The sequence below is a fragment of the Ascidiella aspersa genome, chromosome 2 (genome assembly GCF_963924565.1).
Source record: "Ascidiella aspersa chromosome 2, kaAscAspe10.2, whole genome shotgun sequence".
In the NCBI taxonomy this organism is placed as follows: domain Eukaryota; kingdom Metazoa; phylum Chordata; class Ascidiacea; order Phlebobranchia; family Ascidiidae; genus Ascidiella; species Ascidiella aspersa.
The window spans coordinates 11603107-11711046 of record NC_139448.1 but is presented as its reverse complement, the minus strand read 5'-3'; the positions used below and the strand labels follow the sequence as shown (position 1 = coordinate 11711046).

Genomic DNA, 107940 nt, shown 5'->3' with positions numbered 1-107940 from the left:
TTTAACTGAGAGACTCAAAATGTCGTTGGACAGAGTAGCGTTTTGGAAAAAATCCGAATTAGATTAGAACTAGAATTAGAGCACACAGGCAATTCATAAATTAGATTAGAATTAGAATTAGCTGCATTTTGCTCTAATTTAATGAATTAGAATATTAGAATTATCTAGTTGTCCAAGTCTGCTACCTACTATATTGTTTTGACTAAACATAGATCAGTCAAAAAAGTAGCAATTATAGTCCAAAAACCGAGAAACTTTTAAAAATGAGTAGCGAAGTTCGCAAATTGCAATACCATGAGCTATTTCTTCAGTTACGCTACTTAACTACATATAGGCCTAGGTTATTTTATTGTAAAGCTTAAGATAAAATAAAAAAACAAAAGAACACCAAACAAAACCACTGAAATCACTACAAATAAGTTAAATATTGAAGTAGAGCTGGCGGCCCACTAAGATAAGCTACGATTTCGCTGGAGAACAATCTTCGTTTTTAAATTGTTTTGTTTATGTAGGGAGTCGAACCGTTTGACTTTCCGGTTCAGGTTCGGTTAGGAGGAACTTAAAAGTTCCGGTTCAGCTCCGGTTCGACCATCACTATTTCAAAACAGGTTCATAAAGTTCCGGTTAGGATACAATATAATTTGCGTTAAATCTCAAAATTTGTGTCGATAAATGTAGAGAATAATGTTTGAATTGTAAGTCATTTAATCTAAGTTACGTGACTTTTTTTTACGTGACAACAGCAACTCATTATTCAAATATCTAAAAAATAAAACCAATCAACGATTTTTTCATTCAATATTCACATTTTTTTTAATTTCGAACATGGCGTAACTTGACTCTGTAAAATAGAAGTTGTGACGTCATGCAGGAGCGAACCGCTTTTATTTACAGGTTCGGGTTCGGTTAAGGTTCAGGTACTTTCAAATTATTCGGTTCGGTTCCGGTTCGGCTCCTTAAAATCTTATAAAAAACGGTTCAGGTTCGGACTAAATTGAACCAAAACCGGTTCATAAAGTTCCGGCCACAAACTGTATTTTTTGCCTATTTTAACTAAGCAAATTCAAAAATGGTTTCGGCTCCGCGCGATTCTACTTCTGTCTCTTATGTCGTAAAATTTCTTAGCCTCGTGACTATAGGGCTCCGAAAACAATGTATTTTGGGCCTGCCTTTAAAAGTAAATGCAAGAATTTTGGCGCAAATATAATTTATTTTGTTGCTAGAATGTCTCAGCCTATTTGTATAAAAAATTCAGCTTAAAGACATCATATCGAAACTAAAAGTTCGGGTACCTTAAACGAATACGAAGGCGTTTTGCGCGAATCGGTTATCGTTTACAGCTTTTGTATTAAAAGTAACACCTGTCCAATCTAAAATTTAAACCTAATAAACGAACTGTGTTGTGTTTATAAGGTTATACGTTTTATAATACGATGACGCGTTTAGATGTTACTTTGTGCCATAACATAAAAAACAAAGTCTTGCCCGCTGGAAAGCTAGGCCAACCTGCAGGTGCGGACTGCGGATTTTAGTTTGGGGAGGGCCATGAATTTTTTTCAGATATGACGTCACAGAAGTATCTCATTGCGTCATAATTCAATTAAAAAATAACATTATCCTGGTTGTTAAACAAATCATTCCGCGTAGGGTGAAAAACAGACCTTTTGAAAGCACGAAAATGCTATAAGGTTAGCCTCTTCAGTTGGCCGGTTTCCTAGTGTGACCCGGTATGAAGAATATTGCTGAAAGACGCTACCATGTCTATAGTCCACTCCTGCACCACATCAAGACTTTTTCATATTTCGATTTAACTTAAATCACGAGAATATTTTCATTGTATTTCTTTTATTCATAGTATCCCCAACTTTTCTGCTTTGACACCATTTTAGAAAACCAACTTCTATGTGAACCATTATTGGGTGCAGCCTATTATTCACAGATTATTTTTTTTTAAATATTAAAAATAAACATTGCAAACAATTGGCACTGTGGTTTACAGCGAATTTATTGAGTGAAGCAAATAACCACTTACAAAAAACAGTATATAAAAGTCATCCAATCGTGGTCTTGACACTACAATGCAGGATTAAGGTGTTTTCAGTGTTAGAAATGCTTTTTAACTTAATAATGCTACTACATGTTGTGCAAAATGGCAAAGTTTATCAGCAGCTAGTTTAAAATGTCATGGTTTTTATCCAAAAATCACATAAATACCGTCAGGAACATTCCAGATGTAAGCTTCTGTCATTTTTATTAAATTCTTCCTGGGCTTGTATTGGCATGTGTTTTATATTTGAGATTGAGAGCGTAAAGTCATATGGTTCTAATTTTCTTTTTCCATAATAAAGTCAAGGGAACAGTATTTTTTTCCAATACTTTCAGGTGTGAAGACAATTCAAATAAAATTATTTATTTACAACTTTTACAATCAGTTGTTCAGATATCATGTCATAAGGAAAAAAATCATCTGTTGCAGTCAGCAAATCCAAATAACTACTTTCTGTTATTTTTCTTTATGTAAGCTTTTAATTAAAGGCTTTCAATTTTATCTTTAAAAACGGAAATATGTAACAAAGGCTGCATTTCATTCTCTGTAGAGACAACATTTCATTCAATATCCCAATAATGTCACACAAGGAGCTCAACTTAAAAACCTAAACATCTTTGATAAAAAAAGCTGAAAGTGCAGATTTTACCCAGAAACAAGACTAGTAATTGTTTAAATACAATAGCCTTGGAATACTTTAGCCTCTTGGTATCCACCATATTTCTCCAAGCATTAGTAAGTTAGTATAATCAAAATCAAGTCCATCACAAAGAATTGAAAACAAAAGGGTGGTGAGTATGTGTGCTTTTAATGCTTCCATACGAGTCTAAACCCTGCTAGTGATCCATGATGAAATTAACACTTGTTGTTCTAAACTTTAGTAGCTATGCTGAAATCAAAAAATAAAAAATAAATACAAAAAGGTTATTACCAGGCAGTTTGTCACAACATAGCGCGTCAACACTCAACAGGTCTTATCAACAGTTGCCAGTTTACTTCGTACTTGATCTTTAAAGGGTACTATAGCAGCACTTCAACAATGCACCAGGAATATAATTTACATACACGCTGAACTGAAATACAATACTTATAGACGCAGGTGAACCGTTCAGAAAGCTACCCTCTGTAACCATATAAACAGCTCAAGAACATCTGACAGGCAAATACAAAAACCTCCAGGAACGTAAAAAGGTAATTCAAACATTTCTTTGTCATGTCAGGACTGCTTTTGCAATATTAATATCAGGGTCGAATTGCATTGCAGCGACCTCCCGCCAACGATCTTTGGTGTGCAGGGCTTAGCCAAAACCACGCCAGTGACGTCATTTGGCGTGAACTATCACAGGCAAAGTCGGGTAACAGAATAATAGCAAAGGTATACAGGGTAAAGTTGTCCGCAACTTTACGATGGCTATAAACCACTCTAAAACGCTTTACTACCTACGGCCGCACGTATACCTATTCTTGAGATAATGACGTAAGAAGGAATATTATTTCACGACCTCAAAACAAGTTTGATCCACAGTAGGTCTTTTAGATCTAAATATATTTAAAGCATTTTACGGTTCGTCTAAATCCCACACTAAAGTAAAAAATAACTTTTAGCTACAAAACACCCCTGCGCAAAGATCCTAATTTGGGCGCAATATTACCATTAATAGGCTTAAAAACATGGCTGTTAGTTTTTTTACAAAAATGTGTTTATATTGAGGGTTCGAGGTCTCTTCAATCTTAATGTTTAAAGAGCTCAAGACATCGTTTAAAAAGTGGAAACAAGTTTCTAAAATATGTTTATTACGAATATCTTTAAAACACACAAGGGGCAAAATCAACAGATATCCGTAAAATAATCTTGGTTATTCAAGAAAAATTGAGGGCATTATGCAATATTTTTGAAATGATTTAAATAAAAACACAAAATAACGCAACGCAAAATTAAAACAGAGCGTTGCTCACATTTCACACAATGGCGAAAGAACGAAGACACGCCCTTACTTAATGGCGTTAAAACAAGATTACTTGGGATTTAAAATGGTGCCATTTTGCAAACAAACATTCTCAAAAATTGCTAAGATTTTTTAGGCTTGAGCGTAATTTGAAGAATAGTAATATAGAATCTAATGCAAAACGATCCTTACAAACCCTTGCGCCAAGCTGTTCTAGTAGACAAAGCAATAAGAAAAAACAGTCACCAAGCAGCTTTGTAAAGAAACGATTGAACGCGTTTTACAAAGAAGTCTCGGCGCAGCCGTTTTGCCCCTGATGTCAGCTTAGGAGACCATTGTTTAAACTTTTATGACGTAATTTTACGCCTTTTCCCAGCGAAGTTGGCTGCCATCTTTGAATAACTGAGAAGGAAATGAAGCGATGTGTTTCACCGTTTGTTTATGCTCTTTTGCAATGTTTATATATTGAAAACAGTGGTAATAAAAAGTAGAATGCCTGCTCAACAGAACAGACTTAGGTTTGTACCGTATAAATGCGGTGTCTGAGATATTTTTCAATCATTTGCAACGTTGTTTTTTAAAAATTCCATAAACAGCTTAATGGATTTACCATCTTTTTTGACAGTTAGAATTTTTGTTTATTTCTGTGAATTCATATAGTTTTGCTAGTGTTGTCAATTTTGCTCTTATGTTGTTTTTGCTGTATTAATTTTTTAATTTTGTAGAGATATATCACTGTAATTCAAAAGTGTGCTGCTTTTTTATTAACAAATACAATTATTACTAATAGATTTGATCATGTGTTTTAGTATAACTTTATGTAGAGCCATCACTTAACAGTAAATAAAATTGGAATGATAGTGTTATATGTTAGCAAAATGTTGTTTTTAACTGTTGTATCAATGTTTTACCATAATTGTTCTGAAAACTATTTATATATTTTAATGTAAAGTGACTTACAATGAATTTGGAAATTAATTGATTTTGTTCTCTCAACTGCATTTTGCATTGGTGTTTCCAGGCATCCATTTCAAGAATAAAAAGCTTAAAGAACTTTTTCTATTGCAAATCATAATATTTCAAATAAGAAGAAGTTAATTGTTTTATCTGACAAATGGCCGATGTTATAACGATTGCATAACTGATTTGTTCACCTGATTTAAATTATGCATTGGGGTCTTTATTGGAATTTGGAATGAGACAGTGCAGCAGTCTCTTGTAATGGAGTTCAGATGGATAACTATTGGACATGTGGATTTATTAAACTTGTGCTGTGTGCATTATGAGCTTGGCACTAGCAATGTCTGCCAACTTAAATCGAGACTTGTGCGCTAATATGGCTGTTAGTTCCAAGTGCGTATATACTGCTGTTTTTATTATTTGATAGTTATAAATAAGTTGTTCTGGCATGTGCAGTTGTAATAGCCTTAAGGCATGTTTGTTACTCGTTTCATTTACTCTTTACAATTTTGTTATAATCTTCGAAAAAATATTAGCTGTGAAATAATGGCATTGCTTTTTGTTTCAGCATTCAAGCTGTGGCAAGTACACCATCTGTGCACCATCAAAAGCCAATTCATGTCCATGAAGGTGAACACTGCTGTGGTCTTCCTTATCAGGTTTGACATTTTTATACAACAAACTATTATGCTTTTTAGAGCAGTTTTAAATTTTGTTTGCAACATATTTCGAATAGTTTATAAGGTCTTCTTCTAAATTTAACAACATAAAGATCTATTGCTATAAAACTAAAGTTATTTACTGAAAATGCTGAAACCACTTTTCACATAGCCAGATCATCGTGAGGCTAAATAAAATCAAGCGTAAAACAGTTCTAAAAATGACAATGCATTTTTTGAATTTTTGAAAGCGTTATAAAGTTATTTATTCAGTTTTGGCTGGTAAACGGAGCTTTGTTTATAAATTCAACTTCTTTATTTCTTTCTTAGGACCACAATTATGGTGCACCTCCGCCGCCACCCACACCCCCACTGTCCCCAAGTGAACCATGTTTTAAGCCAATGATACCCCAGCACAATGAAATGTGCATAAATTCTTGTCCACCAACGGTTTCACCTCCACCTTCTGTCCCTACTCATTTGCCCTATCAAAATGGTAAGCATCCAGTATATGGATAACTATATTAATTGTTGAATTTATAGGTTCAGTTTAGTTCATAAAAGTAAATGATTTAAATAAATTAATGGAAAGTTTAAATTGATATATATGTAGTAATTGTAGTAATCTTGAAACATTTTTTAATGTTGTATTGCACACCAATTTTGTGACTTATCCTAAAACCAGCTTTTGCTAGCCACGTTATTCATTAACGTTGTCATAGTGTGACCTTAGCATGCTCAACAGGTCGCCAAAAATACATAGCCTCTGGCAGTGTTGAAGATTGCCTGATATCGGTTGTTCAAATCCCCAGTCGTTTTAAATTTGCGCTCCAATGCAGATTGTATGAATTTAACGTTCTGATGTTTGTTATATGAGAAGTGGCACTTTAAGCTAGGGTAATTAAATTCCTGGTTATTTGTTTTTTCGTAATATTTGTATTGTGTTAACAGGCTTGGTAAATACACATACAAATCGGAATGGTGGATTGTTGTTTCCTAACAACTTCAATGAAACAGCATTGGACATAACAAGATGTATTTGTGGGTAAGATAATAATTTAAATAGTAACATAAAAGCTTATCACTACAAGTTTGTCACTTCATTTAACAATATTATGTCTTTATACCAGTCTATTTACGTTGCCAAGCAATTTAACCATTAAAAACAAATTAGGTCCTGTGGACAGTCTGTTATCAAACTTATCATTTAAGCTTTTGCTGTACATAACTGTTCTATTAAACTTTTTATTTAATGTCTAGCTATAATGGGCACCTGATAGTTGCACAATATTTTATTTTAAATAGAAGTACATGTTTCCCTGCATTGTTGTTCTTATGTAATGTGCAGGTTTACACATGATGATGGTTATATGATTTGCTGTGACAACTGCAGTGTTTGGCAGCATATTGATTGTATGCGAATTGACAGAAACAACATCCCTGATACTTACCTTTGTGATCGGTGTAATCCAAGGTAAGCTTCAGATAAAAACAGTTGACAATTTTTATAGTTAACCCACTAGCTTAGGTATAGGTAATTGAAGTAAACTAAAGTATAAACAGTTATGTCAAAACAAACTGAGATATGTAGAACTAAATTCTGTTATTGCAGACAAGTTAATCAAGAAGAGGCCATTGCACTTCAATCTAAGAAACGAGAAGACCTATCAAGTATGTGTACAAACTGTACATTTTTGTCATTAAATAGCTTTTCATTAAATTTCATCATTGTTCCTCATATAACAGTGACCTCGGACTTGGACAGTAGTGGAGTTGACAGTTGTGACGAAAGAAGCAACTTACAGGCTGGGAGAGTGCAATATACCTCAGTTCAGTCTACACCCACCAGTCTGACTATTACCTCCAACCGCATGTTAAAAAGATACCTTTCAAATCTTGGCTCAAACAGGAAACGAAAGCGAAGCAGAGATGATGCACGGAAAACTGGAAATAAAAGGGTAAGGAATATTTGAAATTTATTTCTATATTTCAACATTATAGCAACACTACACTGGAAGTGAAGCAAATAATAATTATTTTTTAGCTTTACACTCAATTATTTTTAATTTTTTTGAGACCTATTTTTTATATGAAGTTTGCCTAGTTATATGTGAAGAACTGTTAATGCAAAAATGTGATATTTTATGCTTGTGTTTAGTTACAAATTGGTGACAAGAAACCTAGATCAAGACCACGATCTAAAGTAAGCATTATTGCATTGTGGGGCTCCTAAATTTGTGATTAGAGCATCACTAAATATTTGGATGATTTTGTTGTTTACTTAACTTTTGTTATTGTTTTTAGTCAACCCATGAAGCTGGCACCGATATTGATATTCTCCCTTATGGTTTTTCTTGGGAAAAGAAACTAAGGTAGGTAGGAAATTGCATTTTAGCCACGTAGGCTGATAAACAGAGATAAAAGGCTAAAAACAAAGCTGTTTACTAACAAAATGAAGCTTTCCCAATACATGTTACCAGCATATGTAATGTAAACTCTCCAATATGTGGAGTGTTTTTTTGTTTTTATTGCACTATTATGAGTTATGACTACACAACCTAAATTTGGAAAGATGTTAAAACAATGCAGTACCTTCACACAGCATATGGTGTTTGGTTTTATATTATGTGGCCAAGTTGTGTGTAACCATTGCTAATCTGCTATGCGGCTGTACAGGGAATGGAGTGAGTCCTATCATGAGTTGGAAGCCAACCAATACACACCAGAAATGTTGCAGGCTGTTTTATCTGCTTCCAACAAACTTAATGGACAGACGCAGGAAAATGGCATTCTTAACAAACTTCAAACACAGCTCAATAAGGTTTGTCAGTGTAACTCTTGGGGTAAAAAAAAAACAATGTCACCTAAAGTATATATGATTTTTTTTAATTTCTTTTTCAGGTAAAAAATACATTCTTGGCCTAACCAATAAGCCCTCAACCATTTTAATTTTTTTTTCTCGGAGTAAAGTTATGCTGGTTTAAACAACAGTTGTTAAATTCGTATCTTAAGAAGGTTTGTAAAACCATTAGAAACGTTTGTGTAATTCCTATACAACCAAGTTTGATGGTAACAGGGTAAAAAAACAGTGTTTTTTACCCCGATCGATGGTAACAGGGTAAAAAAACAGTGTTTTTTATTACCCCAATGTAATTTTTTTTACCCCATAATTTTATTTTGTAATTTTTAGGTTTAAAAAGTAAACTAAATATGCCTAGCCAATATGTACCAATACCAAAGCTACATAATGAGACTTATTTGTAGACCATAAGCTAAAAACACTAAGGTAGACAACTAACAGGCATTTACTTTGGGTAAAATAACCAAACTTTTTAGTTTTATTCAGAAAATTTAAAGCTATACACCAAAATGAATGAATACCAGGTAACAATAGTGCCAAAAGAAAGTGAAACATTTGAAGAAATTAATCAGTCATGAATAGGGACTTGAAATTTTATTCTGATACCGATACCCGATATTTTCAATAAAGTGTATCGCGATCCAAATCAATACCACATGAAGGTAATATTATGCTCAAACAGGCAAAGTAGATTAAATAGAAACTTCTAGGGTTATTCTCTTCATGTTAATTGATCAAAATTTGCCTTAACAGTAGGAAAGTAATTAGCTTGGGATGTTAAACTTCTATAAATTTACCTTAGTAGAAAAAGTAGAGAATTTATTTTTAGTAAACATAACAAGTGGCCCAAAACCTAAACAAGTGCAGATCACAGAGGTAGTCTTGAGCTATTATTTTAGACTTGTCCCATAACATAGGGGAAAGATATGAATGTTTTTTGTAATGATTAGGATGAAATAAAGGCAACTTAGCAATTTTCTTCATAAAAAATAAGAAAAAGCTATTAATTCCAGGTTGTCCTCGGACTGGCAAAAAATCTAAAAACTTGTGTTGTTGAGGTAATTTACTTCTTCTGGGGCCTAGAAATACCACTGATGATCAGTGCTAACTGTTGTAAGGCACAGTTTTAATTTACCAGGGAGAAATTAGTTGCTAAAAATATTTTAAACAGGTTCAAATTCGGGGTACCATAATGTAATCATAAAAAATGTTTTTGTTTTACTCAAATTCTCTTTCCATTAAAGGTATTCATGAAATTTGTGTGTTGTTGTGGCTTTGAAATAGCATTTTTAGTTTATTTACTTCAAATGAAGTCAAACCTGCTTCTATAAATTATTATAAATGGTCCTAATGTACACTTGTTTGTTTTTGGCCTTTTATAAGGGTAAAAAAACAACAGATTTTGTAAAATATTTATTTTATTTTGTAATAAAATTAAAAATCCTTTATGTGGTTGGAAAGGTAGACTCATAAGCTCAATAAGAATGAAAATTACACTTCTGTTTCGAAAAACAAAAGTTAAGCAGACAAGTTAGCTAAAATTGTTTTTTTTTACCCGCTTGACTATAATGTAGAAAATAAAAATAATTTTGTAAATTTGCCATACCAAAGTGTTCTGTCTCATGTGATAAAGTTTTGTTTTTTGGTTTTGATCAATTGTTTTTACTTTGGTATGACAGCTGCCACACAGTACCTATTTCATAATTCCTGTTCTCATTCGAAAACTTTTACAAAAATCTGAACCCCATAAGGATTTGTTTTGAAACAGCCTTTAGACTGTGTTTGTATGTGTTTGTCAGGTTCAACAACTTAAACATCGAGTTATGGCAATGGAGGACATTTGTGTTTCAATGCCCATTGTTGAACTGCGTGGGAGGTACATGCTTTCCAACCAGTTTGAGGGACATAATACAACCTTTTATAAGCGGCCCTATCCATACATGTTCTTTTACACTGGTTTTGATGGCCTTCAGATATGTGTAGATGCAAGGGAATCTGGCAATGTTGCAAGGTTTATGAGAAGATCTTGTCAGCCTAACAGTGAGGTAAAATTTTTGTGCTTCTCAGTTACTGTTTTATAGTTCTAGAATTGTTATAACCGATATGGTAATATTTTGAAAATAACATAAATGCTCTTATTGTATTAGTAGCTAGCATAATATCTTTCCAAAAACCTTGTTGCCTTAACCAAAGTGCAAACATTGTATAGCAAAATAAAAACAACACAATTTTTTTTTTAGCTAAAGCACATTATGGAAAATAACAAGCTTCACTTGTATGTGTTCTCAAAACAGAATATATCCTGTGGTTCAGAAATCACAATACCATTTGATTTCAACTATCAAAACTGGTAGGGTAAATTTGTTGTCTCAAACTTTTTTATGTACAGTATGATTTTTAATTTGTTTTGGTTTTGTGTGCAGCTTCTACAATGTTGAGTGTGGATGTTCTTGCTCTAATCTTTGTCCAGTTTATAAGTTTACCAGCTTAAGAAGAGAATTGTAAGTCAACAATTTTTCTAAAAGTAAACTAATTAGAACCTGTACCATTCTTATTTGGGTTTATGTTTTATGGCAAACTGACTACCATGATAACCATTGGTTATTATCTCTATATTGGTCCATTCCAATTTCTTTGATTTGTGAGTGACCCTCTAATGATTTATTGCACATTAGTTGCAAGCAATTGTTGGGGTCTAAAAAAGATAGAATCTTGAAAAATCAAAAATATTGTTTGGCAGCCTTGATCATTAGAAACTGCATCCCGGTTGAATCCAATGCTTTATATACACCATATTATAATCCTAACATTATAATTGCAATAAATACCTAGATAACTTAGCAAAGCTAAGTTATTTTTTTAACCAGAGGGATTTTAAAAAATTACACTTTAAGTTTTAGTAGGTTTTTCTGATCATTATTTAGCACATATTTTTTTGCATACAGGGACAACAGAAATGGCTTAAATAATGAAGATCGGAAAATTTCTCCATTAGTTTTGTCCTTGTCAAGAGTCAGTCAAAATGTAGGTTTATTTTCTTGGTGTATTAAGTTGTAATTTGTATGTTAATTATGAAACAAACTTCACTTCAAAGGGAATAGTTCGAACAAAATATGTGATGTTAACTTTACAGTTAAATGGTTACACAAGTTCTGAACATGAGCACACAGAAACCGAAGATGGAAAATCTGAAAATCTCCGTAAAAAGTCTAGAGAGGAGCGTAAAATGGAAGCCTACATCCGTGCATTTGAAAAAATGGAGAAACAAGAAAAGAAAAAAGAACTTCACCATCACCAACATAGCCCTCTGATTAAAGTAGATGTAACGCCAACTTTTAAAGATCCAATTCAGGTTTAACTTAATTTTCTATAATTTGAGGAAATATTTTTTGAGCGTTATGTTGTGATATGAACATATATTGATTTGCTTGTTGTATTTTAATTTTCTATTTCTCCTCATAAAGTTAGAAGTTTGTGCTTTAATGACAAGTCAGTCCCACTATTCACATGTTTAATCTGTTTGGATAAAGTGAAGCAAAGGCAAAGCATAACTGCCTTCTAAAAAATATTCATTTATATTTCAGAGTCCTACCTATGATGAATCTACTTCCACACAAACTACAACTCCTTTCCGAAGAATTAATAGGTAAACCGCGCTTACTAGATTTGGTGACATGTCTATTTTTTTTTTTTTTTTTTTTTGTTGGGCACAAGTTGAGTATTTAAATTTTAAACCAGAACCCAAACAAGTAAAAAACGTTAAGCACATGTCAATATAAATTTTTAGGCGGAGGTCAAATAGGGGAGGCAGAAGGAACAGCAGAAGAGGAAGAGGTCCATCATTTGAGGGAGTCATGTCGCCTGGTGTTTCTATGGAGACAGATTCAAATCATTCCTTTGATGGATCCATATCTGGAACCATTGCCCCTGAACGATTTGCTTCGATTGACAGCGAGCAGTCAGGGGCATCGTCGGGCCAGCTTGGCAGTAGTGATATTATTGATGAATCAACCCAATATTCACTCCTTGGCAACGAGGTGGCTTCTATTTTGGATAATGTGTCAACTGACAGTCACGGAGATAACCATGAAAAGCACAAAGCCAATGTGCCGACAGGCGAATGGCGGACCACTTCACAGAGCAACTCTGTACATCAGGAAGACAGTGAAAGTACAGTAACAGCAAATGTGAAAAAAGACGGTGCTGCTGCACCAGTCTCCAGTGAAAACCTGCAAAAGGAAACTGTAACTGCAACAATAAACAGTGTCAGTAGCAGTAGCTGTAGTGTTGTCACAAAAAGCAGCAAACCTAAGAAAAATGGTTCAACAGATGGAACGTTGGCTATACCATGTGAGTCTTAAGCAATAAATATTTAATGGGGCTGACGTCATGTTTAGTTTGCAGCCCGGGCAAATGATTTACCAATATAAGCGTTCCATAAATCATTAAACCTAATAGCATTTGGGTAGGTCAAACATATATATTTACTTTTACCTCACCCTATTGTTAATGTGTTGTAAAGCAGATTCATAACCACTATACAAGATTTTATATTAACTAGAATTTCAAGTGTTTTTAGTGGCAGGCATGCACAGTAGTAAGTCGCATAGGAATAATTATACACCCCGGGTATGTTTTAAAACAGACCCGAGCAAACTATTGCATGTGGGCCAGGTCCAGGCTGCCAAACAATTTAATCCAGTCAGTAGCTGAGTTTCCATATTTTTTTTGTTCACATAAAGCCTACATTTTTTCTTGCTTTGTTTAATAATTTATTGAATAAACTTGTTAAGGTTCTCGTTTTTTCTTATGCACTTTGCAAAACAATGATGTGTATAGATTTTTTTTGAGACAGCAATAGTTTATATATATTGTGTGTATTTTATATCCCTTTTTTGACCTGGCCTTTTAAGACATCTCTGTTTCTCATGCGACTCCTTGTTAAAAGTGATTGCTCACCCTGCTTTAAGTGTAGTAAATCAGCGATCTACTGAAACCTGCTAAAAATTGTTTTCAAAATCCTTATGCTAATATTGTTGTTCAACAGCAACCAGCAGCAGCAGGGTTAGCACCCCTACTGCCCCTTGCATTCATGTGAGGCCAGTTTGTTCATTCATACCTTGGGAATATAGGCCTGGCATACCTTCGGGACATGTTCATATTGGTGTTGGTGCTACTTATCACCCAAACAACCGACCTGAAAAGGCAGAGAAATTCCTCAAGAAGGTATTTATTGATTGGTTTATTGCCAGACATGAAATGTCTTCGTTTGTTAGGTTAAAACATTTTTTAAACCAAAAAGCGTTTTACTGTATGCCAGGGTTCATCAATGTTATGTACCTAAGGATACACCTGTAGACTTCTCAATGTTTTGTGGCAACAATTAATTTGGTATATAGACTGGTATTTCTATTGAATTGCTTGCAAGTTTATATTACAAAAGCTATAGTAATTGCATTAACAAGTACAAACTTAAAGGGGATAAATTGAAAGAGAAGAAAACATTTCTAAAAATTCAGACCTTTAATATTGTGACATTATTCACTTATGAAAACACACAGCATAACCTGAGTTGACTTTTGTTGGGAAACACAGACGTAAAAGTTATTGTAGGCTGTTCCATACTTTTAGTTTAATGCATTACTTCTAAATAAAATACTGATATAGAAATGAAAGAACATACAGAACCTCACTTACCAACCTTTTATGGCGCAATGGTTAACAGTGGTATACAACAGTATAGCAATTTTGAATTTTTATTGAAAGAAGAACTGCAAACATTTAAAATTTACATAGTTGCAATTGCAAGAATAGTTGACTGTTGATTGCTAGATTGGCCACTACTGCATATTTTTAATGTAACCTTAGTTTTAAAACTTCCCCTCAGTATGTAATATTTTCTCATTATTAGCATTGGCTGGAGAAGGCTGTGAAGGAAAACCTTGTACCAGACGGGGACCCTGTCCAATATCATGCTGCAGCAAAACCCAACTCTGTTGCTGCGCACAAGTTTTTTAAGAAGCGAATTCTCAAAGCATACTCCACAGAAGATGCTGAAGCAACAAACACTTCACAAATGGGAGAGCAGTCAAAACCAGAAATATGTGCAAACGACACAGAGAAGCCAGATGATGAAACCCCAGAGACTGTTGTTCATAGCAAGGAGTTACCACCTGAAAGCTGTCAAGAGTCTACAGTGGAACAGGCATTGGTGGAACCCATCCTACCTGTTACACCCAGCATGTTGTTGTGTCCCAAAGACAACCCCCTTCCTGTTCTGGAGTATGAGGTGAGATAATGTAAACTGATATGTGCATGGTGAAAACTGTATTGCTGCTTGCATGCCTTGGCCAAAATCATGTCATGCTAAGGCTTAACTAAATGAATAAAACTTTCACCAGAGCTGTATTGTTTGACAGGTACATTGCAAAATGTACAAAGAATGTTTCGTTTGAAACTTTCCTTTTAGATTGCAGTAAAAACTGTGTTGGATTTTGTTACACAGCATTTAACCTAAACAGCGCTCTCTTCATAATATTATGTTTGGCCTGAATCATTAAAACTAAAAAGCATGTCAACTGTGGACTGCCAAATGAATGTCTGCTCTGCATTTTTTCGTTTGCATTTTGCATCACTGTAACTGTTATAGAATCTTTCTGATGATGAGGACACCAGTGATATCTCACAGCCTGCTGATGCATGCATAATGGATAATGCAGCCACTTGCATAGAATCTAAGGTACACTGTAGCCATCCTAACGTGCTTTATTTTAAAGTTCATGTAAAGTTTTTGTATATATCTCTAATATTTCAGCAAAATTAAAGTATTTTTTGTATTTAAACTAAGGAAATTATAAACATGTATATTTAGGGGGGGGGGGCAATAGCATGCATACCTTGTTACAACTTTATTGTGCTTGTAATCATACAAGTGACTCTTAAATTTGTTGTTGTATATATAATATATAAATTACAACCCACCCCCTGGCCAGTTAAATTAGATCATAATTAAATAGACATAAAAGCTGAACAACCCAAAATTTCTAAATTTATGTCCACACAAGTAGTTTGGTTTTGCTAACTGCAATCGCTCTTTGTTATGTTAATATTAATCATTACATGTCCAACAGGGCAACCTATGCACCACCTAGCAAACACCTATTTAAAAATGATCCCAAATTAAAAGTTAACGCGTTTTAATTCAATTGCTGAGAATATGCATTGAACTATATTGCATTGTAGACTTATTTGGCATGTCCCCTATATACACCGATTACATGTGTTCTTCTTATGTTTGTTGTTACAGTGAACTTATGTAGTAGCTTTGTATACATCACTCTTCAATATTTCTAGTAATTGTTGTTTTGTGCTAACAGCATGACTAAACTAAATGTGTTGTGCTGATGCTTTCGCATTTGATTTCTAACTTATTTTCTTGATCTGCTTTATACCGTGACTTAAACCTGACTTGATTTCTTTGTAGAACTTTTCTAGCATGACTCCAATTCATTCTTGGCTATCAAGCGACCCTTCAAGTGATCCAGCCAATAGAATCTACAGCAAGGAGCAGTTATTATTGCAACCCATGTTTGTTCAACAACAGGCCGAGGAAGCACAAATAGCACCGACCAAAAAGAAGGTTAATATTCATATTATTTGTTTGTTTTAAAAAGTTATTGATCACCAAAGGTATAATTTTGTTGATGATAGATTCACTTTCAACTGACAAAAAAATGTGAGATACCAATAGAACGGTTTTAACTAATATGAGTAGTAGAGTACATAGCCATTAATAAATATAAGATAATGTTTTTTAATCATATTTTTTTTAATTTATAATTCCAAGATTATATTTTTTTAACTTGTTTATCTACGTTTCACTTTTGTAGGTGTCACTACAGGAATATTTAAAACGAAGCAAAGATGTGCGAAAACACTCAACTGAGACTGTTTCTATAAAGACCTCTACCTCAATATCTGAAAATGAAACGTCTAAAACAGTTGTTGCTGCCAAAACCACAACACCAACCATTAAGCCAATTCCTTCTTTGGCAAAAAAACAAGAATCTCCAAAGGCTGTCATTTCTCCAAAACAAATACGCACCAAAACAGGGTTAGTTTGGTATAAAAAATTAATTAGATGTCTATATATAAGAGTCCTATAATATATATATATATATATATTGGTGTGCTGGTTTTAACATTTTTATTGTGAAATGTACAATAATGGTTAATCTGGTTTTCCACTGATACCAGCTACCCAATATGTAGATGTTACCCACGATTCTTCTTGTTTGGATTTAAATAAGTAAAAACAATAAATAAATTCAAGGCCAATAAAAAAATAAAATGTATTGTTTTTAGGGAAAGGCATCAGAAACACAGCAACATTAACAACAGGGATGTTGAGCACATTTCCAAGTGCATAAAAGAAGCAGCAAAGACCCTTACACCCCAAAACAACAATGACATTGACAGCAAGTTGAACGACCTGTCCAGTGTGTTGTCTACAGAAACAATCAAAACCTTACCCCCAGAAGTTATGGAAATAATTACAAAAACTGTAAAGCAGTTTCATCCCACACCAGAAGGTTATTTTTTTTAAACTGGTTTCAAAGTGTAACAGCATATGACCTTTAAATAAGGAGCCTTTAATTAATGTTGTTATTTACATCACTGTTTTCATTTTTCAAGTACAACTGATATAAATTCTCTAGATTTTTATTGCTGTTTATATTATTTCCATTTCACAACACACTTCTAATTGCTAAATGCTTTACAGAAGAAGCTGAACCACCACCTACCAATAAAGTTTCATCTTTACCTGGTGTGGAAACAAATGGTAATTTTACTATTGATTGTTAATTTAAATGTATTTTTATCAAAAATAATTCAAAGTCTTGTCAAATTCCCGTTTTCGCTGCATTTGCTAGAACTCGGGGCCAATGCTTTGATACAGCACAGGCCATATGCATCTTATTGATTTCTTGGCTCCTGTTGGTGTCAATCATTTCCTGTGTGGCTACACTATTGCTCGACCCCCTTGCACATCACATCGGTGCTATGCAGTATGCAAGCGCTATGTTGCCATATGCGCCAAACACACATACACACAGTGTTGATAACATATGTTGTACATTTTTATGATAGGCCAGTAGAATATATTTTGTTTAATAAGTATTTAAAGACATTTATTTTGAACTAAGGTTCTGGGTGAAAACATATTTGTCCTCTGTTTCCTACTCTTGTATACTATATTGGGTGGTTTGCCTTTACTTCTCATGGCGGATTTAGTATTTATCCCTTAACACTCAGTTTTGTTGCAGGTTTGGCCCAGAAGTTTACACACAGGCATTCCCCGGCTTCAGTGGCTTCTCGCTCACCCCAGGAAGCCAAAGTGAAAAGCCCCTCGACGCCTGTCAAACTCAATCCTCAAAAGGCACCATTGTATCATCGTCCGCGTTCTGGTAGTGGGACAGCTGACCCACAACGAAAGCACCACTTGCACCTAACCCACGGAAAGCCTTCTTCGACACAAGCGAGCCCTGTAATGGCCCCACGGTCTCCAAGGGTGATTTCGTCTTTACGCTCACCATCCACCCCAACAATCTACGATCACAGACGTGAACATGGGGCGCTGAAAAAAGGTATGATATTTGCACAAACTATATTTCAAGTCACACTCAACTATTCTTCACCGAAAGATTGCATAAATTCATGCAGGATTAAAGTATTAAAGCAAACATCAACCTGCTTCTATTTAGTGTAGCACAACGTTATCTAACTAGTTTCTCTGTTGTGATCTAGCGTAAACTCAAAACGTCCGGTGCTTAGTCAGTTGCTGCATGTCCTGTGCGTCAGATAAAAGTGTACGCACTACGGTAACGCGACTAAGTTTCTGCTTAACGTAAACAAGTTTCAAAGTCAGTCAAATTCCCGTCTTCACCGTCATTTGATTTCGGGGCCAATGCTTTGATATATTGAACGCCCTTCGGACTCTGGTTGTGTCATTTGCTTTAAATTGCTGGACATCATAATTTGGAGAGGCGACATCGCAAATATTTCAAGATTGTGTTGCGTGTTTTGTAAACAAACGTTATTGGTTGAATGTGAGTAGTTACATCGGCCTTTAGTATAAGTATAGCAAGCAGGTCTTAGATTTACAAGAAGATGTTTTCTAATTTAGGTTTCCAAATTTTCTGTATGTTTACTAGAAAAGGGTTAAACCGCAAACCTTTTTTAGTTTATAACAAATCTGTCACTTTACGTTTGGCAATAAAAATATTATAATCGAAGCACTCCTATTTATCTGCTTCTGTGCTCGTTCAAATAATGTGTAACTCAGTTGGGATTGTGTTTTGCATAAGTTTTGACATATGTTGCGGATATTTTGTTTGCAAAAAGTCACTTTATACAACACTGGTGATTCATGACCCCTAAAACTGTTATGTAACAGGAAAGCTTAAAGGAAATATTAAATCGAGTAAATGTATATGTAACAGTTTTTGTAGCTTCTGGGCTGAATAGATTTCCTTGAATCGGGCATACCAGTACCATATTAAAAACGAAAAGAATTTAATAAAAATTGAGTTTACACAGTAAAAGTTAGCAGAATGTGGTTTAAAAAATAGTAACCTACTGGATCCGCCCTGTTTTGACTTATTTATTCAATCAAATTCTGTTTTTGTCCCCACAATCGGCCATAGCCTCGTACTTTGGCGTGGCAAACATTCTCCGCACGTTAATCCACTCTATATCCCACTTTTATTAAATTACTGAATTTAAATCGCGACTCGCGGGCTCTGAAAAGTTTTCTTACCCCTGAATTGGCCTATCACTAAATTCACGCTTACAGTCACTTCAACTATTATGGGCATGACTAAACTATGCGTTTTGTTGTTTCCTCCAACAACTTCATTACAGCGATTATGATCGTTTAAAACAAGTCCGTACCTATTCAAACATAATTCGTAACGGATAAATGTCATTACATCTCTTGGGTAAAAAAACGTTGCGCGAAACGGGTTACATCACAGAAACAATTCTCATTCCTCGGATCTCCTTAAACATTCAGCCCACCTTTTAATGTGGCCCATGTTATAATAACATTTTTGTTTGTATGTTTAAGTGCGGACTTGCATGTATATTACATAACTTCAAAAATACGACATTTGCAGAAAGTATATTAAAAGGTGATCTAAGATAGAGTTAGTTTTATTTTTTCACAACGAGTGGTATTTCTTTTCGCATAATATACACAATGCAATTATTACATCAACAATAGTTCGTGCCCGTGAAAGCTCGTGAATAAGAATATCTTGTTGCAGCCCTTGTTCCACCACAAACAGATCACCCAACAATGTCGCCTGAGGCCTTCCTAACCCACAATATGTTTCTTTGCAGCGGACTCGAACCACGGTGGTGTTCGGTCGCGGCACAACAGCGGGACATCGAGTGGTAGCGGGAGCACTTTGTCCACGCGGTCGCCTCATAGTGTAAGTACTAAGTACCACTTCGGGCATTGTCCTGCCAGGTTGTTAAATGCCTGCGGAGTCCAGCTTACTTGTCTACTTGAGAACTTCTCTCTCAAAATTATGCGTTCAATTTACGTCACTCTTCGATAATACATTGTTTTTATTTCAAGTGGAAAACACAGTTGAAAAGGAATCAAACTAATTTCTAACAGCTAATCGAAAGCAAGTTTTTGGTGAATAAATCTTTGTCACGTAAAGTCAAGTTGCCTAGAGTTGGTCGAATCTTTTCCCGAATAGTTTTAAATTCAGTTTTATGTTGTTCAAAATTGTTGTAACCCACTTACCTCAGTACGAACGTTGTCTAGGCAGTTCCAGTCGATTTATAGGTTCTACAGATCGGTAAACAATGTATTTACATTTTACACGCCCGAAAATAGAAAAAAAAAATGGTTAATGAACCTAAACATAATCAAATTGTTCCCGTTATTCGGGTGTACTGGGAACGTTCGGTTTACTAAATTGGTTAAACGAAAGTTTCCAACGGTGGCTTTTGCTGAATTTGTTTGCAATGTATTTTACGTTTTTTTGTAGGACCATCACGTTGTGATTAAACAGCACTCTGGCGGGCAATCGACCTTGGGCAACCACAAACAAGACCCACACCGACGGGGATCGATCTCCGAACCCCAAAAGGTCCCCTCGCTGGCCCCAGCTGTACCCGGACAGCCAATCCCTTCCCTGGCACGGGGCCCAGGTGGTCCGGGATCTCTAACCACCTACAACAGCCGGTTACCCAGTACCTCTTCGCGGCCCCTAAGCAGCCCACCACCGTGGGATGATTACGCTCCCCCAAGTAGGAGTCGTAAAGACCCCCCGTACAGTCGGACTTACTATCAACCGGGCCCCTTACCGGAGCACGTTAGCAGTGGATACAGAAGAAGCAGCTACGACAAGCCGCAGCATTACGACAGATATCTCTCCTACCCACCAAGAAGAGAGGAGACTAGGGACGACTACCCGGCCACACTATCTAAACACAGTCCCCCAAGCTCCTACTACCACCACAACAGTAGCTCCTATTACCCAGGCCACTCCGAAGGCAAAACTTCGTACTTCCCCCCTCGGGACCCTCCCCCGCGCCCAGTGAGCCCGGGACCACCCCCGCGTCATGGGCCAACCGACTATTACCCGAAGCGAAAGGGTGAGCCCTTTTACCGCCCCAGCTACTACACCCCTGACCTACATCGGCGATAGCGCTCCCTAATGTTGTAGGTCAGGTTATTTACCGTCTCAGGGAGTTGTCGATGTATCTTCTGCAAGGCAACTGCAAATAATCGCCCATCGCGAAAATTATCATAATTGTAATGGTTTCCGTAGAAGAAAAAATCGGATTTTTCCGTAATTCTCATAATGAAATGATAAGTCCAAAGAACAGTTTACATTAGCATCTAGCGTTGTTGGCTACTTTTTAAGTGCTGGTATATTTCTGGCGAGAATTTCGGCAAAACGATTGTTGATGATCGAACTGTCGCTGTTGTATATAAAAACTCGCGTGTAAATACCAGCAGAATTGTGTCTGGATACTAATGACCGCTCTCCTTTTATTATTTCCACTGACGCGCGTCGCTATTCCTTCTAACCCTATTATTTTCTTATTGCCCACAAACAATACATTTTTCCCAAACCATCGGTTGCCACCAAACAATGCGGATTTCGCTTTTTATAAAAGTCGAAACTTTGTGAATGTTGACAACAAACAGCGCTGGTTTCAATTGCCTAATATACATTTATCTACAACATAAAATAACGAAATACGGACGGTATGTTTTTCACTTATAAATCAAGAAAAATCGATCTGCGGTGGCCGCCCCTACCTACATGTGACTGATCCATCCAGCGGCAAATTGGATTAGTTGCCAATGCGTATCCAACTGTTTATAAATTTGCTGACATTTACGGAACCCAGACAAATTTTTCTTACAACAACAACAGCAACGTTTTGCCGGCATGATGATCAGTTACACGCAGTTCGATTAAAATCAATTTGTTAACTTCAGGCATGCAGACAGACATCAAACTAATATTGACAGTGAAGGCCTCTACCCCATTTCAACCTCAAGGCCCTGTCCTTACACGTAATTTGCCAAATTATTGCGTTAGTCTTACTGTTATTATTATTTCTTTTTTGATAACTCTCTTGGCGCAAGAAATGACGACGTACGTGTGTGCAGTCGCTATTTTCGCGCGCGCGTTTGAATTTTCTGTTCACACCCACCCGGGCGCAATTGTCTAAAATCTTTATTTTTATAATTCCCCACGCGCGCGCGCCACCTTGTTCTATTTCTTGCTGCTCGGCTGGTCGACGAAAGTCTCGCAGCATTTTTTACATCGAAGCCCGCCGATACACACTGGCGGGGTAAAATTACGTCTGAAGGCAAGCTGCCCGTTGGGCATTATTTATTGTTTCGATCGAAACGTAAGTCTTTATAAGAAGCCAGCTGTGTAAGTGTAATCAATCAAGGTCAATTATCGAAATTGCACGCGGCAACCGTCGTCGCCCATTTTAACGGTCGCACAAAATCAGTCGTCGCGCTGCTGTCCCCCTTCCTGTAGATGTTGCGGCCGCGCGAGGAAACGCGTTTTTTTACGCGACAACCAATCACCACTGCCTTTGTATTTCGTTCTCGTTTGTGACTCCATAGTAACTAACGCTCGACCCCTCATCCCTGTTCTTTATCGGTTTCGTTCTATTTTGATTTTTACTTTCTTCGATAACACGTGTAGATTTGCGTAGATTTCCAGTCGCTCGAGAAAAGGGGCGTGGTATTGTCACCGGTAGCCGAACTGACCCCACCCACCTTGCTGTCATTTGTTCGTGTAACCCCCCAAGGCACGCCACCCCCTTTTCACTTCGGCAGATTAAATAAATGATTTCTTGTTGTTCTTGCGATTCTTTGCTGGCGATTAAAATGTTGAACTTCTGGTTTGCTTGTTGTTCGGGTTTGGATTTTCGATCACCAATAAAAGTTCAACTTGCTTGATCTCTTTTACCCAAAGCAAGCGTTTTTACTGACAATGTAATTTGTAGCTTTGTTGAAATTATTAGCAACGTATCTTTGTGCTGCTTTCTTACGCATTGTTGACGTAAGATGGTGTAACACATTCCCTGCTGTACTGTATAGAATTAGCGCTCCATTAGCTTTGTTAATATGGCTGGTCGTCAATCCTTTAGAACTAAATTTAATAGTCTAGTTAGTTTAGGTAAGGTAGTTCTGTATAGTTTACGATTACCTGACCTAGTGGTTCTCAAACTGAGTCAGTTGTAAGGGTTCAACATCGTTGAAATAAATTTACTGATTACTTACAGGGCGTTTTTTTTCACGAAATTTTCAAGAACTGCGTTAGGATCTTTGCCTTGCGAGTCATTTGTTTTTGATATTATACTGACGTTCGACCGAACACAAATCATTTACTTTTAAAAAAAGTTTACGCAAAACATAAAAAAATTGTTGATATTTTTTCAATATCAAAAAGATAAAACTACCCTAAGAATGCCAAATGAAAACAAGAAGTTGATTATTTTAGAGAATTGTTGAGAAAACAATTTAATTGAAATACGAGGTAGAAAGTATTGCAAAAAATTAACTAAGATTGAACATGTCAGCAAACTAGCAAATGGCATAATTAAAAAATTACCACCTAAAAAGACAGCCTAACGCAGTAAACCAGGGACCCTGTTTGGTTAACTCTGCCAGCTCGCTTAAACAGGATATTGCTCTAATGAATATACTAATCCAGTTAAAGTGTTGTTGGATGTAATTCTAAGCTAAATTTAATAAAATATTGAACTGAAAGAAAATTTCACAAAGCTCACTACAGATTTTGTTAATTTTGTATACCATTTTGTACATTTTGATGATTTTGTAAACGATTTAAAAATAATTTGACCTACCGTGTAAATGTAAAAAAAAATGAACTTATTTTGCCAAGTCAAAAAGTAATCGCCTTACTGATATGTGATAACTGGTATTAGCTGGGACAGATCCTTCTCATTGATATGTACCTATTGTTGCTTAATTTTTTTCAATATTTTCCAGTTAGCAAAGGGCGTTCGGCGAGGTTAAAAAGTTTGAGAATCGCTGTTCTAACCGATAAAACGACTTCATTTTTGTAAGCTAAACGTCAAAACAGGTAGAATAGATTACTGACTCGCTTATGCAAATTTCGAATGTTGTTTTGTTCGATTTTTTGATTTGCAATATGGCATTTTTCAGTTCACCTTCAGCGCATTACATTTTACTCACTGTCGACATCAAGCGACATGAATTTTAGTATTATTCAAACCCAGTGCTGTGAGTACAATTACTTTCACACAATGTAACTTTTATTTATGTCACACAACAATCATTATTTATTTGTCAAATTAACACCGTAAAAGATTAAAAAACGAAAAACTGAATTATAGAAAACGTGCAAAATGTTTTCAGAATAATGGAACCAAACAAGTTGAAAAAAAGGTTCTCTTCTAATTATTCGTCGGGATACCTTTAGAAGCAGACACGTAATATGGCCCTCGTTTGACCCAATCAAACGCATGTCAACATTTTCACCAAGTAGGGATTTAAGAAGCATTTTCTATTGCGTTTCGTTTAACCAGAAATACACGTGTTGACAAACGCGAATTTACGGCAAACAACAATACTACACACGTATCACATATGTACCACGCCAGGTTACGTATGCTTGACTAACGCACTGCTGTTAGCGGGGAAAAGGTCAAAACGGTTACGCTACTCTCTAACAAGGAATCGCTTTTGAAGCAAAGAAAATTGTAACGTTCAGCTTTTATCCGATGTATTAGGTTCAGTACACTAGAACTACTTTAGTGTGCGTTGAAACTTTTAATATTCCCTTATCTACAGAATCCATCCACCATATTTCTTCGTCATTTGTTTTTTTGGCACGTATACTCTCAAACGGGTACGTGCCTAAAACACGTATTTTCACACGGAATAGTCGCCAAGTGGCAAACTGTTAAAATCGTGACTTGGTTTATGACGATGACGTTAGGAATACAAAACGTGCTTCTTAGCGCAAACAAGTTAAAACGGGCGTGTGTTCGAAGCTTGTTCATTGTATTCTAAATCCGTTGCTATTGTATTTCAAAGCGGTAGGGAGGTCGAATCGATAGCCATTGTACTTCAGCTCAACGCTGTTTGTTGACATGAAAAAGTTAACAGAGAACGCCAAGAGAAACCTTGTTAAATTGCGGTTTACCGTGGTCTTTCTAGTTGTAATCGATCGTTATTACACGACATGCATGTTAATTCCCACCAGTTTCTAATTATAATTATGTTTGTTTTCCCATTGTAGAGCCATGTTACACAGCTTGAAATTGGCCAGTGGAAAATTAGGAGGTTGGGCAGCAAATTCATAATAAATTCTACAAAACGGCAGACTGGACTTTGATCGACAGCTGTTCTCGTCACCGCAATTATTACTTATATAAACGTTTTGCGCAGATGCAACAATTAAAAAACATTCTTATAAATGCAAACATTTGCATACAAAAACTTTCACATTCCATCAGCAAATACCTACGGTCGGAATCACACATATAACAGAATTATGATTATTCTTTGGGCCAATAATCCAGTAGATATTTAACATAGCCAACAACGCGATGCGAAATTTTTATCATTGAAGATAAAAAATAACTGCTAAGTGCATGAAGAGACAAGAAAAAAGTGGACTCCTCCGATGGTGTGAGTTATAAATTATTCCTATGCCACTTATAAATGTTATTTATTCATTTAGTAGACACTGTAAAAGACGAAACTATAAGGTTTGTTAGAGGCGTGAATGACTGCACGTGTCAAAAAGTGTTAAAATGATTTGTTTTGTCGCCACTTGTGGTCGTGTCTTTTTCGCAAGTGTCCTATCTACTGCACGAGGAGAGAGCGCGGTCGTCAGCCCGACTTGACAAACACGGCGCCCTTGGCGTCACTTCCCGGCGCCTCGTTCTTGGCCAGCATACACACAAACTCCTCGTAGTCGATCTGCCCGTCGCCGTTCTTGTCCGCTTCGTTAATCATCTCGTTGATGTCGTCATCGGTCAGATTTTCGCCGATGTTTCGCATCACGTGACTGAGCTCGGCGCGGCTGATGAAGCCGTTGCCGTCGCGATCAAAAACCTGTTCAAAATGGCAAGGTTTGATCATCGTCGCAATTGCATCAAGTTTTAAACTATTTGTGGTTATCGCATATTTATATATCGCTCAACTGTTTGAAGCCTTCAGCACAAAATTAGTAAACTTTTTGCATTCCAAGATGGCTGTGGCAAACTAATAATAAAATAAGCTTTAGTGTGTTCAAAGTTTTTGTCAACATTATATGTAGCCTACAAACTTTTGATGAAAATTGAACTTATTTCGTTATTTGCGTGGTTCGTGTCCTTTCATAGTCTAATAAATTTTTTTAAATTTAGAAAATTCATTACCTTTTTTTACCAAGCTGCACGGTGCTTATGCAAAGCGACACTACATACAATAAAATAATTTTAAATGCGAAATCCGCCTAATTGCCTGGGTTTTGTGATTTTTACGCGATATTGCGCCTTTGTTTTATGTGTTTTGTAGCCTACATTATAAAAACAAATTATGAGAAGCCGAGTTCGATTACCTGCTTTCGGCACAAGTGATAAAATTCCTATAGGTTGCAAGTTAAATATTGCTTCAGTGTGTTTAGAGTTAAACACCATGGCGAATTCGTAATTGGCTAAGGCGCCTTAATGAATGTGTCAGAAAATAAATTAGGCAACCTAATTAAACTATCCTAGTTACGTTGCCGCTAACGATAAATCGATTAGCTTTCCCATGGTGACTGACACATACAACGAAAACAACTGTGTCCAAATATATATTCAGCGCGATTTTCCGCCAACGGACGTCGATGGTTGGCTGTGCAGCACAAATTCGATTGGGTAGAATTGACTTTTTAAACGGCGTGAGGCCGTGAGTGCTACATCGCAACTCTACATTTTGTAAACCGTCCCCCGTTTCAAATCTAAATTGCCAAAAACATCGCCCCTTGTGGTCACGCAGTTTTAATTGAAACTGTACAGTAGTCGGTTTATGGAAATACAAATGCTTTATTAAAATGACTTATACAGAAGGAACTGAAATCATAGATTAATTGAAAACTAATCTGCGTTAAGTGTTCACAATTGCCGTGGAATTACAAGTGTAAATTGTACCCTAGTTAATATTTTGTGAGTGCTGTGTGAATTTATGCAAATTAGAAACATATTTTAGTGTACTATAATTGTAAGGATCGTAATTGCATCAATATAGCAACTCGTTTATTTTAGAAGACTGCACACATTCTCGAACGTGTTAATTGAAGGACAAAAAGCGCATTAAAAATCAAACTTGAAACTTTTATCTAGATATCCTTAGTGAAGTTTGGTGTGAGAGACGCGTTTAAATTTGTCAAACATGAAGTACCCGACTGGGCGTCTGCGCAGATCTATCGTGGAAGTATACGTTACAGTGGGTGAACGCCAATGTGCCGTTGAATACCGACTTTTAGACATAAACAAAAAAAACAAGCTTTAAACAAGTTAATCTCTTTTTAATTAGTGTGGGAGTAATGTTTTGTGAGTGAGATTACTTTTTAAAGTTAGCAGTGTTAAAGTCACTGTTTTAAAATTACTTCACTTGATTTAAGTCTTTTAGACAAATGACTTGACTTGACTCAAGTCTTTTGAACAAATGGACCGGGTGGAAAAAAATGTCTTCATTAAGCATTTTTTATCAGATTGGGTTATTTATCTTAATTTTGGCACAACTTATAATTAGCTTGCTATATATTGCGTGTTTGTTGTAATTTAGTTGGGTTATTTCTCATAACCGAACGAGTTTACCAATTTTAAAAGTTTAACATTTAATGTTTGTGACAAGAACTTGACAAATGCCTTGGTCTAATAATGACTTGACTGAGTAATGATTTGTTATTTATCCAAAAAATTCTTGACTTGGTCTTAAGTTATTTTACAAATGACTTGTTTACAACACTGGAAATTACCAAACCTATGTCTACAAAAAAATTGGTATTAAAAATAAACAAGCTAACTAACAAAACCTTTATTATTTTAAACCCTTAATTGGCATAAAGATAAATATTCTCGTGTTTTCTCGAGTGTGAACTTTCATAAAGGAGAACGGTGGATAACGATTTCATTGTCTCAGGTGTTTAAATTAACCTGGCCGCGCGTGAAATACACTCCGATTACAAGTCAGGCACGAACAGTTATTGATATTCGAACCGTAGCTTGGCATTAAATATTGATTTAACAAACAATGTGGATGTGGACAATATAATCGAAACGGAACGGTTTGTGTCGCGGTTAAAAGTTATATTGGGACAAGAGACTTCGCAACGAAGCCTTTTTAAAATGAGAGCCGACAGACCTATTTCCAAGCCAACAATTATTCTGTATGTTGTTAGACCAATAGTAACACAGTGCGGGGTTGTAAAAAGGACCGTGTGTTATCACAGTTAATAGACGCCATATTCTGAGTGGGAAGAATTGACCGATGTATACTTTTTTATAAGTCAACTACGTTTTTATCATAATATACAAAATTACATCTTAAAAAGACGTACATTTAGTTTCTCAATATAAGCCCTTACTACGAATATTTTTTTATTCTAAATTCACCAGTATAAATTCCAGCAAAATGCTGAAGCACCATGTTTAGGTTCTAAAACTATAATTTCTAGAAAGAATTAGTTTAAATATTGTTGATCAGCAATGCCACGGGTGTCCAACGATTTAAACTAATCTACTTCAGTTTTGTAAAACAATATACCACGGGTGTCCAACGATTTAAACTAATCTACTTCAGTTTTGTAAAACAATATACGGAAGCTGAAAACCCCCAAAAATGCAAGGCGTTAAATTTTGTTAAAGCGCAATTGACGAAAAATGTCAGATTTGGTGCATCAGACACAATGTTACAGTTTGGGAGGGGCACGCCGCCCTTGGGATCTTGCCCGTTAGGCATGACAGTCAGTCCCACAATAATTAGATTACCACGCCTCGTATGCCTGCATTTGAGTTAATAAGATAATGTCAAAAATCAATAAAAACCATAGAGCGCCTTTAAATTTCAGTTGTCATAACATGAACATAAAATCGATCCGAAAGAAATTACAAGAATGTCCCCCTCCACATCTCAACCTAAGTAGGCACCACGTTTAAGATCTGAGCACAACGGTAAATCGGAAATGCCAATACAATTGACTATTCACACGCATTTTTAGTAGAGAAATATAAATCTGCCCAAAAAAAAACATTATAATTTAATAGTAAAATTAAACTAGAAAAAAGGTTCGTTTGTCAAAAGAAATTACGAGCTGCATTTCGCCAGCATAGTTTATTCCACAAGTTATTGTTGTCAAAAACAAAACTATGCCATTTCGAAATAAAAGTTGTACGCTAGTTTTTACGATTTTATGCTTCACATACCTTTGTATACATTAAAATTAAAAAAACTTTAAAACTGTTGGAATCGAAGCTCCTCAGAGGACCAAAATATGGTGCCGGTACTTTCACACATTACCTTAATACTTGTGACACTTTTTACCTCTGTTATGTGATCGTCAATTACTTACATTCTTTACTAAATGGTAATATCATTAACCTTTTGTCGTTTATATTTTCACACGAACAAACGACAAACTGTGTCAGTACCAAAAAGACAGCAAGACCTTCAATGTGTGCGTTTTTGCCTTTGTCGTTGGCTTACCATACACTAGGTATATAATGTGCCGAACAATGCCCTACACGCCATAACACGTCATAAAACGATGAAGAGAGCTCTTGGCCTATTGTCAATCTCCCTTGATAGATTGTCAGGCGTCAAATCCCAGGTTTGCACAGGTCATGATGATACATTATAGCATGAATGTCACAACAAGCATTTGGGGTCGTATCGTGTTGTACCAGTCCCCCAAAACGCACATGATGCCAAATGTGACTGCACAGCAAATAAACATATAGGCGTGCGAAAATCATAATTTGCATTCTTGTTTCTTTTATTTAACAAACATTTTATGTGAGCCGGTTACAACGAGAGAATTATAGGCAGCGTTTGAATACAAGATATTTTTTCCATTTGTTGGAGGCTTAGCTTATATGTTGAATAGCGCAAGGGGCGCAAAAGGTCTATTGTAGTTGTGTTGCTTAATAGGGCGTTCAAAAACTCAGAAACAATTAAGATGTGTTTTTGCCATTGAATTCCTAGGAAGGCCAAAGAAACTCGTATTATTGCAACCAGATTTGATTTTCTTCGTGACGTCTTGGACCACAGTGGTACAAGTTTTCGTGGAAATGCTGACGTGCAATTTAGCAGAGCGTGGCACTGCGTCACAAAGACAAATCCGTGCAGTTGTAAACCACCGCGTAACAAAATCCTGCAGCTTGCAAACGACGCGAAACCACCCAGAGTTGGAATTTGCCCGTTTTGGGTTGCACCCGATCGGTTGAAACCGAATTTAGGCGTGATAAATGGTCGACACCAAACAACACGGCGCGCTAAATATGATATTTCGCCGTCTGACCATTACGTGTTTTATCGTGTTTATCAATAAATGATGAGTCAGTGCCTAAAAAACCGACAAAAATTGATTTTTTAAATGCAACTAGGCTCAAAGTATACCAAAACAAAAAGGAAAACTTACCAGTTTATCGAACTAATACAAGAAAATTTGTTTATTGTGCGAGTTCGAACAAGCATTGATTAAACATATATTTTGCTGTGTAACCTGTGTGCAATGTTTTTCTTTGTTTCAAAAAGCCTTTTAGTCGTTCTCGACTCCTTTGCTAGGGTTATGAGGGCACTAAAAAGTTGTTTTACACAAGTCATTAAAATAAGCGGCCAGCATCCCGTTATCTATACTTACAAGAATAAAACAGCCGACAAGGTTACAATACATACAGTCTTCGTAAATGGCCGTATTTGTTTAATTAAAAATAGAGGAATCAGATGGCACTATGTAAAGTGTGTTGAAATTCTCGACAAGCTTTTGCACAACTGTGCTTTATCATACCTGCTTTTTAATTGTTTTCATTTATACTTTGACCAGATGAAGCACGTTTGTGCAAAAGCTTGTCGAGAATTAAATGAAATTTGTCTTAACGTAGTGCAACCTGATTCCTTTAATAACAAAGTGTGCATCAACACAAAACTTCTCACCTTAAACGCTTCTCTCAGCTCCTCGTCTTCCGCCTGATCCTGTCTGCTTTTCGTCTCCATCATCCTCACAAACTCTTCGAAGTCGATCTTGTCGTTGCCGTCCACGTCCGCCTCGTGGATCATGTCCCTGAGCTCGGAATCGGTCGCGTGGTAACCGAGGCTACGCATCACCGCTCCCAGCTCCTCAGCCTCAATGCTCCCGTTGCCGTTTTGATCAAAGAAGGCGAAGGCCTCCCGTAGTTCGTCCATTTTCGACTCGCCTTGACTCGTGCCGTTGCTATCGGCGACTGAGTTTGTTACCGCCGGCTTGCTCTGCTTGTTCTGATTCTGCTGGTGACTGTGGCTCTTGTTTTGCGCGAACATATCTGCTTTCAGTTGCGTAGAGTTGTCTTTGGTTGGCCAGCAGCGCTGTCGACCTTCCCAAACTAATCACCCGCTAATCTAGCAGCCAAGTCGTAAATTACATAATGCACAAGGTCTCTGTTTATTGTAGCCTACAATAAGCTCCTGTGCGCATACGTGAGACGATTAGAGCGAAGTTTTGTACCACTGCTATTGCGTCAGTGAGCACAAGCTTATAGCGCTGGCGGTGCGACAAGCAATTAGCGTGCGTTACAAGAGACTAATGCGAGAAAAGCGTCAACAACACAAGGTCTTCCCAGCAATGTCGTTTAAGATTAATGTGCTCTATCGGTGCTTCGCGAACTTCCTTTTGCCCTTACCGCAATTGCTGCCACATCCTATAATCTCAACCACTCAGCAAATCGCACTACATTTTCCGCTGCAACTGACACGCAGAAAAATGAATACAAATCTGTCATTTCCTGCGCGATTATCTGGTGTTAATGTTGGCGCGTCTTGCTGCGTGCGTCGTAAGTCTCAGGCGCACGCCCAGGCTAATGAACAGCATTATTTAGCAGCCGCGGAGGCAACAGTCCTAATCCACCGCGAGCGCAAACACTCGTGAACCGGCTTGACCTCCCGCGCATCATGAAAGCATAAAATTAAATGCCATTACCGCCGTGTTGCAAGCCACAAAGGAGGATTCCCTTGTTAGCAGGCCTGGCGCCGTGCGCCTAACTACAATGCGTCCCGCGAGAGTAGCCTCGGCGAATTATGTTTCGCGTGTTGGAACTCGGGCGTTATGGGCCCGCGCGCGTCACAGCTAGTCGCTCTTTTTTCCCACGAGATTTTAAGGTTCTCTTTGAGCGGCGCGCGATCTGGCAGCCGGCAGCAGTGACACATTCGTTTCGATAATTCGACCAGCAAAATTCGTGCGTGTTTCTGTGGACGTTTTGGATTTTTGTGCTGTCCTAACAAATCATTGCTCTAATATCGTCATAAACAGGATAATTTTGATAACAGTGGAAATATAGTCTTGAATGTTTCCCTTTTTCTAGCCTTCGATTAAATATTATATCAACTGTGTAAAATGAAAGTCATACGCTCACCAAAAGGTTTTTTTTTGACGATTACTAACCCCAAAGATTCTAGCTTAATTAGGGTGTAATACATGCAAAAACTCTTTTCAAAATATTGCTTAGACTTTTTGGATGTCACCTATTTATATTTAACAACATTATTTATTGTTGCATGTTCTACCTATTTATGCCGCTATTGTAGTGAACCGATACCCAAGGCTCTATAAAAGTTTCCATATCATCCTGCAACTAATATTCCGTCAAGCCGAAACAAATATTCGGTTAACACAGTAGTTCTAAACCTTTCGTGGGTTACCGCACCATGACTCTCGTTAATTTGTAACGGCTTTTTTTGTAAAATGATGTTTTCATTAAAATTTTTGGTCAAATGAAAGTATTTTTCCCCAACTGCTTTTAAAACAGTTTTCTCTTTATATGCTACGTTTTTGTTGCTTGATATCCAAATATCGCCAAAGAATTTACGAATTTCAATAACATAAGGTTTTATTTTGATGCAGTTAACATTCTTTGCTATAAAAATGATTTGGAGAGGCAATTGACTTCGATTTTGCTCGTTGTTTACTTGCGAGTAAGGAACTGTGTATTTAGTTACCGACAACTCAGTAAATTGCAATTTTAGAGTTTTACCCTAAACTTATATTAACTTATTTTGATGACAAATACGTTTAATTTTACATATTTTATGCTTTGAAAAGTCTTTGCTACTATCCTATATGTTGAAAAACAAGTTATTGTTTGTATTTAACTGCATTCTTAATTACATGAGCAATAACACAGTGCTCCGCAACCGGTGTGCCGCGGCACACCATGCTAGGTGTGCCGCGACGTTCCCGGAGGCTTTACTTCTGTTTTTAAGGGTACTTTTTTTCAGTAGTCTTTGTATATGGCCGTATTTGTCCTAATTTTTTTCAGTAGAGTTACCACAAAAATGGTACACCAGGGCAGGCATTTAAACCCGAACTTCAAAACATTTTTTTAACTAACACAACTATCAAGAGTATTAATATACAGCAAGAGTATAAATATATTTTTTTCGAACTCTACACAAAGTGGAAAAGGTGGACTACAAAGTGGAAAGGGAGACTATCAACGCGCGAAACCATAATGAACTATCAGTGTAAATGTATTACTTGCATTTTGTGATTGTTAAATTAACCTTGCCCTAAATGTTTTCTGACTCGCAATGGGGGTGCAATTTACAGGACTTCGGACAGGACCATACAACAAGGCTTACAAAGTAACAGTAACTAACGCAAGATAATTTACCATATAGTATTCAGGCCAACGTCATAATAATGCCAAAATCGCAGCAATATCCACGACAGATTAAAATCTAAAATCTTCTAAAAAATACCTAACATGTCGGAAAAAAGTCCTATATTCATGGGAATAAGGCCTAAGAGGGTCTGGAACGTTTGAGGAGCAATCGGTCTGGCTTCGGATGGTTTGGCATTAAGTTATTTGCTCCTGTTCGGTGTTATTGGTGGGTAATAGGTGGGGTAAGAAATTAAGTTAGGATTGAAATTATTAGAGAAGTTAGTTATGAATTTAGGGGTTGGGTTTGGGGTTAGGTAAAGAAAAGCATTGGCATTATTCTAACCGTTTAGGCATTTTTCCGACGGGTTTATGGCTTATTCCGATTTAGACGTTATTACGGTTACAGGTATTAGTTCTATATTGATCTTATTCCGAAATTTGTTTTATCCGACGTTGGTGTTGTTCAAATTTCAGTTCTATGGCTGGTGACCATTTGGCCGTATTGGATATTTTAGAAAGAGCGTAAAAAAACACAAAACTTGCAAATAATAGAACGTAAAAGGTCAAATTGTCGGCGCCCTCGGCGCGTTTAATCATAAATCGCTTCTTTTTTCTGGGTAGCCCAGGATATTTGGTTTTGTTGTCTATTGTCGATCGTCATATATTCGTAAGTGTGCCGCCGAATATTTTTAGCTCTGTTGGTGTGCCGCAAATAAAAAAAGGTTGCGGAGCACTACATAACATACTGTACTAAGCCTTCACGCTGTGACCTAATTCGTAGCTATAGCCTTCGTTTGTTTTGATATTTCGCAATGGCAGCTTACTTTTCTGGCTTGCTGTTGTAGCATTTTAGAAGCCTTTGTAGATAAACCTCCCATATCTATACAAATCATGCACAGCTGTGCAACAAACACGCCTAATGGCCTATACGCTTACACTTGTATAATAATAATCAAGTATTAGTGTTTCCTTATGTGTGCAAGTTACGCTTCGATTGACCTAAATGGAGACTGGCAACCATTTCAATAGACAGATTAAGTTTGTTTTTAATTAGGCCCTGAAGAGGTTGACTAAGTACATCACGCCTAATTCTATTATATTAAATGAGTAACTGTTTAACGTTATGCCTACCAACCTTAAATTAGGCTTTTTGAGAATATGAATCGAAAAGCTTTCTTTGTTTAATCGGCTGGTTAGTTTACGTCAAAAGTTGTTTAACTTTTAGAAGATGATTAAACGCTACCAAAATTTCGTGGACGACGAGACACATGTACACTTTCCCGCCCTTAAAGTTTAAAATACATGGGATTTTGGATTATTTACAAACACAAAACTACTTAGCTTTGTGCGCGATCCGATTTCGGTAATAACCCGGTAACCAGGAATTGAAGGGTTTGACAAGTCTTAAAAAGCATGTATTTTTGATGTTTTACCTCACAGTACATTCTGGCTCTGTTGTGTTTTATCGCATCACACCTTGGTCTACATAACACTCTTGGGTATATTATTGGTATAATTATTACGTAAAACAATAGAAAAGGGTTAGTTATAGTAAAAAGTAAATAAGGTAATGTTTTGCGCACATAAACTTAAAATAATTTTCAACAAGACTAACAAACGAATTTTTTTTTATATTTTTATTTTTATTTTAAAAGTTTTTTCAAACATCTTTAAAACCTTGCGCAAAGGTAAGTGGACTATATCACAAATTATAATATCCCCCACTTTGTAAGACCAAATCCTGACATTTTGCGATAAGCTACAAATATGGCTATGCATTAAATTCCTGCAACCAAGGTCAGTGCTTCTTAAACTTTTTTAGTTTTGTTCACCCCTAGCATCTATCTCCAGATTTCATTCACCCTTATAACATGATATGATAAAACATCTCGTCTATTTATATATAACAGCACAAAACGACTTAGGGTGTTTTTGTTTGTTTTCATTGCAAATCTACAATTACTCAAGTCCATAGATATAAAGTTACGTAAGCACAAAACGCAGGCACAAAGTTTAGAAAAACAATCGACTATCATGCATTTCTGACGGTTCACCCTTAATCACCCCTTTTGGTTGGTTAACCCCTGCAAAAATTTTAATCACCCTGGGGTGAACCATTCATCTGATTAAGAAACACTGGTCTAGAATACCTCATTGCTGTTTTGCATCAACTCGTTTCTACATTATACAAACGTACAGAACATCAAACACGATCTAAAATTTAGCTTCCAGATATTTTCCCCAAAAAACACCGCAAATAATATAGCCTACTGCTTGTAAGGTTGACGTATACGCAATACACATTTCAAAAAAGCCGTCGGCCTTTCATTCAACTATATTTTGTTCCCCGGTGTCGAGTTGTGACGTAATCACGAGCCCGTTTGTTCGAAACCGGCTCGTCTTTGTTTAAGTAGCACGTGGGTGTTCGTCGTCGTATCTCATTTCATCTCCCGGTGTCGAAATTGTATCGTTGGGTTCAATCGGCAGTCGGCACGCGTGACCCTGGTCAACGCTGAGACTGTGTCTTTATATGCAACTGATATATTTGTGACGCGAAGCGTTGTCGGGCCCCAAACACAGGCGATTCGAATGTAGCCTACTTGTAAGCTTGTAAGGGGTTCACAGTTCTGAGCATTTTACCTGCTAATAAATTACAAACCCCACACACCATGCTGTTCTTAGAGATGTGATTGTTTTACAACGTAACTTATTAACTTGTTTTAATCGTATAAGCATGTTACTTGTAGAGAGAAGCTTTTTAAGGTGTATATATGTATTAAAATAATGATTACCAAACCTTAATCTCTGTATGAGACAAGCTTTTTTTGCCTTTTGATGGACTATGCGAAACTCCAAATTTCTTCACATGTCAGGCAAACACATATCAGGCGAATCTTTAAAATCTTGCAAGCAGTCCTCTATCCAATTTTATTTCGAAAATCTTGAAAACCAATATTTAGGGGCGGCATTTAAACCAAATGGTTAAAAATCACCGATCTAATACATAATATTTAAAACTAAGCAACGGTTCGGTTTTCCCAATCCCTTCAAAAGCGTGACCCGTGTTGTAATGACTTAAGTCAATGACTTGAATGCACTTAAGTCACTGTTTTCAAATGACTTGACTTGATTTAAGTCTTTCCGACTAATGACTCAACTTGACTTAAGTCTTTTGGACAATTGACTTGGGTAAAATGAAGTGTTTTCCTTGAGCGTTTTTATTTTAAACTTGAGCTATTTATCCTAATTTTTGCACATAAAATAATTTACATGTTGCGTTTTCTTGTTGTTTTTTTTTTCTTTTTTATTACAAGGACATGACCTGAAATTGACTTGCTCTTTTAGGACTTGACTGGGACTTGACTTTTTATTTATTCAAAAATACTTGACTTCAACTTAAGTTAATTTACAAATAACTTAACTGGCACTTAAGTCGTTTTGCAATGACTTGTTTACAATACTGCGTGGCCGACTGAACATCATCGATACCGAAACAAATTTGTAAATCCCAGCAGTTATACTGATTTGTTTTGGTTGCGTTCCTCGTTGTTTATATTTTTTAGAAAACAAAGTTACCCGCTACCCAGCTATGATACTCGAGTAAAAAAAATGTACGGAAAAATAAATTGACAAGGGTTTTTATAATGTTGCGTATTGCTGACGGCCATGTAGTTTTTTTGTCTACATAGTTTCACCCGAAATTTAGACTCCGCACACTTTAAATAAACAACTGTCACCTTCAATATAGCCAAGTCTCCCGAATAAGCAAAATACCGTTATAGTGTTCAGGCGGACTCGGATTTGGCTCAACCGCTGCTCTCTGCACTCACCGTAAAAGGTAAGTTTTTGACTATATTTATTAAGACAGTGAACAACAGAAAATATAATGTAAATAAATTAAAAAAGAAAAGGAAACAGATACAATGTTCACTAAGCAGATTATTAGTTATTCCTATTAGTGTCAAAAGAAATTAAAAATAAAATACATTTCTTAACCTATAAAGCTATAACAAAACGAGGTCGCTATACGAGACCATCTAAGGTTTGCAGCGAAGCTGGATATATTTTTATATGTGTGTTTGCCAAAGCTATATATTTATATATTAAATTGAGCAGACGAAAGGAAAAATAGTCGAAATTTGGGTGTCCTTATGTCATTCTAACATGCAACGTTTCTTTGATTTTGACTGCTATGGATGTCCACATACCCCTGTTTTTGTAAATGTGCCATAAAAATATTTAAACTTTAAGATTGCGAAGCACTGCTAAATTATTAACTTATCTTCAAATATAAGTTTATGTAGCACTGGGAGCTAAATTACATTTTATAAATATTGCCAAGTGAACTGGCCGAAAAGCCCTCTTTTAAAAGTTATGATCTTCCTCTGCACTTAGCAACAAGTCAGTTCTTGGATGTATTTCGACACCTTTTGTCAATTGGTAGCCATTCTTATAGGCGTCGCGCCGACCACAATATTTAAGAAACCTATAAACAAAAAAACATTGTATTTTACTAACGCTTCAGTATAGGGACCCTGTTATTTTTATAAGCACCCTGGCCAGTGTAACTAAAAATCAGCAGCCTTGGCTAAAAGGTATAGCTTCTACCTATATTTTGTGCAGATATTGGTGAGATCAACTTTTCTGATATTGTCCGGATAACTAAAAATTGGAGTTCGCGGGTCGGATAGTCTCTATAACTTTGGATTTACTTTATTTGAATTGATTATTATAAAACACAGGTAAACCGATATTACGTCCATCATGGCGAAAGTCATGTATCAACTACCAGGCGATAAGCACGTCTAAAACTACATGTAAAACACAATGGTTTCAGATTTTTATACTCAGGCAGAAAGTAAAACTAACCTAACGCCTCGAAACCCATGAAATACCATTAAATTATTGTCATTTTTGTCCTTATTATTAGCGTTTCTTCTCGCATTGTTTAAATTCATCTTTGGTGCTGTTCCGAGGGCAAAACCTTAAAAAATATAACTGTCAGGTTTAATTTGTTCAAAACTATTTCAAAGTGCCCAATGCTTTATCGAAAGTAGGTAAAATTATGACTTTGAGCGATATTAGGTATTCGGGGAACCGCAAAATGAGAAAGAAGGGAATCTAATATGCAAAATATTTTCATTAAAAATATAACATTCCTTAGAATTCGGCAGCTGGGCTATTTTCATGTACGGTATGTATTGTCATTTTACAGATATATGGTAGGTAGCTGTAGAGTGTATTGTCCCAGTCAAACTGCTTGCACAGTTCCCTGCTACGTCGTATTTTTTCTCAATTGGGTTGTAATGCACTGTTTCCATCGCCCTTGTTTCTCATTTTTACACCTTTTGTTTGGGCTTTTTAAATTGTCAGGCTTGGACCTCGATTCGGTTCCTTTGGGACTCACAAGAGTTTATTACGGGGATCACAAGAGTTTCTTTACGGGGATGAGCCCACAAAGAACCTTCTGTATTATCAACTCGACTAGTGCTAAACTGCGCTGAGATAACGAAGACGACATAGCAAGCAAGTGTGAAAGCACAGTGCCGCCGGTGAGTGTGCAAGTGCAACAAATGACAAAAGGTTGCGAAGCACTGGGCTAAAGGTGTTTTTCCCAGTATTTATTGTAACAGCGACCCCTTCGGACCAACAGATTTTTATCTAGTCCCCCAATTGTTACATCAAACCTATAGGGCGAAGAAGGGATATTTATTTAGGGAGTGGCATAAAAAAAACTTTTAGACGGACGTTGAAAAACACTAGTTTTGTAATGACTTAAGTCAATGAATCCACTGAAGGACACTTAAGTCTGTTAAGGAACTTAACTTGACTTAAGTCGTTTATGCAAAATTACTTGATTTGACTTAAGTCTTTCGGTAAATTGACTTGACTTGACTTAAATCTTTTGGATAAAATGCTTGGATTTAAATAAAGTGTTGTCAAAGGGAACTTTTTATAAAATTGCGCTATTTATCTTAATTTGTGCACGTCAAAATATTAGCTTACTATCTCGCGTTTTTGTTATGTTTTAGTGGACTTATTGTTCATATTAATTGGTCCAATATACCAATTGTAATACTTTAACGTTTAACTTTTATGACAAGGACAAGTTTGACTTGGAACTGACCTGCTCTAGTTATGACTTGGCTGGGACTTAACTTGGTGTTCATTCAAAAAACTTGACTTAGACTTAAGTTATTTCACTAATAAATTCACTTTGACTTGAGTTGTTTAATAAATACCTTGATTGTAGCAGGTCTTGGTAAAATGACTGCTTTACAACATTGCAAAACACCAGTCCTTATACTTAAAAAAACTCATTTGGAGTATTGCGAGTCAGCTGACGGAGAGACGCCATTAGTTGTTTGTATGGCGGACTTAGCCATAAGTAGGGCACCAAAGGCACCCTTTAGTCAAAGCAATCAAAAGCGTTCTTTACGTTTTGCCGTTTTGCAACTTACTTGTATATAAAGAAATAAAGAAGTCCGACGAATACGAAATTGGCTACAATATGCCAAGACCAGATCATTGTAAGCAACATCATGTATGAATGTCCTTCTTTATTGCAAGCTAAAATCGTAAATAATTCTTAGCCAGTAGTATTTCATCTTACTTAAAAGTTGAAATATATTTTTTAGAAAAAGCGTTTAAGGTCAATTGTTAAGGATTGTTAAATTAACCAGGATTAAACAACTTTTGGCGCGCAGCTTTAGGCATGTTTTTCAGAGGGTTATAAAACGAACAAACTGTCGCTTATTTCCAAGATAGAGAGAGTCAACATTTGTCCTTACAAAAACAATCTTTTTTTCAGAAACTACATACCATCAAGCACATTTACATTCACATTCGTGGCATATACCGACTTGCAGGGATCCCATGAATATCCTGGAGGCGATTGGATAGATACCGCCAACTACAAATTCAATTATAGGTGTTAAAAGCGATTGAAATGTATTACTTGTTACTGCGCGCGTAGAATTGAAGTATAAACGTTTCTTAGACTTCTTCAAATTAACTTGATAAATTATTAACATTAACTAACTTTTAAAATGTGTCGGCGCACATAACAAGTGCGGATACCGCACCATAACATCTATGACGTATATAAGTAATCGACAAATGTTGTTCATTCGCTTTCATGGGTGACCTATTTTTTGCTTCAAAGGCCGTATGATGTTTTTTTAGTTTGAGTAGTCGAGTAGAAACACACCTGCATAAACCAGGTGCCTTGTGTAATTATAAGTGTTGAGCTTAGCATCTCAAGGAAATGTAGTCTTCTGGGATTGTTCATTGCATTGCACTCCATAAATATGACAAAAGCAGTTAACCACTCCAGCCAAACCTTGACACAAATTAATAAATTTTTGTTCCTAAAGTCAGCTGCCTTCATTTTTCTAGAAACCAATATTTCTTATTTTTCAACAATTATTCTATTAAATAGATATAATGTAGGCTTAGTATGTAATACTGAATCTGTGTTATATGCATCTTATTGTTTAATACAACTAAAAAAACACAAAAAAATAAAACAGAGTGTGTTATTATGAAAGATAAAAACGGTCAAGATAACACATTTTAAAGATGCAAAAGGCAAGAAAGCTTTATACTTTTGTAGACATAGTCATGTGCCTGAGTTACAAATATTTCACCATGCCAAAAAAAGTAAAACTTTATTTAAATCAAAAAAAATGTGAGATGGCTTACCGAAAAGTTAACAGGAAAATATATATCAACGACCTAGTATTTTCACTCACCAATAACCCGTGTCCTCTTGCACCTATGGCACTTCGACCAGATAGATGAAAATAAAACGACTGTCCTTGAACAAAAAAGGCAAATGCCGTGCCTAATCGTTGAAAACCTGAATAAGTCGAAGACGTTAAAGTCCTAAAATCCTCCGAGATTTGTTTTGTTTGGATAGCATCTTACACTTTTTCCCATGTCATAAGGTGTGACTTCATAGTAAAGTAATCGTTAAGAAGCGTGATGTGCGATTATACACACTCTCGATAACCTTTAAGAAAACATGAGGCATTATGCACATAAAACAATTAAATCTACTAACTCGTCAGTGAACGGCTGCACCACAATCAATTAAAGAAAAAATATATAAAAATTTGGGAAAGGGATTAGCTACGGGACGGGAGTGCATGCCAACGCCCCTAGATCTGCGCTGATAGCAAATCGTGTGTTGGCAGCTTATAGATATAGCTTAACATTACATTAAAATACATCTTTACCGATACAAAAGTGCAGAAGCTGAATTAATTTTTGACACAACAAACATTACCGTCGTACGAGATCAACCTGAACTAACCACGATGGTTGGTCTAGCAGCTTTAAAAGATTTGCCACAATAAAAAAATCCAAATACATTTTAATAAATGCATGTTTTTTGCGCTTTCTATACCTACGAAATCATTTTCAATGTCTTTAACGGCAATGTAGTGTGGTAATGATCTTCCATCTCAAGAGCTACGTTCCTATCAAGGTTAAATCAACTGATAAACTTGATTTATTGAAAATATTTTGCTTTCTGCAAATATTATGTTTTCTGTGTAGAAGCACTCCACTAGTTTCTCTCGTAGTGAGAAGGCTACAAATAATGTTATTGTAGTTTGACCAAAAATGCCGTTGAAGTATTTCGTTCAGTGATTAGTTCAGTAAATAAAGTAGTTATTTCATGACGTCACATTGTGATATGTCTAATAAATAGCCACAACTATAGGGATGTCGGATAATATCGATACCTGATACGTGTACCGATCTGATACCAACTTTATGTTGGAATTTCAGCCGTTATTCACAGTCAAAGGCAACAATTTTTTTCTTTAAATGTTATCTGAACAGATCGCGACACTTTTTGTCAAAAATATCGGGTATCGTTATCGGAATAATATGTCAGGTATTGAACATATTATTTACATGTTATTCACAGCCACTGTTTCATTCGCCTTTGCTAACAAGGTTTTGATCTCTTTCGAAAAGCAAACATCTTCCAGTTATTATTCTATGTTAGACCTAAAATAAAATATTCAAATAATAAATTTAATAAAATAGCTTCAATACTATAGCTTTTACCTCGGGGTATGATGTGTCTTGCTTTGTGGAAAATTATGTTAAACACTCCCGACAAACCAAAGCAAAAGTATACCGTACAGTGCAGCCAAAGTTTGGGAAGGTAAAATTCCCCATCGGGTGTGAAGAGCTGAAACTTTATGTAGTATTGTTGTGTAGCAATACCTGTATATAGAGTTACACAAAATACAATTAGCGTGGTTTACATTATATTTTTAAAGAATTAATGACAACTATATAGTGCAGTTGGTTGCCCGATATTTTTTCTTGCGGTATTTTTTACATGAATGCAAGAAAATGGTATCATCATTTTTTTTAAACTGCATAAATTTCTCATTCAAAATAACTTATTTTTATTATGTGCAACATGGCCGTCACAGTAAAGGGTGCAGTATATAGAACGCATATACGACTATAGTCTAATCCAGTAGTTCTTATCCTTTTTTATATTGTTACCCCCAAGAAGAACATGATGGATTTCAATTGCCCCCTTTTCAAAAAAATAACAAAATGCACTTTGTAAAACCACACACAAAACTGAATAGACTAGGCAAGTACTCCGCAACCTTTTGTAACTTGCGACACTTCAACAGGGTTTAAAAAAGCGGCATAGCAACAAAAGTATTTTTAAAACGACGATAAAATGAGGGGCGTAAATAATGTGCATGGTATAATTATAATTTTGACGTAGTATATTCCCTTTTCTATTTTATGTCCTTTTTTAAAGTGCAACAAAAGCTAACATTTAAAAAAATACAGTTCGAACCGAGGCGGACAATATATTAGAACAAAAATGTCTTAATGTCCAATATTTTTACTCGGAAGTTGCGTCGGTTTTGAGCGGACAATCATCCGAGGTTTCTCTTTCTGGGTAACTATTGTTGTATTGTTTAGACGCGCAAAATGCCTGCTGGTAGTTGAGTTTATGTCAAAGTTATTTTAAAATTACAACTTTTTACGATTAAAAAATAACATACAGATTTTAAAAAGGTTTTAAATATAAAGAAAGTACCCGGATGGTGGTAAACAATAAAAAGCCCGCCTAAACTGTAAAATTTTGGTATTGTCAGAACAGAGTTTTAGACAGTGCCTTTGGAAAAAAAACAAGTAGAAAAGGTTTTTTACACCGCGGCACACTTTGTTATCACCACAGTTTGCCAACCACTGATGTATAAGATACCAGGATACCATGATGAGGACATGGTCTTAAGTCAGTGGTCGGCAAACTTTTTTGTCGCGGCCCAAAGTACTCTTTTCAGAGCTATTGGAGGCCCACTATGTAAAACTACTACGAAAACGATGGTGGTTCCAGAATATATGATTTTAAGGTTAAATATTACATTGCGCCTTGATGGCTAAAACACTGCATGCCCTAATATAATATCTATTAAACGAAAAATATACGCGCGAAGTGCGAAACAATTTTCGTTTACATATAGTTAAAGTTGGCAAAAATACAGTTCGACAGGCTCTCACAGGACCATATTTAGCACTTGTCCAAGCATAGCCAATTTAAAAATTCTATGCCACACCAACGTTTAAATCAAAGTGCAATGAACGTACGGCTATTACGCGACCAATAACTATATGATAAAACTGAGCTATTTAAAAGTAACTCGCGAAAAACGAAAACTAAACGAAAACGAAAACTTATCTGGTCTACGTTTCATTTAATCTAAAAAAGGATTGAAAATACTGAATTATATTGGAATAAAAAACGATATCTAAATTACCACTTTGGGTGCTTCTACTCACTGGTTAAGAACCATTGTCTTAATCAAAGGCAGCATGTACATTAAGGCAGTGGTCGGCAACCGCCGGTCCGCGGACCGGTGCCGGTCCGCGAGGAGTTCGTTACCGGTCCGTAGCAGGGTTGCCAGATTATTTTGATTTTAACCCAAACTGTACGGAGAGAAGAAGTACAAAAACAATTAAATGTATTTTTATATTCAAAACACATTAACTATCGTTTAGATACTCCATGCTCTTGTAATGTTCAAACAACGTGCTGTGCTTTGGCCATATTTTTTTCGTTACGGTACATATATAAACAACGTCCCATAATGAAATGATTTCTTTTTTTGATATTTAAGCAGGATAGGTTTAAAAAAAACGTAGGCTATGGCCATAAATTTTAATTAGTTTTAGCAAGCCTCTATAAAAATGACATATAAAAAAGCCAAAAGGCTAAATCTTTTTTCTGACATTAACCACGTTGAAAAAAAAAACAATTTTGGAAATTTGGTGTCAAAAAATCTGGCAAGCCTTGTACGTATGTCTATTCTATGCTTTTCAGTTGTACTTTTCCAAATTGCCATTATTTTATTTTTTAAAGTTTTTGTAACGCAACTATAGAAAGTGTCGTGAAGGGCCGGTGGTCATAAAAGGTATCTAAAAATACATTAATATATAATAAAAAGTGCGGCTTCTGACAAAATAAGGGCCTAAAAAAGGCGGCTTGAAATAAGCCGCGGACTGCATCGGTTTAATTGCTTGGCGGGCCGGATGCCGCCCGCGGGTTTCATTAAGTTCAATAATTTCTAGAGGGAGCATCCTCGTTGCGGCAAAACAAGCTTAAAGATCGCATTGCAAAAGTCGTAATAAATTTCATTTATGAACATTTGTTTATATTTAAGGCCGGTCCGCGACAAAATTTTAGCTTTAAACCGGTCCACAGTGCAAACCAGCTGGTTTTAAACCGGTCCGCAGTGCAAACCAGCCCGCAGTGCAAACCAGCTGGACCAGCTGGTTGCCGACCCCTGCTTTAAAGATATTCAAAGGTTACTGTATTCAGTAAATTAACATAAGTGTTACCTATTATTGCGATGCCCACCAGAATGAGGCCCTGCACGACAACAACTGAACAAGCGGGCACTTGCTTGCCGAAGCACAACCTCGACCGCTTTCGCTTGCTACTTGCTTCCTGATGAAACCTAAACATACATTTGCGGTGGTTGTTCACAAACATTTGCCGTCACTTGCATCTAACGTGGGTAAACTTAAGCGACGTTATAAAGTTTTTGTATGTTTTTTTAGCTTGTACTGTACTCACCTTTTGATATAATTTACCGAATGTTTAATTACTTCAAAAAGGCCCATCAATATAAGAAATATTCCGGCAAGTGAGTGTCCCTCTTCAAAATACATTGCGGCAGATGATATAACAATTATATGAGCGTTTCTATTTTTCCTCTGTGCGAAACACAAAGTATAGGTGACAAATTTGGTAGAAGTGTGAAAAGCTTTTTTTTAGTATACCCCCCCCCCCAACTAAATATTAAAATCTTTACTATACGTCCAGAAAGTTTGTTTAAAACTACAAAGCAGGGGTGAAGGTAGAATGATTTTTTTACCGAAACGTATTGGAATTTTTAGCGATTGCGTCAAAAAGTTACAGACAGGATCTCCAAAAAGGAGCCTTAGATAAATATTCCAAGGCTATGGTTTAAAGTATAGTGCTCAAATGTGCATGTGATTCTTAGTTTATATAAATTCCAGAAGATAGCAGGATGACCTGGTGAAAACGGGGTAGACCTAAAAAAACTTTTTTTAGCGCTACGGCGTACCTAAAAAAATCACAAATTATTACGATTTGTGCATTGACCATTCTAGCATAGTATTAAAGTTTTTTTCGTGGTGGCAGACTTGAACAACTAGATTTATTTTGGCATTTGATAATTAGATTAGAATTAAAATTAGACCGTTTTGAGTTTTCTCAAATTAGATTAGAATTAGAATTACCAAGTTCCTAAAAAATCAAATTTCAACTAGAATCACATTTAATTATTTACAATCAATTTGATTTAATCGTAATTTATTCTTATAAGAACGCGAATGGTAAAAATGTGTGTGCTAATTTTTATGCTTTTTAGACAGTAAAAATTACATACAAGTCGTTCAAACCAAAGAATCTAAATTGAAATTCTGTGTTTTAACTGAGAGACTAAAAATGCCGTTGGACAAAGTGGCATTTTCGGTAAAAATCCGAATTAGATTAGAACTAGAATTAGAGCAAACAAGCAATTCACAAATTAGATTAGAAGTAGAATTAGCCGCATTTTGCTCTAATTCAAAGAATTAGAAAACTAGAATTCTCTAGTTGTCCAAGTCTGTGTTGTGGTTCATGTAGCAAACCTGGTTGGTTTTCAATGCAATGGGCGTTACATTTTTAACAAAACAGAAAACTTAAGAAAAGCCGCCTATGTTGAGTGCAAAACATACTTGAACCATCTCCAGTTAGTTAGTTGTTCTAACTGATTATTATGATACAATTATACGTTAGTACAGGGGTGTCCAACAAGCGGCACGCATGCCAAATGTGGCACGCGACCTAATAAAAAAATGGCACGCAAGCCCCCCTAAATTACTTATTTTGCTATTCAGCCAATATTCAAAAAAATACTTAATTTTTTTAAGCGGTAAATTGCCATTGTTTATTCACAATATAAAATAATCGCTGCAATTACGACAACTAACAATTACTTTTAATACTATAACATTATATTGTAGTGGAGGCTAGCATTCACAAAATTATAAAGTTTGGTGTGAAGAAACAAGAAGCAAAAGTCAGCTCACCGACGGACATTTAGATGCAGTAATGCGCACTGCTGCTACACGTTTTCATTATTAGAAGGGAAAAAAAACGCTTTTATTATTAGAAAGAATTAATTACTAAACTTTGGCACGGTAAGAGGTTATAGGATAAAAATTGGCACGCCGGCATGTTTGAGTTGGACACCTCTGCATTAGTACTTATCGAAACGTCTACTTTAGAAGGCTTAGAAGCCTTAGATAACGTCGGTTTATTCGGTATATTTGGCTTTCTGGTTCATATTCGAGCTGCATTACAGATCTGTGTATAAAATGTATATACTCCAGAAAAGCCGTCTCTTTTTAATTTGAAAACTAAACGCTGTACGCACGACTCCAAGCTGCTATATTTAATTGATTATTATCTCACACAAAACGTTTCTCTTATAGTAGGCATCCATTCAACTAGTGCTGGTTTAACATGTTTGCAAAACAATCGAACAGCAAACCGCTTTTTCCTGTGCTAAATGAACGATTTCCGCAACAGCCGTATTCATTCTAAAAAATGTCTTCGTTGCTGGTTGTTTTGAGTATCATTTCCGAGTAAAAGCATTACTCGAATGGTATGCGCCCAGTATTGCAAGGCACACCAGAAGCAAAAAATATTTTTTTTTTTTTCGGCATCTTGTCATAAAATCGTAGTATTGGGAAATTAATCGTAGTAAAAGTAGTAGAATTTATAAATTATCGATATAAAACGTAGTATTGGGCGCGGGTTATCAAATATTGAATTCAAACATCTTACCGACAATTGTGACGTCAAAGGTTACGCACAATAAGGTTTTCCTGCAACGTGACGCCTAGTGTCGATGTATTTATTGATAGTAATTTTTGAAAAGCCAAATAAGTGACGATTTTAGTGTCGATCACAGTATTAGTCAAAAAACGTATCTACCTCAGTGTATGACATGGACATATATTTGTTTGGTAACAAACTTTTGATTAAAGGAAGATTTATTGTTTAAAACAATTAAGTGATCTATTTTGTTGTGTTAACCCAGGGGTCCGCAAATACTTTTTGGCGCGACCCAAAATTGCTAGTACCGAGGTTTCGCGACCCAAATACTTCGAATTTTTTTAATAAAATAGCTTTGCTAAAAAACTGTAATTTATTGTGTTTCTAATCATTAAGACAGATCTATATGTTATGTATTTTTAAAAAGAAATATTTCTGTAACACAAATGAAAAGAAGCCTTGAGTTTTACTATACTTTTAATATCTCATTCGGATGACAAATATGATTTAGCAATATGGGTTGCAGGCATGCAGCCCCACCAATTCCCGGCCATAACCCTTTCAACCCGCGTCCGCTATTGCGCTTTCTTAGTGCAATAATTACCGGCAAGGTGTGTAATGATTTTTTGGGCGAATCAATAAAAATGCCCGACGTCTCATAGCAATCGTTTTAGGAAACTCAACATTATAAGGCTCACATCTAAGGATTTTTCAGAGGGAAATATAATTTTTAAGACAGAGGTCGACACCTTTACCAAGTCGCGGACCAGGCCAAACTCAACTTTTTTTCGGCGGGCCGTATTAAATTTCCGCTAACAATTTTTTATAAAAACGTGTGGCCTTTAAACACTTTAATATAATAACTCTTAATCAGGGACAAACCCAAATGTTTGATGCAGTGAAAATGAGCCTAGTTACACTACAACAAGGAAGCAACGGGCGTAGCGCGAAAACAAATGTTTAAATTGGCAATTGTGCAATTTTGTATAGTTAAAACAGTTAAAAATATTAAGCATGCTGGCCTTGTGTACAGTTTGTGAAAGAGTTTGCGGGCAGGATGATTTTCACTGGAGGGCCGGACCCGGCCTGTGTTTATACACGATGTAACAAAGCGAACAACGTGTTACGACGCTTTGGTTACAGAAACGGGATAAAATAATGAAAGAGAGTTTTTTTAAAAACGTATACCAAGATTGCGGTAAGCAGATCAGTTTGGTGTGGTAATGTCCAAAATGGTGTTGGATTGCAAGCGCTCTTTGCCATCACCTGGATCGAACGAACACTCACGACTTTTTACGGGGCTCCAGTGTATATATTTCGCGTAACAATTTTAGTCGCGCTCAAAGTAAGACGGCTCTCTTGTATACAATTCAGTGTACTAATGGAAACAATTAGAAAACTTAAAATATAGGCCTCTAATAACAAGCACAAAATACAGGCCTCTATTAATAAGGCTTTTGCGGACCCCTGTGTTAACCCACTTTGTATTCGCTAAAACTAGGTGAAATAGCTAATATTAAAAAAAATAAAACTTTTAAAGTATACGGTCCTTGTGGAAGCTGAAAACATGACTTGCGAGATATACAATTAAAAAATCATTTTGTTCATACGGAAAAAAATTCGAAAAAAAAAATTACGGACACCGTTTTTTCAAGGACAAACTATTTTTCTGATTGAACTCAAATCAGGCAACATTACTCTCCGATTTAAATACTTTCCGATTTAACCTATATCGGAACGAAATATATTACAGTACCATTTTTTACGACATCTTTTTAAATATTCAGATAAGTTCGCTCAACTGTCAACTGTGCTTCATCAGGTCAATTTTTAAAAAACTATAATTTGACCTGATGTACGGTAGTTCGAAACGTTGTCAATAATTAAAAAACAATTTTGTCGTCAAACAGTGCCACCTGATTTCCAAGATACATATTACCCCTTTTGGTTTTATAATTTTTCCGTGGCTTGACAACAGCCTGACGAACCGCGACTAGCTTCGCGTTAAATCATTCATGCGTAACGCGATAAATACCAAAGGTTTAAATTAGGATTTCGATCTAAGAAAACAGCTCCTTTAAACACGACGTATGTTAATTAAGTTATATACGTTGGTTTAATATCAAAATTGGCATAAATAAAATAAAATCATCGAAATAAAATAAAACTTTGCATGGCCTCCAATAGGGATGAAAGTACAATTCCAAAGTAATCTAGATCTATAGAATCTACAGGATTTAACGAATCCAAAAATTTAAAAAAATCGGCGCCGGTCTGGAATCCTACCACAATGCGCAATATTTCGGTTAGGGTTAGCGTTTGGGTTAAGGTGGACCAAGCATTATTATTAGCAATGAACACAACTTACTACCAAATAATAAAAACCATGGCTAATCAGCCTGACCCTTAAATAGGCCTAATGCTGACCTTGACCAACTTTCACGACTACAGACTTTTGTCACAGCAACACTCTTATCCAAACTTTCCACTTTGGAATGTACAATTTAACGCAACCTCCCGTGGTATAACTAAGAATTTAGTGGTTCCAATTGCCTGATATAAACACTAAAATTAGATTTAAATACCTTAAAATTGGGGTTCTATGGATCGTTTTTTTTTACTTACACTTCCCTATTTCCAAACGGAGTTAAAATCTTCCTTATTGAGCAATGTTTCTTATTAACCTTTTTCTTGCCGCTTACTAGCTTAAAGTTTTATGTTCATTTGCATGTGAATAAATACCGCTTGTTTGGCTACTAAATCTAAATTAGGGCTGGTCCTTGGAATTACAAGTAGATGTTGTTGCGAGTTGGAAAATATTTGGCAAGAAATCCATAAGAGAATTGTTTTTTTTTATTTTGTGATCAGAACCAAGGTAATCTTAAAGACTTGCAAAGAATTGTATTTTGAACACTGACAACAAAATACATTCATTTAAAGATTTAGTTTAGGCATGCTGATATGAGCAAACGTTAGTATGTAACAGTGAGTCAGTGAGCATATATGACTCTTGTAAAGACTGGAAACACCGATTTTATGATAGCCATTGAGGAAGCACTATCAGTTGCAAACTCCAAAGAAAAATGTTTTCAGTAAAAAATAAAGATTAGAAATATTTCTGTTTTTTGTTGTATCAGATAGTTTTCAAAAGTGTTCCCTTTAATTCTCGCCAATTCACTGTAAATAGTGCTCCTTTCTATTCCTCAAGATGAAATTTAAAAAGACTTTATGTTTTAGTTTGATTTAGAAGAGAGTTCATGTCCCAAAAAACTTAAGAACTAACTGCATATCACTTTAAAAGAGTTTAATTATGATATTGCATACCACCTGAACCACTAGCCTTAAGTTGCAAAAATCAGATTTAATATGCCTAACAAAATTAATATGCCTAACAAGAATTTCTGGATGTAAGTCTCCCATCAAAGTTGATAGCCATTCTAGAAATGTTTTTTTAATTATTATGCGAATAACCACTTAATTTGTCTTCCATTGGTTTGTTTTAGCAGGTTCAACGTATACACCTAATTACAACATTAAAAATGTCATCTGAATTAGCTTTGTATGAAGCTGAACTCAATGCCCTTGTATATGAATATCTTGACTTTGCTGGCTTAGACAAAACGGTTTACACTTTGCACTCAGAATGCAATGATAAGGGAAAATCCATTCCTCAAGGATCAAAGTCTCAGAGTGATGGTTCTAAATTAACCGCACAGGTTTGTTTCATTGGCAAATATAAATCAAAACTCAATGATAGTGTTACATGTTTATGTCTAAATTGTGTACAGCCTGTTATTTGGTTTAAGGCACTATGTAATTTTCACAATGATTTTAAAACCCTAAATTTATCATGTTTTCTAAATAAAACATCAGGTCTAAAACTATAAATTTTAAAAACATCATAGTTTAAATTTTTGGGAAGAAACATTTTTGTTACTTGTACAAAACAGATTTTTTAAGCCATGTGATTGTTTGGTTATACAGTAGATGTTCTTTTTATTAGCAATGGTGAGATTATCAAAATTTAACAACACAAAAGTGTTTTTTATTGACCTTTTTACAGAATACCATTTTACTGGAGTTTGACAGTGGAAATGTGGTCAACTTTTGGAGACTTTGGGAAGATAATGTTCCTCTTGAAATAAGGTCTAAGGACCAAACTTGCCAAAGACTTGAATTCTACATTCAAATCCATTTTGCGGTGTACCCAATCCGAGTTGGTTCAGTTCAAACAGTAAGAATAAGGCCTAATTTAAGTCAATATATATTTTATAAAAATGTTTTAACTTTTGTTGTAAACAGGGCTCACCGGAATATGATTATGCTATGCAACACTTCAAAAAGTATTTGGAAACAAAAGGTATAATTTTATAATAATTGATTATAGAGGGAATAGAAGCTAACATATTTTATTTTAACCTACTAACAAGCTTAACAGGATTAAAACAACAAATATTGTTTTAACTAATGCCTGGGTATCTTTACCCTAAACACACATTGTCATTGACTGTTGAAAATCAATTTCACAAATTACTTAACACTGTATATATTTCCATTTTTGTTTACTCTAAAAAAAGCATATTTGAATATTTGTAACACTTTATGTTGACTTTGTCTAATTTAAAAGCAATTTTTTTATTAAGGTTCTGAACTTAGTCAGACAACTGAATTTCTTCCGTTTTATGCACTGCCATTCGTACCGAACCCAACACAACACCCATCTTTTAAAGAGTTGTTCTCAGTAAGTTGTGCAAAAATTTTGCCCAATTTCAGGCCCACCGTATCTCTTTCTGGCGTATGCATGTCAAATGTTCAATATTTTTAGTACTGGTAATCAAGTGGATGGCTGCTGCAAAACCAACCTCATTGTATTTAACGAATATATTTGACAAACAAAAAACACAGTTTAGGATAAAACTGTCAAGATTTTCCTTGTAAAGCTACAATTTAAATCTAACAACCTGTCTGTTTTTTATTGCTTATAAATCTCAAAAGTGTTTTGTGATAAATTTATTTTAGAATAAACAAAATGATGCTAGTTTCTTGTGTTGAGTAGGTTTGTTTTATTTGCAGACATACTGGGTTCCAGATCTTCGCTCGAGAGTCGACAAGTTTTTAAGTGCAGCTCTGAGTGCTGCTGATCCACCACTGCTCCTCACCTTTCTGGTCAGTTAGTTATATTTATTTTGCATTATTTTCTTCGCCAAAATTTTCTTGAAGTAAATTTGGTTGCATGTATGGTTTTAGCACAAAATCCCAAGGGCCTATTCCAGATTTTCTCAAGTCTCTCCCAACTATTAACAATACTAACTATAGCTACGTAAACTGAATTTGATTTGGTAAATTTTAAATTCTGTTTAAACTAATCAGATTTTTTTATTTTTTTGAAATTTGATGTCATGTTTTTTGACATTTATTGTTTAGTATGTTCTGAGATAAGCAAGGGCAACAGGAGGCATCCACAAAAAAAAATAAAATTTTGAGAACCACTTGTTTATTAACCCAATAAAAGCGTTGTTTTGCACAGAAAAACAGGGGGCGACTGTCTGTTGCGGAGGATGCATCAGAGCAGACAACCAAAACACTTCAGCAACATCTTATACAGGCGGAGAAAAGGTGCAGCGCCTACATGAAACGCTTTAACAAGCTCCAGGTAACTTAATAGCTTACTTGTTTTTTAGTATATATATATATAAAATTTAAGTTAAAAAAATCTAAGTCAAGTTAAAAATCTAAGTTTTTACACTGATGATGACATGAAGTATTGCTGAAACATCTGTAAACTTTTAAATGTAGATTTTATTGAATATATATTATGGCTTTTATATTTTAATTGAGTCAAGGAAATTCATTAGAATGCAAATCCAAGGTATTTTTGCACATTTGTTAAAAGTTGAAACACTGTTGGAGGACATACATCCTAAAAAACTTAAATCTTATGCATCTGACTCTGTGTGTAGGGTTTATGCACTTCATTTTTTTTTTTTACTTTTTTTTGTTACTTCAAATAGTTAGCACATTTAGTGTAGAAGTCCATTTGCCTAGTACAAATCTTTCTTTTTTCAGGCCGACTACCACACACTTATAAGTATTACTGCGGAGCTTGTAGACTCTCTCGAGCAGACTGTTCACGGCCGAATGGTCACAGCGGAATACCTGCAGAAAGTTTGTGCACGTTTGTTCAGTGGTAGAGCAGTAGGAGCCAGTCTGAATGCCAACAGTGTCGATTTTACAAGGCCTGGTACTGCCTCCTCCATGCTGAGGGCATCCATTGTTCCTGACAGGTGTGGTCTGATATTCTGCATCTTATATTCTCTTCATTATCAGTGTTTTTCTGTTTTTTTTTATAAAAAATACATTAATTGTTTAGTCAGTCAAGCATTTTTATTGAATTTCCTTTTTTTGTAATTATATAAGTATTGGCTTTTTTAAAAACTTGTTATGATAGAAATAAACAGGTGTTCAAAATTTGGTTTGACATGCTGTTTATCCACCAACTCGTGCACTTATATGCAAAGTGAAAATAAGACTGTTGGGTGAATCATTCGCGCTAAAGCGAAAAAGATACATGTTTGTGGTAAAACTTTTGATTTTATTGGGTGAGATGTGATCAAGCACCCAAACAAGATTCCCCAGTTGTACAATGTAGGAATATTTATCAAGATAATTGTGGCGATCCAGTAAAACATTGACCTCTTCCTTCACACTTACAGCAGCGTGCAATTCATCAATGATGACACACCACTCTTGCCATCTCTTGATTATACCAAGATCAAAAAGCACCTGAGAGATGGGTCTGATCGCATCAAGGCACTTCTCCTGCAAGCTCTTCGTTGGAGACTTACAAGGTATCGTTTTCTTGCCGTCATATTTTTTGTTGCAATGAACATTTCTTGCCGTGCCGCTTTTTTTGCCATTTGGTGAATTCATTTGTTTTAACTGAAAGAGAAGTTATTTGGAACTGCTTCTAATAAAACACACTTCTTCATATTTTTTCATTTTTTGTATACAAAATTTTATCTCGCAATAATCTTTTTAGGTATATGTAAATCAATAAATGTGTTAAATTGTTAAAATGCCCTTTATATTGTACTACTATATTATAATTTTTAATTTCTACACCTTGAAAAAGATATCATTAACAAAATGAGTTTCTCGTACAAATACCGCATAAATATTATTGCTGCACTAAAATGTCAAATATGGATAGAGGATACTTTCTGTTTTATTTTTAATCCAATGCCCCCAAAAAACTATGACTGTTCAGTACGTCTGATGCCATTTCTGCAATTGCTGTCACACTTTGTACTGCAAAAAGTGTAGGGCGCCAATCCTAGTCCTGTGTTGTAAATCTAGAATAACGAATCCGCAATATTGAATCCTATTATATTTTTATTATTTAACCTCAATTTTGTTCTGGAGAGTCCCACACCCCAAAAACTATGACTGTCCGGTCCTGTCTGATGCCAATTCTGTAACTGCTGTCAGATTTGCCACTGCAAACTTGTAAGTCACCAATCCTAGTCCTGTGTTGTAGATCTTCACCTGGTGACCAGCGTGACACAGTTCTGATGGCATTTATTGATAACGACCTGTTCAATTGCACCAGTAGCATACAATCCAACACTGGGGACTATTTCCACATGCTGTCACTTTTCGAATCCAGCGACAGTGCGGTTCGACAGTACGTTGCAAGACTTTACAATGCAATGTCGTCACTGCAACAAGGTGCTGTAGTCGTATATCGGGAATGGTATTGCGTGTTTAATGATTGCAAACTTTTCAATAGACTTAAAACTTTATGATTTATAAAAAAAATTACCTAAATAGGCTTGATTATTTTTGCCTTACTACAGGCCAATACACACTTTTTGAATTTTGTGTAAAATTAAAACTTTTCTGTCTCTACTTATGTAAAATTCATCTATTTTAAAACATGAAAACTTAATGGCATTGTAAAAATAATAAGGTAAACAAGGCATTTTTAGTTAATCTCATTCAACGAGTGTTTTTTAGGTTGTCTTGCGTAAAAAAAGTATTCGTATTAAATGTGTATTGATTTTATGGAAATGACAAATAAGTTCTGGTTCTAAATTTTAGGCAAGGAGTACATTGCAACTTAGTTTAGTTATTTCGTAAAAGAGTTAAAAATGTTTACTAAATCAACAGAAAAGTAATAACAGGTAAATGGTAACAATAGTTTTACGACTTGTAACAACAATTTAGCGTGAGCTCTGATTATTTGTATCTTAGCGCTAATGTTCTGCCTTAGTAAGAATATCTGCCTGATTCTCAAAAATACCAAAAAAGGTAATTAGCATTATTAATTATGCACACAACAACGAGCTTGCAAATAACGATAATTTACATGCATTAGCGACTGAACAATCAACAACTAATCAAATAATTTTACATAACACTTTACCTATCATAGAATATATCTTCAAAACTGCATTAATACAAAGAGACAAAACGCTAACAATCTATAACATTCTCGAACAAAAACTTATCTCTACTGAAACAATAACGAAACATAATCAAACAATTTTGCCTCAATTTCACAATCCTCTCGTGACCTTCAATGCTATAGTGATACACAGAATCGCGAGGTAATATCGCGGTAACCGGCGCCTATGAAATGCACGAATGTTTATAACCCGTCGGGGTACTGTGTGTTAATTTAGTATTCCTTGAGTAATTACTAACGGCTAAAGATGTTGCAAGACTGCAACAAATGGGTAAATCAAATTAACAGAAAAATTGAAATTAAAAATAAATAAACCTAAAAATGTTAAAATAAATATTTTTTTCTAAATTAAGTAAAATTCAGTGACAACTAAAAACTGTGTAATCCTAGGTATTCACTTCGCATTACTTTTTGTGCCAGCCATACCCTAGCTTCGTTCTTTTTAATGTACGTTCGTCATAACTAAATCCAAATTTACTTTTTGCAGGCCGAGCCTACCTGTGCCTTAAACCGGACGACGTGGGGAAGCTGCAGCAGTTTCTGTGGAGGAATCGCGGTGTAGCAAGCGACCGCACTGCCGTCGACCACGTGTTCGAAGAGCACCTACTAGGCTGCTTACAGAAGCTCAGTCTCAGAAGGCCCCTCCAAACTGTCATGATACAAGGTACGGTTCTGCCCTTTGCATTCAATAACTCAGCCACGAAAAATAGCACATTTTTTGCCCTAAAGGCCCGTTTACACTACAGCTACACTGAGCTGAGCAAAGCGTAATTTGCATTTAATTTCTATTGTGGCGAGCGTTTCACGCTTTGCTAAACTCAAGCTCCCATTTTCACGCTTTGCTCGACTGCCATCGAAGCGTGAAAGTGATCTTGCCTTGTTAATACTACAAACGCAATTTCACGCCCAGCTCACCTCAGCTGTAGTGTAAATAATTTCACGACCAGCTCTGCGCAGCTGTAGTGTAAACGGGCCTAAATCGAACGCCAAAATCCTGCAATAATGTGTGACTGAAAAACAATATATAGTTTAACATCTTGGCGGAGAGTGACCAGATTGCATAACGACTTTTGTCGGAGTTTCCCGAGAATGCCGATTCGAACTAAAAGTCATGCTGAAAGTATGATCGATAGCATAATAGCTACAACTTGATTATTTTTCCATATAAGAGAAATCAATATAACATTTATGGCGGTTACTGCGTTGCATGTTTTTTGATTAAAAAAAAATATTTTCTCAAAAAAATTGCGACTTTTTGCTAACCAACACGTTAACGTGACTCTTTAATGGTAAATGGTATGTGGTTGCGTGTTTGGAAATTATGTAGTTACAATTTGCTAATTTCTCTTTGTCTGTTTTTAACACTCTTTCTAATATATGCAAATCGACCATCCCTGTTGGTCAAGGAATTATAATTTCGCCTGTGTTTTTTCTTTAATACTCAGGCAACTTGATTCATTGGTTGGTGACAATTCTGGAAGAGCAGGACACATTGTCGGATTATATGCTCGAGTACGCCGTGGCTCTCCTCATGAACCTTTGTCTCCGCAGTTTAGGAAAGCTGAAGTGTGGAGAGGACGCAGGAAAAGTTTTAAAAGTAATGACATTTTTTTGCCTTTTTAGTATTAAACGTGAGGCCAAATAAATTGATTTGTTAGCTTGTTAAGTTTGTATTGAACTGCTAAAATCGCTAACTGATTTTACTTGTGATTTGGATTTACATCAGAAACTTTTGTGAAACGTTTACTAAGATATTTTAGCCTTAGCTTTTTATTTTCCTCACGGACACCAGTTGAAAAGCCACTATGACTAGACCATATTTTTACGTGACCGTTGAAAAACTTCAATGACCGTTGAAAAACTTCATTAGTTTTGTTTAGGTTAAAACAGTCTTACATAAGTTAGATTAGACTAGAGCAGCGCTTCTCAACCGGTGCGCCATGGAAGGCTGCCAGGTGCGCCGCGAGCAAAATAAAAAATAATTGAATATATAAAACATGTATTTTTTAGCTTGATAATAAATTGCAAAGCCAAAAGGGTCGAGTAGATCGATATCATCTTGATTAAGACATTTCTATACGAGCTTGTGTCATCTTCAGTTAATGTGACTGAGAAGCAATTCAAGCATCACTTATAAGAGAAGGGACGCAAAGAGTTAGTGATAGTTATAGGTGGGGTTTGGGGTTAGATAAAAGGTTGTATAGGCCTTATTTGGGCCATTTAGGTCTGATTCCGATTTCGTCATTATTGCGACTATTAGGTATTAGTCCTATTTTCGCCGCAAAATGTCTCTAGGTGCGCCGTAAAAAAAGGGGGTTGAGAAAACACTGGACTAGAGTGTCAAGCGTTTCCCCCCTTAATTGCTGTTTATATACCAATACTGTAAACCACATTGTCACAATAAAAAAATTGTCTGTGTCTTTGTATCCTTTGGTTGTTTAGGGCGTCTTAAACTGCTAAAAAATCGCTAATTACTTTTGCTGATAATTTTGATTTACAACCGAAAGTTTTGTGAACTTAAAGTGCCCGCTGTTTACTCATATATTTTAGCCTTTACGTTTTAGGGTATTTAGTATGTCTCCCTATGCATAACTTGTTGGCTGCCTTCAAGCCTTCAAGTAGCTTACAGCACTTCCCCAAAAGGCGTTGTGCTTTTTTTTGGTTTTTAGATTGTAAAACATATTTTGGTAAAAAATCTCACAAGCTGCCTTTCCAACGTCGAATGTTTCAGGTGCTCAGTGATTTGCTGTCCCACGACAACCTCGAGATTCGACCTTACGTGAACGGGGCTCTCTACAGCGTGTTGAGCAACCCACAAGTGCGGCAAGAAGCCCACGAAATGGGTTTGGAGTCCTTGTTAAGGTAAAATGAGTGCTTGGGGAGAAGCTAAGTTTTTCTTAAAACTATGCCTGTAACGTTTACTCAAACCCTTATTTTTAAAACTTTCAAGATAATTTTGATAGTTGTCTTGCTTTTTTAAATTTACATGGGGCTTGCAGCAGTCATTTTGAATCAGTCGGTTGTAAAAATAGAAGCAAAATTTGTCAGAAATACTGTAGTTCTCAACCTGACTTAAATATTAAACATGCCTGGCAAGTTTAAAAGAAAAATCCGTTTCCTTTTTCGTCTACCGTCGGAGAGCTTTTTGAATCTAAAATACTCAACTGGATAGTTGGATAACCAATATTTCCTTAGTGTGTTACCGTACAAGCGAACAAGAGTAAGTAGTTAAACAATTTACGTCAAAGCTATTAGGTTTCAACTGTTTCCTACGCGTAATTTCCACTGTTGGGCTTAGCTTTGTTTGGCCCCACGTTAGAAAGACTACAACAGTGGTTCCTTAATTTGTGTGTAACCCGTGAGGGATTTGTTGCAAATCTTTAGGCGTTGAGTTTACAGTAAAATGAGATGATATTGATTTGGCCTTGCCCTTTTATAGTAGTGAATTACAGTTGTTATTGGTTTATTAGCTGAAATGATTTAGGGATGTATATCCATACGGAATTTAAAATAATTTAATAATTCCTACATATTTTAAGTTTCATGTGTTTATTTTTCGTTTAATATTTACTAATAATTAAATTAATCTAGTCAACAACATTGCAACAAATTAAAAAATGCTAGAGGCTATATTTACTAAATTAAATTGTTTTAAGCTTTCAATAACTCTAACATGTTTGAAAACTTTACTTTTTTAACTTTAATTTTTCGACATTTTATTCCTTATAAATTTAATTTTCTTTTTATATTATTGCATTATCGTTGTTATAATATCAAGTTCCTAATAATAACCTATTTCAAACAATGCAAATATTTAATAGGCTTACTCAATTTGACGAATAAAAACTGGGTCAAAATTCCCTGTAAAACGTTTTTTTACGCAATTAAAAACAGGCGTACAACCTGTTCCTTTTTCAAGGAGGGTAAATGAGTGCCGTAAATATTTTAGGGAAAAAAACTTATGTTTTAACTAATCTAGGTGTTTGAAGTTAAAACAAAATGCCGCGTGTTGGAAATTGGCATGATTGTAACGTTTTTATGTATTTTTGTTTTATATAATAATAATAAATGAGTTAATAAAGTCAAAATTGCATCATTTCTATTTGTTTCTACCCAATTGAATGCAGGGGTACAACTTTTAAAGCGGGTTAAAAGGCGCCATAAATTTCATTACAGGGTCGGCTAGGCCGAAAACTAAGATCCGGATTTGTAATAAATAAAAAGGATTGCAAAAATCCGCCTTGGAGCACAAATTGCCCACGCTCTTCCTGCTTATAACAAAAACAAGTTTGTGTTTAGCCCGAATTCTCGACGCCATTTCCTCGCTTTAAACGTCTTTAATAGAAGAAAAAACCCTTACTGTTCAAACAACTACTATAGGCCTAAAGCAGGGGTTCTTAAACTTACTTTAGGGGGTCAATGAAGGCCTATAGTTAATCTTGGTTTGTTAGTTTAAATTAGAACAGATTTTTAAAATAAATAGAGTTTGTTAAAACAAAAAAACGCTTTGCAGGGACTTCATGGAGGGCGAACCGGAGGAATTCCGTCGTCAGCTCGACTTCATCATCAAGCAACTCAACAAGGAGGAAGACGACAGCGACGCGCTCAACGAATCCGACGATGAGGGAGATGAAGACGACGATGAGGTAAGTACACTTGATGTCCGATACTCGATATTTTTCTCCGATACTCGATATTTTGTTTCGATGCTCGATATTTTGTTTCGGTACTTAATATTTTGTTCCAATATTCGATATTTTGCTTCGATACTTGATTTCCGATATTTTTGAAAAATCGGACAGCCGTCCTGTACGATACCAATAGCGTTGTTGCAATTGTCAAACAGCCATAACTGTTAAACCTGAAAAATTCGTGTTATTCATGTGGTTGTGTCATGATATGATTTGTTTTTAAGATAATCACTTATTAATTTTTAAGTATTACAGAAATTCGAGTTTTTAAGTGGTAAACATTACGTTTGGTCGCAGACCTTCGCGAAAATGTCTATATAAATGTTGTATCGGATCGGCAACGATATCGCCCTGTTATATAACGAGTAGAGGGTTGTTACAAAGTCTTTTAATCTTTAAAAGTCTTTGAATTGATTTACGTTTAAAACGTCTTTGAAAAACCCTGTATCTTTCCAAAAGTCGATTTATTTTATTTGCAGCTAAGTTAGGTGCTTAGAAAGTGCCAGTGAAAACACATTTTTAAAAACGATTTTTAATTGTGTTGACCATTGCAGATATACTGTTTTGTTTTCGAATGATATTCAAAAAATTCCAGTGATTCAATTTAGGTCTTTGATAACCTACAAACTTTCTTTTAAAAGTCTTTTTTTTTAAAGTCCGTTTTTGAATTTTTTTATACGTTTTTCTGGCAGCCCATAGTGCCATTACTCCAACTTAACCGGTCGATTTCCGATAGCATAGGGAAGGGTTTCTCAACCGTGGCCCTCTGCCCCCCTGGGGGGCCACGGAGCGGTAATTGGGGGGCCACGGGCATAGGCGTAGCCAGGGGGACACAGGGGCCATGTCTCGAAAAAATTATAATATATTTTACTCTTAATAATTTTTTGTAGCATTTATGAACAGTACACAACTGTCGATCACAGGCATGCCACACCTTCAATTGTCATGCACTGTTACGTCACAAGCGATATAGTTATTATGTTTGCTTTATACTTCTTAATGTAGTTTTATTACTTTTGGTCATTTGTTTTTGATTTTTAAATCGATTTTAAGCATTGTGTTAAAACTCGACCAGTCGCTGTGCGAAACAGTTTGCTAGCATATTTATTTGTGTTCGATACGGCAGTTAATAAGTTGTAACGAGCCTCGCTGGCCGGAAGCGACTAATAGACTTTTAATCGTAGTGTCATTAGGCCTACTTATTGCTTATTCGTTGTAAATAGTTATTTGTTTATGTTTTATATAAAGTCGATTAATCGCTGTGAGGTAACAGTTTTAGTGTCAGGTAATTAAGTTATAGTTTGCCTACTCAGCGTGTCTTGTTTTCTTCTGCATCAAGAGGTGGTATTTCAAATCAAATGCTCTTACTAATTTAAGTTCCACACATATTTCGGCTGGCTAAGCCACTGACCACGGGCACAACTCTCTTGCTACGTATTGCAAAACCAGTCACCACTTTCAAAAATGGATAGTTAACTTTATTTTTGTGGTTTGTATTATGACTGTAAAACTTTTTTGTAATGTTTTATAACACAGTTTTCTAAAACGGTTTTAGACCAGAAATGGTAAAAGTATAGAGACGTTAAAAGTAGAAGCGTGGATCCTTTTCATTCGTTTATCGAGGAAAGTTACGCCTTACCCTACGTACATGTGCAGCTTTATATTTATCCAATATCATCAGCATTTTTTTTTTTTTTTTTTTTTTCATTTCTTGATTTCTTGCCGATAATTCATCAAGAGTCCGTCAAATGCCGTTGGGCGAGAAACTAACGTATATATAATGCCAGGTGCAGAGATTTCGCAATTCCCTTAAGGGGCGTTAAGTTGCAAAATAAACATTTCGTAGGAAAACGAATAAAGTACGCTGGAGGGTAACTCAAGGTTATTTTAGGACAATACTCAGCTAGGTTGGTTATGTAAATTAATAGCAATTCATAAACCGAAAATCCATAAATCATCTCGACGAATGTAGTAACATTGGCTTGGATCAGTAAAAAAAACAGAGCAAAAAAAATAATCTGGCAAGATAAAGCTTTGTAATGACTAAATAAGTTAACTTAAATTAAAATAAACTGATTTGTTAAATTTTGGAGAAACTAAGTGCATTTATTCGTTGATTAATGTATGTATTTGATATTAATGTGGAGAAGTAAAACAAGAAAAAATACACGTAGAAACAACGCTAAACATTTTTTTATAAGCAGGGGGGCCACGAGGTTTGAGAGCCTTTCAAAGGGGGCCACGAGGCATAAAAGGTTGAGAATCACTGGTATAGGACATCCGTGTTTGAGCGTCGTGTCATTGCGTTTCTTGCTTTAGGACCAAGATGCGATGGAGGCGGACCTGGACAAGGACGAGATAATAGTGGCCAGGCCGAACGAGGCTTGCGGTGAGCAACTTCTCGGGCTCGAGTACCTTGGCATTCTCACCAACACCAGGAACTTTCAATCGCAGGTGACGCAGTGAGATGCATTGGTGTTCATGTGGCACGGTTTATAATGAGTGATCTTGATTTGAACGCATTTGGGTAATATACCCAATCTGGTAACTGTTACTAAAGGTCGCGGAAGCGTCGGCATTTGTCAGCCTAGCTAAAGTGCGTTAGACCCAATTTTACATAAACGCATGCTGACAATGTTTTGCATCAATTGCCTGGAAACAGTAGTATGAAGTGTATTTGTGACTTTTTACGAGACCTGTGTTTCGTTCTTGGACTAGCTTTTTGGGGGGGATAACCGATGTTGATTGTAGTAAACATTATTTTAACAACTGGCGGAGGGCCTGGTGTTAATAACTGTATTACTTCTCTTCAACTAAAGTATTCCTTAATTAAAAATATTTATGGCCCCTTTGAATGTTTACCTTTATCATTAAGCCATAAAAAACCTTCTATATCGTCAGCACTTTTCAATTTATTTTTTCAATAATAATGATACGGGTAAGACAAGTTTCGCCTAAAAATGCTTTTAAAATTTATAGTGCATTATCTTGAAACTCCACAGGCGTAGCTTGTAAAATATAAATAATGAGCTTTACACGCGCAAGATCGAAGCAAAACAATTAAAAATTAATTAAACGCATGTTTGGCTTTAAAAAATGTCAAATTAAGTATATATAATTTCAAACCAAGACTCCGGGTATAATAAAATCTGACACGAAATGACGTGTTAGGGCTACCATTATGTCCCCATTTCGAAAGAAAACTAACTAAATTTGCACCTTTTTGCTCTTTTTACAAGAATTATATTTTTATGTTACTTATCAGTATGGAGCCAAGTAAAGTCAAATGAGTTTTTGTTACTGATGAAAAAATACATGAAACCCCCCCAAGCAAAACGCTTGATCAGCCCATAAATGTTAACCAGTTTCTTCTTTAAGTGGAGATTTCAGCCAAACCATCAAAACGGCCCAAAAGGTTGGGAACAACTGCTATATAATCAAAAAAGTCATCGTTTAAACCCTCCTCCCTGTTTTACTTTAGAGTCCGCGTAAAGGTCTCATGGACTCTCTGACGGTGGACTCCAGCTTCCATCTGCGTCCCACCACACCAAGTCACCACCGCACATCCGCGTCCTACCAGCAATCACAGCACACAGTACCGCCGCTGAGCCTCAACTATAACAACAACTCCCATGACCTTTCCAACTCACTCCAGCAATCCACAAACACTGTAGGTTTGGAGTTACAATGACTATAAGACGTAACAAGAATATCAAAGCTATGTTCAACACACTATGTTGAAAATGAATAAAAAGTTATTCGAAACGTTCCAAATGATACCTACTTCTGTATGGGCTTTAATCATTTTTTTTTCACAATCTCTGTCGAATAGAAATACTTTTCCATATAGAAAATAATACTGCTTCTATTAACAATTAGGTAAAAAAATAGTATGTTCACTTTTCTATTTTAACTATGGTAAGATTTTCTGAGTTCAAAGTGGTTAATTTGTTGGCTGTAAGCAAGATGCCATATGCTAAATCGAAAAGGCGTCGAACAAGTCAAATAATCATTATGCAAACTAGAGACGAGCTCTTAAAGCCATGTGATAATAGAAAATAGGGATGTCTGAAAAATCGGTTTGGAGTTTATACCCGATGCCAAGTGTTAGTATCGGTACTCGTCCGATACTAGGGTGGTATCGGTGCCGATCCGATACCGACTTAATATGGAATTTTCAGGCATGATTTGTAACTTAACGCAGCGATTTCTGCCTAGAAAGTTAGAAAATTAAAGAAAATATAATAGGTTAACAACATGAGCTCACTAAATTTATTAACTTTAAAGCACGTTTTGACCTAATAACCTGGAAAAAAATACATTTATGTCGTTCAATTTCACCTATTTTACTCGTGTTGGCATAGTGATGGCGTCATTTGGTATCGGATACATAACACGTGTTTAATTTTAGTCTGGTATGAATTAGAAGTTTACCACGCGAACCTTATCACTTCTTATTGCTAAATTATTGACTAATTTTGAACCTTTACCGGTTATTGCTTAGTTACTGTGTTACACATTCTTGATTTCAGTTGGTTAGCAGTACCCAGTGGCAGGGCTCGCGGTCCGGAAGCGTCCAAGGATCCAGACCAAACTCAGGGAAGCTACTTTCGAGACGGGAAGACTCGGCGAGAAGAGTCGACAAGACCCCGAGAGACAGGTTTAAAAGCAAAAGAGTTTCAGGCGGCGAATAAATTACTGTCTCCTGTTATTCTTCCGCAACTTTTGTTTATATCACAACCTTTGCCGTAAAGAAGTTAATAACTCGGTTGATGGTTATCTTCAGGTGGTTAAACGGCAATTTACATTTCTCAAGTGGCTCCTAAAATACTTCTGTATCTACAACAGAGAATTAGCAGTTAATAATACGTTAAATAATTTGGTCACTCACATTTCTTAGCGGAAACTTTTTCTTTATAAATGACGTACGAAAATACATCTTATTTTAGCTTATTTATAATAATCTTTTAAAGCCCTGTAGTAATTGGTTTTGAATATTCTTACAGTTAAAGTTGTATAGAGTCGTGTTTATGTTTTTACCTCGGCGGGAGCTTTTTTTCGCCAAAAAGTATTTTGATTACCAACTTAGAATTATCTTACTATTTCCTATTATTATTTCTGGCCTTTTAATTGTAGCTTCAACTCCAACGCCAATGGTGACAACTTTTTGAGAATGAACCACCTAAATTTCTGCTTTTTCTTTTACGTTGTCGAAAAAAGTATTTTTTTGTGTTCTTTCGCAGCCTTTTGTCTTCGAGCCGCCAACAGCAGCGTGAGAAAGAGGGTTCGGCGTCACACAGGACCGGAGTTGACCGCTTGGTGTCGCTGCCACAGCAAAACGACCTCTTACCTCCCGAGAGCAAAGAGATACCCTCCGAGTAAGAGTAGTTCTTGATACTTACCCCCTTTTGCCGGTCGCGCGTTTAAATTGCGCCCAAAAGCATGCGCTCTTACCAGATTTTCGAAAACCTGCAGGCCACTTCTTAACTGCTTGTTTAGATTGCAGAAAAGTATAAATAGCGTGAAACCTGAATTGGCAAGATCTGCTGCTTAACTTCTGTACGACAGTTTTCGTTCTTACAAAATTCTTAAAAACTAGGCCACGTATGAACTACTTGTTTAGATTACAGAAAAGTATAAATAGCGCGAATCTTAAATAGGAGAAATCTGCTGCTTAAATGCTGTACGATAGTTTTATACAGGAAATAAAAAATAAATGCTAAAATTTCCACTTCGGGCAAATCTTACATTCTTCATCTTGTATTTGCAATGTCTGCCTTTTTTATTTTTAGCCAACAACCTCAAAACTGTATAAAAACAGACTTAATTTTTTTACCGAAAAGCTTATAATTACTTTTTGCGTTCCCTGAGAGCATTCACGCTTATTTACTTTACCAGGGTCAGCGAGCACAAGTCGGCTTTCAAGAGTCGCCCTCGTATCACGAGGACCCCGGAGCCCAGTTCGACCCGATCGAGCCGAAACCTCCCCCTGAACCCCACTTACTCCACCGGCGAACCCTCGTCCCGACCCTCATCCGGGAGGTCATGGAAAGGGTCAAAGGGTAGCTACGGTTCGTCGCTTGCTGACAGCAAAGGGCGGAAATGAGCTTGAAATCTCTTTCAAGCCGTAAGTGAAAGACTTGTCTAATTTGAAATCATAACAAATGCAGTTTTAAAACCGTTAAAAGAGAAAAAAAATCGAATTATATCTTTCTTATTGCTTTAGCCAAACAACGCCCATCCTGGCTTAGGTTTAAGGAGAAGTGCACATTTTGCAAAACTCCGCCTTTGGTCAGAGCTGCGCAACTCTTGTTGCTTCTGTTTTTAAACGAAAGGTGTTTATAAATGTTTATTGAACAAAAACTGTAGTGAGCTTGAAAAAAGTGTCGTTCAATTAGGAATTTCAAAGTATTTTTGTTAAATATTTTTTAAATTGTAATATGCGATTGGTGTTTACTGATAACCTTTGACCTGAAACGAGGCAGACACGATTCGACGAAAACACACCAGTCAGGAAAGTTGTGGCTAATTACCTTCGAAGTTTGGCGAACAAATCACAACTCGCGCCAGCCTTAAAATACGTGCGTCAGCTGATGTCACCAGAATATCAGAGCAAGATTGAAATTTATTAAGACTTTTAAGGAGTACAATTAGGAGTTGTAAGGAATTAGTTTTAGATTTGTTGGAGTGTCGTCTATGTTTTATCGATGTGTTGGTATGTTCTATTCGTATATATTTTATGTATGTTGTTTTCTTGTTTTTTGTACACTTTATGCTTTGTACAATTTTAGATTTTTTTATACCAAATAGTCGTGTGTAAAGAATGCAAATTCTAACGTACTATGATTTGAAATACACTTTTAATTTTGTACAAAATTTGTTCACAAACTATCTGCTAACTGACAGTTTTAACAGCGATGACTGCTAGGTATGCCAATGGCTTGGCGGTAAAAAAAACTTTTTATTTAAAAGAAGTCATTAATTTCGTCTCATTTTACAATTCCGCTGCCTTTTTAAAGCTAGGTATTAACGCGCATTTTTATCATATTGATTTAAACTATAAATTGTCTTTATTGGTTGACTGTTAGAACCCAAAATTTTGGTATGTTTTGTGCACATCAGGAGACCACATTTTCAGGTGGCCTTTTGCGCCTTTTCAAAAAAATGCCATCCAAAAAGTGTCCAGAATTCGCGTTTTTTTATACTTTACTTAGCTTTTAGAATTTGGGGTGCTATTAGGTTTACGAACAGACAACGTACGAAGAAATTTTAATTAATTTGATGTCACATTTGGAAAAAAATCCCTATAGCCTAAGTAGAAGCTACTCTATTATAAAGTCACGTTTAGATGTTACCTTGTGACGTCATATCTGATGTTTTTTATGTGCATCCCCATAATATAGTTTGTACCGGTGACACAACTAACAAAATCACGTCCCTGGCCCATTCTGCAAATATTGTTCGTTGCTTGTAGTTAGGGGAGGGTCACACAGGCTTGTAGAATTGGGGAAGTTGATATAAACCCTAAATAATTTTGCAAAATTTGGAACAGACAAGTGTCTTATCAAACAAAAAAAGTCAGGATGCCGTAGGAGAAAATAGATTTTTAAAAACAAGAAAACGCTAAATGCAGAAGCCGGGGACGTTCGGGCAGTTTTCGGCCTCCGAGCAACAACCAAAAAGACGGCAAACTCTCTTAAACGAGGACATTTGGTATAGCTGTTATTTATGTGCATCTTGCACAGTACTAAAAGTAATATATTTTTTTTCAGGACTAATTCTCTTATCAAAAGAACTACGCCGGCACTAATTCTCTTATCGGAACGCTGTTTACTTCCACTAATATTTTTGAAACACTGCTAATATTTCGCCAATTTAATTTTAACAAACAATTCCAATTGTGTCGTCACGATGCTTTTCACAATCAATGGCTGTAAATCAATTTTCTGAGTAAAATTGAGATTATTGGATGGGTAGGGCAGAGTTTTTGAAAGGTGTGGAAAAAGTGGTATTTATCTGTTCAAAATTGATTAATTTGTCGCTTTAATCATTAAGCTGCGTAGAATTTTCTGCCATTTGGCTGATGAGATTGGATATTTAGCAAGGAGTTTTATTCCTTAACAAAGATGAAGAACAATAACGATGGTAAGTATGGAAGCGAACAACCATGTAAAGAGAGGAATTTTAGGGTCAGAAAGAATACCACAAACAACCTGGACCGCAAGAAGGGGGGAATATGGAAGCCAGCAAAAAGATGAAAAGGTCTGATCAAAGAAGTGATTGTCCGACAAATGTACAGTAGTTCAGCTTGTTGGAAACAAGTTAAAGAGTAGAAATGATAAAGTTTGTCTCTCTTAAGCAGCTGAAAAACGAATCCTTAGGAAATTTATCAAAATATAAGAAACTTTGTAAAAGCATAGGTTATGTAACATTGAAATATTTCTCTATGTAAAATAAATTTCCAATTTTTTTGGCAAAAGGTTGTTTAGTTTCCATGGCAATGAACATGTAGTTATCACGTGACCTAATTCCAAGCAGTTTTCTGACCTGAACTTGTAGTTTTGATAATGTGACGTAACAACTGACAAAGTTTTGGTTTACAAAATTAATTATCTTGATGAAATACAGACAAATAACTCATCAGTTATTTATTATAGCGCGTCATAACAATTATAGGGAGGTTAATATCGGATGAGAGCCTATATAGTGGGGGAGCCACGTACTAAATACATTCTGGCATGCATACGATCGGTAGACGTGGAATTTTCGGCACAAATGATCCTTTTAGAGATTTATTTCAATTTTTGCCCGGACCTAACTGAATTTTGTTGTACTTTACTCCGTCCGTTAAATCCCCTAAATTTTAAATTTATCACAATAAGTTGTAATTTACTTTAATTAAACCAGAATTAAAAGTCTTTTCTAAATCTTATTTTTTTAGATTTTGGCGTATAACTTTAAAGTTATTACTATTCATCAATTTGATAACGTCACCGTTATAATTTTTTTTATTAGTCAATATTTCAGCTTATTGTAATTACTTTCTTCGGTTGATTTAGAGCAGGGGTTCCCAACCTGTGGTACGCGTACCGTTGGTGGTACGCGAAGGTTTTTCAGGTGGTACGCGAGTAGCTTTCGTTTTTTCACAAAAACCTTAATTCACAGCAACTTTTATATTTTGTTTTATCTGTTTTGTTACAAAACAATTCCCGAAGCTATTTATTGTTACGTAACTATACCTGTTGTTTCCTACCATTACGATCTTCAAAATACTGGTCTCATCAATTGCCAACAGTGGTCGTTAATTATGGGACAGTGGTCGTTAATTATGTCAAATGATTGCTCTTGATAGATATTATCTACTGCTCCCCTAGGGGGGCAAGCAATTCTTAGCTGGGCGAAAGCTTTACTCAAATATTAATCTTTTTATAATGATTTTATCAGTTCCATGTTGCGTTAGCTATTAAATCTGCTTGTATGCTGCCCTATGCATAACATCAAAATTACACATGTTTGGAAAAGTAACTGAAAAAAAAAGATTCATAATTGTGCGATTTGCTAACTTTAGGCTACTATGTTTTAATAGTTTCTCGCATTTTTACAATATTTGTTACTTATTATGGCCAATCGGGGCTGTGTTTAGTCACAATAGTATGATTGGTTGAAGAAGATCTACGTTGTGCACCACGTCACCCTTTCCACAAACTGTGTTTTGTCAATTTTAACAACAAAACTTCAAAAGAAAATTTTGAGCTTCGCGCAAACTACGAAATACCTTTCTTGCGCATCACTTGTTGGGAGAAACTCAGACTTTTTTGCGCCTATTTGTAATGTTATTTGCTATTTTCATGCTGTCGGATTGATATGTATTAGAAAAATACCGAATTTGTTTTAGTATTATTGTTTAATATCTAAGGGGGCGCAAGGCACAGGACATTTATTAAAGGGGGGCGCGGTAGAAACAAGGAACTACTGTTCTAAAATAAGTGGTACGCGTGGCAGTACAGAGCGTCCAAGTGGTACGCGATCGTAAAAAGGTTGGGTGCCCCTGATTTAGAGTTTTGTTTGTTTGGAATTTTTTTGTAACTATGGTCAAATTACGGTGTCATAGTGACGTCATCCGTTTTCGAAATGCATATGTTTAAAATTACCTCAAAGACGTTACATTTTTCGTTTCATGAATAACCATACACAAAAAAATATATTTTTCGTTTAATGTTGACAACAAGAGCGTTTAAAAATATGTGTTTTTGCTTTGTATTCGCACGTAAGCTGTAACTAACCCAACTACATATAAAGATCTCTTTAAATTTTGTAATACTTAATAATTAAAAGATCAAACAAATGTGAAAGTAGATAAGAGATATATTAGTAGGCTAATAATTGTATAAGCATGTCGAACAAAGTACTATTGTAACGATATACGCATTTTGGTAAGTAAAGGACAATGCATTTCTGTTAAAGTCAGTGAAAATCAAGAAATAGAATATAACAAGAAATTGCGCCAAAAAACGATTTAGTATCTATAAAAAAAAACATATAAGTTAAGTTTGAAATGTAAATTATACGCTGGTCATTCAGGTTAAACAAGACTTTTTACATTTGCACAAAGATGAACAACCTAATTTAGCCTTTCTACAGGGCCATTTTTAAACAGCCCTTGGTGCACCCACAAATAGTCTTTGTTTCGTTATAAGTACTCTCATTTGTTTTTTTGTAATTTTTCAGGCTGTTTGAAATAACGAGCAAAAACTTTGTCTATTTAGCTTTTAATGAAAACCAGCAATTCCAACTTATTTTTCCCATGTCCTAGAAAAGCAGACACGGTGTTACACTCTGTAAGCGCACGAAAAAAAGAGTCATAATCATAATGTCTGCAAACAAGTGGACGGGAAAAAACTTTTTCTTTTCCAACACCAAATTCTATCCACAGCTCTTTGATTTTAGGTTTGTTTATGTAAAAAGAAGCCATATCAACAACATCGCTATCCACTGGTCGGATAAGAATTTTGCCAAAACCAGATTTTACACAGAGTGCGCAATGCAGAAAAATCCTTATGTCAGTTTTTTTATGGTTGAAGGTCCAAGAAGTTGTAAGTTAGATATGTTATTTGGACCAGTACAAAATGATACATGTTTTTCAACAAATAAAATGATACATGTTCTCCAACAGTGAATATAATGGGTTTTTAATACAATTGCCTTAATTGGTATTTTAAGAAATATTCCTTGTTTTCGTAGACCTATAAGAAACCACGCCAGTTCTTCGGGATATGAGCATTTTCTTTTATGCTGATCACCGAACGAACTAATAGACTACAACGTTTAAATTTGACAATTGACTTTATGCTGGCGGGAATAGATAGCGATCAAACACAACATCAATTCTATCACAACCATTTGTGTTCTGAAATGATTGACCGATAAGGGGGTGTATAGTGATTTGAGGACTGGAAAAACTTTGATTTCCTACACAGTCCATAATATTAGATTTAAGCAACAGTACATTCATTTAATAGGTTTCATATCACACTTGGTACCAAATCTTAATTGACCGCCGATGGGCAGAGAAGGGGAAAAAACGCACTTTCGTAAGAAAAGTGCCGTAATCTGATCCTCTAGCTTAAATATTTACAAAGCAATGTAAAAACTGTGGTTTCTGCGAATACTTGCAATGAAGTGTTGTTGTTTGGATTTTTTACCGATAGGAGCTTCAAACAAACATGGTTTTAAAAAGAACAGGCTTGTTGTTAGGGAGTTTTGCCCAATATGACGTTTTAGTTTAATTGAAACGTTACGTATAAAGTCTAAATATTGTTTCTTTCCTCCATCCTCTTAAAGCGATTTCAAGCAATTAGAAGCGCTGTCTGGTGCAACAAATCTTGTATGCAAATTATAATATTATATGTTTTGAAATTTGAAAAAAGGTTACTCTTTTCTCTTATTGATGACGCCAAAGATTTTACTTTAGATTCAAATTTAACTTGAACAAAACTTTCTTCGTCATGATGGTAACCTCGTCGATCACGAGCTGTAAAGCCAATTTTGGTTTCAAAATCTTTTAAAGTTGATTTTATTTCGGATGCTGCTATCCTTCGGCGCAAGGCGTCGTCTTTGTCCAAAAGTGATATTGCACGAGCAACTCCTTTAATATGGACATTTTCCTGCTCATGGATTTGGTCGAGTGCCATTACACGAAAATCGGTTTGGAGTTTTTTGAACCGCAAAACTTTTTTTTCGTTGCATGAACTAAATTCAAAGGAACACACACCAGACAAATAAAACAATGAATCGTACTAAAATTAAAAAATACGGAATTATTTTAAATCGAGGTGTACTTTATATTGCAAAGCTGACAAACCTACGCACTGAGTGCAACTTTTTGCATTGATGTAGGTAAAATAGGCTAAAAATATAGTTTCGGGGTTCATGGCCTTGAGCCTCTCTAGTCGCCATATTATGTTCGGAGATTTGAGAGATTTAAAAAAATGCCTTCTATAAATAATGGTAAAATGATTGGTTTCACACAAAAGTAATTGTGTTAAATTAGAACAGTCAATTATTATATTGAACAGAACGGAAAGCCAGACAAAGTTGCTAATCCTTATTCGTTCCAGGCAAGGGATGAAAGCTCTTAATTATTACGACAACAGACCGACGCTCAACACATCTGATGGTTATCGATGGTCATTTGGTGGTTATAATGGAATGAAAGTTCTGAGTGAAGAAATGTTATTAACAAGCTGCGTTGTTCTCTTTCATACTAAACAATATTATAGCAATCATTATTTTTTTAGGCTAAAATAGATTACTATTATAAAGTTAAATAAAATCAGCAACAAAACGCTATTTAAATACATTATAAATGCTAAATTGTTGTTTTCTCTGTTCATTCAGATTTCTGTATTTTTTTGAAACCGCAAACTGAGTTTTGTGTTTTAGTTTATTTGTAAATTTCAATACACATTTTTCCGGCATTATACAATGTAATTATACTTAAATCAGGTTTGCAAATCGTCTAGAAAAAAATAGACCCCCTAAATTGAACTCTTGGATTAAACCTTAGACTGTTATAGAGTAGGTACCGGTAGGCCTATTTAAGAAGCATTGTCAACTTTCTCACTAACATATCGATTAAGATGAGTTTAAACATTTAGGAAAAATGTCTGTCTGTTTGTCTAGCAAATTGGCTTTGGTTTAACGCACATCGGTGATCTTTTTTCAAACTCGGGTTCCATAAATTCCTTCGCGGCGATCAGTATACTTACTCATAAACACCTGGAAAATGGACTTTGGGTTGCTAGCTCTTTAGTTTCACGCACCCGTGTTTTAACTCGGATCAAAGAGGCTATAAAGATGTTGTGCTACTCGTGGCATAATAACACCCGGGAAAAACAATCTTAGTTTAGCATTGCAGGTGGCGAAAGACGTGCTGCTGATAGCGAAACATGATTCTACCAAAATCAATCACACAGGTTTCACGGTTAAGTTTTTCGCCTGAAGTTAACGGTTGCATTGGATGCACACTAAGCGGTTTCGCAACTGCTGACGCCTATAGCAGGCAGAAGTTTCGACGACGCATTTGTCCGCTTTGCGTTAATGGTTCGCTTTTGGCGAATGTTAATTCGACATTTAGAATACAACAATTAACACTGCCATACAGTGAAGTTTAACTAGTAAGGCACTTAGAGTTTTACAGTAAACTAAGTGGTATTAATTTAATTTATAAGGTAGTATAATCCAGTGTTGTAAACAAGTCATTTTGAAATAACTTGAGTCCCAGTCAAGTCATTTGAAAAATACCTTAAGTCTAAGTCAAGTCTTTTGCAAAAAATAACAAGTCAAGTCCCAGTCCAAGTCAAGTCCCAGTCCAAGTCATCGGTTGCCCAAGTAAAGTCCCAGTCCAGTCATTATGAGAGCAAGTCATTTTCAAGTCATGTCATTGTCATAAAAGTAAATTGTTAAACCATTAAAATCGAGAAACTTATTCGATAAGGGGCAACAATTTAACTAAAAAATAACACGAAGGCAATATACAGCAATAAAAGTGTTTAATGTGCAAAACTTGGGATACATTTTAATAAAAAACACTTAATTTAATCCCGAGATATTTAACAACATGACTTAAGTCCAAGTCAAGTCATTTGTCCAAAAGACTTAAGTCAAGTCATTCTGGCCAAAAGACTTAAGTCAAGTCAAGTCATTTGAAAACAGTGACTTAAGTGCACTTAAGCCAAGTCAATGACTTAAGTCAATACAACACTGGTATAATCCCATAAATCTTAACGCTTATAGTGGAAATAAACGCCATAGCTCAATCGTGTAGGTCTATCCCTATACATATGAACAGTACTACACCTTGCAAAGAACTCTACAACTTGCAACTCGCGATAACCTTGTATACACTACTAAATCAATTTTGTAAAAGTTCTATTTACGCCTTATTCCGAACTGTATTTAATTGTGAAGGCGATGTTTTTCTAATTTCGGTCTTAAACTGGGGTCCTATTCAAGACTGCAAGCAATGTAAGAGAAATACCAGTAAACCTCAAAAAGTTAGCGCCCGCTTCGCTCGCCAGGTGCGCCGCCATGTTTTTAGGTGCGCCCCTAAGTAAAAAAGGTTAGGAAACACTGCTGTGGCAATTGCGCATCATTGAAGACAATGGATGACATAGAATACTTAAATTAGGTGTAAGTACTCTATCCCATGACCTGACCCCAGAATATTTTCCCTTTTTCTCCAAGACGAAATGTGCGTGGCTGTTTGCCGCCGAACTTGTCAAAGTTGGCCAGTTATTTAAGTTTTTTTGAATAGTTTTCTCCGAGTCCAATTCCCTTAGTTAGGGTACTCTCATTAAGTTGGGAGACGAGAAATTGTCAAAATGAAGGTAAGTGACATCCAAACCAGTTTTATTTAAATCTATTTTTAACATTTTAAAATTGTTTTGCAAATTACTTCTTATTAGTACTGTCGTTAATCATGTTAGGACCGATGTTAGCATTATGTTTATTTACTATAAAAAAGTAATAATCAAAATAGTTACATTTAATTTATCCGTTTTTTATTTGGTATTTTGTTCACTTAATTTTTTCACTTACAACAGTCGATATCAGAAAACAAGCTAAAAGCCTTCAGCATTGGGCGAATGAATGTCACAAAAAATGTTCTCACAAAGCGAGATAAAGATGATCTGCGAAAAAAGGAAGAACACATTCAAACTGAAGCGGTCTACAAAGATTTTGTAGCTTCATTCGAAGGCACTAAATCCGCTGTAAAAACATTTGTCAGAGGCGATGTTATCAATCCAGATGCAGGCAGTATGTATATTTTTGTATAGATTGTAACATTTTACTGTTTATAAAACTTATTGTGGGTATAACAGATTTATATTTTTAGCTTAACCTGCGGCTGTAGCGTGCATTTCATGTAAGATCGTATTACAATGTGTTTAGCTGGGCAAAGTCAATCAAACATAAAGAACTTATTATGTGTGGCTTAAGTAGTCAATATATATTTGTTATGTGTCACAATTTGAAAATCAATATTTATCTGACGCAACATAATATATTGTTTTATGAATAGTTTTGTCTGATTTATTTAACCTATGTGTCTATCTGTATTTTTATTCCTGTCACAGGTCAAGGTAAGTTTAAAATAAGTAGAAAACACTTTAAATAAAATTCTAAAACTCTACAGGGTTGTTTCTAAGCATAAATTTCCCTCGACAGTCGGGCGAGCGGCTATCCATCACCACTCGCCCGGACAAAATAACACTCGCTAAATATGTTGGCACGCCGTCTGCAAATTTCCATCCTAGCGCGGCCATTTCTTGGGTTATCGTTATTCTTTGTTTTTATACATAAACATTAGTTTTTATAAAAGTCTGGTCGTTTATTTCCATGCACAGATGAACAAATTAATGATCCATAAAGCAGTTGATGCCTAAAACAATGTTTTTTAGCGAACACTGACAATTTAGTAGCCACGGCCTGCCTGTTTTCCATTTTTCTAAAAATCCTCGCGCTCTCTTTTTTTCGTATTCTGGTTTTTCTGTGCTTGAAGGCATTTAGCGCAGGTTGTTTAACACCACAAACGAAACGCCACATTTCGCCTAGCACTATAGTTACTGGTTGAACAGCAAATAATGTCAAAATAATTGTAAATTTACAACTAAGCGATTCATTCGAAAACATGCACCAGAGGTTATGTGCTGCGCGACGCCGTATAGTGGGTGGTTTCAATTTTCCAAGGGTGTCCGCAATGGTTTCCACTTATACCTTAAAATAATTGCGATATAAAATATTCACAAACAGTTGTTTCTTAAGCTTTGTCTTGGTTGACCGCTCTGAACTTTAAGAGATCGCAAAAACATACTTACGTAGACTAATTGCTAATTCTCAGCTGTAGTTTAGTTACACAAGTAGGCGATATTTTCGGTCCCTCAAAACATAAAAAAAAACACTGCTTACAAATATAATTATAAGACATCTGCATTCAAACTTATTGTTAACAAAAACTGCAGCAATTGCTTTTAATTTCCTAATAAAAACAATTAAATAAATACAAAAAAAGTAGAATTATTATCCTGGGAAAAAAACATTTAAAAATTAGCCATCTTTAAGTTAAACAAACCTTATAACTATTTGCCACTCCGGCAAAGACATCTTTGATTGTTTGCCGGTAAACGATTTTTTTTTAACGGGACAAAGAGTCTTTATTATGAGCTTCGAACATAACTTCGATTAACCTTATTATTTGTGTAGTGTTAAAGGTATTTGCGTCTTAGTGTTTACGGAAATAACTGGCACTAAGTAATATTTCGCTTAGTAGTGGTGCTTAACACAAGTCGTCCTACACCAACTAATTAAATTTCTCGCCGGAGCCACTCGCCAGTCGGGCGAGTGGGTGTCAATCAGCACTCGCCGGGAGCAATTTGCACTTGCATTGGCGAGCGGGCGAGTGCTTAAGGCCAACCCTGCTCTACAATTTGCTTCTGTGTTATTGCTTAGTGGACACAACCAAAGGAAAGCTGTACAAGCCTGCAAGGGCTAGCCGGATGGAAGAGGCCACACCATCAAGAAAGGTGCCAAGTTTGCCAGCAACCCCCAAACTCTACAAGCCTGTTAAGGTACGTTATAGTTAAATTTTTAGACATTATTGAGCAGTCTGACTGCATACAGAAAAACAGCCTATTTGGCATCAAATTTTGACAAACTATTTTGACATTCAAAATCATGGAATTAAGTTGTGCTAAATTAGGTCCTGGTTAATTGACTGACTTTTAAGAATATTTAGTTCTCAGATTGGAAGAGTAAGGAGATTTGCATGTGAACGCAAATGCGAAATACATTTTCTAATTTTGTTCAAAATCGACTTAGTATCAAACAGAATAAAAAAAATGTAACCTATAATATGGATTAGCTTAAGTGTTTTGTGATATTACCCAGTTTCTAACTCTTCTTCTTTTCTTGATGATCCAGAAAAAGGACGATAAGCGAAAAAGTAACCTAGAGCTTTTCAAAGAGGAGTTAAAAGTCATTCAGCAGGAACGAGAGCAAAGGCATACGACCAAGCGACATCGGACAGCGTTAGCTTCTTCGATATCGCTTAGTCCTGAACGTAATCGACCACATCGGAAGTCTCGTTTCGAACCGATTGATCCAAGCGTAGTTGACAAGATTTCAAGAAACCCTGCATGTAAATGTTTAATTTTGTAGTAAAAAGCAGACTTTGAGCCAAAAAGCTTGGAAAGGGTATATGTCAAACTTAATCCAAATTTCTGCCGCAACTTATACAAAATACTCAATATTTAGCTAATTTGCCTTTTAATTTCCCATTCTGTGTTTTTTGCCCCCAAAAATCTTGTGCTCAAAGTCTAAATTATCAGGGTTTTCATTAGGATTGCAGCTGGCTATTACAACTTCTAAATTAATATGTTTCCCTGTGAAAACCCTGAAAAGAAACATTTTGTAATGAATCCATTGTATTTTTAACCTAGTGTCGCTCAGATCTTATCATGTTTTGTGTTTTGCCTGACACAGTGCTTGACGATCTTGTTGCTAGCTCTCAAGAAAACGGCGATCCAATGACAACAAATTTGTTCTTAGGAAATGTAAATCCAATTATGGACGAGCAGCAGCTCTGTGAAGTGTTTGGGAAGTATGGGCCTTTGGCCAGTGTCAAGGTGCTTCATAGTGTTCTCCATTGTTTGTTTTTTTCTATAATCTTGTTTGTGAGTTTTGTGGTCCAGTGGCGAGTAATTGAAAGTGATTACAGGTGATGTGGCCACGGACAGAAGAAGAACGAGTGCGAGAGCGTAATTGTGCATTTGTCGCTTTCATGACAAGAAAAGACGCGGACCGTGCATTACGTCGCCTACAAGGTTGGTCACCAGTGTTAAACACTTCATGCACCATTTGTGTTGAGCTTTGTGTTGTGTTGATTTAAGTTACCTAATTCAAAAATGAACTTGCATCATATTTGCAGGCCGTATGGTGAGAGACTATGAAATGAAAATTGGATGGGGGAAAACAGTCCCAATACCACCTCAACCAGTCTATGTGCCCCCTGCACTGCTTGAAAGAACAATGCCCCCTCCACCATCTGGCATGCCCTTTAATGCGCAGCCCCAAGATCCACTTAAGCAACCCAAAGCGCCGGGAGTTCCACCTGACTTCATAGACCACCACGACTTCGAAAATGTAGGTTTTTCATATGGGTAAAGGCTTTAGTCATACATTATTTTTTTTTATCTTATCACCTTTGCTATCCCGTATATCCACACTTTGTTGTGCTTTTTTTAATAAGAAAGAAGGTTGTGCTGTTTGTGTCTTGTTTTCATGAATAATAAGTCATGTTTTCATGTATTTCTAAAACTTTTAGTTTGCTGCTTATTACATACTGTAGACACAAAAAATTTGGGCAAAATTATAACGTTGTGAAACAACATTAACATTTTGTACTAGCTAAAACAATCTGTAACCAACCTATTTCCCTTACGCTATGTTTCAATTTCCATGTTGCTTCTTCGTCGCGAACAAACATCTGCAGACCTTGAAAAACTCAATTGTCCGTGTGGTAGTTCCGACTGAAAGGTACCAACAGCAGCCAACAGCCTGTTTGTTGCTTATTATTATTTATTCTTAGCATTGGCAATTTGCACTACTTGTGTATGTTTTCGCTGATGTTAGGAGTGTGTGAGTATGTTTAGTCTTATTGTTAACTTTACAAGTAAAAGGCATCCTCTTGTGGGGAATATGTAGTATTTTTCGCCATATGCCGCTGTTGAAGTGCGACCTTAGACGCATTAGTTACATCGGCCCTGTAACCGCCCATTTACAGGAATCTTCTCGGAGTTATACATCGAACGATTGAGTTTGTGGTACGGGAAGGTCCTATGTTTGAAGCAATGATCATGCACAGGGAGATGAACAATCCAATGTTTAGGTATGTAAGGCCAACAATATTTGTCCTGCATTTTATTTTTAGAAATTGTATTTGTTTAAATTTTACTTGCGTTTCATGTGCAATCAACTATGGCTTTTAAAACTTCAGGTTTCTCTTTGAAAACAAATCACCAGCCCATGTTTACTACAGATGGCGTCTTTTTACAATACTCCAGGTTTGTTTCACCCTATTGAACTAATAATATTGATCAAGCAAACATATAATATTTATTTTTAATTCCCAAGGGCGAGACACCAACCAGATACAGACAGGGAGACTTTAGAATATTTAAAAACGGACCACTGTGGCGCCCTCCACCTCTTAACCCCTACTCCACTGGTCTGGATGAAACAGATTCTGAGGGGGAAGCTGACATGTACCCTAAGAAAGAAACTACCGGTGGAGAAGCTGTTGAAGAAGTAGACAAAAACAAAGGGGAACTGAAAGAAGAGTAAGTTTTTTTTTATTTTTAGGTCAAGCTTTGTTAATCCCAACCACTTTGTTGCGTTATCAATATTAGTTTAAGTTGGAAAACTGAATTAACAGGAAACAAAAACTCCATTGATCTTACAAATGCAGCACTCTACTAATCTAACCAGGTTGTAAATTGATAAAGACTGTATATCAGAGAAAGGTAGAACTCAGTAGTAAAATTGGCTGTTTAGTAAAAGTACTTCATCTTGGTCAGGGATCTTAAACTTGGGTCCATGGACCCCTTGGGGGTCAGTGAAATAATTTTAGGGGGTTGGTTAAGGCCAAATTGAAATATTTGTGTATATTTAAGAAGTGATTAATTTTTCAACGAAAAGTGTTTAATTAAGAATAATGCTTTTAGCACCGAATGTATTTAGACTCCATTACACATTTTTGTTCATAACTTTAATTTCGGTGAAGAACAACTGGGTTTCCGCATTAAATAAACAAGAGTCGGTTACAGTTGTGTAAAAGAAGTAGATCCATAGCTTCACAGATTTCTACGCAAACAAGTGTTGGCATTACCTTTTTGATTTGGTTTACCTTCAATCATCATTTATTTCTAGGGATCGTGATAAACTGGAAGACATTCTGCGCAGTTTGCTTCCACGGCAAAATGCAATTGGCGAGGCGATGGTGTTTTGTTTGGATCACGTCGACAGTGCTGAGGAAATTGTGGAGTGCATAACGGAAAGCATGTCAATTCTGGAAACGCCACTAACCAAAAAAATTGCCAGACTGTACCTCATCTCTGACATCTTGCATAACTGCTCAGCTAAAGTTGCCAATGCATCATTTTTTCGCAAACAGTAAGTTCAACTGATTGTGTTTTTATTGAAATAGTTCATTAAAAAACAATATTAACTAAAATTTGATTTCTCTATGACAGTGGTCAACAAATTACGGCAAGCGGACCACTGACCTGTGAGGTTAATTAATCAAGCCCTTAATGAACATAAAGTACAGCTAAAATGCTGTTGGGTGCAATTTAAAACTATTTTTGAAAGAAATTTTAGGGCTCACAACTGTTTTTATTACATAGTTACCTTAACTTTTGACAAAAAAATGATATCCGTTCCACAATCATAAATCTGAACAGTTATCTGGCCCACAATAGTCAGAGTTATCTGGCCCACAATAGTCAGAGTTATCTGGCCCACAATAGTCAGAGTTATCTGGCCTTTTTATCAAAAAAGTTTTCTGGCTCCCCTCTATACATATAGATAATTATTTTATTACTTTCATTAAAGTTTTGCTAACCATCTAAATAGCTCAAGATAAAACTTAAATTTTTTTTGTTTTGTTATTTACAGTTTCGAGAGCCACCTAGAGCAAGTAATGCTAAGATTGCATGCCTGCCACAAGGCCATTACCAGCCGACTAAGAGCTGAACAGTTTAAACAGAAGGTGTTGGGATGCTTCCGAGCATGGGATGACTGGGCTGTCTACCCGGACAAACTACTTATTCACTTTCAGAATGCTTTCTTTGGACTTGTTGGTGATAAAGTGGCAGATGAAGAAAAGAAAGAGGTCTTATTTTAATATAAAAATATAAAATAGTTTAAAATATACATTTTTACAAAGAATCTCACAATTCATTACTAAAAAATCAGGGTACATGGTAGTAGGCTGAATAAGTGGACTTGAATTTCAAGTAAAATCTTCTGATCTACTCCAGGTGAAATCGCCTGCTGATGACATGGACGGATTTGTTCTTCCCACTGAACCTGTGGGATCTCCAGCCGACGACCTTGACGGTTTGCCCTTGGATGCAGCACAAGCTGATGATGAAGATGTTGATGGGGCCCCGTTGGATGGTGATCCGATTGATGGGACACCATGTGAGTGACCTCGGGAAAGTTTTCTATTTATGAATATTATAGCAACCTGATAAAAATGATATGTTCTGCTATATATTAGCCAAAATTAGTAATGCTGTGACAGCATCCGAGTATTTTTTTTGTTTCATGCTTAACTTTAAAGTCCAACATACTCAAACAAGACTTTGTAAAACCCAAATGCTCAGCAGTTATCCTTGTCACTCAATTGTTCTTTACTAGTATTCAGAATTCAATGTCACTTTATAAGATTGGTCTCTTCATTCGGGTTTTATGTTTTTACTTGCTATTGTAGTAAGGTAGAACATTTAGTCTTAACCGTTATTTGTTGTACAAAAGACTGTAGCACAAAGTTTTACATTTTTTGTCAAGTCAAGGGATAGACATTGGAACAAATTTTCAGCCAACATTTCAATTGTTGTTATACAAAGAACATGCAACATGCACAGTGCCTAAACGTAAAAATACGAAACGTACTTGAAAAGGTGTCAAAACGAGTTTTTGTTTAATCAATTTACTAAAATATCTTCATCTATCTGCCTTTTTAGCATGCTGGACTAGAGTCTCTGGTTAAAAGCCCTGCCTTACTTTCTGTGACCTGATATGTTCTAGATATTTTTTTCTGTGACCTGATATGTTCTAGATATTTTTTTCTGTGACCTGATATGTTCTCGATATTTTTTCTGTGACCTGATTTGTGTCTAGATATTTAAAAAACCCACCTTCTGATTGTTTTTCAGTGGAGCAAGCGAGCAAACCTGCTGTGGCAGAACAACCAAGGTTTGCCCAGTCAAAATGGGAGACGGTCGATCCGGAGGATGTGGAGGCGCAGGCCATGACAACTTCCAAATGGGATCAACTGGAAAACCAGAACATTGATGGCGAGCCGCTGGAAGAAGAATCCTCTCAAAATGTAAGCATATATTTGCTGTTTTTTTTTAAATTTTTTCTTAAACATCGGGATGAAATGCCAATTATATTGACGATGGATAATTACCATATCTGTACTGTAAAGAACAACAACATTTGCTACCACGTTTAATTTGACTGATTTTTTTTTGCAATTTGGATGCTACATTGCATTTTATTATTGCTGAAAGTTAACACATTTATTGGACGGTTGCTTTGCATAAATTTGCTTTGTTAAACTAGTACTAATCCTATGTCAGGAGTGGCCGACCAGTCAGAGCCAATAGCCAGATTTCTTACTTTGTTAACCGCAAACCTTACATATGGATAGAACTTGAAAGCACACTGGTTCTTCCTCACTTACATCCATGCCTTTGCTCGGTTAGATTTGCTTTAAATGGTACGCATTACCATTATTGCGTAAAGGCTACATTTGAGCAAATTTTTTCTCACACTGCAGGACTTCCCAAATAAACAGCAGCACGCTGTCGAGAGGTCATGGTATAAAGTCACACCATAAAATAAGGCTTGTATACAATGGAAAATCATTCTGTGACAAATACCTTTCCCTTGGGATTTAGCAATCTGCCAAGACACACACGACGTATTGATTCTAATAAGATTATCTTAACGGGCCAAGGCATAATAAAAAGTTTAGCAAGTTACACGAAAAAAGGTTACATATAAGTGGTTAAAATAGGACTAGAATTAGCGAATTAAGAAATGACACTAGACTTCCTAAACGTTCTAATACAACCTTAACGTAAGAGCCGCATATAACTGGGTAAGAAACTGAAAGCTTCTCGCGAGCCGCGGATTGACGACCAAGCCTGTATAAAATGGGTAAATTACTATTATACTAAATCTTGTAAATCTGCACAGTTGACACATACTTTGGCTACATCATTTTCTATGAAAAGTGTTTTCTCAAATTTATTAGTGCAATTATTTTTTAAAGAAAATAACTCCTCAGAATTCTAAGGGCAATACGTTGGAAGATGCAAAGTGGGACCAAGCAAAGAGAGCCAAGCTTCGTGAAATAGAGGTTTTTGTTAACTATTAATTGTAGTGATTTACATACCTTTTTAAACCCAACATTGTTTCAATGTCTATCATAAATTTTCTTTTAGAAAAGTTTAATATTCAGGTCTAAAATCAGAATAACAGCAATTTGATTGACTTAAAAATAAGAATAACAATTATTGGATGTATTGCAAATAGTGGATACAGTTTACTTTGCAACAAATATTTTACAGCATTTATCCTTTTCCTTCGTTATTTTTTATGTTTTACTTACATGGATGATGATTTTAGCGAACACCACAACGGTATTTCTGGCAAACTTAAAGTACTCATATTTAATTTGTTTTAGATGTAGGCTTGCAGCGTTCAACTATTCATTTGTTGCATTGTGATGCAACTGATGTATCCCGAGCCCGCCTGGTTTGAAGTTGCCCTTAAACTTTCTGCCCTTACTTTCCAGGTGAAGGTGGTGAAGTTCCAGGACGAACTGGAGTCGGGACAGCGGGAGAGAAAGTCGGGGATGTCAGTGGGAAAGCAGGTGGAACAATACAGACAGAAGCTTCTGGAAAGGGTAAGTCCACAACGGGAAACTTTGTTGAACCATACGAGCCAAGTTTCCATGGCGCTTTTGTTTGGATATTCGTTGCACGTTGTATAGATTAGATAAAATCGTTTGCTGAAGATAAAGATGATAAATAAAATACTTAACCATGATTAAAAATGCTGGAAATATTTTAGTAAGATGCCTTTGCTTACTCGTTAAATGGTTAAATTGGTTGAATAGTTTAATGTTATTTCACTGCTGTACCTGATTTTGCTGAAATGAAAAGCGCCCTGGAGATATTATTAAACACACACCTTTTGTTAGAGGCCAGCCTCACTATTTTTCTTAAGCTTATCATTTTGAACCTTTAAAGAAGTAGGTATTATTTTGAACGTTTCTAATAACTCTCTATTTATTTAAAATGATACCTACTTTGTTGTGGGTGATATTCTTATTACGTCTTGCTACAACCTCCAACCATTATTCTCTGAATGTAATCTGATCAAGTGCTCAATATAAACTAAGAAACGAAAACTTGATTTTGTTCTGACCGGTTTAACTACCAAAAGACGTAAAGGATAAAAATTGTGGTTTGCTTGTAATATGGCATCTTGTAAACTACTGATAAAACGTTAAAAAGCTGTTTTGCGGCAAGATAATCCAGTCTAACGTTACTTTGTTCGTCAGGTGATAGAGAAGGAACATAAGGAACAGAAGGAAAAGCGGGGATCGAACGAATCCGAAAAGAAGAGGGAAAAGAGGAGAGAGCCGAGCAGCAGCAGCGAAAAGTCAAGCTCCGACTCGGAGAGGGCTAGGAAGAAGAAAAGGAAACGCGGACGCGAATCCAATTTAGGTGCCACCGGCTAACTTTACGATTCTGCTGCAAGTCTGGGCACTTATGTATATGCCAATCCTCTAGGAATACAAATGTTTTGAATTTAAGTCTGGCGAAGTACAAATGCGCAAAAGCGGTCGAACTGCGACTCGCGAGCCTCTTCGACTACCTGAAGAGTATTACTCGTGTTTCTTATTAAATCACTAATTTTTTTAAATTGCTTTGTCTTCTACAGAAAGGTCGGTAATATCTAAACTTTAATCCGCTTTCCTGCCTTTTAAGCCACCATTATTTTAACGCATGGAACTCTTTTTTGTTCTATAGGCAGTTCCTTGGTAGCTTACGACTCGGACGGATCAACCGACTCGAACAGGAGACACGCCAGCTCCAAGAAAAAGAAGGCGCGCGCAAGGTCATTGCAACCTAGGTTTTGTTATAATAGTATACCTATTACCTAGTATCCCATTTTTAGGTAGGGTTAACGTGACTGGGGGCGGGGGCCCATGAACCTAACGAAGGGGGGACATATGAATGCCTTACCATGTAATAGGAATAAAGTTTACCTATTTGGATTCTGAATTGGTTTGGTTTTCAAATAAAAAAGGGGTTGCAAGTGTTATCCTTGGTGAATTCGCTCGCATTCTGCCAAACCCAATTGTAATACAACAATAGGTTCTGCGATTGGAAATCTGCAGTTTAGGCAATTCGTCTTATCCGGTACAGATGCAAGCAAATCATCACGTTTAGTGCAAGTACAGCAATGCCCAACACTCACGCTAAAGATCTTAAGCGTATACGTTGCACAACCTTACATGTCGTTTCATAGTTGTTGCAAATATCGTTAAAAAATACGGTTTAAAATTTTATAAGACTCCTTTTGTACTGTTTTACATCCAAACTGGTATAACGTATAGCTTGCAAAGACTTTGTGCGACTTTTTCTAACCCTCAAAACGTTTTGACGTAAACTTCTCCTCTAATTTCCACAGGTCTCGATCACGTGACCGCCATCAACGCAAGCAGTCGCCCGATAGGGGGCGCCACGCGTCGAGTCCGCGCAGATCGAAAAGATCGAGGTCGCGATCCCGGGAAAAGAAGAAAAAGAGAAAGAGCGGAAGAAGATGAACTGAAAATTGAATTTTTTTTATCATCTCGACCAACGACAGTGCCGTCCTTTTCACACAAGGACTTGATTTGGCGCTTTGACAATACGTAGCAATTCCACGGTGTGCGCTCGTTAAAATGACTCGGTATTAATATAATTTTCTGTCTCATCTTAAACTTGGTGTGTTTTCTGCGAAAAAAGTGATTGTTGATAATCGACGTCAAAGTTATCTTACTGGTGTCTTATAAAATCCAGCTAAATTTCACCATTCGCGATTCTTTGTTTCTTTATGATTCAGATTATCCTTGATTTGCGCACGAAGCCTGAATGGGTTATATTTTTGCTGGATTCTGCTTGTTGCCTTTCACTAAAAGAAGCGTCTTTGTTGGTGGCGGAAATGTTGCACCTAATCGATGGCCTTGTAAATTATGTCTATAGAAGGGTTAGTTTTGTATTTAAAGTTTTTATAGAATTTGCAAATTGGCTACCAGCATCACAAATTGTTTAGCCTTTTGCTTTGTTAAAACACGTTTCCATTGCTTACTGCAATGCTGGCAAATGAAACGCTGTCTTAAGCCGTCTATTTCACTTTGGGCATTTAGATCTCTCACGTTTTACCATAAAATTTTGCTACTTATGAATCCAAAAAGGTTTTACCCGACTCACAATGGCTTCTATTTACGTCTGTTATCGTATGTTTTTCATAAATGTGTGTCAAATGGCTAAATGCGGTCTGTTTCCCAGACAGACAACGGCCATGCAAATTTAAATTCTACCATGCCAAGTGTGCGACATAGTTTCTCACTTTTCGCGAAATCGTTTCATTCATTTACGAGCCTATAATTGTTGTACAGAATACGATGTTTAATGCGAACTATTTTGTTTGTTATTTTTTTACTTTTAGGAGAAACGTTTTCTTATATGAACAGATTTTAGGAGTTTAGAAACGGGTTTAGGATTTTTGTTTTATTTCGTGGACACTAAAGATTTTTTTCTTAGATCACGTCACAAAGGTTATAATGTTTGTGAAGGTTGGAGAGATGTTATTTATAAAGAAAAAACACATTTAATAGAGATATACAGCTGAACGCGAAAAAAGACAGGCTATCAATTAAGTTGTCAAAAGTTACTTTTTTGAAGGTCTTATAAGACCGGTCCGCGAGGAGTTGGTTACCAGTACGTAACAGGGTTGTAAGATTAAAATTTTGTTGAAAAACGAACTTAAATATCCTTATTTTGAGAAGCTGGTAAGAATATAGGAATTGGTAATTATGTGATACTGGTAAGAATATAGGAATTGGTAATTATGTGATACCAGTGTAATTTAAGAAAAAAACGTAAAGTCCTAAAAGTTTTATTGAAATGAGCCGCGGGCTGGGTTAAACTAAATTGTTTGGCTGACCGGATGCCGCTTGCGGGTTTCAGTAAGTTCAATAATTCTTAGATGTGAGCATCTCTTTGCGGCAATACATTTCATTTCCTGAACTTTTGTTGTTTTTTCAAGGCCGGTCCGCGACAAAATTTTAGTTTTAAACCGGTCCGCAGTGCAAAAAAGGTTGCCGACCCCTGCTATAAGACACACGGCACCTTTAAATTAAAACGAGTTTAGCTGAAAAGACATTAGAGGCATATTAGATTATCGTTATAAAATTTGAAATTCCGTTTGAAAGAAAGGAAAAAAATACAGTTAAGGTGCCTCGTGCTCCCTGCGCCCACCCCGATGTATATAGGATAATCTAAATATATTTAAATTTACAACGACGTACTACCTGTGTATTTTTTAGGATTTATTTCAAGTTTGGTAAATTGTCAAAAAAGAATAACTGTTTTATTTAAGCAACTAGTCTAAACATAAAAGCATAAATAAACATTGCTCATTTGACTTTCATATGTGTTCGTCCAATTTTGATTCATTTCTAAAAAACATATATTGTGACGAAGCCTGTGATTTACAATTAAAAAAGTAGTGCAATAGACGAAGTAGTAATTTTTTAAGTATTTTAGGTTAATTTTGCTAGAAAGAGGTCTGATAGGGAAACTATCGAAACTAAGTTGCAAACAATGCTGGGGAGTTTTTATCTAACCGTCAGTGGGCGTTGCTGCGCACAGGTTGCCAGGACCAAACCGACGCCGTTTAGGTTTGCTTTGCAACCTGACTCCAGTAAGTGAGTTGACCACAACTGTTAGTGTTAGGGAGTGCTAAGGCGTAATGGCCGATAATACATCTCCAAATATAGTAATTTCGGCTATTGATGTAAACTAACTAGAATGATATAATTCAATGAAGGACAATGAAGATTACAATAAAGGTTTGTAAAAAAACAATAATCAGCCTGTATAGTAAAGTACTTTTCTGCCAGTCTACATTTTGTTGCAGATGCACACCCCTGGTTTTTTGAAAGCCATTTGTGTGCATACCTAAATTAGTAAATTGTCCCCAATATTTGTAAAAAGGTTAACTTTTGGTACAATTTTGAACCTCTGGTGTTCAAACAATCATGATTGCACACCTTTTCACCTCAAAATTTTATGTTTCGCACATTTCAAAAGGAAGAGGCTATTTGTCCGTTTACATAAACATAATTTCGCAATTCGCACTACTGTAACCTAAACTGCAAAATTACAATACGATTTATTGCTAAAGCCATTTATAGCAGTGCAAAGTTCAGTAGACTGGTGGGAAAACTTCTCTGCTGGTCTACATTCATTCCTACCACAACAAACATTACGGGTCAGGGTGCGGGTTAGCGTTTGAGGAGGTTAAGCAATAATATTAAGTAATAAATATAATAATACTTGACCCACCCTCACCCAAACACTAACCAACACTCTAACCAAATAATGTGCATAAAAAGGTACTGTTTAGTTGCTAACTAATTCTATAGTTGTTTAGCGAACTTCAAATTTTGAACTCTAAAAATTTAACTAAAAACTAATAAATATACAATGTATATCAAGCATAATGTTTAAAACAATTTTGTCATTGTTTTGTAAATGAAACACTTAATCGCAACCCAAAAGTTATTTGACACAATGACTTAAAGTCATGTTGTTTTATCCAATGACTTGAGCCAAATCAGGTTTTTTTCAAACAGGGACCTAAGTCCACTTGTCATTACAACACTGTCAAGTCTGTATATTTATTTCAATAATATATGGTAAGTACAAAAAACATAGTATATGATTTTTTAAATTTTTTTTCAGGTATTATGCAGAAGAACACAAGGAAGGTTGGCGCAGGCAATGCACTTGGATATGTCAGGATTGGGCATTGGTAAGACAAATGCCTATATTTTATAAGAGATGAAAAAGGCTTCTTTGTTTACTTAATTATTCATACTAATATTTATGTATTTAACATAAGAACTTATGTTGATGTTTGACTTCAGGAACTGTGGAAGGTTTGGAACATTGTCCAAGTGTACAAAGTTTAAATTTAAGCAACAATTGCTTGGAAGAATTTGAAAACTTTGAGTGTTGCAAGCAGTTGTGGCGAATTAATTTAAGCAACAACAAGGTATGCAGTAATGACATATATAGCACATATATTACATTATATAGATTTGATTCACAAACTTATTTCTTTGTTCTTATGGTTTTATTGTGATTCAAATCTTATGTTAAATTTACTTTTGACCAGTTAAATATTTATTTCACAGATTAGCTGTCTTGTCGGGTTTTCAAAAATCTACGCCCTGGGTTCTTTGGATCTTTCAAACAATCTACTAAACTGGAAAGAACTTTCCCACCTAAGAAGCATTTTCATTCTTGACCTACATTTGCATGGAAACCAGGGCTTGGAAAATGTTTGTACAGCAGTGTTGTGTATTTCTTTTTAATTGAAAAAAATAAGCTACTACAGTTTAACTCAGTTGAATGCTTTTTGATTAAGGTCATCTGTCAAAATCTGTACCCCTAATGTTTAACTTTTATCAGGACACATACTACAGATTGCATGTGATTGATTGCTTGCCAAATGTCTGGATGTTGGATGGTAGGCTTGTGACATCTGCAGAAAGACTGCAAGTTCAACAATTCTTTCATGACTCAGCCCTTTCGAATAGACCAGTGGTAAATTATTACAGAGTGTATTTAGCAAATTACTAATGCCTTTTATTAACTAATTTGCTTTCATCAGAGACACAAGTTAACTGATCATCCATTTGCTAAACGAAAGTCTAGCAACAAAAGCAAAACGATTCATGGTGAACGTGCTTACCGCTTTTCTGCCAGCTTTCCTTGCAACGAAGCACAGAACAGTGGTAAGAATTTTTTAACAATAATTAATTATCTCGTAACCTTATATTGTTACAATATACACATACATTTAGGTTAAAGATTCAAAAGCTCACACACTAATCTGAACATTTCTCAATTTTTTCAAAATTTTGTTATCCAAAAAGTGTGATTTGCCGAATGATTTTGGCATTTTGTGAAGTCACTTAAGTAATAAAAGAATAAACACCAATTCAGCTGTCATAATTTGTTTTTTATTAAGCTATATGTTTTTGTTTTTTATGCAACGGCTTCTGAGTACGTTTTCAATTTTTAACTTAGTTTAAAAGTTTCAAAATTTTGTTTTATTCCCAGAAACTGATCGGCGTAGGATTGAATATTTGGCCCAAAACATTCAGACAGATTTGAAAATCAAGTGTAGTTACACTAAGGGTGGTTTAAATCAGAATTCTGTTGGAAAAGACTGGCTCCTAAGCCTTATCGTGAATCGGTAGGTGCTATTATTGAAACAAATAGGAAAAAAGTTTTTTTCTCTTTGTTATACTAAGCTTATTAGAAATAGTTTTTAACTTTTAAGTGCCAATTACAACTTAGGTTTGAACTAATTAAGTATCCTCTACAAGGGGATTTTACCACTCACGCAATGGGATTTACCCTTAGTTAATGGTGCTTCACAACATTACTAAATCTACTTAACTATTACAAATGTATCTGTAAAAAATAGCATGATGTTGGTTCTGAAATAAACTTGGATTAAATGACAAGGTATAAAGAAAAAGAGAAATGCAACATGCTTTTGCTTCTGCTCATCGCATCTGTGGAGTTTAAGGTCCCTACTGAGCTCTTAAAAGAAACAGTGGCAGTTGCAAAATTGAACCTAATGTGAGTAGGAATTTGGGTTGACCTCGAATTTAGTCTGTATAATTATAAATAATAATTACTGTGTGATTTAATCGGTGCTAATTTGCAGTTGGCTACTAATACAGTCTTTTGGTATCTATTGACATGCGCAGTTGGCTTTAACTAGACTAAAACTGGCTTGCTAGTTACTTAATAAGAAAACAAAAAGAGTGGACGCTGGTTATGTAAAAAGCTAAAACGAACTAGATACTAAACATTGGGACAACAAAGTTAACAGTGGTTTTAAAACATGACATAATCTCTTAACGACGTTGATTTCATTATAAATGCAACGAGAAGAAAATGAATTCGGTAAAACAAACTTCCTAAACGTGGGAAAAAAACAGTTTTCAAAAGTGAAACAAGACTATGTCTAAACTATTCTTGCTAATTGCACCTTTATGAGTTAGACCAGTAATTCTCAAACTTATTGAAACTAGGCCCAACTTTTGCTTTCAAAAAATATCCGGCCCACCGGACTTACTTTACATGTCATGGGAGTATGTGTTCGGTTTGTCACTAAAAAAACATCCATGCCCCACCAAAATTTTACCCGGTTCCACTTTGAGAACCACTGAGTTAGACACAGCGGTTTATTTAGGTTTTATTTTACTGATTTTATTACGTTACTTTATGGTAGATATGCCACACTTTTGGCAGGAGCCACACATGGCAAGTCAGGTTGTTGCGATTTGGCATTGCACATTATGGTTAAATTTTACAACAAGGTGATAAAAATAAATAATAATTCCTTTTTGTACCAAAACAATTTGTTTATTTAGTTTACTGATCATAAATTAAAAATGCGTCATACTTGTGTTTCATTCCGATGCTGATACCAACTACTCTTTGGTCGACAAGTGCGGCCCTCCGATACGATATTAAATTACGTATATGCTGGATTTGACTTGGCAAATTGCTTGCTTTTAAACATACAAAGACCACAGGCCACAATTTGTTTTAGTTTTAACACAATTGGATATATAGTCGGAAAACCGCAAATGAAAGTCCTATATCGTTTTGATAAAGAATCTGCATGTTACCTAGTTTCAAAAAGGACCGATGCCATCATTTGGTATAGGGTTTCAGCTTCAATACCATAATAACAGACTTCTGTACTATATATAAAAATAAATAAAAATCATTTAAAGAAATACCAAAAAAATACAATAGATAAAGAATAAATTGCCAGGAAATGCACAACAGTCTTTATTACTATATACCTCTAAAGCAGTGGTTCCAAACCTTATTGCAATGGCCACCCGCTTTGGGGTTTCCAGAAACTTACGTGACCAGCCCCTCTCCATAGCACGTATTATAACGCCATTCCTAACCCGCCCAATACATGCCCCTGATTCCAACCCAAACCTTGTTCTCCAGGTTCGGCGTCGACACGACGCTTTTGTTTGACCTGGACAGCAACTGGCGTGTCGAGGCAATTTGTCTGCTTGTTAGCGCCTGTAAGCTTGACCGTGACCTGAAGCGACCCGACAGCAACTTCTCGAGCGGCGGCCTTTACGACCGGCTCTACCTCTGCCTCTACCACGCGGTGGCGCACCTGGTGGCCTTGGTCTCTCGCTGCGAGAGAAGGCTTAACGCGGACGTCGCTGGTGAGAGAAATAGCGATCTGTACAATTATCGTGGGTTTTTGTTATTATCAGTTACCTGTTTGGTGAAAGTGCCTAATTAGTCGATGTTTATGTAGGAGGTTTTCGATGGATCTCCTAATTAGATTTGTCGTATATGTATTTCTTTATAAACGCTTTACGATGGAGCCTGAATGAACCACTTTTCAGTCTAATGTTAATAAGGATTACATTTTGCATTTTAACAACTGTTTAAATTCCTTGCCTAGGAAATGACTTACGCTGGCTTTCAGGTTGGTATCGTGTTGATAAAGAACTTTTGCTGATATTGTACTTTTTAATGCAACAGAGAATACTTAAACACGTTAAAGCTAAAAATTCGTAATATGACTGTAAATTTATTTTTAAACATCGATATCGGAAATTGTTATTTTATTTTTCAGGGATGCCATCAAATCGCAATGTCCTTAAATCGAGGCCGCATTCAGCCCCATCCAGACAAAGGTTTGTAGCTCAAACTTTTGTTTTGTAAGGAAAGTGGTTTATATTTTTGTCGGAGCCGAAATATATAAATATTGCAGTTTGTGGCTAAAAAAATAAACAAAAACAAAGCAATATGCTTAAAAATGATTTTAAGTAAATTGGACAAACTTACATTTTATCAAAAGGATAAATTTGAAACTAATTAAATCACTTTTACAGAAGCTAACAATAGTATTAGGAAACCAAAGTGCATTAAATATAGGCTATTATAAAACAATACAGCATTTGTAAATAGTGTTATGGTCCAACAAAAATAGTCTACATGGGATAATGTTGGATCAACAACAGTTAGTATATCGATGGGACGCAGAAGGGTTTTAGGGCGTGAAGATTTCGGTGACGCCACAGAAATACTTCATGTGTAACGAGTGCAGAGAACACACCTAACGTAAATACCATTTATTCACGACTTGACTTCAGCTTTTATGCAAACAATGAAACTATATCGTCGTCATACAACCATAGCCTACGTACTCCAGGGTTTTAAAAATTGATTGCAAGACACAATCAGTCAAGTAAACTTTAAATGCAAAGCATTTAAAAAGGTGCGAATTTTACTATTCATAGAAATACTGTAGCATTGCCTCGATTAGCGAGCTCACGTCATGACAATTCCACTTTGATTTGTAACTGAACACCGTCATAACAATCAACACAATGTCCGAGGTGTTGCCGCTACTCCGTGAAGCAAACGCTCTCCCTTATGTATCAGTTACGGTGAAGTTAGCTACTCCCACTACTCCTAATGTGGCCGACAATTGAAGAAAGCTCTGCACACGTACTTACTGAAAGCAAACCGTTGCTGAGCTGAATGGCAGTATATTTATCTCAGGTCACAATATTTGTGCAATTGTCGATTTTAATAAAATTTACAAAAACGGGAACGTTCTAAAAAAATTTGCGTACAATTTAAACAAAATACGTAAGTAGCCTCCTGGGGGCAGCTCGACTGTACTGTGTTATTGTTTATGCTCTTTTTTCAATGTTTGCAAAGATGCACAAAACTAAATTGAATCTTGAATATCCTGTAGTAAATCAACATAAAACCAGGCGAATTAAAGTAAAACCTTAAATAAATCATTTTAAGATTGCGTATTATCATTATTACAATTATTATATCCCCACGTACGTGCGCTTGCCGATGCAGATGTTCGGGCGGTTTACTTCACAGCCAATCTCGTCTGAAGAGCGACTGGAAAGTCCACCAGCGTCTTCTTGGTTCCGAGCTGGCGCTGCTCCTGAGTGTAGTGCCCACCTTTTACAACTACATAGCTGCTAAGGATCCGAGCGTGTGCAAACTGCTCTTCGTGGCCACCGGCGATCCACGATTGGCATCCAGGCTAGCTCAGCTCACCGAAGAGCTATCTCTGGGCAGGGTGAGTGGTGAATTAAGCTACAAAACTTATTTTACATGGTGTGCCGTATGTCTGAATAGCTGCATTTGGAGCGGTGATCAAACTGTCTGTTTGACGCGACATTCTAGTCTACCTCGAGAGATTCCTAAGTGTGCTGCGGGACGTGGTAATTTTGCTAAATAACCTTTAAAATTACAAATGAGCATGTTGGTCGCGCACCTTTATTGTACACTATACAATACATATTATTCAGCTGTAAATATCAAAATGTTTATGCGTGTCACTTGTTGCAGAAGAGTTGATTTTTAAAAGAAAATTGGTAAAAAGTGTTTAGCAAATGTTATAAACGCCACAAGTTGAAAACCTTTAAAAAAACGAGTTATAACCAGTTTAGTTCCAAATTTAAAGCAGTCCTAATTCAGGCACTTTAAAGAGAAGAGCGGTTTAAATGTATATTTTTCCAAATAGTTTTTTCTTGTGCTCAGGGCGACATAAATACTCTCTACAGGGAAATATGCCGGAGCGTAAGAAAGCGGATTCAATACGCGGCCCAGAACACTTCGGAGAAACACATCGTTACAGAACTAACGGTAAGAATGTAAGGTATAGGCTTATGTGGCCTTTTTGCGCGATTAAGTGATCGTTAAAAATTTATAAATTATATAGCTACTTTGTCCTATAAAGTTTAGGTTATATTGAGAGACTATATCAGGTAGCTGGCAATTTTCAATTGACTTTTTTCTCCAGGATGACTTGGATTCGGAGCCGGTTCATCTTGACGTTGGTCGATTGAGCGCTAATACCAAGCAAGCCCGCTTCATTCTGAACACAGCCTATGCCTACCCTAAGCGACCGAAGTCGGGTGTGTTGGTGTCTGGAGAACATCTAACTTCTGGCAAAATGTTCGTATTGGCAACAACGAGTATAAGGAACTATTTTATGTCGAAATAGGCCCTTAACGATCTAGCCGGAATGATGAATAAAGTCGGGTATACCCTAATTTAAAAATTTTTTTATTTTTTATTTTTTATTTTTTCCCTTTTTTAAAATTAAACATAAACCTAATCAATCATACGCGGTGTTTTGTGTTATGCATGCCCCAACCTTTAACTTATCATGTAGGCCACATTTTCGCTGATTGACTCGGCTACCCACAAGTGCATCAAAGACAGATTACAGCCTTTTCGACATTATGTTTGTTTTATTAAAACAAGATTACCTAACTTAAATACAAATACTAAAGCCAAACAGGTCGAATAAATCGACATCATCCCAATTAAGTAGTTTCGATACGCACTTCATCATCATCAGTTAATGTTACTATACTATATTCCGACCTTACTTATAAAACATGGAACGCAATTATTTTACGTCCGAAGCGCATTGGTTAGCACGTTCAGGTGTTGAACAGGTGGAATCAATGCGCTTAGAACTGTAATAATTGTGTTCCACCTTTATATGTGAGGTTTGATGTATTTTACTCACACTATAACTGATGATGATACAGCTGCGCATCGAAACGTCTTAATTATAATGATGTTGGATGTGTTTGACATACGGCTTTTGCATTGATGATAAAGCTACAGTTCAGATCCGTGTATAGCGTTCTTCCGGTTATCTAACTTGAGGAATAATGATTCGATCCAACAATGTATTTAAAATCGGATTTTTTGCGCTGGTATCGCTGTATTTACCGTTAAAGTTAAATTTGCCGCAGATTAACTGGAAAGTTCTGTGTTGTGTGATTACCAAAGTGCGCCAATAATCTGTGCCTCAACTGGAAATAGTTAGGCTGCCTTAATTAATACTATTCATTTACATCATATTTAGTCGCACCTGCACAAGCCCCATCGAGAAGGAGGGACGGAAGTTAGGGGACCCCCCTCCACTCACCCTGGGTAGCCAGATATTGCTGGGCGCTCAGAATCTGGCCAGGGTCATTGCTCTTCCTGAAGCTCACGTCGCTCTCGTGCAAATGGATTCAGTGCCAGGTAAAATTGATTTAGTAAAACAAAGTTCCATTTGGGAGCCCTCAATTTATAGTTGACCTTGAAAAACAGACTGTATTATTCTTTCAAAGGAGACTGTTTTTATCTAGTTTTCGTCCAATTTTATTTTAGATAAAGTGATGAAAATTTTAACTGCTTTGACTGTCCATGCAAGTTGTTTACCTGATTTTTTTCGTTTTATGTGTGTTAAAAGTCAAAATATTTTATACTGTTGTTCGTGAAATTAAAATTCCAATAAAATGTAAACCTGTCTAAACTTTATCCTGTAAAGTTTTTTTTGTGTATTGCATCATAAATATATATGATTTTCAGCTTCCAACGGCTCAATCGTGGTTCAAGCACGTGACATAGAACAACATTACAGTTATGTCGACGTAAAGCTACTGGAGTTTGAACCCAACACTGGGGTTTGGAGGCCCAAGGGTTCAGTGGGTGACCGGGTCACTTTGCAGCCCCCGAAGTCGCTCGTTGAAGGCACAGGTCAGTTTGTACAAAAAGTGTAACAATAAAATAATTTATTCATAATATATGATATACTACAATCAGTTTTGACAGTTTTTTTTTTGACGAGAGCCGAACGTGAGAAATGACAAACGCCTTCATTATTGAATGAAATGCAAAGTAAATACCTTTTAATGGTTCGATTGAAACAGTTTTAATGGCCTATTGTTTTTTGCCTTTAAGGGGCATTGAGGTGTAAGATATGATGTGTGGTTGTTTTTTTAACTACCTATATTTTAAGTTTTCTAACTGGGTTAAATACCTAGCCTTTTATTTCAAGAAAACAAAAATTTAATAAATGCACCAGTTTTGATTGAATGTTATTTTAGTATCAAACTATGTAACATCTTTAACTAAAAACCTGTATGGTATATTTATTCCATTTGATGGTAAATGTATGACACCCTAAAAATATTCATGTAAATTATACGTTGAACATAATGATGCAAAAAAAATTGCTTCTAATCAGTTGCGGAGGCCGATCAGCTAGACGCTGAAAGTCAAAAGAAGCTGCCTTCAGTTGAAAGTGACGTTGTGGAGTCGATCGCACTTCAACCCTTTAGCAGCCGAAAACAAATTTCAACCACGCCTACCGCCAGGTACGTTAGGCCATTTGTGTGTTGTCTATATACAGGCGTCAGGAAACACCAGCGTGATTTTTTTCTAATTTCCACAAAAAATGCGTTCAGTTTACCGACACAGAGAATTTTAAATGCGTTTTTTATCTATCGCAAGGCTGGAGGACATTTTAAACAGTTAAATGTTTCGTTTCTCAATCAATATGTATTTAACGTTCTTTGATGTCGTGAACTGACTATAACGAAAATACTACTGCGCGGTCAGTAACTTTTCTTGGCGAACTAGCCAACCAGCTCATGGTTCCTTCTAAGTTATAATTTTATAAATTAAGAAAAAAAATACGAACTATATTCGAGAAATAGAATGGTGCAATCGGTGGGTAAACTATTACTCAATAAATGTTGGGTTTTACCCGGCGGACATTTCCTAATAAAGGCTAGCGATTTTCTTTCATCGATCTTTAAGAAATTGAGTATATTGCGTGTAGAAAACATCCATCTAAGTTACGTAACGACCAACCAAAATTGACTTTTAACTTGGTCACAACGTTTGCCACTTCCTCGTCGCAGAAAACCATCTACTGTGTCCTCCAAGACGACGAGAAATTCACAACACGTCCGTTCGTCCACCGCCCCGGCCGACAGCCAGTCCAGTTGGCGAGTATCCAAGTCCAACGCGGACCTCGACTCGTCCGGATTCCACCCTCCGCTGCGTCCACTGTCTTCCATGTTTTGCGAAAAAATGGAGCTGTCCTTATCCGAGGCAGTTTTGCAGACGGGCCTCATGGTCCGCTACCCTACTGACCGGGCAGCCCAGGAAACGAAACCGATTGGACCGCCTACCTTCCTAACGGACCTGCACGAAACCGTGGAAGACCCTATTAATGGGAGACAAGAGGCCGACGATCGCTATCAAGGCGAAAGGATGACTGCTCAAGAAGTCCTCGACATGACCCTGGATGGCGCCTGGCCTGGGGAAGTCCCATACGGTACCGAGGCTCCGCCCGGCAGCGTTGATCCGGATGGTAGCGCCGAAGAGGAAGACGCAAGCCCGTTGGAATCCGAAAGGTGACATTCGTTTTTCTGAATAGGGTTTAGAAACGAGCGAAATCGAATTACCTGATTCGCGTTGTACGGTTTGATAGGTTATGAGAAAAGGCCTGTTAGCGGTTTACTAACGATAGACACAAGCCAGTGGTCATTGGTTAACTATTTTATCTTAGTACTTTAGAAGTCACAAAACTACGGCCCGCGGTCTTTATCCGACCCGCCGCTTAAATTATTTCCGGCACTTTCGAGATGACGCTAAATTCAAATATACATTTTTGGTCGGGATGTGTGATGAATACAAAACTAAGCTAAACTTATATGAAAAGTGTTTTATAAACATTTCTTTATATTTCCTATAATAATAAGGTAATATAGGGTGAATGCAAAATTTTATTTGCAGCCCGCGATCTCCAAACTTTTATAATTATCCGGGCCGAGACCGCTAGTCTTGAGAGTTATCCGTTTATAAAAAAGTTCGTTGACCCCTGGTCTACTGCAACATACGTTCATTTATAACAATCTAGGAACTGTTTGTTATTTTTAAATTTTATCCACACTTTGATCTGTGGAGCTAAGTGCATAAAGTAATGTTGTTGCAAGACAATCTATTTCTAATACAAAATGAAACCTATATTTTTTAAGTTCTTTTTTGTGGCGTGCGCGCACACGTGATTTGCAAACACCGAAAATGTGTTTAAAAGTAATGGAAGAACTTTCTTAACAATAACATGGACATAAACCTGTTCAAGACCTTTACACAGATAAATAGTTACAATGAAAAACTTAATGTGCAAAAATAGGGAGATGTCCTCCTCGCCTTGAAACGTAAAAATGAATCATTCATTCAAATTAAGAGGATGATGTCAAAAACTAGAACTTATAAATGAGTGACTTTGAATAAGACAGAAAAGTCTAAAGTATATAAATAGCGACATTCCTATCTTCCCACCAGGTTTGACCACATGTTGGATCTCCCGCGTCATGATGGATCTCCCGCGAACTCAGACGGAAGTCAGCGCGAACTAGAGGCCGTACTACCGCATGGTGGCGCCATGTCGCCCGACGACGTTGCTAGGCGACCGAGTGCGCCGACCATTACAATCCCAAGCCCGGTGCTGGGCGACCCGGCCGAGTCGGTCGTGTCGGCCGACGTCGTCGCCACCGACTTCCAGGAAGGTTCCGAGGACTGGGAATCACAACAGCCGGAAGTTGACCTTTCTTTGGGTGAGGTTTAGAAAGCGCTCGATTTGTATAAGGCTTGAAAAAATTCGTGCCGCAAATTTGTAACCTTTTATTATTATCTTAAACACCTGTTTGCACTTGCGGTTTAGTTAAGGAGCATGAACAAAGATGGCTTCGTAGGTTATGCTTTATCGTGAAGTCATAAAACTAGCAATCATAAAACGTGTTGCAAATAATTCATTTTGGAACGACTCCAGGTCAAGTCTTTGCACAAATAACAAGCCAAGCCAAGTCTCAGACGAAGTTATTAATTGCCCAAGTCTGGTTCCAGTTGAGTTGTAATTGGAGCAAGTAAATTTCAAGTTAAATTGTTAACATAAAAGTAAGACGTTCAACTATTAAATTTGGCATACTCGGCCGTTTGTAAGCTACATAACAAAAATGTCAAAAACGAAACATATAGCAATTAAATTGTTTTACGGAAAAAACACTTGATTTCAACCCAAAGTTATTTAACGCGATTACTGAAGTCAAAGTAAGTAATTTGTCCAAAATACTTAAGTCAAGTCAAGTCATTTTACCCGCAACACAAAAGTCAAGTCATTTTTAAACGGTGACTTATATGCACTTTTTATTGACTTAAGTCATTATAATCCTGTACCCGTTCTTCTCGGGTATACTCATGTGAAATGAATTCAGGCTAATCGCAAAAAAATCAGTTCACACGCGTAATATGCCGTACATGGTATGACTCATTAGGTCAGAAAACATTTACTTAAAACAGTCCAAAACATACTATAAAAAATATATTTAATATAGTTTTTGGGGAGGTATGTTTGAAAATCCCTGATTTAGTGGCAGTTATAAATACAACAGAGACCAGGTGTTGATTATCTCAATTTCTCGTTGAATCAAAGTTTAAAACTAAAACTCATTAAACTAAAGAATGACTAACATAAACTGTCCGACGTGTCTGTCGTCTTAAGCCTGTTTCCATTTGTTGCTGCTAGTTTCCTACCACGAAGATAAAAGCTCTGAGATAAACAAAAAAGAGCAGGAAAAAGGTCAGCACGCCGGCGCCGACCATCACGGGTCCAGATCAAAGAAGAAGGCTGACAGCAGAAGGGTCCAGAGCGCCAAAGTTCCTCGGACGCCGGTTCCCAAAAAGTCGGCCATGTGAGTCGTTGTATATACCACGTATTTTGTTTACCGATGGAGGAGCATGTTTAAAAACAAAAACGATGCCTACAATTTCGGTTACTGGGACGAATAACCCACTTCAGTGGTATGGGGTCGACCTGTGTAGTTTTTTAATAGTCCATTTGAACTTAATTTCAGACTAAGCATAATCATGTGCCAATTGGTTTTAATACAGACGCGACATTCGAGCATGATTCGTTAGTTTTAGTTAAATTTATGTCTATGCCTATAAAAACGTATCGATTGGTTTGCAATAACGAGTCATGGGTTCACTACAACATTTCCGCACGAATATTGAAGTTAAAAAACACTTCTCTGTAGCGGGCAATAAACTGTTATCTTAACTGGTCGCCGTTTCCCAGTCGGATCGGCTTTGCATCAATGCCGAACATTCGTAATTTAGGCGGGCCACGCAACTGGCCCTCAACCGCTGTATTAGCGCGGTAAACCAGGGAAAATACAGCCAACTATATTTATGTTCATATGTCCTCTGCAGCGCCTCGCGACCCTATAGCGCAGTTGTGACGCGTTCCAAGCACGTGATGTTCAGCGGCCAGGAGAGCGACATCGATTCAAGACCCGGAAGTGCCTCGTCGTTCCAACTGAGACGTACTGAGGCCTGGAGGTCGTCGGCTTCGTCCGGTAGGTCTAGCAAAATTCACTTGGTGGATTTTTCGATGTTTTTTGTCAGGTTGAAAATGTGTCTTTATCTAGGTGTGTTTTTGTCGCAGGATCCGTCGGGTTCGGTGAGACTGTGGCACCGAAGAGTTTTCCTTGTGCCGGTTTTGTCACTAGCGCGCCCGCAGTTGGCACCCACAGCAACCAGAACGGAATCAATCCCACAAAAGGTTTTTTTAAATATCTTTTTTTTCAGACACAACATTTTTTTCTTTATCAGTACAATGATGTACACTGTACATTGTACAGGTTTTCCTCAGCCGGCAATGTCCCGACAACCGTATATCATCGTTTAAATTTCGACCGTGTTTACAGATATCAACCTATTTAGGCCTGGGGTCACTATGCTACTTGACCGTATTGTCAAACTAGGTTATTGGTTCGACAAATACGTCAAAGAAATTTCCGATAACTTGAAGTTCCATTGGATTTGAGCTGCTTTTTTAAACTGAAAATGTTACTTTGTTAAAAAGCAAAACGATATTTTTGTAGTGGTCTTCTATATTTTTTGTAATCGTCTTCTCCGGACAACTGGGCTATGAACCAACGCAGTTTAACTACCATTCGCCTCGTATTTCACGCGAAGATTAAACCTCCCGATCTATCTGTATAAGTTCCGAGGGTAGTGGGTTCGAATCGTCCTATGCGCTAATTAATTGATTGTTCCTTGCTTGTTTAAAGCCTCGTTTGGCGAAGGCGCCCAGTGGTCTTGTATCTATTTAAGTACTGTTCGTCGATTGAAAGCGAAAATATATGAACATTTAAACCAAATAAAGCCTTTCTAGCCTGTAGTGAACCAAAACTATCTGTAACCTGTATCCCATAGTGAAGTTCTCGACGGGACTACGCAAGCCGCCCCCTCCCCAGCGACCGACCTCTCCCGAGCACCAGGGCGACCAGCAGGTGCTCAGCGTTACTCCCCTGAAGCAGGTAGAGAGGCTCGCGGTCGAGGGGGAACGGGGCCCTGGGCCAGCTGGCCAGTCGGAACCCGGAAAGGCGCCGACCGTGTCCAAGTCGCCAGATCCGAACCGAGGTAATTGTTCTTTGACGCGCTTTTAAAAGTTGGTCATTATCAGACTAAAGCTTTGGTTTGGGTAAGATTATTTTCACAAAAACTGAGAGTAAGGGAATCATATAATTGTTTGTTATTTCATATAAATATTTCTTATAGAACCCTACGTGTAAATTTACCTCGCTTCTGGGTAATGGATAGATTCTTAACATATTTTAAATGCACTGTTTGTTTAATTTTTAAGTCTAAACCACAGGCTCTTTCAATGGCGTCGAAATGTTGAAAAACACCTAAAATATATTCTGGATATCAAATAATTGGTTTATTGGGCTGCAATTGTAGCCTCATTGAGCAAATTAATTTTTTGTAGTTTTAATTAATCGTTTTACACCAGGGGTCAGCAACCTACGGCCCGCGGGCCCGCCGTCTATTTGACAAATTAGACACGAGTCTATTTCACATACTTTTTGACTATTTTAACTATACCTACGCGAAATCATCATTCTACGCGAATCATCATTCTACGTCCGGTTTGTTTAAGTTTTGATGCTAGATCACCTCTTCGTTACCGTTGCGCCTGGAAGGCTGCGAAGTGCATCGCGAAAACACGGAAAACGTATTCAAAAATATTGAACATAAATTTTTTAACATTTTTTTATTTTTTATTTTCGACGATGTAATAAAAACTGGCAAGAAATGCCCGTATACCAAAAAAATATATAAAAGGTTGCCGACCCCTGTTTTAGACAGTCTTCTAACTTCAAAACATTCATAACATTGCATTCGCATTTTTAGGACTTCTTGCAAGTAATTGGCTCGCCCAGGGCCGTGACGTACATCACGAGAAGCAAGCTTACCGCAGGCTGATTACGTCACCACGGTTACCGGGTTATTTGGAAGGCACGAGCATGATGCCAGCTAAACCGAGGAAATCCAGTCCCGAAAAAAGGTTCAAACGATTACTTATCTTTGCTTGTGTCTGGTTCTGCATGTCATTGAAACTATAGTGTGTCTAGGCTTTTGGGATTCAAAGTTCATGACAGTTGACTTAGCTGCATTTAGTTTCAATTTTTGCACAGCATTTGTATATTATATGGCCTGACACAAATTATTACAGGTTTGGGTGGTGTAAAAAACACGTCAATCTTAGCTTTTTTTTACAAATATGTAATAAAATTGATAAAAAAGGGCCGTATTTTACAATTACCGTTTATAAATGAACAACCGAAATACCCCTCTGCTCGATGATTTTGTAGCGTCACTGAACTCTGTCTTGTTTCCGACACTTTTCCAACTGCCACCTGGGTTCTGTACACTTTTCCAACTGCCACCTGGGTTCTGGACAAGGGCGACCTTTTTTATGCTTTTCCTCGATTTTTTATTTGTGCGGGCCTTCGATGCACCCCCTTATGTTTTTACTTTCGTTTTATTCCCAATGGCCTTGTTGTCAGCGGGTGTGGTGTTGTCCTCCGTTGCCTGTTCATGACATTTCTGGCGACGATAAGGTTTTGTGCTCTTTTGGGTTCGACTTGCGCCAGTTGACCTGAAATTTGAAACACAGAGATGAATGGATATCACTACAGTTGTTGACTTACCTGTATATAGTTACCTGTAAATTTTGCACAGCATTTGTATTTTACATTGCGTGACGCAAACAGAGACATATTTGCATTTAATAAAAATATATTTTTTTTTTCATTCATGGGCAGTCGATTTAATTAGAAGTTTGGGTGGTGTAAAAAACGCGTGAATCTTAGCTTTTTTTTCAAATGTTTACTAAAACTGTTAAAAAAGGACACATTTATACTTATAAATGAACAACCAAAATACCTCTCTGCTCGATGCTCAACAAACAACTTCCATCAACTGACGACATTTCTTGTTCACAGATCGGTGAGTCCGACCAGTGACGTAGCTCTTCACTTGCTTCCGTCACGGCCCACCAGCAAGGCCCTCATGTCCCGGCTCCCCCAGGCCACGGTCCGACGCAGTTTCGAGGGACCCGCTCTGCCCCAATCAGCCCTGGGCGGGTCCCTGGTCTGGAGCCGACCCCGCTTCTCCACCCTGAAGGAAATAAAGCAGCTCAGCAAGAAACCCCAGAGAAAGTGGGTTCCGCAAAGCCGTTCGCTCAACAAGTAGATCCACATTTAAATGATTGCCTTTCGGAATTCGAGTCATTTATTTTCAATCGAATTTTCGTCAGATCTACCCCGCCAGTGGTAAAATAACTGGTATCGATGATCTCCCATTATATCATATATACACAGTAGGCCAAAAGTAGGCTTACAGTTATAAAAAGTTGGGTTTGGGTCTAAAAGTAATTTTTTTGTTTTGGGGTTCTTCTCATACACCCTGTTCTTTACAACACCCCCCAAAAATAAATCCATTGTTGTCAGGTCAGGTGAGTGGTGGCCATCCAATGCTGCCTCTTCTTACAAGCTAGCGCCGTGGAATAACTGTAAGCCTATACTTTTGGCCTACCCTCTATATAATATATATAATTATATTCTATTGCAAAGTTTGAAAAAAACTTAGTAGAGCAGTGATTTTAGTTTGGTTTGGAAACTATATATTTTTTGCAACTAAACCTTTGTTGTTTTTTTTATACTTTTTGTATTTCATTTAAAAAGTGGTGCTTCGTTGACCAGTTCTGTTTACGTTACCTTGATGTACTACTAGTTCCATATTTATTCATTTTCCCGTGTGAACTGATTTATTACATGTTGAAGTAAGACCACGATTACGTGACAGTGACGTTATTTTAATATTTCGGTTACTCACCCATCTCAATTTAGAACGCAAAGTTAGTTGTCTATAGCCGTTCTTGTTTAAACGTATGTAGTGTCTCCATGGTCGAATGTGATTTAAAGTCGAAAAATGTTTATTACTAATTTCGATCAAAAATTATTGCGCTGTCCTTGCCTATAATGAACTAATGAACCAGCACCTATTCGACTTACCTTGGCTGAATTGTAATTTACCTACTAGATTAAATATTAGAACGTGCGTAACAACTACTATCAATTTAATTGAAATTTTGTTTTTATTTTTCACTGTGATATAGTTGTCTTTGGACTAGCAAGTTTTTTAGACTTGCTTGCAGTTCTGTTATTGCCTACTACCTTTGTGTACATTTTTACATGTGCCTATACGAATTATTTTTGCTTGTTTTCAATTTATATTTACCCTCTTCTAGTAATAAAATAATTAATATATAGCAATTTATTATTATATACAGAATGTAGGCTTACGTGACATTAAGTTTCAGGTAACATAGGGAAACCCAGAAAGAGTTTCAGAAAAACTTTTACTAAGTCCATCCTAATTGTCAAAATCAGTGGTTGTTAACTTTTTGGCACTGCCCTTACCGGCTAAACAAAAAAAATATTTTACAGACGTGTAACCATAGTCTTGAAAGCGCAATTTTGTTAACAACTGTGTGCTTAGTACGGTAATTAATCAACAACA

The 107940-nt window shown here is 36.4% G+C and overlaps 6 protein-coding genes across 10 annotated transcripts; 4 read left to right on the top strand and 2 right to left on the bottom strand.

Moving 5' to 3' along the window:
* Positions 1-5067: 5067 nt before the first annotated feature.
* LOC146163671 (uncharacterized) lies at positions 5068-22981 on the top strand. 2 transcript variants are annotated; one of them, XM_083381853.1, is made up of 27 exons: positions 5068-5346; positions 5522-5612; positions 5943-6108; positions 6564-6657; positions 6961-7086; positions 7225-7283; positions 7359-7570; positions 7771-7815; positions 7917-7984; positions 8289-8433; positions 10272-10517; positions 10713-10822; positions 10896-10973; positions 11418-11496; positions 11606-11824; positions 12057-12118; positions 12260-12822; positions 13520-13698; positions 14384-14761; positions 15122-15211; positions 15956-16111; positions 16362-16585; positions 16837-17063; positions 17255-17314; positions 17799-18119; positions 19876-19967; positions 20538-22981. In XM_083381853.1, exons 1-27 carry the CDS (start codon positions 5276-5278, stop codon positions 21198-21200), a joined length of 4824 nt encoding a protein of 1607 aa, XP_083237979.1. In that variant the 5' UTR covers positions 5068-5275; the 3' UTR covers positions 21201-22981. The 2 variants fall into 2 exon arrangements, with proteins under 2 accessions (XP_083237979.1, XP_083237980.1); XM_083381854.1 differs by lacking the exon at positions 15122-15211.
* Positions 22982-24312: 1331 nt separating this feature from the next.
* On the bottom strand, positions 24313-31759 carry LOC146163670 (neo-calmodulin-like). Its single transcript, XM_083383023.1, has 2 exons — positions 31208-31759; positions 24313-26140 (listed from the first exon to the last, which is right to left on the bottom strand). Exons 1-2 carry the CDS (start codon positions 31568-31570, stop codon positions 25916-25918), a joined length of 588 nt encoding a protein of 195 aa, XP_083239149.1. The 5' UTR covers positions 31571-31759; the 3' UTR covers positions 24313-25915.
* Positions 31760-38271: 6512 nt separating this feature from the next.
* LOC146163669 (transmembrane protein 45B-like) lies at positions 38272-46168 on the bottom strand. The gene is made up of 8 exons (XM_083380563.1): positions 46037-46168; positions 45799-45917; positions 42988-43149; positions 41661-41767; positions 41117-41248; positions 40729-40819; positions 40368-40476; positions 38272-38392 (listed from the first exon to the last, which is right to left on the bottom strand). The coding sequence occupies exons 1-8, from the start codon at positions 46129-46131 to the stop codon at positions 38272-38274; spliced, it is 936 nt and encodes a 311-aa protein (XP_083236689.1). The 5' UTR covers positions 46132-46168.
* Positions 46169-51812: 5644 nt separating this feature from the next.
* On the top strand, positions 51813-68332 carry LOC146163668 (lisH domain-containing protein ARMC9-like). The gene is made up of 18 exons (XM_083381030.1): positions 51813-52026; positions 52374-52544; positions 52613-52670; positions 52954-53051; positions 53384-53476; positions 53838-53963; positions 54377-54594; positions 55024-55158; positions 55848-56038; positions 57265-57441; positions 58223-58374; positions 59509-59639; positions 61291-61423; positions 63788-63922; positions 64950-65138; positions 66001-66128; positions 66712-66846; positions 67367-68332. The coding sequence occupies exons 1-18, from the start codon at positions 51850-51852 to the stop codon at positions 67572-67574; spliced, it is 2655 nt and encodes an 884-aa protein (XP_083237156.1). The 5' UTR covers positions 51813-51849; the 3' UTR covers positions 67575-68332.
* A 7882-nt stretch (positions 68333-76214) lies between these two features.
* Positions 76215-88513, top strand: LOC146163667 (U2 snRNP-associated SURP motif-containing protein-like). Of its 4 annotated transcripts, none has more exons than XM_083381367.1 (20): positions 76215-76356; positions 76573-76786; positions 78479-78597; positions 78950-79166; positions 79511-79653; positions 79746-79851; positions 79956-80170; positions 80520-80563; positions 80811-80915; positions 81024-81090; positions 81161-81366; positions 81956-82198; positions 82703-82919; positions 83068-83230; positions 83968-84140; positions 85110-85181; positions 85620-85730; positions 86391-86556; positions 86863-86950; positions 87527-88513. In XM_083381367.1, the coding sequence occupies exons 1-20, from the start codon at positions 76351-76353 to the stop codon at positions 87660-87662; spliced, it is 2811 nt and encodes a 936-aa protein (XP_083237493.1). In that variant the 5' UTR covers positions 76215-76350; the 3' UTR covers positions 87663-88513. The 4 variants fall into 4 exon arrangements, with proteins under 4 accessions (XP_083237493.1, XP_083237492.1, XP_083237494.1 ...); XM_083381366.1 differs by having other exon boundaries at positions 85095-85181; XM_083381368.1 differs by lacking the exon at positions 87527-88513 and having other exon boundaries at positions 85095-85181; positions 86867-86909.
* Positions 88514-89854: 1341 nt separating this feature from the next.
* LOC146163666 (uncharacterized) lies at positions 89855-107648 on the top strand. The gene is made up of 24 exons (XM_083380562.1): positions 89855-89951; positions 90847-90916; positions 91032-91159; positions 91302-91448; positions 91579-91713; positions 91781-91904; positions 92233-92368; positions 92644-92760; positions 94159-94388; positions 94808-94868; positions 96055-96283; positions 96748-96852; positions 97010-97164; positions 98093-98253; positions 98584-98751; positions 99242-99371; positions 99921-100418; positions 101353-101624; positions 102593-102758; positions 103279-103424; positions 103514-103630; positions 104287-104493; positions 105268-105421; positions 106362-107648. Exons 1-24 carry the CDS (start codon positions 89934-89936, stop codon positions 106609-106611), a joined length of 3924 nt encoding a protein of 1307 aa, XP_083236688.1. The 5' UTR covers positions 89855-89933; the 3' UTR covers positions 106612-107648.
* The last annotated feature ends 292 nt before the right edge of the window (positions 107649-107940 follow it).

Coding starts and splice junctions, on each gene's coding strand:
- LOC146163671 (XM_083381853.1), top strand. CDS start 5,276: ATGAGCTTGGCACTAGCAATGTCTGCCAACTTAAATCGAGACTTGTGC. Junction 7,571..7,770: donor GGAAAACTGGAAATAAAAGG/GTAAGGAATATT, acceptor GCTTGTGTTTAG/TTACAAATTGGTGACAAGAA. Junction 7,985..8,288: donor TCTTGGGAAAAGAAACTAAG/GTAGGTAGGAAA, acceptor GCGGCTGTACAG/GGAATGGAGTGAGTCCTATC.
- LOC146163670 (XM_083383023.1), bottom strand. CDS start 31,570: ATGTTCGCGCAAAACAAGAGCCACAGTCACCAGCAGAATCAGAACAAG. Junction 26,141..31,207: donor AGCTGAGAGAAGCGTTTAAG/GTGAGAAGTTTT, acceptor CATTTTGAACAG/GTTTTTGATCGCGACGGCAA.
- LOC146163669 (XM_083380563.1), bottom strand. CDS start 46,131: ATGTATTTTGAAGAGGGACACTCACTTGCCGGAATATTTCTTATATTG. Junction 41,249..41,660: donor CAAGAGGACACGGGTTATTG/GTGAGTGAAAAT, acceptor ATTTGTGTCAAG/GTTTGGCTGGAGTGGTTAAC. Junction 38,393..40,367: donor CTTTATTTCTTTATATACAA/GTAAGTTGCAAA, acceptor TTTTGTTTATAG/GTTTCTTAAATATTGTGGTC.
- LOC146163668 (XM_083381030.1), top strand. CDS start 51,850: ATGTCATCTGAATTAGCTTTGTATGAAGCTGAACTCAATGCCCTTGTA. Junction 59,640..61,290: donor GGTTTGGAGTCCTTGTTAAG/GTAAAATGAGTG, acceptor AACGCTTTGCAG/GGACTTCATGGAGGGCGAAC. Junction 61,424..63,787: donor GAGATGAAGACGACGATGAG/GTAAGTACACTT, acceptor TTCTTGCTTTAG/GACCAAGATGCGATGGAGGC.
- LOC146163667 (XM_083381366.1), top strand. Junction 78,598..78,949: donor AACTCTACAAGCCTGTTAAG/GTACGTTATAGT, acceptor TTGATGATCCAG/AAAAAGGACGATAAGCGAAA. Junction 86,557..86,862: donor CGGACGCGAATCCAATTTAG/GTGCCACCGGCT, acceptor TTTGTTCTATAG/GCAGTTCCTTGGTAGCTTAC.
- LOC146163666 (XM_083380562.1), top strand. Junction 91,714..91,780: donor CCCTTTCGAATAGACCAGTG/GTAAATTATTAC, acceptor TGCTTTCATCAG/AGACACAAGTTAACTGATCA. Junction 105,422..106,361: donor AAATCCAGTCCCGAAAAAAG/GTTCAAACGATT, acceptor TCTTGTTCACAG/ATCGGTGAGTCCGACCAGTG.